General features: G+C 38.7%; 4 protein-coding genes and 1 pseudogene across 4 annotated transcripts; 3 read left to right on the top strand and 2 right to left on the bottom strand.

Moving 5' to 3' along the window:
• Positions 1 to 5,717: 5,717 nt before the first annotated feature.
• LOC121264176 lies at positions 5,718 to 6,498 on the bottom strand (annotated as a pseudogene).
• A 30,384-nt stretch (positions 6,499 to 36,882) lies between these two features.
• LOC121264791 (serine/threonine protein phosphatase 2A 57 kDa regulatory subunit B' beta isoform-like) lies at positions 36,883 to 43,910 on the top strand. Its single transcript, XM_041168089.1, is given in 3 exon segments — positions 36,883 to 37,418; positions 37,421 to 38,515; positions 43,323 to 43,910. Coding segments are annotated over 3 exon segments (1,500 nt in total). The 5' UTR covers positions 36,883 to 37,337; the 3' UTR covers positions 43,647 to 43,910.
• Positions 43,911 to 54,266: 10,356 nt separating this feature from the next.
• Positions 54,267 to 54,794, bottom strand: LOC121265842. The gene has a single exon (XM_041169509.1). It carries the CDS (start codon positions 54,792 to 54,794, stop codon positions 54,267 to 54,269), a length of 528 nt encoding a protein of 175 aa, XP_041025443.1.
• Positions 54,795 to 57,893: 3,099 nt separating this feature from the next.
• Positions 57,894 to 61,362, top strand: LOC121266510. Its single transcript, XM_041170356.1, has 4 exons — positions 57,894 to 58,219; positions 58,365 to 58,475; positions 59,799 to 59,867; positions 61,134 to 61,362. Exons 1-4 carry the CDS (start codon positions 58,049 to 58,051, stop codon positions 61,182 to 61,184), a joined length of 402 nt encoding a protein of 133 aa, XP_041026290.1. The 5' UTR covers positions 57,894 to 58,048; the 3' UTR covers positions 61,185 to 61,362.
• A 69,288-nt stretch (positions 61,363 to 130,650) lies between these two features.
• LOC121263987 (probable pectate lyase 12) lies at positions 130,651 to 134,855 on the top strand. Its single transcript, XM_041167001.1, has 5 exons — positions 130,651 to 130,888; positions 131,003 to 131,466; positions 133,009 to 133,451; positions 133,744 to 133,952; positions 134,647 to 134,855. Exons 1-5 carry the CDS (start codon positions 130,758 to 130,760, stop codon positions 134,834 to 134,836), a joined length of 1,437 nt encoding a protein of 478 aa, XP_041022935.1. The 5' UTR covers positions 130,651 to 130,757; the 3' UTR covers positions 134,837 to 134,855.
• The last annotated feature ends 9,324 nt before the right edge of the window (positions 134,856 to 144,179 follow it).

Genomic DNA, 144,179 nt, shown 5'->3' with positions numbered 1-144,179 from the left:
CCCCGCCCCCATACTGGGCCTTCGGCCCAGTACATTTTTCTGGGCCCTAATTGGCCCAGAATCGGTTTTTGGGCCACTTTGGGCCCATAATTCGTTTTTGGGCCATTTGAGCCCATTATTTAGATTAAAAAGTATATAGATTTAAAAACAGGAAAAAAAAATATATATAAGGGATATATAGAATCATACATTGAACTATTACGTTATTAACTAATTAAGTAGTAATCATCACTAAGGCAGTAAGGCACTATGCTAAAATATTTTGTTCACAATTATACAAATTAAGAGAACTAATAAACTATTACACTATTACAAACTCCTCTAAAAGAAATAAATATTACAAATTATACAATTAACTATTGTAGCAACATTACAATTAATTATAAATTAATAAAATCATAATTTTTCAATTTGATCAATTTGATTTTGGAGTGGAGCCGTAGCGGTGAGTTCACTGAGTGGTGAGTTATGTCGATTGCTGTGAGACTGAAAATCAAGATCATAAAAGTCAATAAGTTATAAAACCTGAAATATTAATAAGTTAAAAATAAAACAAATTAGAATTAAAAAGTTATAAAGATGAAACAAAATTTTAAATGCAAAAAACAATTATGGAAGAAATTGTGCAAACCATGACAATGGTGGGTCCAATACAAAGTCATACTGCATCGGAGGTAGCCGTAGACGTCGTCTCATGTATCACTATAAGTATTAAATTTGAAATCAAATTAATGAATACCAATTAAATGAAAATAAATAAATTAAAATAAGAAATTATAAAATGAAATTAAAATAAATACCAGATCCAAACTGATCATCACTATCCTCCTCGACGTCGGCCTTCTCATACTCAAGAACATCCGGAACATGAATTGGAGTTCCCTTGGTCCAATTCTGCGTGCAAATCAAAGCCTCCACAGTGGCAGGAGCTAATGAACTCCGAAATGAATCTAATACACGTCCTCCCGTGCTAAAGGCCGACTCTGAGGCTACTGTGCTAACAGGGATGGCCAAAAGTGTGCGGGCTATCTCTCCAAGGATGGGATACTTCACGGCATTCATCTTCCACCAACTTAATATATCAAAATCTCGGGAAAATGGTAGAATCTCTGCTGCTAAGTATCTGTCTATCTCTGGCTGAGCCTCTATAGAAATCCGAAGGAAGGGGGTCTGCTCATACCTCTCACCCCACTCCAATCTACGTCTTTTCCCAACCTCGACTTCAGGAAACTGTGAGCTTGAGGCTGAGGGGGTAGGTGTAGGTGCCGCAATATTACCACCCCGCAGGGTGGAAAACTCATCAAATAATCTAGTAAGGGTTTCCCGAACCCTTGCTGCAATAAGCTCTGCCCATACTTGCCCGTATGCAAGGCCCAATCCAAATATCATGCCATCCAACTTATACCTCGGGTCAAAGACGACAGCTACATATAACAAAATATTAGCCTTCGTTAAATCTCCCCAATACTTGTCGTACTTTGTCCTCATAATCAATGACATCTCCCGCATCCTAATGTGACCACCCGCGACCATGTCATCTAATTCTTCTTTTACCCTACATATTTGCTGACATACAATATTGGATGTAGGGTACAAAGTTCCAGATAGCCTCATGGTGACATCGTAAAAAAGCCTCAAAAACTCTACAAAATTAGTTACAATTTCCCAATCATCCTCTACGGGTTTCCCCAATCCCCCGTGATCATCAAAATATTTAACATATTGGATGTCTTCGTCACCCAATAATGTAAATGCCAGCTTATATTCTTGGGCCGCCTCCAACATCAGAAATGTTGAGTTCCATCGTGTAGGCATATCAGTACAAAGGCCCCTCTTAGATGTTAGGCCCGCAGATCTCGCAGCAACCTTGAATTTGTCCAACCTCGAAGGAGAAGATCTCACCCATCTCACAGCAGTCCTAACCCGAGCAATCGAGTCATGAAGATCTCTCAAACCATCAGTGACAATCAGATTCAGAATATGTGCCGCACATCTCACATGCAGACACTCACCACCCATGAGTGTCTTATTTGCCTCTCTAAGATAGGTCTTTAGATGTCTCAATGCAACATCGTTAGACGAGGCATTATCGACTGTGACTGTAACCACTCGGGTCAACCCCCACTCCTTTATTGCGGCCTCCAAGGCCTTTCCAATTGTCTCACCCTTATGATCGGTGATTTTACAAAATTTTATAATTTTCTTTTGCAATGTCCAATGACAATCAATAAAATGCACAGTCAAAGACATATAATTAAAATTTTGGATCGATGTCCAAGTGTCAGTGGTGAGACAAACAAATTGATCCGCCAATTGACCCCTCAACTTCTCATTTTCAATGTAATAATGTTTTTTTACATCCTTTGCCACCGTGTGGCGAGAAGGAATGTTAAACCTTGGTTCCAAGTAGCGAGAATACGCTTGGAACCCTTTCCCATCAACAATTTGAAAAGGTAGCTCGTCCATTATGACCATACGAGCTAGGTGTCTTCTACACTTATCGGGATCATACTTAGTATACCCCTTCAAAGTTGGACCCCCACTAGTCTCATCCGCCATTTTTTTAAGTCCAATTTCTAGCCTAGATTGGCTTTTGTCTTGTAATGATCTTAATATTGGACTTTTTTTGCATTGCTCTTCTAAGTGCACCTTTAATTGTGAGGTGCCATGTTTCCTATAGTGACATCCATAAATTTTTCCACAATAGTTACACTTGGCTTGGGGGTTACTTGAGTCACCACCCTCTAGTTTGGTGAAATGACTCCAAACTATTGAAGCAGGTTTCTTGTTGGGCTTGGGGGCGGGGCAAGGTGCCGTAGGGCTAGGGGTAGGGGTTTGTCTAGGAGGGGTAGGTGTAGGTGTAGGGGTAGGGGTAGGGGTGCCCTCGGCCTGGAAAGGAGAGCTCGCACTAGAATCTGCTGGCATATCCATGAACTCAAGCAAACAACAAATCTGAAATTATAGAAAACATAGCAAATATATAATGAACATAAAAAAAAATTAGAATAAAAAATTAGACCATATAATTCATCAAACAATTGTAAAAAATTTAAAGTCATAAATTTTAGGCATTAAAAAGACACATTAATTATTCAAGTTATAAAAAGACTTATAGTGGTTTTAGTTATTTTTATTGTGTTAGTATGAATGTTCCAAATTTGTTGAGGACTTTGTCTTGTCACCCTAAATGCTTTCTTTTTACTAAAACAACATGTTTATGCAAATTTACTTTTGTGTTCAAATGAATTTGACATTCATAATATATATATATTTATAACTTGAAAGACTATAAGGCATAAGCATAGCAACTATATAAATTATAATGAACATAAAAAAAAAAAAGTAGAATAAAAAAAAGTTCCACTTGACATTCATAATTTAGGGGAATATATATATTTCATATCATCTTTTAATATTGAATTTCGAAATACCCTAGTGCATTCTTTTTTTTTTTTTTTTTTTTTTTGTTCAATTTGGTAGGGAACATCAAATTCTGTTTTTAAACCCCTAAATTAATTTTTTAAACCCCTAGTGCATAGCAATTTTAAAGATTAAACCCCTAAATTTATTTAGGGGTTTCAAAGATTAAAACCCCTAAATTAATTTAGGGTATTTCGAAACCCTAAATTAATTTAGGGGTTTCAAAGATTGAAACCCCTAAATTAATTTAGGGTTTCGGATTGGGCTCTTTAGGGTATTTCGAAACCCTAAATTAATTTGGGGGTTTCAAAGATTGAAACCTCTAAATTAATTTAGGGTTTCAGATTGGGCTCTTAAATTAATTTAGGGTTTCGGATTGGGCTCTTTAGGGTATTTCGAAACCCTAAATTAATTTAGGGGTTTCAAAGATTGAAACCCCTAAATTAATTTAGGGTTTCGGATTGGGCTCTTTAGGGTATTTCGAAACCCTAAATTAATTTAGGGGTTTCAAAGATTGAAACCCCTAAATTAATTTAGGGTTTCGGATTGGGCTCTTTAGGGTATTTCGAAACCCTAAATTAATTTAGGGGTTTCAAAGATTAAAACCCCTAAATTAAATTAGGGTTTCGGATTGGAGCCCTATACACAATAATATTGAAATTCAGTGATTTACAAACATTATATAATGCAAAAAAAAAAAAAAATCACAGCACACAATTCACGGGTCACGGACTCACGGGTGCCATTCAAAATTTCAAAGATCAAACCACATGCACAATCTAAACTCCACAGCACACAATTCACAAAATCCCATCCTCCATCTCCGATAAACCCCATCCTTCCTCCAATCTCCATTAAATATGTAAATAAAAAAAAAATTTGAGGTGTTGAATTTGGGTTTATTACCTTCGGAGATGCAGAGAGAGGAACCGGGTGCGAGTCCGAGTCGTGCGATGGGGATGGCGATGCTTGAACAAGGGACCGAGCGGCGGCTCACGGCTGCGAGGCTGCGACTGCGAGAGTGAGAACTCGCCAACTCGGGGCTCGGCAGAGGCAAGAAGGGGGGGCTGGGTAGTGGGTAAGGTCCGTAAGGACTAAGGGTTTCAGTTTTAATTTTAAACCCAGGCATGAAACGACGTCGTTTCATGCCTGGGTTTTTTTTTTTTTAAATATATATGTAAATAACGTATAATATATAATATAATTATATATAATTATAATTATATATATATAATAATATCCGGCGGGGCGGGGCGGGTTATATCCGGGGCGGGGGGGGTTATATCGGGGCGGGCTGGGGTCCCGCCCCGGATGTTGCCCCAGATGCGGGCGGGTGGCCCCGCCGCCCGCATCTGACGGGCAGGGTGATCCGCCCCGCCTAACGGAGGCGAGGCGGAAGCGGGTCGGGGCAGCGGGGGCGGGGCCCCGCTGCCCACCCCTAAGATATACTTGTTCAAGCCAATATGTAATGATATGCAAGGCTAATGTTTGTCTTCCTCCATGACTCTAGATCAAAGATGTTCATGCCATACATTCATTGGGATTGAAACTGTTGGATAATCGGGTTCTGGGTTCCGACCCGGCTCTAACCCGGGCTAACCCAGTTCGAGTTCGGACTCGGGTTTGAAACCTGAGTTCCGGTTCAAGTAAACCAAGATTTCTAAGTCGGAACCCGGATTAACAATCCTATATATAAGGAATGTAAATTTTGAGATAGATAAATATATCAAACATGATATAGATAAATTACAAAAGGGAGTGGCTGGCAGCACGACTTGGTGTATTTACACCTTTTACACCATCCAATTACAAGGTGACGCATAAGAGTTCTTTTAAAAGTGGAACAGAATTGATAGTAGTGAATTCGTAGAACTTTTGGTAGGACTGATGTCTTTTTCACCTCTTCAATGTATTCACTTTTCACCCATCTCTCTCTCTCTCCTTCGAAGCATCTGATGATAAACTGGACCCCAATTCTCAGCCTTCCCTCTCTGGTAGTGTCGCTCTCGCTCACCTCAGGCCAAAGTAAGGTATTCTTAAATTGGAATTAATTTCATTCAACCACGACCCCACCCAAATAATGAATTAGAATAACCTTCATATCCAGACAATAATTTTCATACCCAGACAATAACCTTCATAAACACGCAAATCCAACTTCGCAAATGGAAAAAAGTACACTCAACAAATAAGTACCGAGCTAGATCTGTTTGGAGAGAGAGAGAGAGAGAGAGAGAGAGAGAGTGCTAGAGAGGGAGAGAGACCAAGATTGGAAGGGCATCTTCTGGAGAATGAGATTTTTTTTTTTTTTTTTTTTTTTTATCCTTTAATCACCTTGCAGGTTCAAATCCACCTTTTATACGAATAAAAACGAAGATCTCTGTCACCGTACAAAGAACACCCTATTTTTGACATGGTTTTGCCAAGGCTCAAATCCTCAAACCACAAGCAACCGAGTTACATAGTATAAAAGACAGTTATATTTATTACTCAACAAACATGAGATGAGATAATTTTGATGAGAAATTATGCTGAACTGAAACAAGTTGGTGGAAGAATCAATAACCCCAGTAATCATTACGGATTTTATCATCGAACTTTTTCTTCAGCTCATGATGCTTTTCAAAGTATTCATTTGCAGTCATGGTGCTAATCTTTTTCTTCATCTCTTGTACTTCAGTAACTTCCTTTTCCAAACGCTCAGACTCCTTCAAGGATTTCTCTTATGCTTCTTTCAATTCCACCAACAGTGCATCGAATTTAGGCTTGTACTAAGGAGTTACTGTGTCTACATACTTGGGGGTTTCTATGCTGTCGTAAGCCTCTTTGTACATATCCACCAAGCGAGACCCAATTCCTTTTCTATAGTACTCCCAATCTATGAGTTCAGGTTCCTGATTGAATTTGGTCTGGAGGGTGGAGTTGACCTCGCCAAATGCGCGGCGGAGAGTGGCAAACTCTTTGCGAGTCATCGGTGACCAGAAGCTTCGCCATCCCGTCCCAGTCTATGGCCCGTAACGTCTTCAGTGCGACATCGGCGACTTGCTTACCTGCTCCACTCATTTTCTTGCTCACTTTTTCGGAAAGTCTCAGAGCTTAACAGACGGTTTGTGCTGTCGGGTACCTATCCCTGAGAATGAGAAATACTATTGCTTTCTTTGAACTCACGACCTCATCTGGAGAAAGGGCTTCTTAAGATCAAGATTGAAAGGGCTTCTTTTGGAGAAATATTGTAAACTGGATATGTTTGGATAGATAGAGAGAGTGCGAGAGAGGGAGAGATACAAGACTGAAGGAAGATTTCTAGAGAATTGAGAAAGGAAATGATCTCATTGCGCATCCATCATAAATTAAGTAAGTCTCTTATGTGTCCCTTTTTTATTAGCTAGTGTAATTCTAAAATTTATACCGGTTCCAGCTTGAAGCTTTTCTCATTGCTAAACACTCTTAACTGCATTTATAATTATAAGACAAACCAACCAACCAACCAAGTTTAAAATGAAATGAAGAAGAATAGAAAATCTAAACTCCTGGAAATTCAAACACGCAAAGAAAATTATAAAATTAATATCCAATAATTAGATAACATAAAACAGCCTTCAAAGGAATCAAATGGCAGTGGAATAAGAAAAAGGTAAAGCTCTTTTTCACATGCATCACTACTAAAGATATAATTATTGAACTCGTCTCCTAGCAGTAAACAAAACCATTAACCGCTATTACTAATCACATTTAACCAAGATTACAAAAAATATCTCTCTCTATATATTTGCAGATCATGTATATATAAATAAATATAATATTGTACGTATATATAAGAAGCATGAAAATCTCTACCAACATACTTTCTGCATACCCGTCTTAGTATTTTTATTTTAGCAAGGAGCACTGTGTATATATACTAAAATATATCCATTTTTTGGGACAATGGAATAATAATATTTTTAACAATGCATAAAAATAAAACACCACCGCCCAATGGTAAATTAACACTTACCTCTCTCAGTTGGTTATTTCCAAAAACAAAATAAAGCCAATGAAGCAACGTATTTCCACATGCTTATACGAGACTTGGTTAAGCGGAGTTATCATTTTCCAGACTTCCAGACGCGTGCTATGCTTAGCTATTGTTAGCTATGATTTCAAAACTTTCTTAGTAACGTCCAAATTAATAATCATTTTTGTCACGTACCATGCTTAGCTATTGTTGTGGGTCAGTATTTGTATTGGGTTGTGAGTCTAAGTTTATGTTTATTGAGTCCATTTATAATTCTGTTGAGTCAAGTCTGGGTCTTAAAGTGATGTGCCGAGATTTATGGTGGAAAGGGTCTTGGGTAGTTATTCCCCACGTTGTTTGTGGTTTGTTTAGTCCGTTAATTGTTGGTCATGTTGTATTTCTGTTGTTTTTATTTCTATTGTAATGAAAATGCATTCATTTTTCTGCAGTCAATTTGCTTAGTATTGGAGGCTAAACCCCCTCGATGTGGTTATATATTTCCAATGCCTAAGTTTTACACTTGACATTGGTATCCGAGCCAGGTTGAGGGCCATGGCAGAGGGCACTGACATTCATTATTCTCAATTATTTGAGTCATTGGCTTTAGTCAATCAGTCTCGGGAGGTTTATCAAAAGAAACAAGATTTATTACAACATGTTGTAGAAGGCATAGCTCAACAATTGCAAGCTGCTGCAACTAATGTAGATGCCTTGGTGAGAAGTAATGGGAAGAAACAAGAGGATTCTAGGAATGAATCAGGCTCACAGCTGACAAATCCCTTATTTGAAGAGCATGGAGGTATTCAAACTAGGCCATACGCCTTGACTTTCCAAGGTTTGATGGAGAAGACCCGCAAGGCTGGGTTTATTGTGCCAATAAGTTCTTCACATATCACCAAACAAATCATCATCACAGAGTTTTATTTGCTTCCTTCCACATGGAAGGGAAGGCTCTCATCTGGTTCCAAGATCTTGAAGATTCTAAAGGATTAACCAGCTGGGAAGGATTTGTTAAAGCACTACAAACCAGGTTTGAAACTTCAGTGTATGACGACCCCATGGAGGCACTCATGAAGTTGTGCCAAACCACTACAGTTGAGGCTTACAAAACTTAGTTTGAGACTTTCTCCAACCAACTGAGAGGGCTTGCTGAGCCATATAAGCTTAGCTGTTTTATAACTGGTATGCATGAAGACATAAGATTCATGGTGAGAATGCTTAACCCACAAACTCTTATTGCAGCTTACAGATTGACAAAAATGCAGGTGGAAAATGTGGCAGCGTTTCAGAGGTCAAATAGGATGGGGTTAGGGCCAACCCGACCTCCTCTTAGCTTACCACCTACTGCAGAAAGGAAAGCTATTGTACCAGTGCGGAGCTTAACTCCTATACGGATGAAGGAACGACGTGAGAAGGGCCTTTGCTACAACTGTGATGAGAAATGGGGACCGAGACATATGTGCAAGGCAGCTAGATTATTCATTATAGAATGTGAAGACTCAAGTGAGGAAGAAGAAAACAAGCCTAACTGTTCTATGGTAGAATTTGAAGGGGAATGCAGCAAATCAAAAGCAGATCCAGAAATAGTAGATTTGGAGCCTGGAATTTTCATACATGCCTTGCTGGGCTTTCCAAGCCCAAGGATTATGCGTCTCATAGGACAGATTCATGGAATTAGGGTGGTTATCCTCGTTGACATAGGAGGTAGGGATGTAACCGGTCCGGTCCGGTTTTGAACAAAATCTAGGACCGAACCGGTATGTACTGATTTTGTATTTTCCAAAACCGATTATGCACCGGTTACCCTCCTAAACCGGTACTTCCGGTTTTACCGGTTTCAGGTCTGGTCCGGTCTGAGTTTTTGGTTTTTTTAAAATGTAAGTTTCACAATTTGTCATTAAAAATTTGTTTATAAAAAAAAAAAAACTGATTTAAAAAAAATCTGTTTTATACTTTTATTAATATATTAGACTATATAATAGTATTAATATTAGACTATTGGTATAGTTATAAGTTATATATTAGTATTAGTTATAAACTATATATTTAATATTAGTATTAGTTATAAACTTTTAGTAAAAACTTGTAGTATTAATTATAAGTATAACTATAGTCATTAGTCTACATTAGACTATTAGTATTAGTTATAAACTTTTAGTGATTTAGTATTAACATTTTATGTAATAATTTATAATTTATAATAAGAAATTATTTCATATATGAATATATATATATATAACTATATATATTATATATAAAAATTTCACATAAAAATTTATAATTATACATAATATATAAAACTTATATATATTAATATATATATAATATTTTGTATAAAACTTATATATACAATAATACAAATATTATTTTTTATATATATTTTTTATCAACCGGTCCGGTCCGGTCCGAAAAATCCTAAAACCGGAACCGGCCGGTTTTTACATTCTAAGAACCAGTTCGGGACCGGACCGGTTCAAAACCGGACTGGACCGGTTTTCCGGTTTGAATTTACACCCCTAACAGGAGGCACCCATAATTTTATGGATCGTTCTATCCCTAAGAAGGCCAAGCTTTAGGTTGAACCTACGGATGGATTGGCTGTTAAGGTAGCCTATGGAGATACCTTGCTCAGCCAAGGGAAGTGTTTGGAGGCTGGACTGCAAATGCAAGGTAACTCATTTTGTACTGATTTTAACATTCTCACGTTGGGAGGCTGCGATGTGGTGCTAGGTGTGAAGTGGCTCAGGACTTTGGGTCCAATTTTGTGGGATTTCTCTAAACTCTCAATGGAGTTTAAGGTCAACAATCAGAAATAGATTTTGCAAGATATGTCCCCGTCTGATTTATCCATGGTAGAAGAGAAGTTTGGAAAGGTATCTAAACAAAACAAAAGGGGTTTAGTGATACAACTTCTTAATCAAATAGAATTTTTATTTTCCTTGGATGTTTCTCCTGTTTTTCATGATTTGATATCTAAATTTAATGATGTTTTCAAAGAATCAAAAGGACTCCCACCAACCAGATCACATGACCATCATATAGACCTACAGCCTGTTACTAAACCTATGTGTATAGGGCCTTATAGGTACCCATACTTCTAGAAAACTGAAATAGAGAAGTTGATCCAATAAATGCTTTCATCGGGGATAATTAAACCTAGCCAAAGTCCATTCTCATCTCTGGTACTCTTAGTAAGGAAACATGCTAGAAGTTGGAGGCTATGTGTAGATTACCGCACTTTAAATAAGGAAACCATTAAAGTAAAATTTCTCAATTCTATAGTAGATGAGCTACTAGATGAACTACATGGAGCAATTATTGTAGGTAAGCTTGATCTAAGATCCAAATACCACCAAATAAGAGTCCACCCCGAAGATATTCCAAAAACTGCATTTCAGACTCATGAAGGGCATTATGAATTTTTGATAATGCCTTTTGGATTGACTAATGCCCCCTCCACCTTTCAATCTCTCATGAATCATATTTTCAAGCCATATTTAAGGAAGTTCATCTTAGTTTTCTTTGATGACATCCTTGTATATAGCCAAACTTTGGAAGAACATCTTCACCATTTAGAAACTGTACGGTTAATCCTCAAACAACATCAACTCTTTGCTAAGAAATCTAAGTGTAGTTTTGGATGTTCTGAAATTGAATACCTTGGACACGTGATTTCTAAAGAGGGAGTTAGAGCTGAGCCCAAAAAGATAGAATCCATGCTGAATTGGCCTTTCCCAAATAGCCTAAAATCTCTAAGAGGGTTCTTGGGATTAACCAGGTATTATTGTAAGTTCATAAAAGGATATGGTCTCATAGCTGCTCCTCTAACAGCACTCCTTAAAAAAAATTCCTTTACCTGGTCATATTTAGCCAAGGAAGCATTTCAAAATCTTAAGAAGGCTGTCACTAACCCTCCAATTTTGATTTTACCCTATTTACTAAACCCTTTACTATTCAATGTGATGCATCGGGGTATGGGATTTGGGCTGTTTTGATGCAACAGGGAAGGCCCATTGCCTACATGAGTCAAGCCTTACAAGGGAAAGCTTTACAACTATCAATCTATGAAAAGGAGCTTATGGCAGTTGTAATAGTAGTGAAAAATGGAGAGCATATTTGTTGGGACACTCATTTATGGTGCAAACAGATCATCAAAGCCTCAAATATCTTTTAGAACAGAAGGTTGGAACTCCTCTCCAATAGAAATGGCTCACTAAGCTCTTAGGCTATGATTTTTCTGTGGAGTACAAAAAGGGAAAAGAAAACTCAGTAGCTGATGCACTATCAAGGAATGAAGAAGGGAAACTAGGGGAACTAGTAGCTATATCAATGCCAACAACCAACTGGTCAGCATAACTCAAAGAATCCTAGAGAACTGACTCTGAGTTACAAAGGCTGCTACAAGACTATGAGAAGGGAGAATTAGGGCTCATTTGTTTTCGCAGATGATATGAAAAGAGATGAGATGAGATGAGTTGAGTTGAGTTGAGATTAAAGTTAAAAAGTTGAATAAAGTATTGTCAGAATATATTTTTTAATATTATTTTCATTTTAGAATTTGAAAAAATTGAATTGTTTATTTTATTTTGTATTGGAAGTTGGAAAAATTGTAATTATTAGATGAGATAAGAAGAGATGAGATGAGATAAGATGTTTTCTGAAAATAAACGAGGCTTTAGACCTCCAAAAATATAGCATGAAGGAAGGACTCTTGTTTTATAAGAACAGGTTGTATGTTGGGGCTTCTTCATCTCTTAAGGACTAGCTGCTATGACTAGTTCACCATTGTCCTCCAGCAGGACATTCAAGAATTCATAAGACACTGTAGAGATCTAGAGCAGAATTTTATTGGGTGGGAATGAAAAGGGATACACTGAAATTCATCAGAGAGTGCACAGTACGCCAGAGGAATAAAACAGAGAATGTTCATCCAGCTGGCCTCCTTCAACCACTGCCTATTCCTGATAAGGTATAGACTTACATTTCCTTGACTTTATTGAAGGATTACCTATCTCTAGTGGGTACAATGTTATACTAGTTGTAGTGGACAGACTCCCTAAATATGCCCACTTCATACCCATTGCTCATACATACACTGCATCTAAAATCGCCCAAGTTTTCATGACCAATATATTCAAGTTGCACGATATGCCTAGTTTGATTGTGTCTGATTGAGACCCAACATTCACTAGTAATTTTTGGAGGGAACTATTTAAATTACAAGGTACAGAATTAAAATTGAGCTCATCTTACCATCCTCAAACGGATGGTCAAACAGAGATTGTGAACAAGTGTGTGGAGCAGTACTTACAGTGTTTTACTGTGATCGACCGAAGGAATGGGTAAAATAGCTACCTCTAGCTGAGTGGTGGTACAACATTAACACTCACACATCAACTAAATTAATACCATTTGAAGCAGTATATGGATACTCACCTCCAAAGTTGCTCCCTTTTACTTATGGGTCGACTTTTGTGCAAGTGGTGGAAGAAAATATGAAGTCCCGAGACCAAATAATATGGATTTTGAAGGGGAACCTGCAATTAGCCCTAGAGCGAATGAAGAAATTTGCAGACTTGAAAAGAACCGAAACGAGTTTTGAGATTGGGGATTGGGTGTACCTTCGTCTCCAACCCTACAAACAGCATTCGGTGATACAGAGACGCAATCTGAAGATATCTCCACGGTTTTACAGGCCCTATCAAATTCTGGAAAAAAATTGGCACTGTTGCTTACAAATTGGAGTTTCCATCTGAAGCTCAAGTCCATCTCGTATTCCATGTTTCGAATTTGAAAAGGAAGCTATGTAGTCGAAATCACCTTGTATCCACAATTCCTCCAAGTAATCCAGAAGGTATCCTACGAGTAGAACCGTAAGAGATTCTACAATGCAGGATGTAGAAGAAACGGAACACTGTTGTTTCAGAATTGTTGGTCAAATGGAAAGGCTTGGAACACGATGAAGCATCTTGGGTGGAATATTCGGTTTTAGCAAAAGACTTGCCAAACCTTGTGGGCAAAGTCTTCTGATGGGAAGGGAGTGTCACGTGCCATGCTTATCTATTGTTGTGGGTCAGTATTTGTATTGGTTTGTGAGTCTAAGTTTATGTTTATTGAGTCCATTTATAATTCTGTTGAGTCAAGTTTGGGTCTTAAAGTGATGTGTCGAGATTTATGGTGGAAAGGGTCTTGGGTAGTTATTCCCCACGTTATTTGTGGTTTGTTTAGTCCGTTAATTGTTGGTCACGTTGTATTTCTGTTGTATTTAAAGAACTTCCAGTAATGAAAAGGCATTCATTTTTCTGCAGTCAATTTGCTTAGTATTGGAGGCTAAACCCCCTTGAAGTGGTTATATATTTCTAGGGCCTAAGTTTTACACTGACAATTTTCTTGTAAACAAAAATTCAAACAGCTAGGAAAGAAATTCCTCTACAAAGTCAACAACCTGAAGCCACGTTCAAAATGACGCAATTGAATCATCTCCAACGGCTACACAACAAATGGGCCTTTTATCAAACATGTGTAATGCATAGATAGATTATATATACCATAAATAGTTCCTGTATAATATCCCGTACAACTTGTATGTCTTTAACGTTCAAATTGTAACTCTTATATATATATATATATATATATATACACACACACACACACGCGCGAAAGGCTCTGATCAGACTCACCTATTTAATTTTCCTTCGAATATCAGCCCCACCTCAATATATCTTACAACCCGATGGCACCTCCACACCCAAAACATAGTTAAATGCAGAAATGTACAATGGCTTGGTCTTGTGGTGGGACTTAAATCATCTACTCATGTTTGGCATGCTCAAATGGTTAGAAGGATTCCTGATGCAGATGAAAGGATTTCGAAGAGCGAGACAAAGTGGCATTGATTTGAGAGAGAACGAGTAGAGAAGAAAGTGAAACGAAACAAACCACTTTTGCTGAAATTAAATAAACTGATCGAAATCGATAAGTCAATAGACGATGCGGTCTATTTTGTGGTTTGAAACAATACACAAGTTGAGGGGAGTGCCTTTTGATGGAGTCTTGCACCAATACAATCGGTTTATAACTTTATATGTAAGAAGTAAAATGAAATATAAAAATTACAAACGGTTTATATCAGTGAAATACTGCTTTTAAAAGGATCACTAACGCAACACTTTGAGATTTTATTTTATTTGCCAGTTATCACCAACAATAACCGACTTAAACCGAAAGAGTGTCATGTCAGAATTGCATGACTCCGCTTTTATATATAAACGATACGATTTATTTGCGGTTTGAAACAATACATAGGTTGAGATGAGTGCATTTTAATGAAATCTTGCACCAAGACAATCGGTTTATAATTTTATACCTAAGAATCATTTGCGCAATGGGAAGTGGTAACTTCCACTCCAATGCAGCTTCACTTGAATTGGAAATTTTCATGTAGACCAAGGGTCAATTTCCTGATAAATCCCTTCGCTGAGTGCAATATCTTTTGTTTTTGTTTTTGTTTTTTATTTTTTTTTCAAGCCTCCCATGTGATCCACTGAGAACTAAGTAAATGAGATTTTCTCCGTGTTAACATACAGATGGGATTTTTTTGCCTTCACTAAGTCCTAATCAATCATATTATTAGCTTTAAAATAACTTCTTTTTTCACTTGTTCACTGTTTTCCATGTAATTTTCCAAGACCAAGTCAGCCTAATTGATTTGACAAAACTCGCATTCGCGTCGATCTAATTATAAAATTAATTATGATTAATATAAGATTATAATTGATTATTATATTATACAAGTTATATAAAGTTAAACTCTGTCTCGTTTCAATAGAAATAAGAATATTTTAAATACTAAAAAACAATAGGAAATCATGTTTTCAACATTATACATGTCGTTATTCGAATCCTTACAATATACTCGTTGATATATGTATATTAAGATATATACAAAAACACAGTTTATTTGTCAAAAGATTATAAATAAAGTTATAAGATATAATATAAATAACTTATTTATTTCAAAATTGAATAGCCCGATAAGAATCCGCTTGAAAAGTAAATATGCCACTTGTGAACATAATTTATAAGAAAATTCTACGTCACCCATTTTCATCTTGTTATTATGACTTGATATCGTCCATTAACTTTTGAATTCTTCTTTAAAAAAATAATGGATGATCCAATAGTGATTAAAGTATCACATTTTTTATACAGTGAGACGAAAATGAGATGAGAATATAGTATGTACCATTACTCAAAATTATAATTATAATGTGATGATATAAATTTGTGTTAAAAATACTAGATCAAAGTACACAGTAGAAACGATATTATCTTGTCATAAATATCTTGGATTTAGTACGGTTGTTTTACGGATTCTCCGTCATCGCTGTTGTTCATCCGTAATCTCACATCGATGGTGAAATGTACTACGTGGTAATATACCAAAGCAACACTCACATATTTCACAGTCTAGATGTCAGGACTAGAGAGAATCAGGATCATTAAGAGTTAGCCATAAAGACTCATGAAGTAACTTAAGAGTCACTTCATAACTCTCAAGAGAAGGGAAATGGATGTCCACTATGAATATCCATATCTTACAATTTGAGCTACACGTACGTTTAAATAAAAAAAATTAGGAAATATTGTTTAATTACTATTACTATAAATGATGATTGGTTATTCTAATTTTTTTTCTTCGTAACCTTCTGTAGCCTGTGATATATAGCATGATAGAAAGGTAAATAAAATAGAAGAGATGGAGAAAAGAGAAGGTGGGAGAGTGATTTTAATGGTTACATCTTTTTTATTCTTAAACTGTCATTAAATACAAAATATTGGTCTTTATTTATATAAAAAAAAGTTATATAAATAAGATAAGGTAAATAGTCACTATAAAAATTAATTCGAGATAATTATTAAATCAAAATATTTTAATAATTATAAAAATTAAATTAAAATAATATCAAATCAATCATTTTTTAGAGTTGCTAGAGCCACCAAGAAAATCTATCCAAGATTTCTACCGACTGTTTAAAATTCATTTCTTTTTAAAGCATTTTTTTAATGTATTTTAAAAATAAAAAATAAAAAAATAATACAATATTAAAATATAAAGAAACACAAATCCTGAAAAAGAAAAAAAAAATTAAATAGAGATACTTTCAAAATGTAGGTGGCGACGTGGCGTAAGCATTTTCCATCAGTTTTTTTGGTGCTAGAGCTACAGCCCGGACTGCATCAGCGGGAGATTGATACGATCGGTCACTGCTTTGGTGACACTTTTTTCAACGAAATTGAACCTCCAAGGGTCCTACCGCATTTAATGTTAAAAAAGAATAAAAAATAAAAAATAATTTTCAAATGACATCACATCTAATCAAGTAAAGAGTCCACACCAGTATTAAATAAAAAACTCTTTCATTTATTTATTTATTTTATTTTTTTAGGGTAATCAAGCTTGTTACTCTTTAACATAGCAAATATTGGATTCAAGGAGTGACTCCCTCCAAATAAATGCTCTCCTCAGAAAGTTTTAAAGCATCATTTACTAAACAATGAGCAATACAATTAGAAATTATAGAGACATGTTTTACAGACCAAGTTGGTAAGTTATTGAGTTTTGCTTTGATGTCTTGAATAATCAAGCCTGCAATGCTCCAGTCCCTTGTCTCGTTGTTACGGTCTTGAACTACATTGAGTGCATCCCTTCTAGAATTGCTCTTAGTAGACTTAAGTGTTTGCAAAAGATTACAGCTTTAAGTGCAGCCACAGCCAGTTTAGTATCAAGGAATATAATCATTTAAGATCTCTGTGTTGCAATCACTTGGCCTTTCCAGTTCCTCACCACCACCCCTATTCCAACTCTACACCTTACTCTATCGATAGCAGCATCCCAATTGGCCTTGAAACCATTTACAGGTGGAGGAGTCCAGTTAGCAACTTAAAGCCTCTCTAGTTCCAGTCTGGTAGAGCAGCTTTCAGTAGCTGCCTTGTAGTCTATGAGCATCTGATGGCTATTTCGTACCAGCTTGGAAGAGTCCTCGAATTTCTCTTCAAATACAAAACCATTCCTTCTCTTCCACACTAGGTAGATAGTTATAGCAAAGAGCTCTAAATCTTCCTCATTTAGTAATGAAGTAGGTGGCTCACTAATTCTCTGAATGTATCAAAGCTGACTTGCACTTTCTGTAGACTCTTGGAACAAATTCCCCACACATCCTGCGCTGACTCACAGGACCATAAAGCATGTATGACACTTTCAGTTTCCCGATTGCACACAGGACATAGAGGAGAGTCCTTTATTTTCCTCTTATTGAGATTGAGATTGAGATTTGTTGGTAATGATTCATGGCAAGCTCTCCACAAAAACATTTTGACTGCACTTGGGACCTTAATTTTCCATATAGAGGACCAGATCTCCTTATGATTCGCTTGCTTTGATGATTGTCCTAAAGAATTCTGTTCCATTTCACCAAGGAAGTGATAGGCACTCTTCATTGTAAACAGGCCATCCTTAGTGCACCTCCACACGAGCTTGTCTGATGTACCACTCCAACTGATTGGGATCCTACTTATGTTGCTGATGTCCTCTTCACTAAAAATACTCCTCAAAACAGGCATGTTCCATGCTTTAGTCTGCTCATCTATCAAGTTACACACTGGCCAATGTACAAATCTGTCATCCAAATGAGTCAACACCTTGTATGAGGTAGGTTGAGGAATCCATTTATCATTCCATATTTTAACAACTTTTCCATTCCCAATGCGCCATATCAAACCCTCTACCAATGCAGGTCTGGCCTCCAATAAGCTCTTCCAAAGATAAGAAGCATTGCTACCAATTCTTGCAAGTAGGAAGTCATTTCTATGATAGTACTTGGCTTTTAGTACTTTTGCTACTAGAGAGTTGGTTTGTTGTATCACTCTCCAGCCTTGCTTGGCTAGGAGTGCTAGATTGAAATGTTCAAAATCCCTATAGCCAAGCCCACCTTCTGTTTTGATCTTACCAAGCAATTTCCAAGGCAGTCATTGAGTTTTAGTCCTATCCCCTCTACTACCCCACTAGAATTGCTGCATTAACTTATTGATAGCCTTGATTATGGACTTGGGAAGCTTAAAGATACTCATACAGTAAGTAGGGATAGCTCACACTATTGACTTCAAGAGCACTTCTTTACCTGCATTTGATATGAATTTCACCTTCCTATTTTGTACTCGGTTTCTGATAGAATCCAGGATAGGCCTAAAGGAAGCAAGCTTGTTCCTCCCTACATAGGAAGGCAGTCCTAAATACTTCTCAAGGTGTTTTGCTTCCTTCATCCTAGCTGTCAAGAGAATGACCTGTTTTGCAGCTGCATGAGTATTTTTGCTGAAAAAAATGGCCAACTTCTCCAAATTAAGTCTTTGTCCAAAGGCAACACATAAGAATTTAAAAGTCTGAACAATCTACTCCATTCTAGGGCATTAGCTTTACAAAAAAGCAAGCTATCATCTGTAAAGAAAAGATGGTTAACCAATAGAAAGCCTATAGCAAAAGGGAAGTCAGAAATATGACCCTTCCTCTCAGCTGAATCCAACAAATTTTCAAGGACCTCAGTACATAAAATAAAGAGATAAGGGGAGAGAGGATCCCCTTGTCTTAATCTTCTAGATGGTTGAAAAGATTGTTGGGGTACACCATTTATCATTAAGGAATATTTAACAAAAGAGACACATTGCATTATCAAGGCAATCCACACCTTCTCGAAGCCCATCTTGAGTAGGACAGCTTCCAAAAAATACCACTCTATACGGTCATAAGCTTTGCTCATGTCCAACTTCATTGCCATGTAACTCTTTTCTCTACTCTTCATTCTATGTTACATGGAGTGCATGGCTTCATAGGCAACTATTATGTTATCAGATATAAAACGCCCAGGGACAAAAGCACTCTGAGAAGGGGAAATCAGTGTTGGAAAGGCTTCACTCTATTGGCCAGGACTTTGGAGACCACTTTATACACCACATTGCAGAGGCTAATAGGTCGATACTCAGCCACCATTTAGGATTCCTTTTCTTAGGGATTAAAACAATGAAAGTCACATTAAGCTCCTGTATCTCTCTCTTAGAATTGAAGACCTCTCTAACTGTAGAGAACACCCCCTCACCTCCCAGTGGTCTTGGGAAGAAACTAGCTGAGAGGCCATCTGGTCCTGGAGAGTTCAGAGGGTCCATTTCAAACAAAACATGTTTTACCTATTCATATGAGCTTGGCTTAATGAGCTGGCTATTCATCTCAGGTGTCACCACTGGGTTTAAGTCCCTCAAGACTTTAGAGATATCCCTCAGGTTGGAGGTCAAAAACAGGTTCTTATAATACTTTGGAAAATGTCACAAATCTCAGAGGGATCATTAACACAGACCCCCCCCCCTTCATTGATGATCCTGGAAATAGTTTTGGTCTTTCTTCTTTCAGAGGCACCCTTGTGGAAAAAGTTGGTATTCTTGTCACCTTGCTTCAGCCACTGCTGTTTTGATCTTTGCCTCCATTTGAGCTCTTCATCTGCTAGCAGCATGTTAACTTCATCTTGTAGGCCTTTAATGGATTCATTAAAGTCACCTTGATTAATTCTCAACATCTCCTGAATCCTAACACTTTTTTTTCTAATCTGATTCCTTTGGTTTCCAACTGAGAGTTTAGACAAACCTTTAAGTTCTTTCTACACCTGTCCAGACCATACATGAGGTTTTCCACTGAGTGCTCCCCTCTGAGGGTGGCTTGCCAGGACCTCGTGATTATATCCTTGCACTCCTGTTTCGAAGGCCAACAAGCCTCATACCTGAATAACCTTTCTTTTTTGCTCATTGCAGCTTCCTCATTATCACAGGTGACTAACAGTAAGAAATGGTCAAAGTTCAACACAGGTAGTACATGGATTTCACTATTGCAAAATTGCATAGGCTACTATCCCAAAGCTCTATCCAACCTTTCTTTAATGAAGCCTCTCCCTGCTCTATTATTGCTCCACATATACTTTGAACCAATGAACTCCAGGTCAGTTAATTCAGAATCATCAAGAGCCAGCCTAAAAGATTCCATCTGAGAAAAAGGTTTAATAGATGCCTTCAATTTCTCCTCATTACATAAGATTTCGTTGAAGTCCCCATACATAACCCTGCCACTGGGTTCTCTGGCTTCAGCATTCTCAAGAGTCTTCAACTCTCTTTTCTCTTTTCTGTAGTAGGGTTTCCATAGAAACCTGAAAGCATACATGGTTGACCTCCCATCTCAGGTGTAACAGTCACTAAGATATGGCTATTAGAGTACGAATACAATTGAGCACTCACCTCTTCTTTCCAAAGAAGAGCAAGACCACCACTCCTACCAACACAATCAACTATAAAACTGTGTAAAGCCTAGTTTGCTCCTTACTTTCTCCACCTTAAATCTATTGCTCTTAGTCTCAGACAAAAAGATCACTAATGGGCCTCTTTCATTCACCAAAAAGCGAAGCTCCTTAACTGTTCGTAGGTTCTCAAGCCTTCGGTAGTTCCAACAAAGAGTTTTATAAGGATTGTTAGTGCTGCATTGCAGCAACTGCCTTGCCACCACACTATTTTCCTTCCTCATCGTGAGTCTGTTTGAGTTTCTTACCAGCCACTTTAACTAAGTCATACTTTTTCCTTTTCTGGCCAACTGTTACATTATCCAAATCCATTGCACACGTGTCAGTTTGGCTCAAGATGGCTAGCCCATGACATGCCCTTCTCTTCTAGCTAGTTGTAATAGAGGATCCTCTCGTGCCAGCCTGACCTTTGAGAGTTGAGGATGCAAGATTGGTAGACTGCTCAGGATGGTTAACAACTAAAGAAAGCTGCACGTTATCTTCCCTAATATTAGCAGTTGCCCTTTTCAATAAGGAAGGATTTTCCTCACCTTTTCCTAGGATGGGTACTTCACCTACCAAAGAGGATTCTACACCTTTTCCTTCCATAAAAGAATAGTCAACTTTCCTTTTAGAAGTGACAAAATCTTCTCCTCCAGCATTAATTACTCCATGATCATCTTCCACAAATTCAACATCGAGCCCCTCCTTTCCATGGATAGTTGGTTCTTGCTGACCTCCACCAGCTTCCTCCCTATTGACACTCTCCGACCACCCGCCATGGCCAAGCACCTTTATGTCATGACTATTTCTTGCTTGCCCTCAACCAGGCACCATATTGTTGACTGAATCCTTCCAAGTTAGTTTTCCCTCTGTCCAAACTTTCACACAAGCCCATAGCATGTTTGATCTTCCCAAAATGGTAGCAAAAGTTTGGCAACCTCTCATATTTGAAAGGAATCCAATACTTTGATTCATCTAGATTGAGAAGCCTCCCTCTTGCCAGAGGCTTAGTAATATCCAAAAGAACTTTAACTCTTAAGGAACTCCCCCAACAGATACTACTGCTATCGGTGTCCACCATAAGGACCTCTCCCACCACTTTGCCCAGATTAACACCTGTGTTATAATTTATACCAGCGAAAGGAAGATCATGACACTGAATCCAGAAAGGTTCTTTTTGGAACTTCATGTCCATCCAAGACTTGAACCCTTCACAGTCTTGCAAGCAGACTAGGTTCTTGTCAAAGGACCAGCTTTCCCTTCTACCTACCACACTCGAGATAGAGTGCTTCTAAGAGCACCTTTGTTGACTTCCTTGTCAGCCACCACAAGCATCACAAAACAGTGTTTACTCTTTGTTTCTGATAGCAACACGTCTTCACTTCTGATTACTACCTCCTCATGTTCCTCTTCCGTAAGTTTCAGGCCTTCACACAAGTTAGATATGTCCCCCTCCATCACTTGTCCTTCACAGACTAAAAGTCTAGAAGGATAGAAACTATAAGTTTACCAAGAAACTTAGAGAGAAAAAACCTCACCTTCACTCAGTGAAAGAACGACTATCGAAAAAAACTCTTTCATTTATATGACTTTGCAATTAGGAGTTTTGTCATAGACCTTATGAAATATCCATCCATAACAAAACTTAAGAAAATGATAGTAATGTCTTGTTTGCTTTTATAATTATTTTTAACTCATCTTATCTTATCATTATAACTTTCTCAAATCTTCATACAAAATAAGATAAATAATTCAATTTTTTCAAATCTCAAAATAAAAATAATATTAAAAAATATATTTTAACAATATTTTATTTAATTTTTAACTTTAATTTCAATTCATCTCATCTCATCTGCGAAAACAAATAAGACGTTTTATATTTTTGCCCTTCATTATTATTAAAATTACTGTTGAGATATTTTTTTATTTTTTCTTAATGGTTAAGAAAATAAATATTAGTGACGTTGTATTTATTTTTTCTTAATGATTTACAATGCTTAAAAAATATTTAAAAAAATACAATTTGTACTAGAGATAAGTTTGAAGAGACAAAAACATAGACTGAGTACCACTCTAAAGCTTATTCATTTCCTTGAAAACACAGTTTGTCTTAAGTGTCGTTTGGATAGTGAGTTGAAATGAGATGATTTGAGATTAAAGTTGAATAAAATATTGTTAGAATATTATTTTTTAACATTATTATTGTTTAAAATTTGAAAAAAAAATTATTTATTATATTTTACGTGAAAATTTGAGTAAGTTGTAACGATGAGATCAGATCAGATAAAAAACTTCTTGTATTCAAACCAGGTAATCATTCAGTGTTGTGTTTTGTTTCGATTTGTCTCATGATTTTTATAATGTCTTTTTTTCCCCTCACCAAATAACGAGATATATTATAGATAAAATAACGAGAGGAAGGCCATGAGGGGGGCACTTGTCATTTTCAAACTCAATAATAAAACGGATAAGATTTTCATTCAAAATGGTTCTAAGGGAAGGCATGCATGTTGTCCATTAATTACAGCAATACTGCAATAGAATGCATGCAAGTTCTTTATGATTATGGAGGTACCTCCACACTCGAAGCTTTTAAGCCACAATCTCATAATCTACGGCCCAACGCTGGGGCCCGTTTCAGCTTGGGTCTCACCTTTCAGAGACTCCAGAATTACCAGCAGGGTCAAGTCCTCAATGTTGTATCAGAGGAAGGAGGATGCGAAGCGCGGGAAGCTAGATAAGTGGGGATAGATGGGACATGCTAACTCTGATGTCCCCTGTTGCACCTAGCATTAAAGGACTTACGTCAACAGGTAAATGGAGGACACAGACAACCCTCAATTCCCTAACGGAGGAGACCAGAAGTGACCACGTTGTTCACCTACTGCCGAGATGCTCCTTAGAAGCCATGCCGCATTAAATGCGTCATCTCAAAAGCCACACTGCATTGAAAGCTTTGCCTCAAAAGACCACCTCGCATCAAATACCCAGACTATGATAGATGCAGGCGGGACGACTTAGCACTAACATGGAGAATAGAATGTTCCCTCGCAACCTCGTATAAAAGCTACATCACAGGTATAAAGAACGCTCTTTGAACTCTATGATTAAAAGGACAAGACTCTAAACACTAGAGACTAACTTAGGCATCGGAGGCTCTCCAGACCACCCCCAGCCCACCTTCTTCTTTGTGTTTGCAAGTGAAGACCCCGGCCTGAGTTGCTAGAGCTTTGCCCAGTCTGTGGGATCTTTCCTATAGGCATGATGTGTTCTTCGTATGCCATCGACAACCTGTTCTCAAGCAACGCGAGGGCCAGAAACCTTACCAAAAGATATGCAAGAATTGACGTAGACAGAAGGCGGGGTCAACATGACAGAGCCCCTAGGCGACGACTGCACCCCGCAACCCCCTCCCGAGTTCATCATGGGGGAATTAGGGACGAGCAAGCTCTCAAAAAGTTAGAGCCAAATGAGCCGCTCGAGCTAGCTCCCTTGGACCCGAACCTTCCCAAGGCCACATCAAACTTGGTAGAAGGATGGCACCCAGCATGTGGCAAGCTATGATGCAACTCCTCACAAAGTATTAGGATGTGTTTGCTTGAAGCCACAAAGACATGCTTGAGATTGACCTGGACATCATTCAACATTACCTGTGTGTGAGCCAGAAGTTAAGAAGGTTAGGCAAAAAAGGCAGAGCTTCAGCATCGAGAAATGCATAGCCATCATGTAGAAGGTCCACCGCCTCTTAGCAATAGGGTTCATACGCGAAGCATGCCACCCAGACTAGCTATCCAATGTCGTGCTTGTGAAGAAGGCCAACGACAAGTGAAGAATGTGTGTTGATTTCATGGATCTGAACAAGGTTTGCCTCAAAGACAGCTTCCCTATTCCCCGGATCAACCTAATAGTGGACTCCACCACGGTACATCGCATGCTCAGTTTCATGGATGCTACCCAGGGTACAACCAGATCCGTATGAACCTCGACGATGAGGAGAAAACATCATTCATCATGGATAGGGGCTATACTACTACATGGTCATGCCCTTCAGCCTGAAAAATGCCCCCACTAGCAGTTAGTCAACTGTATGTTCAAAGAACAAATATAGTAGAGCATGGAGGGAGGTTTACGTGGATGACTTGCTTGTGAAGAGCAAGGCCCCTAGACAACACTAAGGCTGAGTTTGGATGGTCAGATACTCTCAACACTTCTCAGATAACTTTGTACGGATGAGAAGTATTTTACATCCAAATGCCATTCACACACATTTCTTGTACACCCCATAGACTTCTCTCTCCCTCCCTCTCTCTTCGCACCCTTCTCTCTTCCTCCCTCTCTCTTCGTATGGTGTTAGGACTTCTCTCTCCCTCCCTCTCTCTTCGCACCCTTCTCTCTCTCTCCCTCTCTCTTCGCACCCTTTGCACACATTCTTCCCTAAAAACAGCCAGAGGAGGTCGACGGAGAAAGAGAAGGAGAGGGAGAGGGTAGTTTGTGTGTGTGCAACGGAGAGGGAGATGGACGTTTGTGGTGGCTGGGTCTACTAGAGGTAGCCGCCGGTGTGAGGTGGTGGAGGTGCGATGGTCTGAGTGGCTGCATACGGCGGCGCAAGTGGAGAGAAATGGGTTTCACCCATTTCGGTTGGGTTACCGCAGGGGACGTAATGCTGCGCGTGGGGAGATCGGTGGTGACTGGGGGAGTCGTCAGCATGAGGGGGAGTCGCCGGTGGTGGCGGTGAGAAGGGGCGGCGCACAGCAGCGCCGGGTTGGGCTCAAAACCCATTTCAGGCGTAGGGTGAATCGAGACAGAGGAGAGAGAGAAAGTGAGGAAAGCAAAAAAAATTCACTATAATATTTATCACTATTATATATATAAAAATAAAATCATTATAATATTTATCACTATTATATATACATTAAAAATAAAATCATTAAAATATTTATCACTATTATATATAAAAATAAAATAAAATCACTATAGTATTTATCACTATTATAAAATCACTATAATATTTATGGGACCCACACATTTTTCAACTACCTATCTAAAAGTCAACAACTTAACATACTTTATACATCCAAACAACTCAAAATACTCTCAATGAGACCCACAAACTCACTCCAATCTCTACTCATAACTATTCACAAACATTTTCAACACTTCTCAGATATTCTCACTACCCAAACGTAGCCTAGTCAATCTGTGCGAGGCCTTTGCGGTACTAAGGCGCTACCAGATGAAACTTAACCCAACAAAGTGTGCGTTCGGTGCAGAGTCGAGAAATTTTCTTAGGTTTCATGATCTCAAAGAGGGGAGTAAAGGCCAACTTGAAAAAGGTGGAGGCCATACTCAACATGGCCTGTCGGCCTAGTGGTGGCTCTTAATCGATTTGTATCCCAATGAACGAACAAGTGCCTGTTGTTTTTCAAATTGTTGTGAAAGGCACAAACTTGGAATGATCAACGTGACCGAGCTTTCAAGAACCTTAAGCAATACCTCGCCAGCCCTCCCTTGCTCAGTCAAGCTGACCTAGGAGAAGTCTTGAGCCTGTATTTGTTCGTCTCCCCATATACAGTCTTTGCGCCTCTAGTGTGGGATTTGAAAGGCTCCCAAAAGCCGGTGTACTACACCAGCTGTGCTTTCCGGGGTGCGGAAGTAAGATACCTCGCCTGGACCAACTTGTCTTTGCCCTTATAACTATTGCCCGCCGAGTCAGACCATACTTCCAAGCACACCCGATACGGGTCCTAGCTAAAGCCATTCTCAAGAAGATCTTACAGTGACCAGATGTCTCGAGTCGGCTAATGAATTGGGCAATGGAGCAGAGTGAGTTTGACATAAGCTCTATTAAGGGACAATTACTAGCACACTTCACGCAGTTTCACTGGCTTCCCGGAAGAGATCCGAGATGCACCTCCCGTGACGCCCTAGTAGATCTTCGTCCATGGCCCATCCTTCCGAGCTGAAGGGAGAGTGGGGGTGCATATCATTACAGCTGTCAGAGAAGAGCACAACTATGCCATCAGATTGGTGTTCAATACCACCAACAATGAAGCAGAGTACGAAGGGTTGCTGGCCGGTTTGGCTATCGCTAAGTTGTTGGGTGCCAATGAGATAGAGGTGAAATCTGACTCCCAGGTAGTCCTTAACCCAAGTCTGGAGGGAGTTCGTTATGAAGAGTGAAAAATTAAAAAAAATACTTGATGCTAGTGGGAATCAAGCACAGCAACTTTAGGTTTTTTTTAGATTCAACAAATACCAAGGGCCGAGAACCAAAAGGCCAACAAACTGGCACAAGCTACATCCGGGCAGGAAAACTCACCCCTACCAAAGCAAACAGTGATCAGCACAGTAGAGATGCCTACAATAGGGGGTCTAGATCTCGGAGGTGAGGCTAAAAGCTCCAGAATGGGCTACGGAAATAATCAAGTACCTCAACGCTGACAAGCTACCCAACGATAAGTGGGAAGAGTGGAAAATCAAGAATAGGGATGCTTGCTTCATCTTAATTGATGGAGTCTTGTACATATAGGGTTATTCCATGCTCCTCTTAAGATGTGTTTCATTGGAGCAAGCACAATACATCTTGGTAGAAGTACATGAAGCAGTATGTTGTAACCACTCGAGAGGGAAAGCACTAGCGGGTAAACTAATGAGAGCAGGATACTACTGGCCACATGCCCATAGAGATGCAGAAGAGTTTACATTAATCACGTCACCATGGCCATTTGTACAATAGGGTGTCGACCTAGTTAGCCCCTTCCTCTGGGCAAACGAGGGGTAAAATTCGTAGTGGTGATTGTCGACTGCTTTACTAACTAGGTTGAATCTGAGGCCCTGGCGACAATAATAGTGAGCAATATCACCTGATTCCTGTGGATGGCGATCGTCTGTAGATTTGGCATCCCCCATTTTATCATATCGGACAATGAAAGGCAGTTTGACTCGGACCATTATTGTGACTGGTGCAAGGATCTAGAAATCAAGTTAGTATTCCTCCCCAAGACACCCATAGTCCAATGGACAAGTCAATGCGACAAACAAAACATTACTCAGGATCCTTAAGAAGAAGCTCGACGACAAGAATGGAACATGGGTAGAAGAACTCCCAAGGGTGCTATGGGCTTACCAGACCACGGTCAGGACTGTGACAGGCAAAACCCTCTTCCACCTACGAAAATGAGGCAGTAGCACCGGTTGAAGTAAGAACGCCCACCTGCAGGATCCAACACTTCAATCAAGACTCCAACAGCACGAGATTAGAGGAAGAGCTCAACTTGTTAGAAGAAAGAATGTTAGAAGTAGAGGTAAGGACATCGGTCAACAACAGAAGGGATGAAGCTTACTTCAACCATTGATTCTGGCCAAGATCCTTCAAAGTTGAAGACCTTGTGCTAAGGTAAGCTAGGGTAACCACCTAGGAAGAAGGAAAGCTAGGGCCGAGATGGGAGGGTCCTTACGTAGTAACAGCCAACAACCGCTCGGACTCGTATAGGCTCAAAGATGTACAAGGAAAGAACCTACCACACTTATGGAACACCGAACACCTACGGAAGTTCTTTTATTGAAAGTGTAAGTTGTATTTATTACAATAGTGTATAAACAATAAATAAAATTGTGTTTGTCTCCCAAGAGTGTGTTTATTCCCGTCCAAACCAACGAGGTGAGTCCAATCTGAAGTACTGCTTGACCTCCATCTAGTTTCGAGCCACAGGGCGAGTCAGGTCTAATGTACTACTCGACCCCCCATCGCGCCTACAAAGGCCAATGAGATGAGTCCAGTCTGACGTACTACTCGACCTCCATCCAATTTACAAGTTTATAGGGTGAGTCCAGTCTAATGTACTACTTGACCCTCCCTCGCGCCTGAAAGGGTCAACAAGGCAACTCCAGTCTGACATACTACTCGACCTCCATCTAGTTTACAAGTTTATAGGGCGAGTCCAATCTAATGTATTGATCAACCCCCTTCACACCTGCGAGGTTCAACGAGGAGAGTTCAGTCTGACATACTGCTTGACCTCCATCCAATTTTAAAGGCATAGGGCGAGTCCAGTCTAACGTACTACTCGACCCCCTTCGCACCTACTAGGGTCAACGAGGCAAGTCCAATATGATGTACTGCTCGACCTTCATCCAGTTTTCAAAGCATAGGGCGAGTCCAGTCTACGTACTGCTCGACCCCCCTCACACCTGCGAGGGTCAACGAGGCGAGTCCAGTCTGATATAGTGCACGACCTCAATCTAGTTTACAAGTTTACGGGGCGAATCTAGTCTGACGTACTGCTCTACCTCGCTCACGCTTGCGAGGGTCAACGAGGAGACTCCAATCTAACGTATTGCTTAACCTTCATCTAGCTTACGAGTCATAGGGCAAGTCTAGTCTAACGTATTGGTTGACCCCCCTCGCACCTGATAGAGTCAACGAGGCGACTGCAGTTTGACATACTGCTCGATCTCCATCACCCCGTGGCGCCTGCAAGGGTCAATGAGGCAAGGCTAGTCTGACATACTGCTCGGCCTCCATTCAGTTTACAAGTTTATAGGATGAGTCTAGTCTAACATACTGTTCGACCCCCCTTTATGCTTATGAGGGTCAATGAGGCGAGTTCAATCTAACATGCTACTCGACTTCCATCTAGTTTACACGTTTACAGGGCAAATCCAGTCTGACGTACTGCTCGACCTCCATCTAGTTTACAAGGCAGAGGGTGAGTCCAGTCTAACATACTACTCAACCCCCTCGTGCCTGCGAGGGTCAACAAGGCAAGTCCAATTTGACGTACTGCTCGACCTCCATCTAGTTTAAAAGACATAGGGTGAGTCCAGTCTAACTTACTGCTCCCCCCTCATGCCTGCGAGGGCCAACGATGCAAGTCTAGTCTGACGTACTGCTCGACCTCCATCCGATTTAAAGTTTTGCAAGGCAAGGCCATCAAGTTTATAAATCCTACACATAGCTTGAGTCTTATGAATCTAACCATAAAGCCTACAAAATTACAAGTTCCCAAGTTGTAAATTTCTAGGCTTGATTTGTTTATTTGTAAATCTAAGGTCAAGCTATTGGTGACAGTTAATTCAAGTTGTTTTGTACACTAAGAGAGGAAAGAAAAAGTGACAAAAGGAGATAAGAAAGTAAAGAATATGAAACGACAAGAGGCTAAATTTCATTAACATACACAATATGGGTGCAAATAAATACATGGCGCAAAAAAAGAGCGAATAAATACAAAGTACAAAGAAAAAACGTATGGTACAAAAAGGGCTACTAGGAAACGGAAAGTCAATTGGCAAGGTTGTTTGGGAAGGTGTCGAGAATCAAATATGGGGCTATAGAGATGTTATGCTCCAACGCTTGCAAGTCTGGTGGTAAGGTCACCAGGTCAAGAGACCTTAAGTCATCCTATGGATTCTCCAGTACAAGATTTCACATCCTCTTCAAGCCCTCTATGTAACCGTACGTCCAGGCCGCGTCTCGGACAAACGGTGCTTGCTTCAATTGGGCATCCAAGTGAGGGACCACGTCATTCACATCCTCCAAGTCATTCCGCAACTCTTTGACAATAATGTTGTTGGCAGCTAGTCGATGCTCCACCTTGGCCAGTTTGGCTACTGCCTAGTCTGCCCAGGTCTTCTCTTATAATTTTGTGGTGCGGGCCAGAACAACCTCGACCTCTAAATCCTTCACTTGCTGTGACTTAGACTTGAGGGACTCCTTTTTCTTCCTCAAGGACTCGAAGAAGGACTCATACTCCCTATTAAGCCAATTGAATGACCGGGTGTCAGAGTCACATTTCTCACTCAACTGCGAGTTCTCCTCCCGCAACTTATCCAACTCCACCGCCTGGATGTCCAGCGACTCCTACAGGGTCTCTAGCGCCTGCCCTCAAAGCATAGCCTCAAGCTGGTGTGGCCCAGTCTCCTCCCGTGACTTGGTGAGATCAAATTTGAGTGTGGCCTTCCGAAGAAGAAGTTGGGCCATCCTTTTCCACCTCCTCCAAATTCTCATTCTCCTCCCTCTCCCACCTGGCGTGTTGCAAGGCTAGACTTTCCAAAGAACGGAGCACCCAGTGTTCTTCCTCTAGAGCTCCCTAACCATCAACAATGAAAGTTATTAGATGCTCTACCACCTACCACAAAAGCAAAACGAGGTCAGATCATTTAAGGTGAACTAAGGAGAAAGAAAAGAAAGCGAAAGCGATATGATAAAACATACCCCGGATAAGAGGTCCCTAAGTGACTCGGCAATTGCTCAGATGGACTCCTCGCGTGCCTTCCTTGATCTCGACTAATGGTGAGGTGAAAGGGAATCCAAGATAGAACCCCCTGCCCCTCGAGGTGAGGGTGGGCCTTGGCACCGCATCCAGATTCCGATCTGGGCTCATCAACTTGGTCCCTAACCCTTGCGCCAGCTCCTTTGGGCATAACCTCCCCTTGGACTAGCAGATGAGACTTGCTCCGACACCCACCCCAAGTCATCGCCATCGGGAGGTTTACTCTCACATGAGCCTAACATTACTGCCTCAGTCTTAGGTGGGGTGGGCGAGACTTCAATAATCTCTACCGACCACATCTCAACCTCCAACTCAAGAGTAATGACCAAGTCTTCCCCAACCTGCATTAACGCCATCCCAGCCTCAGTCTCTAGTAGAGTGGGTGAGATTTCATTAGCCCCTATAGAAACCGTCCTAGCCCCAGGGATAGAAACCCTCCCCTTTCTAAGATCATCAGCCTTTTCCTATTCCTTGGCAATTAGGAACCTTTCACCACCCACCTCGACAACCTTCAGGGAGAAAATCATCTCAATGTTAACTTCGGGCATCGAGATGCAAACTGTAGACTCGCTGGGGGCGGGATTCAAGAGAGCCCTGTAGAAGTGCAGTGAAAGCCTCTCTTGGGCCAGCGTAAAGGTCTCGACTACCCTCACTTCACCAAGCGAGACAGAAGAAGACGTAACTAAAGGAGCATGTGGGGGGACCAAGACTTGAATGGGGACCTTGGCCATCTCGGGAGCCGTATGGACTTCCTGGGGTACGTCAGTAGCCCCTGCCTTGCTCTGCGGGGTGGGAAGCAGCATGGTCTTAGAAACCAGACGTGTTGGGACAAGAGCAACAACCTTCAATAGAAAGAAGAAGGCTTGGGGTGACTGACTAAGATGGGGAGGGAAGGCTATTCGGAAGGAGACAACAGAGTGGAGTCGTAACTACTATCCATAGATCCCTTGACCCGAGGTTTTTTCCCTTTCCCCTCTAGCAGTGAGCTCAAGGGCCACTTGCGATCTTTACGCACGATGGCTCACTCTGGGGGGGGGGGGGGTTGGGGGGGAGGGCAAATATAGCCTTAGGTCAGGAAGGCCTCAAAGAGAACTTCATGTGTGTGCCCTTTGGCCCAAGCTTGCACAATCTCTAGCTGACTCACCTTTGTGGGAGTTGCCTTTGGTCTGACTTCTTTGTCGGTAGGCACAACCTCCACATGGCCCACACAAGATACTCCCTTCGTATAGTCTGCCTGGCAGGGAATTCTCATCACTTTTCAGACAAGAAATAGAATGTCAGTTCTAAGCTTTGACTTGGTTGTATTGTTGCTCTAACCGGGCCACAGCCTACTCGAGGTGCTAACGAAAGCTGCAGATGTTCCCCTTGTGCTTCAGGATATTGTGGGCAAGAGGAACTCCTGAGCGATGAGGCCAGGATGCTCAGGGTCAACCTCCTCCAATGCCCTATGCCAGACGATGCAGTAACACACCAAGATTCTCCATGAATTGTGGTGGAGTTGCACAGGAGCCAGGCCAAGGAAGTCTAGAACTTCATGGACTGGTCTGCAGAAAGGGAGTTGCAATCCATTGGTAAACATACCAAGGTATAGCGCCACCCTTTGAGGCGAAACCCTCGAGATCCACAACCCCTTCATGGGCCCCGAGAATCTCTAGGATGACTAAGCCTGGGAAACTATTGGAGGCCTTCAACGATCGTAGAGTCATAGAAGTCACCTTCGATCTTTAGTTGGAACCTTCCAAGGATTAAGTTTCCTCACGAGCTAGTGATGGGTCATCATCACCAGGGCGTCAAACATCAGGGTCACAAAAGAAGAAGAAAATAGAACTAGATAGGGTCATGAAAGAAGGACAGAAGAGAATGGAGAAGAAAGGAAACAATAAAGTAAGTTCTAAGACACCGAAAGAGAATAGAGACAAACAAACCATAAATGGGAAAGAGGGGCTTAAATAGCCCCCCACGTCGGTTGAGCTATCCCAGGTAATGTGCAAGAAGCGATGTGTAGAACCGTTATACATGCTACATAAAGCAACGTGGGAGAGGAATCGTCATTCGATTAGCCCATACAAGGGGAGCTTGACGGGTGCAATCAAGTGCACACCAGGTCTGTCAAAAGTGTGCCACCAAAAAAAAAAAAGGAAAAAGAAGAAGAAAAGAAAACAATAACAATGGAATTCTTGCTGAACCTATTCAACAAGGATTGACGAGGTAACTGGGAGGGATATTTGTCCCCCTAGGCCCATCCGAATTGGGCCTAGGCCCAAAGCTGGGACTCGTTACAGCTCGGGTCTCACCCTTTCGAGGCCCTAGAATTGCCAACAAGGTCCAGCCCTCAAGGTTGCATCAGAGGAAGGAGGATGCGTAGCACAGGAAGCCAGATAAGGGGGATAGATGGGACACGCCAACTCTAATGTCCCCTATTGCACCTAGCATTAAAGGACTTACGTCAACAAGTAAATGGAGAACATGGATGACCCTCCATTCTCTGATGGAGAGGATCAGAAGTGATCGTGCCGTTCACCCACCACCGGGATGCACTCTGGAAGCCATGCCGCATCAAATGCACCATCTTAGGAGTCATGCCGCATTGAAAACCCTGCCTCAGAAGACCACGTCGCATCAAATACCCAAACTAAGATAGATGCAGGCAGGACGACTTAACCCTGACACGGAGAACAAAATGATCCCTCACAACCTCGTACAAAAGCTACATCCCAAGTACAAAGAACACTTTCTGAACTCTATGATTAAAAGGACAAGGCAATAAACACTCAGACTAATTTAGGCATTGGAGATTTCCCGGACTACCCCAAGCCCACATTCTTGTTTGTATTCACATGTGAAGATCCCAGCCCGAATTGCTAGAGTCTTGTCCAGGCATACGAAATACGACGTTAACACTACGGCTTTTCTAACTAATGATAAATGAACTCAAAACACATTTGTTTAATGTATCATCCGAAATCCGCCTTATCTTTTCTTTTTTCAAAACACAAGTTATTAGTGTCTCATGAATTAGCAATGTAAAGGCCTCGATGATTGATGCTATTATTCCTAAGACTTGTGGAACTAAATTTATTAAATCGAAATAAAAAACAACGGAGACAGAAAAATGGCAAAACTAATTTACATTAATGGAAAATGCTAGTTTGCCCCCCCACTTTGACCACCTGTGTATTTAATTTTTCTTACTTAATAATTAAAAAAGTAATTTTTAGTGTATTGGTATATTTTTTTTATTTTTAAAAAATATTTAAATATGTTAAAAAAATATGAAAACAATGAAAAAAAAATAAAAACACACATTTGGCCTAGCGGTCAAATTAAGCGGGCTAGTCTGGGCGGCAAAGTAGCTCGACTCTTACATTAATAGTACATTAGTTTTGCCATCCATCTTTTTTCCTGTGTAATTTCTCTATGTATATCACATATCAACAAAAACAATACTAGATAAAATACTTGATTTTGAGTTTTTCTAATTTTCAAAATTTGAATGACTGAGCTTGAGAGTCTTCACTCAGGTAGAGGCAGACACATGAGGTGAGGCATAATTGTCTACAACATTTATTGAGTATTTAATATTGTCCAAAAATTCTTAGAAGTATCAATAAATGTTGTAGTTTCCTGTAACTCATTTCACATATTTATTTCTCGACCACTTAAAATCCTCAAGTTTATATAAGAATTTGAGTTTATATAATGTGCTTCCCTTGCTCTTATTTCTTTTTTTATGGAAGAAAGAAAGAAAAAAAAAAAATATCTATTTGGAAGCTTGCTTATTGATATACAAAACCCGATTGATGTTGAACTAGCTTGAATAAAAAAAAGTATTTCAGTCTTAAACTCATGATGGTAATCATTCTCAATTTTGTATGTAGAGCATACCATCCATATAATTTAAATTGTAAGATAGATGTTAAAATTTAGTTTACAAATCAAATTATGCCATATAGGAAGAATTTTAGGGGCAGGGGTCATGGCTCCACTTTTTTTTTTTTTTATTAATCTAAAATAAATTAATTTAACAATAAAAATAAAATACTATTAAATGTTAATTTTTTTAATCCTAAATATGTTTTATTTTCCATAAAATTTATATATATGCTCATTGATTCACCATGTAAATAAAATAGTTTGAATTTGATTTATTATGTTGTATGTTTGCTTAAATTAGTTCCGAATATCATGATAAGACTTTTCATGAGTCATTTTCATTGCCTTTAATTTTGAAAACTTAAATTCAACAATATGGACAAGCCAAAAACTTTAAATCATAAACATTGTTAACTTCAGGTTTTGAAATAAAAATAAATTGAATGAACTTTTTTAGTTTTTAATATTTTTGAGATAAAGTTTCGAAATAAAATAAATGAAGAATTTTTTATAAAGTATTTGCTAGTCTATATTGATCATAAGGACTGTGATAATTAATTATCTTTATTTGTTAAAAGAACATTGAGATCAATTGGAATGTTAAATGTTTTCATTTTATTTTACATTCAAATTTGAAACTTCTTATATACTTATGCACTCTTTTAAGTAATCTTTTATTTTTTATTATATACAAACTTTTATATATCTTATGGCTCTATCTGTACATAAATTCTGACTCTGTCTCTGGCCATATAAGTTCTTTATTAAGTATGTTTTACATACCGACTTGAGATTAGAAATCTTATTTAATAATAAGTGGTGTTTTTATATAGACTTGTAAGTAACACAGTTCATTTTTATCTTAAAAGTCCAAACTACTTAAAAAAAAAAAAAGTAACAGAATTCATTTTCATGTTAAAAATAAAAAATAAATAATCTAACAAGTTTCGCTTGAATGGTGAGAAAGACTTAGGGCTCTTAATATAATGTAGGTTTGTGATTACGGTGGGAAATATAACTTATAGTTTTAGGACATATAACTTATAGTTTAAGCAATAAGTTCTATTATTAAAAAGTTATTTACTGTTTGATAATTATATATTTAAAGCATTTTTAAACATATTACACTTGTTGTAAACAAATTAAAAAAGTACTTCTGAGGTAGAAATGAAGATCATTTGATCTTTTAAAATTATGACTATATGTTTAAAAGTTTGAAAGTTTTAATTATCTGAAAGTTATATAAATATTTTCACCTGTTGACAGTTTTTTTAAAATTTAAACTACATTTCGGATAATTCGGAAAAGCACGTTTGAGGAAAACATGAATTTTAGTTTATTTGAGATTAAAGAGTACTTTAATATGTAACACCATACAATCTAATTTTTTTATTAAAAAACTTATAAAATTATTTAAACACATTTTAAAACTTTTAACGCAACTCTAAACAGGTCCAGAACGTGCGAAAGTAACTTTTATCATTAAAGATTATATGTTTATGATGTAATAACTTATAGGTCAAAAATAAGGAGGGTGAACGTTATAGCGGCAGGATGCAGTAGGTGGATAACATTCTGAGATTTGGCATGGAAAGAAGTTAGAACATTGTATTTTATTTATTATTAATTTTTCCGTTTCTAACAAATGATATGCATGATATGAGTTTCTTGAAAAAATATTGAATTAAGATGTCATTAGAGATATAAAAATATGGAAAGTTGTGACATATTGTAGTATGAACTATATAGCATAATTTATTAGAAACATTAAGTAATTTACACCTTAAATTATTTCTTTGGATAATTTAAAATATAATTATCTAAAAAGGAGATAATATAACAAAAATATGATGCGTGTGCAAGGAAAAGTCAAGTTTATTGGGATAAAATAAAAAAAGGGTTCGTTACTAAAAATATACAGTTTATAAAAGCATTTATATGCAATCATTCATTTTCATATTTTTTTTTCTTGTTTTGTGCTCTCTTTCGTTTCGTTATAGCCCCAACTTTCCTCCTCTCACTCACAATTCTGAATTCTCTCATTGGATCGCCGGGACCCGCCGCACGCCCGATCAACGCGCCGGCATTCCTACTAGGGTGTCTCGTCATATCGATCTGGTAAGTTCAAACTCCTCTACGATTCAATCCAAAAGCTCGGTACAATTCCTCTATCAGATCCATCCCCTTTTCATTTCATTCACGGCGGCTACAGGGAAGAAGTCTCGCGTATTGATTATGACAAAGGAGCCTAGGGCAATGATTCGATGCATGCCGGTTCATCATTTTCCACGATCACCGTCCAATCACGAGCTCGCTTTGATTTGATCCTGAAGCTCCACAATCCAGCGCGATCTTGGGGGTTGGCTTATTAGCCTTAGGGTTAGGGTTTGTTGCATCCAGGGAAACATGTTCAAGAAAATCATAAAAGCCGGCCACCGGAAGCCCTCTAAGTCAGACGCGAACGACCCCTACTCATACGGGTACGGCCCGCCCGGGGCCGCAACTCCGGGTCGGTTTCTAACCCCAATGTGGTCGTCAACCACGCTTCCCGGGCTGGCCCGGCGACATTGGGCCCCAATTCGGGCGGTCCCACCGCGATTCCGCCTATGGCCCCGCCCTCGGGCACCGTTGATCCCCTCCCGTTGTTCCGTGACGTACCTGTCTCGGAACGCCAGAGCTTGTTTATCCGAAAACTACAGATATGTTGCTTCCAGTTCGATTTCTCGGATACCTTGAAATCGGTCCGAGAGAAAGAAATCAAGCGGCAAAGCCTCTTAGAGTTGGTTGATTTCATACAATCCGGTTCGGGGAAAATCACCGAGACGTGTCAGGAGGAGATGATAAAAATGGTATCGGTTAACATTTTCCGGTGTCTGCCCCCGGCATCCCATGAGAATACCGGCCAGGAAACTACCGATCCCGAAGAGGAGGAACCGTATTTGGAGCCGTCGTGGCCGCATTTACAACTAGTATATGAGCTGCTGTTGAGATATGTGGTGTCTTCTGATACCGATACGAAGGTAGCCAAACGGTACATTGATCATTGGTTCGTGCTAAAACTCCTGGATTTGTTTGACTCGGAGGATCCTCGGGAGAGGGAGTATTTGAAGACAATTCTGCACCGTATTTATGGGAAGTTCATGGTGCATCGCCCGTTTATTCGTAAGGCGATCAATAATATATTTTATCGGTTCATTTATGAAACGGACAGGCACAGTGGTATCGGGGAGCTTTTGGAGATTCTGGGAAGTATAATTAACGGGTTTGCCCTGCCGATGAAAGAGGAGCATAAGTTGTTTCTGGTTCGTGCTCTTATACCGTTGCATAAGCCTAAGCCCATCGCATTGTACCATCAGCAGCTCTCGTATTGCATTACGCAATTCGTGGAGAAAGATTACAAGCTGGCTGATACTGTTATCAGGGGTTTGTTGAAGTACTGGCCCGTCACCAACTGCCAGAAGGAAGTTCTCTTCCTTGGAGAACTTGAGGAAGTGCTGGAAGCTACACAATCTGCAGAATTTCAGCGCTGCATGGTTCCTCTTTTCAGACAGATTGCCCACTGCCTCAATAGCTTTCATTTTCAGGTTTCATAATTGAATATATTGCCTAAGATTTTGTTTCTGCTGACTAGTTAGTAAGTTCTGCCATTTTTATACTTTCATTCATACATATTTCTTCTTTCTTTTTGCTTTTGTGGAACTTGTCTTGTAGTCTTGAATCTTTGCATGTTGAATGTTATTATTATATAGAATTTTAAGGCAATGTTGTTGTTTGAGGTGGACATTCATTTTTTTATAGGTAAAATAAAATTTTATTAATAGAATAGTGTAGGTATACAAGGAGACACCTATCTACAATTTAGGAACTAGAAATGGATACAAGAAAATCATGAAAACTAATCCCATTGAAGTCAATAACAGTAGCCCAGAAAAATAAGGTGCTGTAGAAGAATCTTTTGAGCTCGTCCATGAGGGCATTCATTTTTCTTTTTTTTTCTGCAGTCTCTGCATGCTAATTTCCTTTTGCACTTCTTAATTGCTTCATCTTAGATTGCCCAGCTACAAAAGTTTTTGTTTGCTCAGCTTATTTCATGCTTTCTTTTAATGTATTGGAGAAGTACAATTTTGAAACGTGTTTAAATGAGGGACAATGGCCTTGTTAGGACCGCTGGGGAGGTGTTGGGGAAGTGCTCCTTGGTTATTGATTTAGAGAGATATTGTAGACATTAGATTATGCTCATACTGTCTTGAAGGTCAAATCATTAGGAATCTAGGGTCAAGATAACTTTTAATGTGATTCATCAATTTACTTCTTGAAATTTTATGAATTCAGATTTGTATACAAAATTACACCCTGTGGTCACTGCCGCCATGGGTTGGCCTGAAAACTATAGCCAAAGGCGGCCAAATTGGGCCACCCTTGGTAGCCAGAGGCAGCCCAGATTGGGCTGCTTGTGAGTTTGGCCACTATGGTGGCCCAGATTCGGTTGCCTCATCGTGGTGGTGACTCCTTTGGCCACCAAGGGCGGCTGGATCTTCTGGCCCATTGTGTGGTGTTTGTTTTTTTAAATTTAGGTTTGGGAAATTTTTGTTGAGCTTTTGGTCTTTCTGAAAAACTTAGGGAATTTTTACACTCTTGATATTTTATGTTGTAATTAAAACTCTCAAAATTTTCAAAAGCCCCTCTCCATTCAAAGAGGGGTTTTGTTACCCAAAGATGCCCAAGCATTCTAAAAGCACAACCTTTATTGTGGCCAGAAAACTGTAGCCAGTCGCTTGCCCTTGTTTACTGCTTCTTTCATCCATCAAAACTCAACTATTTCAATCCATAATACATTGTACAAAACCCTACCTATCAAAAAATTAGTACATTGTACAAACTCAAGCTTTCTTCTAAATTCTTAACCGCAGATCCACAAATTACTATCGACAAGCCACTATTGGCAAACATACCGTTTGTCCTTAGTATGTCTCATGTCAGAACATTTGGTGATTTAAGTGAGTTTCTTCGTCAATTTTTTGGGTGGAAGTCGCTGCCTACCTTCTAGTTTTGGTAAAAGCGAGAGAGAGAACCCAAGACACCCAGACCCGTCGCCACCCCTCCCCCACCCTAGTCAGCGTGTGGCATCTCACCACCGCAACAGATTTGGTCGATGGGCCGGTGTCGGTCCTCCCTTCGACGACCTGATTTCGCAGCTTCTATCTCGGTTTTTGTTATTTGTGTAGTCATTTTGTGCTGTCTTTTGCTGTCATCTGTCCCTGTCTTTGCCTCTGTCTCTGGCGTCCATCTTTGTCTCCGTCCCTCCGTCGTTTGCCTTTGTCGCCAAAACCAGATCTTTCTCTGTCTCCCTACATAAACGCCGCCACCCTCTCCCACTCTAGAACGGCGTGTGACCCCTCACCGCCGGCACAGATAAGGTCGATGGGCTTTGGAGACTCCGCCGAGGGCTGTTTGGCGTTAACCCCCTCTCCGGCGATTGGGTTTTTTTTGCAAAAACCGACCTGGATGAAGCTCTCTTCTTTTGCTTTAAGAAGATGAAGTTGGAGCAATAGGGAGCAGTGGACATAGAGGGATTTGACGATGACGACGCGCGATGTGGATTTGTCTCAATTGGAAGGCGAGAGGTGGTTGAAAGTGGAATAAAAAACTTTTGTTTTTACGAAGGAGGGAAGAAATAGTTTTTGTATTTCTGAACGTAGCAAAAGGATAGCTAAGTTCATGTGTCTAGGGGGGATGACATTTTCGTGGGTGGCTAAGGGGATTGAGGATTGTTTAGAACTTATCTGTGATGAAGGTTTCTTCAGAGAGTTAAGGATGGGCAATGGAGTTTTTATCATTCAACATCATGCTAACGCAAGGGGCAGCTTTCTACAAATCTCAGAATTCTGGAATGGAAGGAGGAAAGGATTGTTGGTGATTCCGTATGGCGTTAATGGCATTGGATGGAAAGGCTTTCTACAGTCCATTCAAAGTGTTGCTGGGGAGTTTGGAAAAACAGTGGGAAGGCCATCCTAAGTCAAGGTGCTTCGTATGCTGCGGTGTTGAGGTCATTGGAGGGTAGTTCGGTCGAGAATAGCTCAGCGGCAAAAGGAAAGAGTAAGGCACTTGTAGGATACAAAGGCCGTCAGGTGACATTGGGAGAGGTGGAGGGGGTCTTGTGGGATGTCAAAGCTCAATTGAAGGGAGTTATGGAGAATGTGAGAGATTTGATGATTAAAGTGGATAAGGGGTTGGACTTAGTCTTGGGTTTTGGCGGTGGGCCGAGCATGGATGAGGGAGGGCGGGGGGTAGATCCTTCGGGTTTGAAGGCCACAAGTGTGTCGGCAAAGGGCGTTTCAATGCCGTCACAGATTGGGTAGTTGGACGCTGGCATCTTTGTCCATGCCAGTGTCACTATGCCTCCTAAGGGCACTGTAGGACCTCAATAACCATATGCAAATGGGGTTGGTACTTCTGTCTAGGATTCATCCTTAGTTGAAGATAGGGGACCCTCCAGGGTCTCGAATATTTTGGGAGAAACAGTCAAACCTCTTTTGGAAGATGCAAATGGGGTTACAAAAGGTAGTGCTTCCCCTTCCTATGTTACGGAGGGAACAATAGGGCCAGACAAAGCGACACGACAAGGATCGTTGGGGGCTGGTGCAAAGTCAAGCAATGTTGGTGGAGGGGAGGAACCTGTAATGGTGGCAGAAACAATGGACACTAGCGGTTTGTCGTTGGTGCCTCATATGGGTTTGGAATCGAGAGTGTACTTGGGTACGGTGGCTGGAGATAATGTCGTTTCCTTGGTTTCTATCCCTCCATTAAATAATATAGCGGGTTCACCATCAGATTGGGTTTTGAATAAAGTTAATGGACTTCAGCAAATCCTGGGGCTTTCATATGGAGAACATGAAGAATATGAAGATCAATTTAAAGCTCTACTCATTGCGACTGAGGCGAGTCACGCACTTGAAACCAAATCACATTTTAAGAAAAGCAGGGAGTTAAAGCATCTTCTATGTTCAATCAACTACGATGCTAAGGGAGGTAGCTCAAGTTGAGGGAAGAATAAAGGGAGTACATTGTGAAGACGATCTCGTTGTGGGATGTTCGGGTAGAGGATTAGTTTTATGGAAACAAGGGGTTGGGGTTGGAGAGGTGTGTCCAATTCAGGCTTGGTGTATTTTGGGTAGGTTTCATAGGATTTTTGGGTCATTGGGGGCTCTCTTGTATGGACTAGGTGTTTTCTTGTATACGTCCAATGTATTTAGTTACTCCTATTGATTTATATATATAATATTTTTACTTATAAAAAAAAAAATGTCTCATGTTAGAATACTTTATTTTGTCAATGCTAGACAGTCTTCAAATGGACATATGTATGTGCGTGCACACACTCACGTGTTAGAGAAGACGTTCCATATACTTTATTTCGTCTAGTATCAAATGGACATATGTATGTGCATGCACACACTCGCGTGTTAGAGAAGACGTTCCTTATTTATGTTTAAAGTAAGAGGTTAAAAGGAACTTATCAAAAAAAAAAAGTAAGAGGTTAAAAGGAAACAACCTGCTTGAGGGAAATCATGTCCAGTTTGAAGTGTTGGTTGGTGAGTTATGAGTAAATGGGTGACCTGATCTTAATTAGTTTACATCATCTTTCGAAACATGATCACCAATGGTTGCCTATTTGGGACTTTACTTATGGTATGTATGATTCTTCTATCCTGTTCTCATTGTATTTTAACTGCTTTAGTGATCGGTGTTGTAAGGTCATTAGGAGAGGTTCACAGTTTTTCAACTTATCCATTCCTGCACTTTCTTTATCAACCCAAGCCAAGAACTGAGTCTGAAATGCAGATATATAGAGTTGTTTTCTTTTTCCCCCAGTAAGCGATTGTGTCTTTTCAAGCTTGAACACTCCATGTCTTTTTGTCTTTCTCGTTTTTCTATGCTTTTGGAGTCTCTTAGTTCAGATGAAGCACTCGGTGGCTGGTCTCTACTGCTTATGGCCATTTCTTAATATTAACTTATCTTGTTGAAGATTGAGTAATACCTTTCAGCCATCTTTTATCATCAAATATTTTGTTTTCCTATATATGACGACTGCATAATGCATCGGTAAGAATATTAAACTAACTTTACATAGATTTTCTGTAATTTTTGCAGGTAGTAAATATAAATAGGTAGAGTTGGAAAGTTGTTTCTATATAATTTTGTCATTAGTTTGATGAAAAGCTGAAAAGTTGACATAGAATTTTTTTCGAGAGTTGAAGATGTTTGGTTTGATTTGAAAAAAAAAAATTAAAAATTTAGAGAACTTGTGTAAGCAAACTAGGCCTTAGCTTTTCACTTTGTTAAAAGCTTCACTTCCTTGGAAGTTTTGGCTTAGGTATATTTGCATTGCAGGTTGCAGAACGAGCCCTCTTTTTTTGGAATAATGAGCATATAGTGAGCTTAATTGCCCAGAATCGGGGTGTTATACTTCCAATTATCTTTGAGGCATTGGAGAAGAATATTCAGAGTCACTGGAACCAGGCAGTTCATGGGCTGACCGTCAATGTTCGGAAAATGTTCTTAGAAATGGATGCTGAATTGTTTGAAGAGTGCCAGAGGCAGTATGTAGAGAATGAGGGCAGGGCCAGAGAGGTGGAAGAACAACGGGAGCTGACTTGGAAAAAACTTGCAGACTTTGCAGCACAGAGCACGGGAGAGGATATGGTTACAGTGTAGTAGCTGGATTACTCGGGGTCGGGGTGGAAACAATCAAAAAGAGATTTGGTGGATGGAAGAAGATAAGATATTGAATCTACTCTCCATTTCCTGCTATTCTTTTTCAGAAAATTTTCGTATTTTGTTTTTGATCGGTTCGATTATTGAAGATAGCGTAAGGAACAGCTGTTCGATAAAAATGTAATTTAAGTGCATGGAATTTGTTAGGTATATGATGTTATTGTTAACAATGAGTTTTGAAATATATTTGTATTCTTTTTTTTTTTTCACTTCTTTCTGGTTCTTCTAGAAAGAGAAGGATGATTTTTTTTTTCCTTTTTTTGGTTCGTGCTTCCATGAATAGAGCTTATTTTTTTCTTTCATATTAGTGATTTATGACAAGTTTGAATCTGGTAATATTGATGTTAGTAAAAGATACAGAAAATATTAAAATACAATTCAGGTGTTCAAAACATGCATAATTAGGTTTAAAGTATGATTTCATTAATTAATTTCAATAAGAATATCGTAGGTATACAATTCATTTATATTTCATTTGAATTGTCCTATTTTGGTTGATCTAAAATATTCTCTCATCTATTAAAAAAAAAAGATAAATACCCTTAAGTTATATGAGGATACGGTAACATCTTGAACATAGCAAAAATAATTAATAAAAATAATCATTTCTCTTAGAATTTTTTTTCTCTTCAATCAAGTAAATTATAGGATTCAACATTTTACTTTTCATTTTTTCCACCATTTTCACCAAATGTAGGGATAGACTAGATCTACCATTTTCAAGAAGAAAATACAATTTTGAATAAGTTTGAATTGGCTTGAATTGTTGAAATCGATCTAAATCAACCTATTTGATGCAGCGTATAGACTATATCATCTGGCGCAACGAACACAGCAAAATAGACAAAACACATATTTGCTTCACCAAAACGACTATAGTTTTCTATAATGGACCCAAACTGACTACTTCGAGAGAGTCACTCTCCAAGAATATGAGAAGAAGAGAGAAGAAGAATCGAGTTGTTGAATATACTTTTCGGTTGTGAGCTTTTCCCTCCAACCATCTTTATTTATACTGAGTATTCATATAAAACGATAGTGTTTAACAACGTCCCTTACACTTTTAGTAAGTAAGAAACGACTGCGTTACAATTAATAAGAAGGAAAAATGCTAAATGACAACGTTCTACTAACGAAACTAGTAACTAATCCTATACAATACAACATCGTTCCAGATCTGTTCTTCAAATACAACTAACAACTAACAACACACACCTTCCTTTTTTGTCTTCAACACATAGAAGCACCCTCATCCACGAACACCTTGCCCACTGCCATAAGCCCTACGCAGGCTGCAACCCTTCCACTCCAGCACCGTGCTCATAACACACCCTCTCCCTTTAAAGTACCTTGCCCACAAGGTGAGGAAATTGTTGCCGAAGCTTCCAATAAGGTTCCCATATGGTTCCACTCCAGCACCTTCCCATTGGATGAGGACTTCTACCACAGCTCTGTTGTCCCTCTTAACACTCATGCGCTCCAAAATTTTCTCAGGTTGAGGCCTTAACTCACCTTGCAAGTCAACTGGAGGTAGGGAAGAGAAATGTGTGAGCTGGTCTCCAATCTTTTTCTTCAACACAGAAACATGAAAAAAGGATGCAAGAGAGAATTTGAGGGCAAACATAATCGATATGCCACTTTGCCAATTCTGTGAGTAATCTGAAATGGCCCAAAATAGCGAGGTGAAAGCTTAAGATTCCTCCTAACTGCGACAGATTGCTGCCTATAGGGTTGAAGTTTAAGATAAACCCAATCCCCCACTAAGAATTCTCTGTCAGTCCTGCACTTGTCATAATAATACTTCATTCTATCTTGAGCAAGAGATAAATTGGACTTAAGTGTTGCCAAAATTTGCTCTCGAGTCTGCAACAATTCCCTCATACTTATCTGATGATAACCTGCCCTAAGATCCAATTTAGAAAAAATGGTAGAACCTGAAAGTTCATCCAAGAGCTCATCCACAACAGGAATGGAGTATTTGTCCTTAATAGTGGCTTCATTTAAGGCCCTATAATCGATGCACATTCTCCATGTGCCACCAGACTTCTTGACTAGCAAAACAGGAGAGGAGAAATGTGACTGACTTGGCCTAATAACCCTAGAATTCAAAAGCTCCTTTACAATTTTTTCAATTTTTGTTTTATGATAAAATGGATATCTGTAAGGCCTAACACTGATAGTAGAAATTTCCTTTTTCAAATTAATCTTGTGATCATGAGACCTATTGGGTGGCAATCCAGTAGGTTCATTAAAAACTTCCTTATACTGCTGCAAAAGGTGCTGCACTTGTTCATCCTGCAATGATGAAGGTTCAATGGAGCTACAAGCAACTATCTGTAGAAAAATTCCCTTACTTCCACAACCAAAAGTCTCAAAGGACTCATCATCATCAATAGGATTTGATTGAGATACTGTCAAACCTTTTAAGGAAAGCTTCTGGCCATTACACTAAAACTGCATACTCATATTGACAAAGTCCCAGAGAATATGACTCAAGGTAGATAACCATTGAATGCCAAGAACTGCATCGCATCCTCCCAAAGGAAGTGTAAAAAAAATCAACTGTGAAAGGTATGCCCAAAATCAACAAGGGCACAACCACACATTTCCCAGTACTATCAATAAGTTGACCATTAGCCACTTTAACACTAATAGCCTGGCCAAGTTGCACATGCAATTTACATCGAGCAGCAACCACAGTGTCCACAAAATTATGTGTACTGCTAGTGTCAATTAAAATTACTAACTTCTTCTTGCCAATAGAAGCAATAAGTCTCATGGTCTTAGGTCCTTCTCCACCTACATAGACTATAATGAAATAGAAGCCATCTCAGCTTTAACTTTTACAGGTTCAACAACCACCTCACCAATAACATAGGTATTTTCTTCACCACTTGACTCACCAAATTCCATACCTTCTAGTAAGAATAGCTTTGGCCTTGCACATTTATGACCTGGTTGCCATTTATCATCACATAAATAACAAAGGCATTTTTTACACCTTTCCACCATTTGAGACTTAGAAACCTTATGATAAGGAAACCTGGCTAAAGGTGAAACTCTCGGTGCTCTTAAAATTGAAGGAGTTTGTCCAGAATTTAATAGACTCAACTATGGACTATACTTACTCGAATCAGTAAGTGAATTTCTCCAAGGTTTCCTTATACTCACCACATATTGTTCTTGAATTTTGGCTAAGCCAAAAGCATCATTCAAAGATGAAGGATTCAACATCCTAACAGGTAATCTAATCTTATCACGTAGGCCACTCAAAAAACAACTCAATTTGTTTTTCTCAGACAAGCCTTTAATGCGATTTGAAAGAATCTCAAATTCAGCTTTGTAATCATTAACTGTACTAACTTGCTTGAGTCGAGTAAGTGACTCCATAGGATCATCGTATGGAGTAGATCCAAAACGGATCTGAACTATCTTGATGAAGTCCTCCCAAGAATGAAAGGTTCCTACCTCACTGGCATCCTAAAACCAGACCAAAGCTTCATCATCCATGTGAAAGGAAGCAATGAAAATACGTTGGCCAGGAGGGACCTGGTGATACAGAAAGTACTGATTTGCACGATAAGTCCATGGTGATGGATTACCACCACGAAACCTAGGAAAATCTAGTTTAATTCCTCTTACAAAACCTCTGTCCACTAGTTCTCTGTGGTGTAGTTCCCCCGTGTCATCCTCCACATCTTCATTTCTGTGCAGCGTCTGTTGATCGTGATTATCTCAATGTCTATTACCAGGATCCTCAAAATCTTAACAAGAAATCTTTGAGATTTGTTGTAAAATCTCCTGAAATTTTTTTATCTTGTGTTTCCTTTTCTAATCGTGCCGCCTCTTGCTGCTTCAACAATAAACAAATCGCATCTTCGATTTGTTTTTGTTGCCGCTCCTGTTGCTGACGCAAGGGATTCATTGAATCAACTATTTGAGCATACAAATGCGTTCCTTTTGCCATGGCTGATACCAACTGTAATGGACCCAAATTGACTACTTCGAGAGAGTCACTCTCCAAGAATATGAGAAGAAGAGAGAATGGTATAAGAGAGAAGAAGAATCGAGTTGCTAAATATACTTTTCGGTTGTGAGCTTTTCCCTCCAACCATCTTTATTTATACTGAGTATTCATATGAAACGACAGTGTTTAACAACGTCCCTTACACTTTTAGTAAGTAAGAAATGACTGCGTTACAATTAATAAGAAGGAAAAGTGCTAAACGACAATGTTCTACTAACAAAACTAGTAACTAATCCTATACAATGCGACATCATTCCAGATTTGTTCTTCAAATAAAACTAACAACTAACAACTAACACCTTCCTTTTTTGTCTTCAACACATAGGAGCACCCTCATCCACGAACACCTTGCCCACTGCCATAAGCCCTACGGAGGCTGCAACCCTTCCACTCCAGCACCTTGCTCATAACATTTTCTGTAATAAGTAATTCTAACCCAACACTCTAAAATAATAGGAAATAGAAGAATAACTTGTCAAAAGAGTTCTAAGATTGAATAAGCAAAACCCTAACAATGATGATTGTCCAAAGCAGAAGATCTAGTCATTAGACTTACCTCAGTTTGGATTGGAAACTCACCTCAATTCATCTCATCTCATCATTATAACTTTATCAAATTCTCACACAAAATATAATAAACTAAATCTCAAAACAATAATAATTTTAAAAAATAATATTCTAATAGTATTTTATTTAATTCCTCTAAAATCATCTCAACTCATCTCTGAATCCAAACAGAACCGCTAGAATCAAAGCATAAGTCTAACCTACTAAAATTCATAAACCAACAAAAAAAAGTGTTTTTGTTTGATCATCGAGTTTCACGCGCGTCGAATGAGCTCTAATAGTAGCTTGACCGAATCTCGAGCAAGTCCCGGTATGAACTTTCTAGGTGGGTCTCGCTTGATCGAACATCAAGCAGGGTATCATGCAAACTCTTCAGCTACTCGGTGTCGTAACTCGTAACTCTTATATCAATATTCCGCTTGATTGAGACTTGAGTAAAGGTTGAGCAAAATCATGGTCAGTATATCCTCTCGTCCCCTTGTTAAGATATAAAAAAATTAATAAAAATCTATCTTTTCCCATCAATTTAAACTTTTGAAATAAGTGGTGATTTCACACTGTTATGCGCTTTTCTTTTGAACTGTTCATGTCATCTTCGAAGGTTTCAATGTACATGAGGGTATGTGATCTACATCATCAATTTTGGGTTGGAGAAAATTGCCCCTCGAAGTAGCATCATCCTCCAATGAATCACCGACATAGGTCACTGCTTAGCATTGAATACATTAGAGGCCTAAGTTGCTTGGCAGCTTGCGGCGGAGAAGGCTTAATGGGAGAGTCTTGTTCTGTTTTTATTTTATAAAATAGAGCTTGCTGTGTGGGTTGGAAGTGTGGATGAAAACTGGGTTGTGGTTGTGCAAGGCAACGACTGGGTGGTTGGTGGCTGAGCAGTGACATCGGTTTTATGTGGAGGAAGGACTCACGGTGTGGAGGTTCTACCCTGGATGGACTACAGCAGTGGCGTCTTATCATGATGTAGTGACTTGCTGCTGTTTCGATCGTGCGACGCCGGGGGGGGGGGGGGGGGGAGCTACTAGTTGTTAATATGATTATGGTTGCTTCCTGGACGTGGAGATGTGGGACTGAGATGTGCAGACTTCTTTGGCCATGATGAGAGGGTGCGACATGGGTTAGTTTCCTTTCTCTCAACTTGTCCAAGGGTTTGGTGGTCACTAGGGGTGTAAATCGGTCCAGTTCGGTTTAGGGTGATAGATCGAGATTTTTAGTCCATCATTTTTCCTGGACCAAACTAGTAGCTATCGGTTCGGTCCAATTATTTTTTTCTTCTTTTCTTTTTCAAATAAATTAATAAAAAAATTTATTTAAACTACTAAATTAAAATTAAGTGAATTATTAATATGTATTATGTAACTAAATCATTAAAAAAATATTTATATGGTCAATGATAATAAATTAGATAAAAATTAGATAATTAACTTATATAATTACTATATAAAAATAACATATTAAATTATTAAAAATATTTTTTAAAATATATATAGGAGTTCAGTCCAGTCAATCTAAAATTTATAGACCCCAGGACCAGACCGAATTTTCTCAGTCCATAATTTATGGGACCAAAACCGACCCCAGTTTTGAGATTGGTCCGGTCAGGTCGATTTTTTCGGTCCAGACCAACCGGCTTATAGCCCTAGTTGTCACGGCTAGGTGTGCCAAGGGCTGGTGGTTGGATGTGAAGGAAGTGGCGACAGTGGCTAATCTATTCCTAGAGCGTGGACTGAAGGGTTGTTGGTGCGTGTAGGGGCTGCGCTGTAAAGTCTCCAACCGACAACGTGGTGGTCAGGGTTCATGGTGGCTGAGTAGCAGTGTGTTAAGGTGGTGATGTCCTAGGGTTTGGTTTCTGAAAAACTATGTGCGACAACCCTAGCTTGGGAAAAAAATGAACACCCAACTTATACGTGAACCTATATATATATATATATATATATATATATATATATATATACGAACTGTTGCCATGAACATAGTGGCATGGAGTTTAGACTTGGTTCTCATGGGCTTGGGTTTTGGGCATATGTGGTTTGGGCCTTTTCGTGAGTTATGGGCCTTAACTCAACTTCTAAAAATAATCCAACTTATCCCATAAAATTTTGGGTCAATTCCCAAATGGTCTATTAAAAGAGTTTAACATAATTATCAAACCCAATTAAATCCATATTCTGTCAAAATTTATTTTGAGCCTGTAGGCTATTCTAAAATTACTCGTTAAATCTCAAGTAGTCTTTCATACATATTAACCATAATTAAAAAAAAAAAATTATAGCACTTGCAATTGGTTTGGACATGGTGTTGGGCCTGGATGTTACAACAATTATTATTGGTCATTTTAGCAAGAGTTTTAAGCAAAAGCTACTTTTATATCAAGTTCTAACTCATAATTATATATTACGCAGAAAACAAGGTAAAGAACTCGTGTAAGGGAAAATATATAAGTTATTAAGTTACCCTCTAACCATACTCATTGATCATCTGATTTATAATTATATATTAATAGTGACATCATGAAAGTTTACGCCTGATATGATCCATGGATTTCTTTATTTAATTGCACCTATGTGTCTATCATTGTTTACATGTAACATGTTTTATGAGCATAGCATTGTTTTATAAAGAATAGTCATAAGAAACGTGTCACTACCCCAAGTTACAATGTGAAATTATTTTAGTAGAACTCTTTTATCAATTCTAGAGTGCTTAATAATAAAGTGGTATCTCTTGGATTGATGATGAACAATCAACGATCTTGGACAAGAAAGTAACAGTCACGGAATGTAAGGTTGCCTCTGGTGGAGGCTATAGAATATCTAGGGTGAAGGACGTTTCGTAAAGTCTTTAGTTCCGACGGACATTACTCTTTTTTTTTTTTTTTTTTAAGATAAACCCTTAAACCATTTCATTATAAAACTGAAGCAATACAAGAAGAAAGATCCTCCATAGTTACAATAAAATCAAAAATGGTAAGAGCATCTTTTGCAAGTAAATGGGCTATAAGATTACCATTTCTCCTAACATGAGAAACTTTCCATTTTGCAAACATCTTAAGATAAGACCTAGCCTCACTCCAGAACATGCTAGAGCTACTTAATACTTCTCTATCTTCGACCAAAGCCTTTGTGACTTGCATGGAATCTCCCTCCAGTATAATCTGATGCAGCCCTATCTCCCATGCCACCTTGACAGCTTGTAGAGCCCCGTAGGATTCAGCTAATAAAGGATCAGGGTAAAGCTTTTTCTTTTGTCTCATTGTTGCAATAACTTGGCCAGAGTTGTCCCTTATAGCCACACATATACCAATCAGTCCATCGGCTTTGTCTACTGCCCCATCCCAATTAATCTTGAACCAATCCACTGGTGGAGCTTGCCAATAAACTACTAGGGAGGAGGCTTGGTTGTTATTGCTGCATTGATCTTAGTTATTCTCTGCCATCATGTCTAACACTGATCTTGTCTCTCTTACTATGAGGTTTGGATGTGAGAACCCACTCTTGAAGATAAAAGCTTTCCTTCTCCACCAAATCTTCCTTGCTACCACCACAAATTCTTGAAGCTCCTCTACATTCAGTACCCTAGTTAGTGAATCAAAAAGATGTATCATAGGTAGCTAGGAATGGATCATTTCTGTAATCACTTGGAGCATTGACTCCACACATCCATGGCTGCTTCACAACTCCATAGCACATGTTGCACACTTTCTTTTTCCCTACAGCAAATAGGGCATAGAGGATCACTCACAATTTTCTTCTTAAACATGTTGGATTGAGTGGGGAGAGCCTCCTGACATGCTCTCCATAAGAAATTTTTGTCTCCAGGTGTGACTTGCATCTACCAAATTTTGTTCCAAACTTCCTTTAGGCTATTGCTAGTTGAAGCTTGGCCTTGAGCAGCCACCTCCCTAGCCTTCTCCATGTGATAAGCACTCCTAACTGAGAATGAGCCATCCTTTGTCCCATGCCAAATGATTCTGTCCCTAGTATCCATAGCACTGATAGGAGTTTCCATAATCAGCTGAGCTTCCCTCTCCTCAAAAGTGTCTTGAATCAGTTCTTTTTTCCAACACTTAGTTTCAGGGTCGATTAAGGCAGCAACTTTTGCATTCCCATCTAAATTCTTAACTAGGCTGGTGACTTTCCTTGGGTTAGAAAAATCTAACCATTTGTCTCCCCAAATACAAATTTCTGACCTTGTGCCTACCCTCAAGAAAAAGCCAGCCTCTATAACATGTCTGGCAACCATCAAGCTTCTCCATACAAATGAGGGTTTAGATCCAACCTTTGCTGTCTGAAAAGTCATAGAGGGGAAATATTTGGCCTTTAGCACTCTAGCTACAAGGGAGTTTGGATCTTGGATTAATCTCCAACATTGCTTAGATAGCATAGCATTATTGAAGCATTCAAGGTCCCTAAATCCCAAACCCCCTTCTGATTTAGCTTAACCCATTCTCTTTTAGGAAATCTAGTGAATTTTATGCTCCTTGTCTTGTTGGCCCCACCAGAAATTTTGGATGACACTATTGATAACCTGAAGTAGAGTTTTTGGCAGCTTGAAGACACTCATGGTATAGGTAGGGAGGGATTGGATGACTGCTTTTATGAAGATTTCTTTCCTTGCCTGTGATAAGGTTCGAACTTTGTAGTTACTAAGTCTTGACCTGATGTTATCCATAATGCATTCAAAGGATTTTAGTCTATTTTTCCCCACCACTGATGGCAATCCTAAGTACTTTTCATAAACCATAGCTGACCTCATTCCAGCAATTGATAGACTAAAGTCTTGAGTGGCCCTTGCTGTGTTTTGACTGAACATGATAGATTTGTTCTCTAGATTTAGTCTTTGTCCAGATGCCATCTCATAAGTTCTAAGTAGGTTAATCAACCTACCCCATTCAACTGCATTGGCCTTGCAAAACAGAAGGCTATCATCTGTAAAAAAGAGGTGAGATATTCTAATCTGCCCTCTTGCTACAAGAACCCCATGCACCAATCTACTTTCTTCAGCTTTATGAATTAAATTGCTCAATGCTTCAGCACATAGGATAAAGAGATAAGGTGATAATGGATCACCTTGTCTAAGGCCTCTAATGGCGGAGAATTCAGGTTGAGGGTCATCATTCACGAAGAGGGCATAGGAAACTGTTTCAATGCACTTCATCACTAGTTCCACCCATTGACTGCAAAATCCCAGCTTATAGAGGACTGCCCTTAAGAAGCTCCACTCCACTCCACTCTGTCATAGGCCTTGCTCATATCCAGGTTTAAGGCCATATAGCCTTCTTTCCCTGTCATTTTACATTTCATTGTGTGCAAAGCCTCAAATGCTACTACTACATTATCAGTAATTAATCTATTTGGAACAAAGGCAGATTGTGAGGGAGAAATGATACCATGCAACACCTTTTTTAATCTATTTTCTATGACTTTGGAAATGAGTTTATAGAGGACATTACATAGGGATATTGGCCTGAACTCTGTTACTTTTGTTGGAGTTTTCTTCTTTGGAATAAGTGCGATGGAAGTGCTGTTGATGGTACCCATGCTGCTGTTAGAGTTAAGCACATGCAACACTGCTTCACACACTTGAGGACCCACTACTAGCCAGTGTTTCTGGTAGAATATGGCAGGAAAGCCATCTGGTCTTGGGGAACTTAACCCATTCATGTGAAATAAGGCATCTTCTATCTCTTGAGTAGAGTAAGGTTTGGTCAGCATCTCATTCTATTCTTCACTCACTCGGGTTTCCAATGTTGCAATACATGTGGTTGGGTTGCTGGGATTGGAAGAGGTAAATAGCTCTGTGAAATGTTCCTGGAACAGCATGCTAATACCCTCCCTCGAGGTAATTTCTTGATCATTACTGTCCAAAAGCTTTTTTATCACATTTGTTTTCCTCCTTTGTGAAGCACACTAGTGGAAAAATTTTGTGTTTCTATCATCTTCCCTCAACCATTTCTATTTTGCTCTTTGTTTCCACTTGAGGTCTTTAGCTTCTAGAAGTCTGTCCACCCTTTGCTGTACTTGTTTTATCTCCTCATTTAAATGGCATGTGTTCCTGTCTTGTAGATTTGAAAGCAATTCCAATTGTTCATTGACTGCTTTTTTAAAATTGCCTAGTTGTTGTTTACTCTGCTGATTCAGTTTCTGCTGGCAATTCTTGAGCCCTTCAGCTATGTGTTTGTTTGGTGCTACCCTATGTAAACACCAGGCTTCCTCCACTGTTTTAAAGCAATCCTCCTTCAGAGTCCAGCATGCTTCATATCTGAAAGGCCTCTGATATCTAAGGGAGCAGGGTTGCACCAAGTCCATGGCAATCCACAGGGGATTGTGATCAGAATTGAGGGATGGGAGGGTATAGACTCTCGAGTCAACAAAAAGACTTGCCCAGGCGTTCTTGCAGAAGGTTCTATCCAACCTTTCTTTGGTGAAAGCCTCACCATGCCTCCCATTTGACCAAGTAAATTTCCTCCCATAAAATCCCATATCATTAAGCCCCCACCTATACACTGCCTCTCTAAAGTCTTCTATTTGGTTATAAGGTCTTAAGGGGCCTCACATTTTTAATCATACCTCAAGATTTTATTAAAATCACCTACACAAAGCCAACCTATTGTATGTGTAGGTGTAAGAGTCTGTAATAGTTGCCAGCTTTCATGTCTATTGGATGTGATTGGGTTGCCATAAAAACCAGTTAGAATCCAAAAATCACTAGCTTTCGTTTCCTTTACAGCCAAGGAGATATGGTGTTGTGAATAGGATAGAACCTCAGCTTCTGTTTCTTCTTTCCACAGGAAAGCCAAGCCTCCACATGATCCTTTTGAGTTCACCACAAAATTGTTTTCAAAATATAGCTGCCTTTTGACTATTTCTATCTTTATTCTGTTACACTTTGTTTCCATTAAAAAACAAAGTTTGGAGACTTATTTTGCATCATGAGTTGCAAATTATTCACTGTCCAAGGGTTTCCAAACTCTCGGCAGTTTCAAATTAGACAACTCATCGCAAGTGGTGGGGTTGTACCACAGCCTCCACCATCTTAGTTCTACCAGAATCTTCACCAAGGGACACCCCATGTTTTGCTTTCTTCGAAGCTTGGACTCCCCCATCTGCACTTGATCTAGTGACAGCTCGCTTAGTGCCACTTGGAAAAATTGCTTTGCTCTCCTCAAGCCTAGCAAAGAGGCTTTCAAAACTCTTGTTCCTAGCTTTCCTTTTCCAGTTTGCTCTTGTTTTGATTTTCTCCAATGCTTGGACCTGATCCGAGACAAAATGGGCAAGAGATGATGCTTGGGCTCTCAGGTCAAGATTACCCTCAAGATCCAGGCCTGTTTGTTGGGTATTGTCCTTGCCTATAGTGTCAATTGCACGCTTGGTGCACATCTCAATGCCTTGCATGGAACAAGCATTCCCAGCGTTGGAATTCAGTCCTGAGCTTTCCAAATTAAGTATAGAAGGGTTTTCCTTAATAGGTTTCTGAGAGTTTCTATAGCTGACATAGGAGAAGACAGCTTTTCAGTAGCCTTTACATTGCCTATGTTGTCAACATCAATCAGGCATGTTTCCTGGATTTCTGCAGTTGACTTGGACTTGCTTTTTTGACCGTCATCCCTGTCCTCCCTTTCCTTCCTCCATGACTGACCTTCACCTTTGATAAGTTTTGTTAGTGCTCTCATTCTCTCCTTTGTTGTTGGAGCACGTAGCCAGGCCCCATAGTGTAGCTCGCTGTCTCTAAATGAGCTTGATGAGCAGCCAGATTTGGCATGCTTGATCACCCCACATTTGAAACAAAAGGTTGGGAGACGTTCATACTTGATAGGGATCCAAAACTTTTTTCCTGCAAATGATAAGAACACCCCCTAAGTAGTGCTTCTGAAATGTTAACTTCCACCCTTATCCTCAAAAAATTCCCCCAACCAATCCCTCTATCATCCACCTAGACAGTAATAACTCAACCTATGCAACCACCAATATGAGCTCCAACCTCATAAATCATGCTGGATAATGGCATGTTATAGGCATGCACCCAAAACTCCTCTTTGTTGAAGATGATTTCATTTATGGACCCGTTCCCTTCAAATATCTGCAGGCATAGTAACCATCTGTCGAAAGACCAGGGTCTACCCCTGATAACTTTCTGCAGGTCTTTCTCTTTATTAAACTCGACCAGGAACTTGTTCATACCCACTTCTGAGAACTTGAGCTAGCTCTCACATCTCCATATCTTGGCCATTGTGGACTTGAAAGCTTCGCAATTGACTTGTTTCTTTACAATGATCATTACCAGCAGGCAAAACTTGCCATATTGTTCTGATGCTTCAGACAAGTTAGTAGACAGAACAACTTCCTGTTTTTCCTTTTCAGTGAGGCTAAGTCTTTCCCTCTGTTCAGCTAGATCATCCTCCATTGTCACCTCTTTAGATCAACCAAAGCTGTCTAAGGGACTTAATTCTTCCTAGAGAGAAAAACCTCACCCTACTCGGAAGGACCACAACGGACATTACTCAAAGGTGTGATGAAAAGAGCTCTAGTGTGCATACGAACTTTTTGGGAAGTCGTGGTTTACGGTTAATTGGGATAAGATTGGAAGTTAAAGAACATAGAGATACTGTGGAATCTGGAAAGGAAAGTTCATAAGATTGAACTTCCATATGCATGATTTGTACTCATGTATATCTGATAATTTGCTGAAATCTTATAATCTCCCCATGACAGTTCTGCCCATTGAAACAATAGATTTTATTGCAGATCCTTCAGAGCCGGACCAGATTGAAGCTGAAACGTATCCATTCGGAACTACCAAGAATTTTTAGGAATAGTAATAAAATAATTTGTGAATAATAATGAGATAATTTGACTTAAAATATTTTTTAAGTTTTGAGAAATGAGAAAAAAAAGTTGAATAAAAAATATTATAAAATTAAAATATTATTAGAATAGAGTTTTATAATATTATTTTTATTTGAAGATACGAAAATGTTGAATTGTTTTTTATTTTTTGTTTAAAATTTTAGAAAAGTTGTAATGATTTGTTTGAAAAGTTGTAATGATTAATTTGAAAATTTTGTATTTAAATTGAAAAATTCTTCTCATCAATCACTATTCACCACTCTACACTCACACCCTATAAAAAAAACCTTATAGCCAATGAAAAATACCCTCACATCCTATATATATTTAAAAAAACCTCCATATCATATATGGGTGTGTAAACAGTTATTAATTTATAGCAAAATTCATTTAACTACTCCTTGATGTAGACCGAGGATGTTTCGAAAAGGTAAAAAATATTTTCTTATTTTTTTTATTTATTTTCATTCAATTTTTTGATATACTTAAATATTTTTTTAAAAAAAAATTTACAATATTATTAAAAAATATATTTTTAATTACAAATTAAAAATTAAAAATAAAAAATACTGTCGGAGAAATATTCAAGATTATTATCAAAATTTTAAGTATTTATCTTAAAAAAAAGATGAGATGAGATGGAAATTTTAAAATGATGTCTATTTCTAAAAAGCCCTTGTCATAACGGGGTGTGCGCAAAACCAAGTTAACCAACCCCCCGGCTACAAGACAACATTTAACGTGATCTTTCCCTTATCAAAAGTCAGGAAATCCGAAACCCTCCTTCCACAGCTTCCGCTCCTCTTCCTCCTCTGCGTTCCCATCCTGTCCTTGGTACACCAAACACTCACTCATCACTTCCCCTCCATATTCAATAGCATCACACTCTCATGCCACAAAATAACAGTATGTCCAGAAAGGGAACAGCAGCTGCTTCTCTTCAAAAGGACGCCCCATGGAGGGCGGCACCCTCTGCAAAGCCTATACCCAAAATTCACCTGTCCCCTTCGCTCCGTCTTCCCCAAACTCCCACTTCCAGTTACGCCCTCCACGTCATGAAGGTTAGCGGTCTCTCTCTCTCTCTCTCTCTCTCTGACACTAGACACGTTGTAATACTGGTTTGTTTACATGTATATATTTGTACGGTTAGTTATACTATTTGTCAAGATTCAAATTGATTCCCATGTTTCTGGGTTTTGGGCGCAGCATCAGAATCCGATAGGAAGTGGGATGGCAATGGAAGCAATAGTGGAAGTGGCAGGGCCAGAATGCATTGTCCCAGGACAGATTACACCCATCAAATTACTCGGTGTCAAGGTTCTTTTCTATCTTCATTATTATGAGAAAGAGTCATATTTTTTTTTTAATGATTGAAATTGTAAATTCGAGGAATTGTCTGTTGACCTATCGTTATCATATTTATCTTGTGGAGATTTCGATGGGCATCTGTGTGACATTACAGTAGTAGTGCTTCAGTGTTACAAATGAATGGAAAATCTACTTGTTATTTCTTCGGTGGACAATCGATGGTTTTGTTCTGCTAGATTCCTTTAGGTGTGGCAGCTTTATCTTGTTAAGGGTAGGAGTTGCGATGGAATTTGTGGAAGGTATATCATACTACAATGCCAAGAGGGCACCAAGAAGACTGACCCCCTTCTGGTCCTGACCTCAAGGATCAAGTTGTTTGTGAGGTGTTGGTGAGCTTATTAATTTATTCTATATATAGGAAATCCTTATTAAAAAGCACCACAGGCTATAGGCGAGCTTATTAATTTTTTTATAAGAAATCTTTACTAAAAGGTGCAAATGGTGCTATTGGTGAGCTTATTAATGTAATTACCATATATTAGAAGCAGATACAAGTTTTTTGTTTCAAGACTGATATGGGATGTTGGATATGGAAACTAGAATCTAAATACACACATGTACAAAAACTGTCATAGAACTGAACTGATTGTAATATAGAATTTTATTTTTTGTTAGTCTGATTTATTTGCTGTTAAATATATTCAAACCAGCTCATCCCACACATTAAAGATAAAAGGCTATCCAGATTGTGTAACCGACATGATTATCATCTAAATTGGGTGCCATCCTGAATTTAAGAGGTGCTTAGTGCGGAGAAGAAGCTTTTCTCCTAAAAGATGTGTAGTTTTTCAGAATGATTTGGATGGTTTGGTAATGTTGGAGGATTTAAAATAGTTGAATGCCAAGGCACACAGACCCCTCGATTTCATTAGTTTTTGCCATTGTATAAAACTTTTGGCTATGATTTCATTTATATGTTGTTACCAAGCTAGGTGGCACATCTGAACTAGCTACTATTGCTTGTGGCTACGGGTAGATGGTCTCTCTCTCACCCTGTCTATATCTAGATTAAATTGTGAATTATTTTGTGGCATTTAAACGTACTTGCTTATTCTGATTTTGTGATGCTAACCTAACAAGGATAATCTCTAAGAGAGAGCATTCAAAGTCATTAATTAATTGGTATAGTTGTTGGTTAGGGTTTGCTTTTCTGTGGAATTTGTTTCTTAATTTTTATTTATTTCATTTGAGTTTTATTTCTGATATTGTTCTCTATGACATTGCAATATTGGTTATATTCCCTTTTGTTGATCTGCTTTTGCATATGGACAGGTATGGCCTATAAATGTTAACATAAAATTTTTAGAACCAGTTGGACGAGAACTCAAGTCACTTGGAAAGGTAAAACTTCATGTTTTGAGTAGTAGTTTATTTATATTCTCCAACTTTTCTTTGTGTGTGTTAGGTACCTGTTATAATGTGCACATGTGAACAAACCATTCGTATATTGAATAGTTGGTGACTACCCTATGAGGACATTTCAAGGCTTTGGGCCTTGTGGGGCTTAAAAGGACCGTGAGTGTGGGTTAATAGTCCATGGGCTTTGGGTTTGAGTGGATGGGAGGTCTTATTTCCAGATTTTGAGGGATTAAGAGAGGCCTTAAGATCCACAAAGATGGGGCTTGAAAGGCTTACCTTGACATAATTGGGCCATGGGTCAAACCTATACCATGCTTGGCCCAAAAGGCCTTATGCCTTTCTCATACTTGGGCCAAGGCTATCCTACCAAGATTTGTACTCCTATGAGGCTTGGTTTAAGGCTTCTAAGGTCTCGTTCACTTTTACAAAACTTTTCATCTCATCTAATCATTACAACTTTCCTAAATTCTCATATAAAATAAAATAAATAATTCAACTTTTTCAAGTCTCAAAACAAAAATAATATTAAAAAAATATATTTTAACAATATTTTATTCAACTTTCAACTTTTATCTCAATTAATCTCATCTTATCTCATCTGCGAAAACAAATGAGGCCTAAGGCTGGCCCATAAATGTCTTAAAGTTCTAAAGGTCTTAATAGAATCACTAATGGGCTTGTTTCTCTAATCTTTCATACTTAATAATTAATAACACTTAAGTGTCATGGTCTAAATAAATCTAACTATCTCCATTGAAATAAATAAATAAAATAAACAAACAAAATAATATAATAATAATAGTAGTAATAAAAAAATAAAAAAAATATTTAAAGCCCAAAATCATAAGCTTAATCTAAGGGCATTTAAGATTAATCCTAATGGTTAATTAGGCGGAGTGTTACACTACCCTATGAGGACATTTCAATGAAGGATGTCAAAAATGAAATTAATTTAGATCTGCAGTGAAGGGTCAATAGTTTCACACTAATAGCAGCCTTTATTGCAGTTATTTGTTCCTTGATTCGGTGGTAGGTGGATAAGTGCAACAGATACTCTGAAAATAATCCGTTGTTGCAGTTATAGTGTGGGCTTTAATTTTTTGTTGTTTCTGCTTTTATTCTAGTTTGAAGCAGTAGTCTATCGGGAGAAGGAATATTATTAAGCTTTCACACATCAAACATGAAAATCTACATTTATGGCTTATCACTTAATCATGATTGATCTGGTTACCGGTTTCTTTGATGCAGTTCATGGATGATGCTGTCAACCTCATGAACAAATCATTTATAGATCGCTAGTAGCATTTGATTCAAACCACTGTTAGCTGCAATTTTTCGCTTGAATGTTTTTTGTACTAATTGTTGCAATGGCCAGGTAGTGTGACTGTAAAATAAGATCACAAATAATTTGTATGTCAGAAGCATTCTCCAATGTTTTTCTTGGCTATATAACTTGCAGGATTTTTTTTCCTTGGTCTGATACTTTAAGCATGCTAACTAGTTTTTTCTGAAATTCGTATATAGTTTATTTTGGTGTGTAGTATTTATTTAGTTTTATTATTTTTGAAAGCCTTAAAAGTGTCTTGGTTAATTTTTAAAACTATGCTTTCCATTTAATTTATGGGCAACGTATAGTCTATGAAACTGTTTCATTCTGAATACGGGAGAGCAATATTCTAAGCATTCCATAACGAAAGTGCAGTTCTAGTTATGTCAAGTGTTGGAGACCATAATCCTGTCTCATCGAGTAAATGTAACAACCCAATCTTAAGTTTAGGCTATAATATAAGTTTTATGTAATTTTTTTATATAGCAATAAATATTTTATTATTATTATTATGATTATTTTATCAGATTTTATATTATTAATAAATTGTTAATTTTAATAGAGTTGTTATCGTACCATTATTATTATTAGTATTCATATTTTATTGTTATGAGAATAACTCATATTTTTAATTTTCACGTTTTCCCTTCTCTCCGCCCCTCACGCTCCACTCCCATGCTCATGTACATCTCTTTTCCTCTAGGTTTCCTTTTGCTTCATTATAGATATATATAGATTACGTTTATCACTTCGGGATGGAAAGAAAACTCCAAGCCGCAAACCTCAAGCCTTCCCCTTGATGTACGCTCAACCCCTCTTCCAGAGTATGCCAACGCCACCGTCGACAACCTCAAGGATGACCCGCGCCGCTGCACCATGAGGATATTGGGTACTCCCTGACACCGCTTGGAGAGTGTACTGTGAAAGCCGCATGTCCAACCAATAACCCAACGTAGCCACGGCCCCTGCACCTCGGTAAGCTGCCAAGTACCGGTTGCATCACCAGCAACCAAACCGAGAACCACCATAAAGCAGCCCTGCCCCACTGCCAGCCGTGAATCATCCCCAACCTCTTGGAATAACTCTGTTTTTAATACAAAAAAACAGAGCAACCCGAACGTCTCCAACGTGAGCACCTGCAGACCACCACCACCACCGGGAGCACCTTCATGTCGAGACCCCACAGAAACCGCCGCCAAGGGCTGTTCAGCAACCCCAATTCGTCGCAAGCCTCTCACGGCCTCGCAGTGGGTCTGCCCTCTCCCTCACGTCGTGTGCTATTTCCTTTCACCCCTTCGTGCCTCTCCACAGTTGCACTGCCGTATGGTTCACTTCCTTTGGCTTCGCACCACCGTAGACGACCCTCCAGCTGCGCCGTCGTGACCCCCTTCAGCCACCCAGAATCGTCGCACAGTGCCTCTGTTCTGCACGGTAAGCCTCTGCCGCCAGCACTCTCTTTCACGTCTAATGCCCTCAAGCTGAAAGGCCTCATGTACTTTTGCATAACCCTAGTGTTTACAAAGGATAGAGTTTGTTTATTTACCTTATTACCCTTATTTTGTTAACGTGGCAGATTTTAGTTGTCTGGATTAGTGTAATCTTCACGTGGGCTTTTGTTTTAAGTGCTATTCTTAAGTTTAGCTTATGTTACAATTTACTATTATAGTAATTTTATTAAGTTGTTTTGTTAGCCATAAACTCTATTTTACAGAAATTTTATTTTCTTATAGAAAAACAATTAAGGAATTTTAAACTGTTTTATTTATTATTAATTAGATTTAAATAGTAAATGGTAAGTGTTTAATCTTTTATTTTAAATACTTATAGTATATTGTATGAAATGAATCTTTAATGTTTATTATTATAGATTTTGATATATTTATGCTATTAAAGTTGTAAATTTTAATAAAGAAATATGTTAAGAATATTTAAATGATATTATTATTTCTTGTTCAATTATGTTAATTATAAGAAAGGAAACCTATTGTAAGAATTGAAGTTTTTATGACTTATTTTTTTTTTTTTATAGAATTGATTATACTAAGTTATATTTTGAAAGTATGACTATGCTATTAGTATTGTAAATAATTTAAGATACAATATTCATTGATTTTTGTGATAAACAGAATATTTATTTAATTATGTTCTACGATGTGAATTTAGTTAAGTAGGATATTAGTACATATTTGTTCCCAAACAAATTTAGTGATAGTTATTATTGCATATAGGTAACAAATTACGAAGTGATATTCAAGAAGAAGAGCAGCGATGTAAGTAATTTGATCATAAATTAGGATCACCACAGTTCAGCTTATATATAAGTATTATTCAAGTCAGTTCATTGACATCCATTATTTATGAACCGCTCATGTCATATGTAAGCATGTCATCCAGCATAGTAAACGATCATGTTATTCCGCATCATGTTCAAATTCAGAAATTATAATTATGTATGTATTATGTCATGCATCTCATGTGTATAAGACACGTAAGTTATCTTAAGTTCAAAGTGTAAGATAAGATAAGATCAGTTAATAATCAGATGGCTATTCAGATGCATGGTACCAATGTAGTTCAGTTTCAGGGTGGATATGTAAGCCACGAACTTAGTCGTGGTCCACCATAGTATGCCAGAATACTATCAGCAGCTCCCCTTGCTGCAGCAGAACGTGGGGCCGGTGCACAACCTCACACACATGGTTAAGTGTGTTGGCCAGTCAGTTAAGTCAGATAAATCAGTTAAATCAGATAAATCAGTCAGATCAGTCAATTAATTCAGTTAAATCAGTCATACATAGCATAAACATCAGTATGATCAGTCATGAATTTAAACTCTCAGCATGAATCTTTTTATGAAAACTTTATGTTTATTATGTTTACATTGTGATAGATTTCTTACTGAGTCTTTGACTCATTTTAGTTTGTTTCCATATTTTTAACCACCCAGGTGAGGATGATGAATACGAGCAAGCAGATCAGGAATAGAAGGAGTAGTTAATTTTAGTTTCAGACTTTTTAAAATAAAATACGCTTTAATGACATGAATTTATCCAATTTATTAATTTAATGTTTCTGGAAAACATTTTTATTAGACAGTTTTTCTACAAAATAAATTCTAATTTCATTTATGAAATACGAGGTTTCTTTACGGGTTTATTTTATGAAAAACACGTGACACTCCTAGCCTTTGGGAAGGGGGTGTTACAGTAACCTGATACATTATGTTGCCCCTCCCATCTTCAAATGGTAAGATCATTGATTCATTGCTCTTTGCTTGACTTGAAAGTGCCTTGTGACCTTTAGGTATTGTTGCTCATTTCACCATACTTGATCTGGAAGTATGATATGGATGATAGACAAGAAAAATATAGAAGTACCAACGGTGCGTGCGCATGCTTGTGTGTGTGTGTTGAAAAATCTGTTGTTGCTCCTGATGCAGCAGTAAAATGGACTTCCTTAAATATGGCCACATGTCTCAAGACATGAGTTAGCAGATTGATAGGCCACATAAGTCTAAGAGAAACCAAAGCCGAACCCATGTATCAAAGAGTGAGGCTTGAACGTGCGCAACATGCATGCAGCGTAGGGCTGGGTCAAAAGTCGTGGTGATCAGTTAGAGAGTTTCAAGCTACACGTTTACTTTTCTGTTGCATGATTTCCTTTTTCGTAGTGTTGTTGTATGTTTACTTTCAGTTACATGATTTCCTTTTCTGTAGTATGTGTTTATGCTTTTTGTTTTACATGGTTTGTATTTAGTTGTTTTTCTATTTCGGTTTGTACGTGGCCTTGCTTATTTAAAGCAGCCAGAAGTTATCAATAAAGGGGATGAAAAAAGCTTATTATCCAAACTGGTGGTACTTTCTCACTTGAAGAGAAACACTTTATCTTAGCATTTATACTCTCTGAGTTTGAGACCTATCATTGGCCTTAGAGCCAGGTTATTTATGGGAACTAATAAAGAGCGTATTGAGCAGTTGGAGGCTAGGCTCAGTGGAGTGCTGGATGGTTACACAGGATGGAGCTCGGCATGGCCGACAGCCTTCGTCATCTGGAAGAAACCCTCAATCGCCTCTCTGATGTATTGCTCACAAACCAGGAGCCTCCAAACCACGGTAACCAATACCGTGAAGGCCACGATGGGGGATGGCTGGTTGTATCTTCCAAAACAGCAAAGCTTGAATTTCTTAAATTCTCAGGAGATGATCCCACAGAGTGGTTTAATCGCGTGAACCAATTTTTTGAGTTCCAGAATACTCCCGAAGGCCAGAAAGTTTCCTTGGCCTCCTACCACTTGGAAGGAGAGGCCAACCAGTGGTGGCAGTGGATTCGCAGGACAGTCCGAGAAGAAGGACGCATTCTCTCGTGGGCAAATTTTGAAGACGAACTCTGGGCTCGCTTTGGGCCTTCGGAGTGCGAAGATTTTGATGAAGCTCTTTCCAGAATCATGCAGGCAGGCTATCTGTGTGATTACCAGTGAGAATTTGACCGCTTTGGCAATCAGGTACGAGGATGGACTCAAAAGGCTCTCGTCGGGACATTCATGGGCGGCTTGAAGGCTAAAATTGCCGATGGTATCCGAATGTTTAAGCCTCAGACCTTAAAGGAAGCCATCGGCTTAGCAAGAATGAAAGATGACCAACTATCGAGACAAAGGATGTTAGGACATCCTCCACCACCGGTGAGAGCCCCATTAGCTCTTCCGCCAGCAACTCGGGCATCACCAGTTGCACCTGCAGCTCCTGTTCGATGACTGACTTTGGATGAAATGCAGCAGAGGTGAGCTCAAGGTCTATGTTTTAATTGTAATGATCATTTTACTGCAGGTCATCGGTGTCAAGGGTCATAGCTACTCATGCTGGAAGGATACAATGGCAGCGGCAACATCATTTGTGAAAGCAGCGAACGACCTTCAAACGAGTCCAGGTCCACCAGCAAGTGGCTAGACGAAAAAGCTACTACAAATGTTCCCAACTGTGGACCTTGAGGACAAAGATCCACTTAATGGGGGGAGTATTGATAGGCCACGTAAGTCTAAGAGAAACCAAAGCCGAACCCAAGTATCAAAGAGTGAGGCTTGAACATGCGCGGCATGCATGCAACGTAGGACTGGGTCAAAAGCCGTGGTGATCAGTTAGAGAGTTTCAAGCTACACATTTACTTTTCTGTTGCATGATTTCCTTTTCTGTAGTGTTGCTGCACGTTTACTTTCAGTTACATGATTTCCTTTTTCGTAGTATGTGTGTTTATGCTTTCTGTTTTACATGGTTTGTATTCAGTTGCTTTTCTATTTCGGTTTGTACGTGGCCTTGCTTATTTAAAGAAGCCAGGAGTTATCAATAAAAGGGATGGAAAAAGCTTATTATCCAAACTGGTGGTACTTTCTCACCCAAAGAGAAATATCTTAGCATTTATACTCTCTGAGTTTGGGACCTATCATAGATACAGTCCGAGCTAGCATTTCTTGGAGCCAGTTCGAGTCTGTATCTTTCCCATCTCCAGGATGATATTTGGTTTTCATTGCTAGCTTGCAAAACAACATCCTTGTCCTGTTGCTTTTCCTCTTTAACCCATGCATTCAGTGGATATCAAACTCCTGGAATATAACTGTCTCGCCCCGGATCGAGGGTGAACCTTTTAATTTGAAATTTACAAAATATAAAATTTAGATACAATAATCCTTCCAAAAAAAAAAAAAAAAAAAGGGAACTTGAGGGCCTCAAGTCACAAGAGGGTCCTTCTCTTCTCTCTCGAGATAGAGTAAGGTTTTAGTGCCTTTGTTCTTGGACAAAGGCATAAGTCTCACTTCCTTGTGAGGGCGGGGTGGTGTGGCTTGGTAATGGAGGAGGAACTGGCCAAGCACTGGGAGAGGCTTAGCTTGTCAAGGGAAGATAGTTCTATCTTTCATGTCAAGTTTGAGGGGGTTAAGGAGGGGAGTGTACGTGGGAAACATTGTGTCATTGGCAAAGTTTTATCTGAGAAAGGTGTCAACAACGAGGCTTTCAGGGGCTATGTCTCAAGTTTGGAGGCTAGAGGGATGGGTGAGATTCAAGGATTTGGGTGATCAATGTTTCTTGATTGAGTTTCACCATGTGCATGATAAAGAGAAGGTGCTTAGTAGTCGCCAATAGTTCTTTGATAGGAACTTATTAATTTTGCTATAGGTGGATGAGACTGTGTCCATCAATGCTTTGCAGTTTATTTTTTAACCTTTTTGGGTTCAACTCCTCTATCTTCCTTTGGCTGCAATGACATAAGAGGTGGGGGAACAATTTGGATCCTCACTTGGGCATGTCAAAAGGGTTGATGCTAAGTCTGATGCTTCTGCATGGGGAAGATGTCTTCGTGTCAGGGTGGTAGTTGATCTCCATAAACCTCTCTTGCGAGGAAAGTATTTGGTGTTTGAGGAGTAGCAGTATTGGATATCTTTTAAATATTAGAGACTGCAAAACTTCTATTTTCAGTGTGGTGTCTTGTTTCATAAGGGGAAGAGTTGCTCAAGGCCAAGATTTGAACAACCAAAGGATGATCTGAAATCCTAGCAGTATGGCCCTTGGCTTAGAGCACAACCTATGAATACTAATATCTTTGATGGTCGTAAGTATGGTGGCTCTTTTGGCCATAACCACCATCAGAGGGGGCAGCAAGCAGAAGGGAGGGGAGGTGACAGGGATGAAGTTGTTTTAGGGAAGAAGGTGGTGAGGGAGGATGTTAAGGTTGAAGTGCAGGAGTTTCCTTTGATGGAGGAGCTGGTTAAGGCAACTAGAGAGAATGATGGAGTTAAGTCATAGGAAGAGATCCCAATTAGTGAAGCTCCAGCTGTTCAGGATTCCTCTAATCCTGGGTTATCCAATAAAGAAAGTTTTGAGAGTCAACATTCTATTGCTGAGAAGGCATCGAGTCTTAATGAGGTAAATATTTCCTTTTGTGAGCTTGATATGCATGGTAAAACTGAGCTTGTTTGCCAGATGGATTTAGATCCAATCCTAGCTAATTTGGAAAGCTTTTCTCACCAAGTAATACTTTCATTACTTGTTGGGACTCGAGAGAAAAGTGTAACTGCTGCGGTGTCTTTCTCTGAAGGGGGTCCATGTATTAATGAGGAGGGTGAACCCAATTCTGTGCAATCTTTTACCTGCATACCTAGCACAGAAGATATTAACATTTCTGGTATGCATGATGGGGGTCCTAAGGCGGGCAAATGGAAAAGAAGGGTTAGAGGAAGGGGTATTTCAGGTGGGATTCTTGCTGACATCTCTAATAATCAGCAAAATAATCGGTTGCAAGAGGGGGGGGGGGCAACAGAGGTGATAGGGGTGTTGAGTCTAATCCTAAGAAGTCAAAGGGCTGTGATGGGGGGACTGAGAACCAAAATTTAGTGGCAGTGGCTGGGTTCTAGCCCTGCCAATATCAATGAGTCTTCTAATTTCGAACTGTCGAGGGCTTGGGAACCCTCAGATAGTTAGAATCCTTAGGAAATTGACTAAGGAAAAGTGTCCCCACTTAGTCTTCCTTGTGGAAACTAAGTGCAATAATAACAAGATGTATGAAGTGAGAAGGTCTTTGCATTTTGACAGTTGTTTTGTTGTGGATAGTGTGGTGCTTAGCGGGGGTATTGCTTTGCTATGAAAGACAGATGGAGTGTAAAAGTCATCAATTATACTCGATGGCATATTAGTGCATTTGTGGAGGAAGGGGGAGACAAACCTGCTTGACAATTCACAGGGTTCTATGGCCACTCAAAGACAGTGAAAAGAAGTTGCAATTGGCAGCTTCTCAGGATGCTCAAATCCTCTACTCCAATGGCTTGATTGTGTGCTGGCGATTTCAATGAAATCTTGCATCAGAGGGAGAAGATGGGTGCTGCTAGTAGATCTGATATGAACCTGCGAGAATGAAATCCCTTGAACCCACAATCAATTTGAAAACTCCCTAAGAAAGCCAAAATCAAGAACCTAGATTATATTAAAATCTAGACCCGTTGAAGAACCCATCTCAAGAACCTAGATTACAAGGAGGAACACCACAAGGTTGTGATTTACCTTTGATAAGTTTAAAAGATCAATTAAGAACAAGAGGAGGAAAACTCAACTCACAATGAATAAATTCATCAAATTTCATAAAACTTCTTAAAATGAGGCAACAAAAAGTATTTAAACCAAAACCTAATTAAAACCCTAGCCAAAATAAAGTCCCATCTTCCAAAAATACACCTGAGTGAATAGTGTCGCGGCTACAGTACATCGCTACAATAACTTGGCTACAGTACTTTTGAAACCTAGTTTGCTACAGTACTTCTTAAAACCCTAATTCAACAAAATAATAAATTTCTCAACATGCTCTTGAATAGACCCCCATTAAGTCATTCCCATAATAAACTCAATTATTCTAAACTAATAAAATAAGTCCTTTAAATGAATTAAACAAGGTGAAAGCCTTCAAGTGCCCAAAGCCTTTAACTCATGTTGTTGCCCTCTTCCATAGCTTATCAAATGAATCAAAACTTGATCTTTATCCTTCAAGCCCATCTTGAATGTTGGGCGCTTGCTAAACTTGTCTCAAGTGGATTGCAACAATCTTCACATTGCCTCCTTGATCTTCTTGGCTCTTGACCTTGTAATTGGCCCATCTGGAAGTTGCAAATGATCTTTAAGACTAGGCACACCTTGGTTCCCATCATTCCCTCTCTCCTCAAAAGGATTTGATTTCGAATCTCCACCTGGATCAAAGGGAAAATGGTTAGTAACATTGAAAATAACAGAAACAGGATACTTACCTGGAAGATCCATTAGATATGCATTATCAATAATTTGTTCAAGAATTTGAAAAAGTCCGTCCAAGCTACTCCTGTCATCAACAGGTAAAGGTGTTAAATCTAAATGAGTAAATGGATTAAGTCTATAAACAATTTCAAAAGGTGAAAATTGAGTAGTAGCATGAACACTTCAATTAGATGGAAACTTAATGAATGACAAACAATACTCTCACAAATGTTCATGAAACATATCTAAAGTCTTCCTCATATCAAAATGACCATTTCAATTATATGAAAACTCAATGAAACGCAAATAATGCTCCCGCAAACGTTCATGCAACAAGTCAATGTATGGCAAATGATACTTCCACAAACTTTCATGAAACACACATAAAGCTTTCCTTACACCAAAATGACCACTCCAGTTATATGCAAACTCAATGACGGGCAAACAATACTTCCACAAATGTTCATGCAACATGTTAATTAATGACAAATGATACTTTCACAAATGTTCATGCAATACGTCATTGAATGGCAAATGATAATCCCACAAACGTTCATCAACACAACAAAAGTCTTCTTTACACCAAGGTTACCCAACAAACCACCATCTCTATCACACACAAGCAACTTACGCATAAAACTAGTAGGCATACAAAATCTATTCTCTAAACAAGTACCAATCTAGTTTATAGAACTTACCAAACGATGCTTGCTCACATGTTCCATACACACTAGCAAAGTCATCATTATTAGCATGCAATTCCTTATCATATTTAAGTCTTAACAATTTTGCATCTAAAATGAAGATAAGGACATACATTCTTGCTAAAGCATCAACCACAAAATTTTCCATACCTTGTGTGTATTTGAATACATGAGGAAAGGTCTCAATGAATTGCACCCACTTGGCATGCATTCTATTCAACTTACATTGTCCCTTCAAGTGCATCAAGGACTCATGTTCTTAAAGGAAAGGTTGGGTAAAGATTGTCACATCAGGCACAAAATCAATGTAATGCTCTATCTTTCTAATAGGTGGCAATCCACTAAACACACCACTAGAAATCATGACATCATATCCCTGCAACAAAGAGACAACAACACTAGGCAAAGAGTCGTTAAATTCGTTAGTATAAAATCTTGCCTTAGTATAAAAACTCATTTTTGTCTTTCTGTTTCTCTCTGCAATCTCTCTTTCCTTTTCCTCTCGTGGCTCCACTCTTTTTTCTTGACTCTCAGCCACCTTTCTCTTTTCTTTTTCACTCTCTCTTTCTTTTGATGTTTCGGCCTCATTTTCTTTTTTCCTCACACTCTTTTTCCTTTCCACTCTCTTTTTTTCTTTCACTCTCCTCTTTTTTTGAACTCTTAGCCTCACAATTGTTTCTCAACTCATTCTCTCTATTTCTTGAGGTTTCAGCCTCACCCTCATCTTTTCCCCTTTGTTACAGTTTGACCATTTTTGTCCCACTCTGGTTCCCAACGAGTACTAGAAACTAAGTATACCTTGATGTACCATTTCTTTTTAACTGCCTCTCCACCTTCATAGCCATGTGTACCATGTCCTCTACTTCCACATAATGTTGCAGCTCAATTACATTGGTTATCTCCCTATTCAACCCACTCAAAAATCTAGCCATCGTAGCCTCCCGATCCTCCACTACATTAGCCCGAATCATAGCCACCTTCATCTTCTTATGGTAATCCTCTACACTCCTAGACCCCTGTGTAAGATTTTGTAGTTTTTGGTAGAGGTCTCTATAGTAGTGGCTAGGTACAAATCTCTGCCTCATGATGGCTTTTAGCTCTATCCAAGTTTCTACAGGCTTCTCAAGATTCCTCCTCCTACTGGTCACTAATTGTTCCCACCAAATACTCGCATAATCAGTGAACTCAAATATCGCTAACTTCACCTTCTTCTCCTCAGAGTAATTATGACAATCAAACACCAACTCTATTCTTTTTTCTCACTCTAAATAAACTTCAGGGTCAATTCTACCTTGGAAGGATGATATTTTCATTTTGATGCTCCCAAGGTTTTTATCTATTCCATCTCGATCCCCTGGCTTTACCCTAAGTCCTCTTCCACGCCTAACTCCTTTATGTCTACCCAATCCAACTTCAGATGTTAGGTCTTCCTCATCCTCACCATACCCTCCATTCTCATACCCACTCTCAATACAAGGCTCATGTAGCCTCCTATTTCTTCCACCTTGCAGATTTCTAATCATTGATTCTTAATGATCCATATTATCCCTCACTTCACCCAACACCAAATTGAACCGCTCAAATTGTTGTTGCATGGCTTGCAATACAAATGATGGGCTATCTGCCTTCCCCTTTGGTGAAGAGCCCTTTCGGTGAGACATTGTAAAGTGCTGCACAAAAGAATGTTAGTGGAAAACCTCACACTCTCTTACGTGTTTACACTCGAATAATGACACTCCACTCGTGTTTCACTCTTAATTGGTTTTTTTCCAATAATAATCTCACATTCTCTTTCCTTTTACCTCAATAGTTTTCTCGCTCAAGTTCTTTAAGAACTAGTTGAACTAAAATGAAGACAATACAACCTTGTATTATTCCAACCAGTAATATAGATCTAAGAAACAAGGAAGGAATAGAATAACACGAGACTCAAGGAATTTATACAAGGGAAATAATAATTTTAAAACAAGACACCAACTAGAAAGATGTATTCAACCCCGTTGATGACAAAGCTCAATCAATAAATGTATTTCCTTCTCTATGTTATAACTATGTAGTAACCTTTGAATATGCTACATTTTCTTATCTTCTTCTTCTTTTTTTTTTTTTGAATTTTCTTTTCCTTTCTTTTATTTTATTTTATTTTCCTTTCCTTTCTTTTCTTTTCTTTTCTCTTCTTCTCTTTAATTAAATCACAAACAGCAATAATTAATTGTGAAAATCAAGCAATTGAATTCATGCACACAAAAATTGACAATGAAATAGAAGAGAATCAATGGAACGGCACCCCAAGCAATTGATAAACTTAGAGATGCAGGAAACCCTAGAATTTTGAAACCCTAGGTGATGCAAATTTTAGCCAAACCCTAAAACTCTAAAAATTTCGGCAGCCTACTTTTTGTTTTTGTTTTTGTTTTTTTCAATCCTAGAACAATCAAGCCCTAGAATTAAATTTAAAGATACAAGAATTAAAAGATAGAATCAGACCCGATTGAAAACCTTGCTCTAAATACCAAATAATATGAACTTGCAAGAATGGAATCTCTTGAACCCACAATCAATTTGAAAACTCCCCAAGAAAGTCAAAATCAAGTCAATGGATGGAAAATCTAGACTCGATGAGAACTCGTTTCAAGAACCTAGATTATATTAAAATCTAGACCCGTTAAAGAACCCGTCTCAAGAACCCAGATTACAAGTAGGAACACCACAAAGGTTGTGATTTACTTTTGATAAGGTCAAAAGTTCAATTAAGAACAAGAGGAGGAAAACTCAACTCACAATGAATAAATTCATCAAATTTCATAAAAATTCTTAAAATGAGGCAACAAAGAGTATTTAAACTAAAACCTAAGTAAAATCCTAGCCAAAATAAAGCCCCATCTTCAAAAAATACCCCTGAGTGAATAGTGCCGCGGCTACAATACATCGCTACAGTAACTCGGCTACAGTACTTTTGAAACCCTAGTTCGCTATAGTACTTCTTAAAACCCTAGTTCAACAAAATAATAAATTTCTCAACATGCCCTTGAATAGACCCCCATTAAGTCATTCCCAATAAACTCAATTATTCTAAACTAATAAAATAAGTCATTTAAATGAATTAAACAAGTTGAAAGCCTTCAAGTGCTCAAAGCTTTTAAGTCATGTTGTTGCCCTCTTCCATAGCTTTATCAAATGAATCAAAACTTGATCTTCATCCTTCAAGCCCATCTTGAATGTTGGGCTCTTGCTAAATTTGTCCCAAGTGGATTGCAACAATCTTCGCATTGCCTCCTTGATCTTTTTGGCTCTTGACCTTTTAATTTGCCCATCTGGAAGTTGCAAATAATCTTTAAGATTAGGCCCATCTTGGTTCCCATCATTGGACTTATTTTATTAGTTTAGAATAATTGAGTTTATTATGGGAAGGACTTAATGGGGGTCTATTCAAGGGTATGTTGGAAAATTTATTATTTTGTTGAACTAGGGTTTAAGAAGTACTGTAGCGAACTAGGGTTTCAAAAGTATTGTAGCCGAGTTACAAGCAAATTGAAGATTTTAGACAGGCTATTGAATTTTGTTGTCTAGTAATATTCACTCTCAAGGGCAGAAGTACACGTGGTCTAATAACAGAAATGGAAGGGAGTTTACTAAGGAAATAGTTGATAGAGTACTGGCAAACAAGGAGTGGAATGGTTTATTTAATAATGCATCATGTAATGCTATGGCTGCTATAAAATCTTACCACTCTCCCCTTCATGTTGGCATGCAAAATCTTGAGTATGGAAGGGGGAGGAAGAATATGATTTTCAGGTATGAAGCTGCTTGGGAATTAAAGGTGGAATGTGTTGGTATTGTGAAAGAGGCATGGAACAATGTGCAATTGGGTGAGATTGGGGTGAGAACCAAACTTGAGCAGTGTCAAAGGGGATTGATGCAATGGAAACAGAAGCATAAACAACAAGAGCGAAGGGACATATCTCGACGTTTGGCTACTATTAGTCACCTTCAAGATACTGGTGATGGCTCTCACATGGCCCACATGCAGAAGCTACAAAAAGAAGTGGAATTGTCACTAGTAGAAACTGAAATGAAATGGATACAGAGAGCTAAACAGCATTGGCTAAAGAATGGAGATAAAAACACTCAATACTTTCATATGCAGGCCAGTCAAAGGAGGAAAGCAAATGCTATTAAGAGTATTGAAGATATACAGGGAAGGGCGGTGTCTAAGAAGGGTGATATTGGAGCTGTGTTCACAGGTTCGTTTTCTTCTCTCTTCACTACTTCCTTGCCTACTAACATTGAGGTCTGTTTAAATGCTTTGAGTCCCAAGATTACCACTAAGATGTCAACTAGCCTTATGAAGTAGTTCACACATGAGGAAGTACAAGCTGTTGATTTTCAAATGAATCCTTTAGATTCTCTTGGTCCCGATGGTTTTCCAGCTTAATATTATCAAAAGCATTGGGAGGTGGTGGGTGGGGAGGTATGCGGATTTGTTTTACAGGTTCTCATTCAAGGTTTTTCCCTTAAAGAGGTTAATGACACCTTCATTTCTCTTATACCCAAGGAGAGTTGCTGAGTATATGCCTATCAACCTTTGTAATGTTCTTTATAAAGTAGTGTAAAAAACACTTGCTAATAGGCTGAAAGGTATCCTCTCTGAGTTAATTTCCTTGAACCAAAGTGCATTTGTGCCCGTGAGACTAATTTCTGATAACACTTTGGTGGTTTATGAGGTCCTACACTCTATGATTTCAAGGATGAAAGGGAGGAAAGGTTTCATGGCTCTTAAATTGGATATGAACAAGGCCTATGATAGGGTAGAATGAAGGTTTGTGGAGGCTGTGATGAAGAAGATTGGGTTTGCTCAGAATTGGGTGTCCCTTTTCCAGAATTGCTTAAACTCAGTTTCTTATTCCATTCTAGTCAATGGTGAACCTCAACAGAAATTTAATCCATCTAGGGGCCTTAGACAAGGTGACCCTTTATCCCCATACATTTTCAACCTTTGTGCTGAGGCCTTATCTGCCTTATTGCATAAGGCTGATCAATGTGGTGACATAACTAGTGTTCCTATTGGGAGAGGCCTGACTAGTGTTAGTCATCTTTTATTTGCAGATGTCAACCTTCTCTTTTGCCAAGCTAACACTGAGGAACTAACTAGAGTGCTCAAGATACTTGATTTATATGAACAGACATCAAGTCAAGTACCTAACAAAGAGAAGTCTTCAGTTTTTTTCAGTAAGAACACTCAGCAGGTGGTACAAAGACAGATCTTGCAGTTAGCTGGGATTAAATCAACAGGGACATTTGAAAAGTACTTGAGATTGCCTATAGTTGTGGGGAGAGCAAAAATTGTAGCCTTTTACTCACTCATTTATAGAACTTGGGCTAGAGTAGTGAATTGGAAGACAAAGCATCTATTAGCAGCAAGTAAAGAAATACTCCTCAAGGTTGTTCTTCAAGTCATCCCAACATACTCAATGGGGATATTCCTCTTGCCAGCATCTATTACTCGAAAGTTAAATCAGTTGCTAAAGAAATTTTGGAGGGGTTATAATGAAGATTCTTCTAAAATCCAATGGATTAACTGGGAACAACTCAGCCTTGTTAATGAGTTAGGGGCCTTGGTTTCAGGGACTTTCAAAGCTTTAAGCTAGCTATGCTTTCAAAGAAAAGCTGGAGGATGTTACAGAATCCCTCTTCTCTGGTTGCTAGGATGTTCAAGCAGAAGTACTTTAATCAGGTGGGTTTGTTGGAGGCCAAGCTAGGTTCAGGGCCATCTTATGCTTGGAGAAGTATCCATGCAGGTTTGTCCTTGCTTAGAAAGAGCCTTACATGGAGGGTGGGGAATGGTCACAATGTTAATATCTAGACTGATAGATGGGTTGCTACTCTCCCATCCTATCAAATCTCATCTCTTAGAGCTGATGATTGTTGGTATGCAACAATGAGTGACCTTATTAAGCCTAATATGAAATTGTGGAAGGAGGATATCCTGCAAGAAATTTTCTCTACTCGAGATATTGAGGCAATTAAAGCTATACTGTAACACCCCAATGGAAGGCCCAAACCACATGACCTATACTCCAAAAGGACTAGTTAATGATACAATTGGAGTTCCATTGGAACCTTATAAAGAGCAAGAACTTTTCTTTCCCAAGCAATGTGAGATCTCATTCATCACCTACCCTTTTCCTTATCATATGGGATATCACAATCTCTCCCCCTTAAATTTCCAACGTCTTCGTCGGACCTGTCTGTTGTAGGTGGCATGGCTCAAGTCCCACATTTTTTGTTGGGATAGGCTCTGATACCATTTATAACGCTCCAATGGAAGGCTCAAACCACATGACCTATACTGCAAAGGATGATACAATTGGAGCCCCATTGAAACCTTATAAAGAGCAATAATTTTTCCTTTCCAACCAATGTGAGATCCCATTCACCACCTACCCTTATCTTTATCATATGTGGTATCACATATACCTATCAGTCTAGGAGGGAGAGTAGATAAAATGGTGTGGCAGTTTACCAACAGTGGCCAATACACAGTTAAGAGTGGTTACCACCTTCATAGAGAATTGGAGTCTAAGATAGAGGGCGAACCTCCAAGCAAATCCAGAGACAAAGTAGTGTGGAAGGTATTATGGTAGATGAGAGTAGCTCCTACTGTCAAGATGTTCATCTGGAGAGCTTGTAGTGAGGCTCTTCCCACCCTTGCTGACTTGAAGATTTGGAAGACAACTTGTGCTCTATATGTAGGCAAGAACCTGAGACCTTGGGTCATGTACTTTAGGGGTGTGCAGCTGCTAGGGATATGTGGAATCAAGGTTGTAAAAAGGTTCAGAAGATAACCTTTCATAGTGATCTGTTCTTTAATGTGTGGACTAATCTAGTTCAGCAACTTGATTTTGACGAGCTTGGAGGAGGCAATAATACTGAGGGGGATTTGGACCAAGAGAAATGAGGCAATGCATGGTAAATGGTTCAAACATCTTGTTGTTTTATCTCGAAAGGCCAAAGTAGAATTGGTATCCTATAAAGAGGCAAACAAGACTTCTCAACATGATCTTGTGCAGTCAACACATGTGGTGCACAAATGGTCAAAACCAGCAGAGGGTTTTATAAAGTAAATTGGAATGCTGCCATGAAGGTTGATAAAGGCAGAATTGGGGTGGGAGTGATTATTAGGGATCATCAAGGCCAAGTTATAGGAGCTCTCTGTGCCTTCATAGGTCTAAGAGGAAGTCCTTTTGATGCTGAAGCACATGGCCTCATGCTGGCAGCTGTATTCTACAAGGAACTAGGACTGAAACAAGTCTCTTTGGAAGGTGAGTCAATGCAAGTGGTGGGTCTGCTACAGAGCCAGTGTTCTAATTGGAGCTTGGAGGACTGTTGATAGCAGATGCAAGGCAACTCATGGATTCTTGTGGTCATTGGTCAGTTTCTCATGCTTATAGGGGCCAACATGGCTGCCCATCATCTAGCTAAGTCTGCTTTAAGTTTTTCAAAGGACTTATATAATATTGAAGAATGTCCTTTATGCATTCAATCTATTGTAACCAAAGAGATGGTGTAAGCTCTTTTATTAATGAGATCAGTTTCCTTTCGAAAAAAAAAAAAAAAATCTTCCAAAAAATCAAATTCTTAAGAAAAGAGTGAACTCAATGCTACTATATATTCTCTAAAATCTCATAAATTCACTTATGCCACTGGTACTTATCTCACCTTCTTCATCTAATACTGTCACTTGTCATCTGTTTTAACTGTCACAACCATCAAATTCCTTCGAAGAAAATATTTGAGATAAACGGGCGAGTCCAACTCAGTAAGTAACGAATATATATTAGTATGTAAATATGAACAACTTACAGAATGCAGAACAAAAGAGTCTAAAAATAATTGTGGTATTTAAGGAGTATTTTATTATAATAATAATATACACCAAAAGACTTCACGTACAAGTGTACCAGAATAACATCAAACATAGAAACAAAGACCTTGTTTACCTCATGACAAGGTTGTGCATAATTATATTTAGCCAAGTAGAATATATACCATTTTGTCTCCAAAGTGAGTACACTTAAAATAAAGGCAACAATTTTACAGTCGTGGCAAGGTCAGAATAGATGGCAAGGTCAGAATAGAGACCAAACAAGGCCATAACAGATGTCACAATTTGACACCCGTGACAAGGTCAGAATAGAGGCCACAATTTTACACCCGTGGTAAGGTCAGAACGTAGGCCACAATTATAACCTATGGTAGGGCCCGTAACCAAAGTCGAACAAAATCTTATACCTTAAGTTTTTCCGATACACTGCAATAATAAAAGAGTATACTTACAGATAATATTGTAATCAAATAAAATTTCAAACTTCATATTCAATGTTATACAATAGAGAAATAGAGTACAAAAAATTGATCATGTCTACACTAGTCATGAAAAAATGTCACATTTTATTTTTCATAAATAGAGAGTAGTGCAGAAAATAATCAAGGTTGGTTTCTGTGACGCTTGCAGCCCTTGTTTGGGATTTGGACGGTGACTGATGTGTCAGGAAATATAACTCAAGGCTACATACTCCTATACATGACAGTTAAGATGCAATGCACCTATTATATTCTAGCAGTATGCAATAAATTGCAGTGAAAATTCATGTAAATCTAAGTAAGATTTAAAGCAATTTGTAAAATAGCATGGTACCATTAACTAATTATCCCAAATGACTTCATTCTATTCTAATTACTTCAAAATAGACAATATTATGAAATCTCCCAAAAACAATAGGATTATCCAAAGGTAAACCATAAATCATTTCTTTTCTTTTTTTTACTACAATCTTCCAAAATCCCTCTCAAAACCCTGCAAGGCCTTCTCTATTTGGCCTTGTGTGATAACTTGGACTTAGCCAAGTCTTCGTCCGTATTTCATCGCCAGTTTATTATTTATTTTGGGCCATGAATTCGAGAATGTTTAGAAGGCTCGGGCCTTATTATTTCTTCAGTGCACTAGGCACCCAAGCTCATGAGATATGCCACCTAAGCCTTAGAATTTTGGTCAGCCCAACTGTCTCAAGGACTAAGAGGCACACTCAACCCATTTACTCATTGACACTTGTCACACTTGCAAAAGCACGATGAATCTGGACGCAATATGCGGAAAGGGGGTGAGAGACCTTAGGATTTTGCAACCCTAAGAGCCCCACACGCCACCTTTGGATTTTTGTTAGTTCCAAGGCTTGCAATAATTTGAAGAAGAAGAAGGACACATGGGAATCCTACAAATCAAAGGCACAAGTCTCCAAGAGAGTTTTAGGGTTTCAGCCATGGGACCTGCACGCCCATCATAGGGTTTCAACCTACTTTTGCCACTTGTCACACATGTAGTGAGTGCATGAGGGATTTTAGAAGAAGGCTTGCTTGGGAATTGGAAGAGATGCATGGGACTTGTACGCCACACAAGTAGTTCTAGAAGGAGTGAGAGGAATAAGAAGGGGTGGACGGCTTGGTCAAGACCCACATGCCACGTGCCACTCGCCTAGGGAACACACACTCACACCTACCTAGGTTTCACCAAGTGTCACTCATGCATTAGATGGGCCTCCATTCTAGAAAAGGGCAATGATTTGGAAGTGAAAGAGGGCCTAGGAGAAGGCAACTATAACCCTAGGGTTTACCACACTCACATACACTCACACGCCACTTGTCACTCTTTAGGGTTTCAAGAAGGACTTGGGTAATGGAAGGGTCACCTAGGGAAGGGCAACACAAGAATGTGAAGAATCCTTATGGAAAAAAGAGAGGGTGGCACACACACTCACCTACACGCCTATGCCACTTGGCATGCATGCACATGCCCACTCTCTAGGGAGATGAAGGGTTTTTGGTGAAAATAGACCTTTGCACCTAAGGTTCATTGTACTTGGACTCACTAAAGGACTCCAAAGGACATTAAGGTTTCGGTCTAGGCAAGGCTCAAGCCACTTGTCCAAGGGACTCTTGGTCTTCCCAAAGTAAGGTAATGATGCACAAGGAAGTGGGAGAGTTTCGATGAAGGGAGAAGAATCTACCACATGGCACACATACATAGGTCATCTAGCATCCAATAGGGGAAAATTAGTTGGGAGTTGAAGAGGTCTATAAAAGGGAAGACATGACACCCAAAGGCTTTCCTTTGGCATTTTCGAATCTCCTTGCACTTGCCTCTCTTCCTCTCCACACTCCCGTACACACCACTTAGAAGATTTATCTCTTCCAAGATTCAAACACCATTTTCTTACACTTTCTCCTCAAGCAAACAAACACTAATTTCTTCTCACAAGCAAGAAGTCACGACTCCGAGCAAGGAAGAATCGCACTTTGAGAATCACACTTTCATCCATCTTTTTTCTCCAAACACCCATACATGCCTAACTCAATGGTGATAAGAATCTTAAAGGGATTTGAGATCACCAAGAACACACACACGTGAAGGCTTGTTTCAAATTTTGAAATACTCTAGATTTTTCCCCCCGCGGCCGGGGGGGGGGGGGACTGAAAGTTTGAGAATCCAAATCCTCATTTCTTCTTCAAGCCATTCGGCCATATCACATGTACACCACCCACTCATTCATGACCTAGCTAATGTCGAATGAACTCAATGGTTTTATTTTCTAAAACCTCTAGACCGATTGTTGAAGCCCCACCATGAGCAAAACGACGAACCCCAACAACTACACCCACACACATATCAGATTAGGGTTTGGTCCTTTGTTCTAATGAGTTACATCAACTCTATTTTAGCTTGCTTATAATAACTTACAACAGATTTGTGATAAGTAGACTCTCAACCCACCTCGGTTAATATTTGTATATGGTTGTGTAAACTTTTCATCTTGGTTGCTATTGTATTTACTTGCTACTCCATGGTTACACGAATATATATTGCTTCAGTTTGTATGAGAATATGCCATGATCACATGTATATAATATTCGGCTAGTGTAATGATTTGCCTTGACCAAGTGTGTATAATGTTTCGGTTGCTTTGATAGTTTTGCCATGATCTATAGTCTATAGTGATTCGGGTTTGCTCATGTCAGAAGAAGCTTTTTACATGCTTTGCAAACATTGGAAGTTTTGGCCATGTCTATGTGTATATGTTTGGATTGGCCATTGTTATTTCGTTTATGATATGTTTTAAGTGTTTGCCAACGTAACATATTATGCATATGAAAGTTCTATTGTTGCCAAGCTATAACCCGAAATGTGCTATGCTTGTTTCCATGCATACACAACATCTCATATGTTACATGTTTTATGAAAACAAATAAATGTCTCAAATCTCATGTCACATGCATTTGGGTAAATGATGTTTTTCAAAAGAAAAGTCAGTACATGCTTTTATCATGATCCCAAATGCTAGGACGGTGGAATGTCCTGGTGGAATTCCTCTGTCCACTCTAGAGTACATAAGAATGAAGTGGTAACCCCTAGGTCAACAAAGAACTGTCGGCTTACCTCGAATAGACCTTTTTGGAAATGGTGCCAAAGCGAGGTAGCATGTAACGCTAGTGGGTACCAAGAATAAGGCAAATAATTTGACAAAGTACTGTCGTATTATAATGAATATGAACATGATGTGTTCACCACGGCGTAAATACCGTTGGCGATACGGTAACTAGCAGGAACACAGTGCATAGGGGAGCCGTGATGTGTCCACCTATGCTTTATATGAAATGAACAAGGCCTTGAGCTCATATGATATGCTATGATATGAATGTGTAATGATCAACATGAAAATGATGCAAATGATTTTTTTGAAAAGTCTAAGGATCTCTGTCTCATGTTCTGAAAAAGGTCAAATTGCATAAGTGAAGTTTTACTGTCGTATTGTAGTGAAAGTACCATTGTATGCCTATGTTATCTGTTGTGTATTTATTTACTGAGATTTCTCAAAATTTCATGGTGATAATTTTCACTACAATTCCCCACCCAGAATGGTAGAAGCTATGATAGGTACACAAGACCCTTTAGACTCATGAGTGTGATAAATGAGCTGGTAGAGTATGAATTCACAGTAGAGGCCCGTTATGATTTTACGACCACCATTTCGAAGCTCACAGTCCAGCGCCTTAAGGACATTTTAGAAGCACTCGATAAGAATGATGGCGAAATCGAGTCTAAAAAGACCTCTATGATTAAGGAACATATAAATTTTGTAATCGAATACTTGAAACAAGCAAAGGATTCCTTAGTGGAGGCAAAGGAAGTTCCCTCTAGTGTGGGACTTCTAGAACCTGAGCCCCTATGGACTAGGGTATTTTCTTAAGTCTCACTAGCGAAGGGACCTTAGTGCTAGTGAAGTTCCTTGTCTCATAAATTAAGGTTGAAACCTTCTTTTTGGAAATGGTCCCTTATTTTGGGAGAAATATTAAACACTTATTTGGGTTGTTTTGAAAAATGGTATGTCATCACAACTTTTGGGTATGATTAGTTTTATGGTACCAAGCTCCAATGTAATTGCTTTATTGCATACTGTTAGTATTCATAGGTGCATTGCATCTTATTTGTCATGTATGAGGGGTATGTAACCTTGTGTTGCATGTCTCGATATTTCAGTCACCGTCTAATCCCAAGTGGGGCTGGGGACGCCACACCTTGTCCTTGTTAAGTATCTTCCTTAACTCTTCAAAGAGTTGCAACACTTCTATAATGAACTGATCAGTAGCTTCAAGCCTCTACTATGGATGGCTCCAATGAGCTCTTAGGGCTCTTTGAGGCCTCCTTAACTATTCAGGGTGCTGGCCTCTCGTGCTTCCCTATGTTTGGTCTCCTGTCCTATAACAACTTCTACTATTCTGGTTGGCAATGGTAGTGGGAACTACCATGATGAGATTTTGAGAAATCTCTGTAAATAAACAAACAATATACAACCAATAAAATAGGCATATAAAGACAAACCATAAAATGAATGCATGGACATGTACTTGACACAAAAACTTGGTTTATGCAGCTTAACTTTTAAATAAAACATATTTTCCATCTTTGCACATTGAACAATATACATCTAACATATCGTTAACTCATTGTCTTGTTCACTTCTTGTAACATATAGTTGGATGCCTCATGGCTCCCTTATGCAACGTTGGTTCCCCGCCAGTTACCGCATCATCCAACGGCCCACTTGACCGTAGTGGCTACGTCATAATCCTTAACTATGCGACAGTTCGCAATTTCACCGCATATGACACATGTGAGGCACCCACTAGCTTTAGGTGGTACCCCGCTTCGTATCCTTTCCACAAGGATCAATTCGAGGTTCGTCGATCATACTTTATCAATCCAAGGGCTACCATTCCAATTTAAACACTCTAGAGTGGACATAGGAGTTTTACCAGGACATTCCCCCGTCCTAGCATTTGGGTCATCATAAAACATGTACAGACTTGTTTATTTGAAAAACATTACAACCCAAATGCATGTGACACGAAACTTGTAACACTTTTCTTTTCATGGATCATACAACATGTGAATGTCGTGAGTCATGTAATCAAACATTGAAAATCTCAGGTTATGGCTTGGAAATATTAAAACATTCGAATACTTAGTTTGCAACATAGGCAAAGCACTCAACACATATCAAAATGGAAGAACAATGTTTTAAAACCATCTACATATAGACATGGCCAAATCATTGACTCATAAAAACATGTTATAATCGATCAACTTGAAGCACTATTTCTAAGCATATCCTAAAAGACCATAAACAAGTAAGCATGTCAAGATCATCATATAAATCCAATTACATAGTAAGAGATTATTATCAATCAACAAGAGCATACGATAGTAGATAAAATGCAACGTTCATGCAACATATACAAACATTTTCTAGATTAGGTTGAGAGTCTACTTACAGAAAATCCAAAGAGTCAATAAATAACAAGCTGAAAATATATTAAACACTATTAGACGAAGACACACCAAAACCCTAATCCGAGTGAGTGCATGTGTGACTCGGTCATGCCTAGGATCTTTTCTCCCTCATGGCTTATGAATTCCATTTCATGGCTAGAAGGGTTCCTCATGCATTCGTACTTCACTCATAAGGCCGAACTCTATAGAGAAAAAGGACCCTAGGTCATACTCAAGAGGGTGGTCGTGTCTTTCTTCCCTTCCAAAGTCTCATGCTCACATGTGCAATGCTAGTGGTGGTTCGGTCTTTCCTTGAGGAGAAACCGTAGCCTTTCTCGCATGTGCATGTGCAAAAGAATACATGGATCCAAACCCTTTCATCACCCTCTTCACTCAAAGTGGCCATGTGTGTGTGTGGATGAAGATGGGTGAATGGTTATTACCGTGCGTGTTCCTTCTTCTTTGGTGGATTCACAACTTCCTTCTTCACTCATGAGATTGGTTGGATGAAGATGGAGGATACGTACACGGTGTTTGGTTGGTAAGAAATGGTGAGAAAAGGCTTAGGCATGTGGGAGGAGCAGAGAAGCAAGAGTGAGAACTTGAAATTTGCCCAAAAAGACTCTTCTCACCCATTGGCCCTTCCCCTTATATAGACTCTTTCCTTCTCTTACATTCTAACCTTGGAAATGCAAGAGACTCATGCATGGGTGCCATGTGGCACAATGTTCGAAACCTGTTCATCTTCCTCATCATTGTGTTACTTTGGCAAAATCAAAAGTCCCATTGACAAGTGGCATGTGAAACCCTTCATCTGGGACTTTAGTTTCCAAGAGTACCTCTTTTCATGCATCTAGGTTCAATGAATATGATAGCTAAAAGGTCAATACACAAAGATCTCAATCATCATTGGAAGGATGAGTGTGTGCATGCTTGCCACTTCGCAAGTGTCGCATGTGTGCGCGTGTGTGTGTTGGCCGAACTTTGTCATTTCCCCGCAAGGTCTCTTTCTCTTCCCTAGCTTCTTGGTGTGGCGAGTGTGTTAGTTCCCTAGGTAACCTTTCTTCTCCTCTAGACTTGGGTGGCATGTGTGTGTTGGTTCCCTAGGCCTAGGTGAGTGACATGTGGTGTGTGGGTGTGGGAGAGAGTCGTGCGTGTGTGTGTGGCCAAAATCCTCCATTGGAAGGAGGACAGGCAATAGCATAAGCTATTGCCAAAATGACTGAGATAGTGTGCAATCAAGTGGCGCAAGGGCAAAATGCTTGGCAAGAACCGCCCAAAGGAGGAAACCAAGGATGTCTGTATGAGAAATTCATTGTGTATAAATACCCAAACTTCAGTGGTATGGAAGGACCTTTAAGGGCCAATAAGTGGGTCATTGACTTGTAGAGAACTTTTGACATCAATAGATGTACGGAGGAATAGAAGGTCCAGTATGCCGGACTCTTGTTTCAGGGAGAATTCGTTATATGGTGGGACACGAAACGACAAATGCTAACACAAGAACTAGGAGACATAGTTGCTCTCACATGGGAATGATTTAAGACGGAATTTGATAATCGTTTCTTTTTGGAGACGGCAAAGCAACAGAAGGCTTTGGATTTTGTGAATTTGACACAAGGCAACATGACGATGGAACAATATGCAGCCCGATTTATGGAACTAGGGAGATTTGCACCTCACTTGATTAGTACAGAAAAGATGCAGGCCAGAAAACTTCAAGATGGTTTACAACCACGTATTCGGAATCAAGTTACCTGCTTGCGGATTGAGAATTTTCAAGAATTGGTCAATGTTGCTTCAATAGCAGAGGTGGAGCAACAGAGCCTGATCTCCCAAGCCCAAGCAGATCAGAAGAAGGGATTGCCTTATTCTCTTGAAAGGAGCATGGAGAAAAGAAAGCCCCCCCCTGAACAAAGGAAAGGACGTTGTAGTCGGAACCCAGTACCCATCACTCCACCACCACGCCGACTATGCGAAAAAAGGCATAGCGACGAGTGTCGACTAGCCACGAGAGCATGTTTCAAATGTGGTCAAATCGGCCACATGATCCGGGATTGTCAACATAACACGCCTAGAGGAGTAGCAAGACCAAGTGGTATTTGCAGGAGTGATCATCGGTAATATTTGCAACCTTACCTTAACTAGTAGCTAGTATTTGCTTGATGTAACAAATTGATGTAGCACACGACTTGTGCTTTATTTGACTCTAGTCCATCGCGATCTTTTGTGTCTGTTGGTTGTGTGCAAAGATGTGACTTAAATGCAAAACCTTTGTCTCAAAAGGTTCTAGTAGCTATTCCAGATGGGAAGATAGTTAAGTACATGCTTGTAGTTAAGAATTGTTCGTTGGAAGTCGCTGGTTTAACTTTGACAGCTGACCTAATTGTTTTCCACTTAATGGAAGAGTTTTATTTGCCTTAATTCAGATAGTTCTGTCGGTGGTAACGGCTGGACAAGTTAAGAAGAGCTTGACAAAAAGAGCTACTGCTTATCTTGTAATTATGACAAGCATGACGAAGGAACCTAAGGGAGTCTAGGGAATCCTAGTGATAGAGGATTTCTCTAAGGTTTTCACCAGCGTTTTGCCTGGATTACCCCTGGATTGAGAAACGTAGTTCGTAATTGAGCTTGAACCAGCCATGGCCCCTGTGCACAAGGCACCTTACCGGATGACCCTGACAGAATTGAAGGAACTAATGCTTCAAATTGAGAAACTCCTAGAGAAGAGTTTTATTTGCCTTAATTCATCTCTTTAGGGAGTACCAGTCCTATTCATAAAAAAGAAGGATGGAACTTTGAAAATGTGCATTGATTATCGGGGATTGAACAAAGTGACTGTCAAGAAAAAATACCCCTTGCCAAGGATTGATGATTTGTTGGACCAAGCTTCGGTATTTTCTAAGATAGATCTACGATTAGGGTATCGCCAACTCAAGATCAAGGATCATGATATACCTAAGACCGCCTTTCGAACTCGTTATGGACATTTCGAGTTTCTGGTTATTCTTTTTGGGTTGACAAATGCTCCGGCATCATTTATGGATTTGATGAATCGAATCTTTAGGTATTACTTAGATAGTTTTGTAGTGGTATTCATAAATGATATACTGATATATTCCCGAAGTGATGAAGATTATAGGAGGCATTTGAGGATGTTATTGGAGACTTTGCAAGACCATCAGCTTTATGCCAAGCTTAGTAAGTGAGTTTTGGCTTCGAGAAGTGAAATATTTGGGACACGTCATTTCTAATAAAGGAGTGGCTATAGATCCTTCTAAAATAGAAGCTGTAACAAAATGGCAAAGGCTGATCAATGCTCATGAGATACGAGGTTTCCTTGATTTGGCAGGATACTACCAGAGGTTTGTAGAAGGGTTTTCAAAACTCTCTAGTCCTTTGACGACACTAACAAAGAAGAATGTTAAGTATGTCTAGAGTGAGGAGTGCGAGAAGAGTTTTCAGGAGTTGAAAATGAGATTAACCTCAACACCAGTATTGGCTTTACCTGAATCACATAAGCCTTTTGTAGTTTATAGTGACGCCTCCAAGAAGATGGGATTAGGATGTGTGCTGATGTAGGAAGGACGAGTTGTCACTTATGCTTCGTGGCTACTTAAAGATCACTAGCAAAACTATGCTACTCACGGCTTAAAATTGGTTGTAGTGGTCTTTGCACTAAAGATTTGGAGCACTATCATTGACATCCCGGACTTTGCCAAGTCCCTGTTCATATTTTTATTTGGATACTATTTTAGTTATTGGATAAGTGCTTGGTGTTAGAGGAATGCCTTGAGGCATGTTCTATTTTGTTTGGACTTTGAAGTTCTAAGCTTGAAGAGCCCACAAAAGAAAATAGAGGTGAAGGCTCATAAGGGATTCGGCCACCTAGAGGAATTAGGGTTTTTGGAAGGCCCAAGATGACTTTCTAGGAAGAAGGAGGCGCTACATGGCAAAAGAAGCCTTTTTGTTCTTGAAACTCATCATTTGGCACATTGGAAAGGAGCAAGTGTGACACATGTCCATCATGCAAAATGATTCTAGAAGAATGAGTGGCAGAATCAAGAAAAGAGGGAGAGAGTTTCGGCCAAGGGCTTACATGCCCACTTGCTTGGCCCATTCCTCTAAGAGTGACACTTGTCAAGCTTGAAAATGGACTTTTGGAGTTCAAAGAATATCTTGTTTGGGAAAAGAGAAAGGCATGTTCTAGAAGAAGTTTTTTGGAGGAGCAAGGGAGAGAGGGGGCCACAACAACTACATGGGGGAGACTCAAGGGTCACCTTGGGAAGATAAAAGTCACTTGAAGTGACCTAGGATTTTCGGAAAGCCATGTACACACACACATCCTTTTTGCCACATGGCAACCATGTACACGAGTAGAGTTTCAAGAAAGATTAAGGTTTTTGTGTTTTTACTTTTGGGCCACCAAGTGCATTGTCTAGACAAGTGAAGAATGGCAAAATTGGTTTTGGTTTTTGAGAGCCACACGCCACCATACAAAAGGAAACTTTTGGATTTCCCATGCAATCCCATCATGGGGGAAAGGGAAGAGTCTTTTTGCCAAGTCTCAAGCATGCAAAGGCTCTTGGATTTTTCAAGGAGGGAAAGCTCTATATAAGGGCATAGCCGAAATTCATAGAGGCCTTTTTGCTTAAGTTTCAACTTTCCTTTTAAGGATTTCGTTTACCACTACTTTTCCCTATAGTTCTCACACTTTCTCACCAACCAAACACCATCATTCTTTTCAATATTTTGAAAATCACCAAAATTTCTCCTTCAACTTTTCGACTAGAGGAAGAGCACATGGAGGTAAGGATTATTTCACTTTTCTTGCTACCCCATACACAGCCAAAGAGAGAGAACACACACACACACAGTGTTTCGGTTTAAGGTTTGTTTCACGTGAACACACACTTTCACTTTAGAAACTAGGGTTTTTCTTCAATGGAAGAAGGAACCCGAAATGTTCTTGTTGTTTTAAGCACATGAACACGAGGTCTAGGGTACATGAAGGCCACGGCCACCACTTTGAAGAAAGGCTACGGTTTTATCCTTTAAGGGTTTCAGATTCTAGGGTTTTTCCATGAGAAAGCGTTTTTTAAAACCTTAGATACTCACACTCACCCTTATTTTGAGATTAGGGTTTCTCTAGTCATTTTCTAATACATCTTAACATGTTTTTCTAGTTTTGCTATTTTGTACGTTGGATTTTTGTAAGTAAACTCCCAACTTACTCTTGATAACACTTATATATATTTCATGAACTCACGTTTATTTATTTATTATTATTATCATTGTTTGAATCTTGTTATCTTGTTATATGTATGCTCGGTTTTTATGAGATGCCATGTTTTCATGATGGTTTGTTGAAGTATATTTTGAATATGTCATGTTGAGGTTTCGGTTTTGACATGTATATGTGTTATGCATGCTTGTTTTGATATATGAACGTGTAGAAGTATGAGTATATATGTTGTGATGATGAAAATCCATGTTTGAAGGACTTGTATGAATCTACCAAGGCTATATTAAGGGTGTAGAAATTTGTTTTGTGTTTTGGCAAGTATGATTTAACTATGTTTACGTGTATTCGTCATATGCTTTGTGACACCCCGGATTTTCGCTAAGATTCTATTCGTAATTTTTGTGGATATTATTTATCTATTTATTTATTTATTTAGATTTTTGGCCAAGTGTTGGAAGAATTCTTTAGGCCACTTTCTATTTTTGTTGGATTGGATCTTGGAGTTCTAAGTTAAAAATCCCACAAGAGAAAAATAGAAGAAAAAGCCCATAAAAATTCAGCCCATTAAGGACTTTGGCTTTGGAAGGCCCAAGTTTACCCTCTAGGCAAGGTGATGGCGCCACTTGGTTTCAAGAAATTTTTGGTCATTTTAGAAAAATCAGTTCCCATTTGAAATTTTGGGAAAAGACAAGGATGACACTTGTCAAGCATGCATTGGATTTCTAGAAGAAAAAGTGGAAGAAGCAAGGGAGGATTTGGTTTCTAGAAGAGTTGGCCAAGTGTCATGCATGCAAATGAAAGGTGAAGAGTTTTGTCTTGGGAAATGGAAAAATCTTGCTTGGGAAAAGAATGACTTACACGCCTATGAGGATTCTAGAAGAATCTTGTGAAGGGGACACTTGAGGTGGATGGAAAGGGCAAAGAAGACTTGTGCATTTTGCCACCCACAATGACCAATCACACAATATCCAAGACATTAGTAGAAGGAAGATCTTCTTAGGAAGAAAGAATGAATCTAGTCATGATCTACCTGGAGATATCTGAGATTAGAAAGATGTTTTAATGATTTCTTTGTTAAGGCCTTTTTAGACAATACTTGTTATGTTAAGTGTAAACAAAAAGCTTGACACTCCTTTGCTAAAAATTGTGATTTAAAGCAATGAATGAAGAAGTTAGGATATTAGTTTACTCTGGTACGACATTTAAATGACTTATTCCGCTACAATTTATTGCATACTACTAGTATACATAGGTGCATTGCATCTTATCTGTCTTGTATGAGGCGTATGTAGTCTTGCATTGCATGTCCTGACGTTTCAGTTACTGTCCAATCGAGGGCTGGGGGTGCCACAGAGCATGGTATCAGAGCAATTGCATCTCTAGGTAAACCCACATGTCACTAGGAAACCGTACCAGAATATAGCTTTGAATTATTAGAAGGAGTAGGTTTGAATTATTAAGTGTAGGCTTATACATAAGGTATCAAAGCTTGATGGAAATTGACGTCTTAACGCTTGGAGGTATGACAATATCCATCGTAGGATGGGAACGATATGGTTTAGTCATCCTGAATCATGGAACAAATACAGAAGTTACAAATTTAGGAAGGTTAGAATCTTGGATCAAGCCATTAGGTTTAAGTCTTTTATGAATTTCAAACTTTAAGGTATAATTTCTATTAAGATTTAAGGTTTTAGTTTCAATAGACCTAGTTGAGAAGTCTCAATAAATCTGAAGCTATGGAATCGGCCACCATGAGGACATAAGTTTGATCGAATCTAAGTTATGAATTTGGAGGCTTTAAGAGGTGAGTCATCTTTGTGAGATTTAAAGGTATCAACTTTGCAAGTCATCAATAATAATTGCATAAAAGGTTATAGTATATGTGCCATTTGGAGAATGATCTTTATCCGAACTTGAGGTTATAGATTGTGCGATTTGCAGGGCATTACTTAAGGATATAGACATGACAAGCCTTTGGAGATGATAAATTTATTTGATGATGTAGAATACAGTCAAGCTTACTTAAGAGTACGATTGACTAGATTGACCAAATTTTGAGTTGGTTTCAATTATGGTCTTGGTAATTTTCAGTGGTCTCCAAAATTGGCATGGGTTACTACAAGCTTTGATGCTAGTTGGAATTAAGGCAATGAGCTTTTAGGCAAATGTTACTGGATGGAAGATTATAGACACCATTGTAGGCTAGTCAAGATGGTTTTGGATCTGCTAGAGAGCAATACCTATTTTAGGTGTGAGATCCTGGTTAGATTGGTATATCTGACGAAACCTTGGTAATAAGTACATAGATATATAGATACACTCTATTTCGTCTACTTGCTTTATTTACTTATCTTTTAAAGAGTCTACCTTCTTGTTCAACTCGATGAAGTCATTCTGACGACGTTGGTGGTATCTAAACAAGGTGTCTTAGAACTATTTCAATGAATTGTTAGAGTTATAACTACTTCGTTACGACTGCCACTTTTTCCAAAGAAGATCAAGTTCCTTATTAGTCCTTTGGTGAAGTACGCCTATTGAGCTAGAATGTGATTCTATTCAATAGATCAGTTTTCTCCAATCGATAAGAAGTATATGAATAGATTCTAGTTCTTGATACTTTATTGTGGTCCCGAATCATATCTACCGCATGGGTTTATTTTGGTATGGGGACTTAGAATAGGCTTGGAAATGATTCGCTTGGTTTTACGAGGAAATCAAGGTGCAAGAACTTCATAAGTTCAAAACTATCAAAAGCTTGTCTCCGGTTTTCTCTCTATATGTATGTCGATTTATGCAGAAGTTGATATCCTAAGGATGTGGTCTTGATCATAACCATGTTTGGAAGAATTTGACACTTTAATCTTCTAAGGGCCACAAGTACAAAGGAAGCAAGATACCTTACATAATGTCGGTTCTTAAGGTTTGATGACCAAAAAATGTGTTGGATGGTGATCTCTCTTAGATTTGGTCATATGTTGAGTGGATCAAAAGGATGAAGACCCTTTGGAGTTCTTTCCTAGATCTAAATCGAGTGCATTATTTAGGGTAAGGTGATTTCAAGTATGACGTTAGGCCAAGTGCAATGAATGATTTTGGGTTTCTCCTAATGACGTGTTTTCTATGTTAAGATGAATGAGAAAACATATTTTGAGGTTGAAAACGGGTCTAGGATGGATGCTAAACGAAGTTGTTAAGCTTGGAGAAATTCGGTATTTGATGGCAATGTTGATGGTTTAGAACTTGTCCTTTAATGTTTTAGAGTCAAGGGGTTAAGATGAAACTCTTGCTAGATTTTTGACTTTGTGAGTAATCTTTCTCTATATATTTTCTTAATAGATGTTAGAAGGTTGTGTTAGTGTTCTAGTGGAAGCTTTTTTCTAAAACAGAAAATAAGTCGATTTATAGTGTCTTTGGTGACCATGGGTTTTGGATGACAAAGGCATTTGGTGTTGTTAGACGAGTATAAGCTTGACAAAAAGTTGGATTTTTACCATTTTCATGGTGTATATAGTTCTTGTATAAGCTTGAAACAATGTTGTTTGTTGGATGAGGTTCTTGTACGAAATTTGAGGTATTAGGATTTATAATGCCATCTAGAGTCAATAATACATATCATGGTTAGTATTTTGATGATTGAATATGGATTTAAGGATGATCTCCTAATGATCGGATTTTTACGGATAATGTGATACTTGGGGACTTCTAAAATATTGGACCACCCTCTTAACAACAAGCTTTAGCCACTGTTGTATTGATATTGTTGTTTGATGTATAGGGGTGATTGGCACTAAGTTTCAAGGAATCAAAAATTTTGACTAGCGATACAGGAGACAATACAGGAAAGTGTGTGAAAACTCATGGTTTTGGGAGACCATCTATGTACTAAAAAGGTATGGTAAAAGTTGACTTGGTGAGTGTGGGGTTGATTTAGAGAATGATGTCTATATAGAAACCTTAGCTCTAGACATGTTGATAAGGTCAGTAGAGTTTGTAGCAGAAATGTTGCACTTTGTAATATGATGATTTGGGAATTTGTTTTAATGGATATTGAGGAAGCTGCTTGTGATTTGGAGACCTTATAGGAATAATTATTACCACTACAGTCTTTCATGGGGAGATGGTTATGCCATAGGATACATCGATGATTATTAAAAGGTTGAGGTCATAGGAGCTTGCAGGTAAGCAAAAACAAGTGTGATAATGGTTTGGATGCTTGCTTTTAGGCGTCAATCATGATCAATGTGATCAAAACTATGAGGCACTAATTCATAAGATCCTTGGATGTTGTAGATTAATTTGGTGGAATTGAAAGTTTTGATAATATCTTTGGGATTGTAGATGATGTATGGTACTAGAAGAATTTATCATGGTCTTTTTATAGGATTAGTGATATAAGAACAATCACATTATGAACTCTTGTGTGTAATTTTGTTTGATCTCGTTGTGACCTTGTATGCATCTACCATACCTTGGAAATAGGAAATTGCACGACATAGAAAAACCCTGCATATGTATGTGTCCTCAGTGGCATAGATGAGAGAAAGGAGAGAGAGAGAGAGCGCAGTCGCAGGAGAAGAGACCAGATGATGGCTGCTCACTGGCAACAGATGGAGAAGTTTGAGAACCATCGCACTCATGTATGGGACGTGGACTCTCGAGGAAATATTTTTCTACGCCAAGCGTTACAACCTCATCATGAAACGTTGGTATGGAAGGATGCCAAGAAAACATGTATACTCAAACTCAATCAAGAAAGTAGAGTCTAGTCGTGCGCAGAAGCTTGTACAAATAGATATATGCCTTTTGAAATTTCGGACACATCTACTGATTCTATTCGTTTCCATGGGGAGTATCAACTTAACGAGGATATGAAACTTGAAATAGAGCGTAAGTTGAATGAGATGCGGGTGAACATGTGTTTTGATTATAACCTAGACGCAATCACAATATTCTATTTTTCACAAGATTTAGTAACAGAAGAGGATGATGTACCACCCCTATCATCATTAGAAGATTCCACAATAGCAAGCGTTAGAGGTATGGAGTTTCAAGTGGTTAATATTATTTTGAGTTTTATCATGTGTCTATTTCAAGAACGAAATCTATTTTTATCAGGGGGAGGATGTGACACCCTGAATTTTAGCTAAGATTTTATTCATAATTCTTTTGGATATTATTTATCTATTTATTTATTTATTTAGATTTTTGGCTAAGTGTTGGAATGATTCTTTAGACCACTTTCTATTTTTGTTGGATTGGATCTTGGAGTTCTAAGTTAAAAAGCCCACAAGAGAAAAATAGAAGAAAAGGCCCATAGGAATTCGGCCCATTAAGGACTTTGGCATTGGAATGCCCAAGTTTACCCTCTAGGCAAGGAAATGGCACCACTTGGCTTCAAGAAGATATTTCTGGTCATCGTAGGAAAATCACTTCTCATTTGGAACTTTGGGAAAAGACAAGGATGATGTTTGTCAAGCATGCATTCGATTTCTAGAAGAAAAAGTGGAAGAAGCAAGGGAGGATTTGGTTTCTAGAAGAGTTGGCCAAGTGTCATGCATGCAAATGAAAGGTGAAGAGTTTTGTCTTGGGAGAGGGCAAAATCTTGCTTGGGAAGAGAAGGACCTACACGCCTATGAAGATTCTAGAAGAATCTTGTAAAGGGCACACTTGAGGTGGAAGGCAAGGGCAAAGGGGATTTGTGCATTTTGCCACCCACAATGATCAACCACACAATATCCAAGACATTGGTAGAAGGAAGATCTTCTTGGAAAGAGATGAGCTCGCCAACCCACCCATATGCCTACACCATGCCACTTGGTGTGAGTTTGAAGTTCCAAGATAGGTTAAATAGGGAAGTGGAACCTAGGGAAGAAGCACCTAGGTTAGCACATTGGTGCCACTTGGGAAACATGCTTGAATGTTTCTAGAAGAAGCTAAGGAGATGGAGAAGGATGTAAGGTTTAACACACACCTAGGGCACAGGCTCATTTCACCTACCCACATGCCACATGTCTCACATGCACACCTCACATCTAGATACATTGAACTTGGATGTAAAAGTGGATGAGAAAAATGAGGGGATATGGTTTCGGAAACCCCAATGGACTACACAAGTACCAACAAGATTTTTGTGAGTTCCAAGAAGTTGTGCATGCCACTCACTCTCCCAAGCACCTATACCCGACGCCACTTGTTCTTAGTGAAGAGTTCCAAGAAGATTTTGTATAAGGAAGACAAATATGAGATTTGCTAAATGATTTACATTGGAACAGTAAGAGACTTTCAGATCCTTAAGCCACACGCCCACCCAAGTCATTTTCTAGCATTTTTCCATTTGTCATTCATGCATAAGTAGAGGCAAAGGTTCTAGAAGGGAGTGAAGAGACGATGCACAAAAAATACCCTTGTACCCCTAGGGTTTCGGCCACGGCATTGCCACATGTCATGTTTTGAGTTCTTGAGAAGCACAAGGAAGTTGGAGAGTCACCTCGGGAGCATGCATTGGAAGAAGAAGCTTCTTGCTTAGGGAAGAGTAAGGGACATGCATGGGAAAAGGTAAAGACACATAGGAAAAGAAAGAGGCACATGGGGAACATGCACCCACATCCTACATGCCTTTTGCCTCTTGGCAAGCATGCACAAGTCTACAAGGTTCAAGCCTAGGGTTAAGATTTATCAAATTTGCCCTAGAAATTCATTGAATCTGAACCGTATGGGGAAGCATGCCCAAGGAGCCTCTTAGGATTTCAAATTTTGACAAGATACCACGCCACATGTCACTCATGCAAAGGATCTTTTGGATTTCCCAAGGAGAGACAATGGAGGGGCTTTGACACACGGTGCCCATGCAAGAATATTCTTAGATTTCCCAAGAAAGTGAAGAGGATTTTGAATTTCCAAGGAGCCACGCCACTTGGCAAGATTATTCTTTTCAAGAATAATTTTGTATTCCCTATAGCCTAGCAAAGGCGCCACTTGTCCTACATGCATCAGAAAAGGCGCAATTTATCTCGCATGCATCAGCAAAGGTACCACTTGTCCCACATCCGCCAGCGACGCCACTTGTCCAACATACATACCTTCCATATGCCATTTGTACAATGTACAATAGCCAAAAATCTAAGGTCATCTACCTGCCAATAAAGATGAAGCAAGAAGAAAGAGAGTTTGGGCTATTTTTATTATAAAAACACCCCTTCATCTTCTAATTGGAGGCTTTACACGAAATTCTCAACCCTATTCTCTTCTTTCACTCTTCATTCATGTACACACCCAAAACTCTAGCTACACCGCATTCGAATCAAGAGCCTAACACACTACAATGGTGAAAATCGAGAGTTGTTGGTTAGAATAGTGCAAATCGAGCTTCCTCTTCAAGATTTTCGACATACTCTTTGTAAGCAAGGAAAAGTTAGTAAGTATACACTCAACTTACTCTTGGTTAATACTTGTATACATTTGTGTAAATTCTTTCATTGTTATGTTTGCTTTGTATGCTATCTCTTGTTTGTTTGTTTGAATATGCGTATGTGATCTTGGAATGCAAATATTACATGAATGGAATGATTTGGTTTAAGATGAAAATGGCAAATATGTTCTTAGTATGTTTCGGTTCCAAGGAAAATATTGTTATCAATTTGTAATACTTGATGATTCGGCTATACCATGTCTTAGTTTCGTATCTTGGCCAAATACTATGAATTTATGTTTCATTTCATTATGTTTTGATTTCTAAGAAAATATGTTTGAAGAAGAAGGATGTTTAAGTTATGGCTCTTCATGTTTGTTTCTGCCAAGGCCCTTTTTCATAGTTCCATGTATGTGTTTTTATAGTCCATGTGATCTATGTTATCATGCCATGAATTGAACATGTTATACTTGGTTATTCCATACACGACATTTCATATGTCATATGTCATATGTCAAGTCTAAGTACGTATGTCTTAAGTCTCATGTCACATACATTTGGAGAAAAGTATTTCCAAAAAGTGTTTTAAAAAAAAGAGTTTAAAAGTTTTATCACAACCTGAAGTGCTAGAACAGGAGAATATCCTAGTGGAACTCCTCTGTCCACTCTAGAGTGCTTAAAAATAGAGTGGTAACCCCTGGGTCAACAAAAAACCGTTGACCAGTCTAAGATGGATTCTTTTCAAAGAATGCCGGAGCGAGGAAGCATCTAACGCTAGTGGGTGCTTAAGGCATGTAACTCGACAAAGTAAGGTCGAGTTAATATGACTCTCTATTTTTGACGTATTCATCATGGTGCGGTAACTAGCAGGAACACGTGGTGCTAAGGGAACCGTGTTGTATCCACCCTTTGAACAAAGATAAGATCTCATAAGTTAAGGATCACTTGATGAAAATCTCATAATATGTGGCGCCCTCGACCCCCACGTGTTATTTTTGTAGAGTTCGTGACACCGAGATGTTGACCACACGGATCACGCACCCCAACAACCAATACTCAAAGTGTGTACAATATGCAATAGATGTACAAAATAATATTTGCAGCGGAGAAATGAAAAGGTCTTTCTTTATTAAGTACCAGAATTTGTTCAAAAATAGTAAATTAACTTTACAAGAATTATACAGTTATCCAACAGGTAAATTAAAGACAGGAAATAACATAAGGGAAACAAATCCCATAACGCTGAACAATATCTCAACAGCTCAGACCTCCGACGGAGCTGATCCCTCTGGTTCATACTCGGGTTCTGCGTTAGACTCTACGGCACCATAAGACGGAACCGTAGGGTAAAACATCACAATGAGATTATGACATCTCAACAAGTAATTAATCAAAACAACATCGAGGAGATTTAAAACATATTAATAAATTCACGGGTCCCCATACGGACAATATTGCAGAAAACAAAACCATATTCTTTTTCGAAAAAAAAATACCCATTTAATTCTCACGCCTAAAATCCCATTTTGGCCCAATCATAACCATTATTTTATTATGCATGCACCACAGTCTCCCCTATGGACCGTCCGCACGCCCTGGCTCTCATCGTCACACCACGGGTAATGTCCGAGCATGAGACTTCGTAACGAGCGATGCTCAGTTCTGCCCCCAACGCGTACATGGCCAAGCATCCTCTAACCTCGCTAGCGAAAAGGTCACGGAATCGGTACGAGTGCGTTTCCGTCTCGTCCGTTCCTGTCGTCGCCCTGCAACAACCTAGGGGATGTCACGTCAGTCTGTTATGCTCCCGAATGACCAGAGGAGCTCTACTGAGATAATGCTCCATCTCGGCTTGGGGTCGTGATACACACGCACCCACATATTCAGTCACAATTTCAAACACACAACGTGACATCACAACACAATTTATTAAAGACAATAAATATACATTACAACAGTTTATTGGAATATATTTAAATATCTCATTTACAATAATTACAAAAATACAGTTTATAACTACACGCGTAATCCTGTCCTCCAATCCGGCTCAAGGCTCAATTCCAACAACTCCAATTAACAATTACAACACAACACTTCAACGGCCCAAGGCCCAATTCCAACAGACCAACAAAATCAACAATTTAATTATAACAATATTATTATAAAACTGGAAAATTATATACACACAAAGTTGGGAATTTCTGAAAGATCAACCGAAAGGGGTGGTGCTCAAGGTGGCAGCACAACGGTGGCAGTAATGATTTTCAATAAAACAGTGGGTTTTCTCTCAAAGGAATTCGATCTAGAATAAATGGGTGGAAAAACAACTCACGGCAAGTACCAACAATTCACCAAAACTGATTGAAATTTCCACAAATTTAAGATCAAAATAGAGCACGACAAAACCTCAAGCTCACAGATTCAACACAAAAAGAATTACGGATCAACACTCAAAATACCAAGAGATGAAAAAGCTTAAGCGAGAGAGAAGAAGAGTGGCTGGGAAGAATTAAATTGGGGAACCCGTGGCCTATTTATAGGCCAAGCAAGGTGGTTTGCGTGGCACGTGTGTCGCACGGGTGGAAGAAGAACAAGAACGGCAGCAAGCCGTGGAAGCTCGAGGTGGAAGTGAAAGTGGTCGCGAGGATTGACGGATTGACAGCGAGCATTTTGGAGTCCCACCGAACGACACCGAGTAGCTCAAGCAAGAAGGAGGTGGATGGTGGTGGCCGCGTGGAACGGCAGCTGGACAATGAGTTTCGAAACCTCCACCGAACGACACAGAGTTTAAAAGTGGAAGGAGGAGGTGGTGGCTTGTGTCTGAAAGGCATGACTAAGGCCCGCAAGGTGCTGGCAGCAGCTGCGAAGAGGAAAGATTTCGAGGGAAGAAGAAGATTGCAGAAGAAACTAGATGAAAAGAAGAAGAAAGGAGGAAGAAGAAGCACGGCGCAAGGGGAAAGAGATGGAACCCTAAGGGGTTTTCTCCCAAAATGGCGCCGTTTGGCTAAATGAGGGGCTGGGTTGATCGAAACAGACGGGCTGGGCTTCAATCTCAACACAGGTTGGGTTTATAAAAAGCACGGGCTGGGCCCTCCTTCACACGGGCTGGCTTAACTCAAACACACGGGTTGGGCTTAAAGCTACTCGGCCTGGGTTGGGTCTTAAGCACACGGGTTGGGCTATAATAAAACACACACACATAGCCCCAATAAAATAAATTACCACAACTACACACAAGCCCAACCAACAATTAAAAATAAAATAATAACATAATTAAAATATCATAAATAAAATAAAATAACGAATAACATAATTAAATAAATACTAGGGAATTGAAACACAAGAAAATTAGGAATCTCACATCCTCCCCCCTTAAAAGAAATTTTTTCCTCGAAATTGCCAAGTTCTTTCATTGATTCCAAAACAAGATACAATACAAAGCTCAAAACAAGCTTTGAGAATGAAAACAAACATTCAAAACTACCCGAACAAGTATGGGTAGAACTTTCTCATGTCTGCCTCTCTCTCCCACGAAAAATCCTGAGCTAAAGGATCTCTCGAAGATACCATAACTAGGGGTATTGTCTTGGATCTCAATTGTTGCTCCTTTCTGTCCACGATCTGAGTTGGCACCACTTCATAAGTGAGATCAGGCTGGAGTTGAATGCTTCCTGGATCAACGAAACGTGGCTCTTGCTGTCCAAAGCTCTTCTTCAATGACGACACATGGAAAACATCATGAATCTCTCCAAAATATTATGGCAAGGCAATACGGTAAGCAACAGGTCCAACCTTCTTCAGAATCTAAAAAGGGCCAACATACCTCGGGCTAAGTTTTCCTTTCTTACCAAAAAGCTTAACGCCTTTCATTGGAGAAACTTTGAGGTATACCCAATCACCTTCCTCAAAATAATAGATCTCTTCTCCTCATGTCCGAATAGCTTTTCTGACGACTCTGCACAGCTGCCATCTTGTCTCTTATAACTTGAACCTGATTCCTCATCTCCTGAACAATTTCTGGTCCAAGTAGAAACACAAGCTTGCAACATATCCTCAAGGGTCTGAATAGTGCGTTCTGATTGATCGTCGGTTTGAGGATGATAAGCACTGCTGAATTTCAACTTGGTGCCCAATGCTGTTTGCAAACTCTTCCAGAAGTGAGACGTGAATCGTGGGTCCCTATCTGACACTATACTCTTGGGTATTCCATGAAGACATACAAGTTCCTTGACGTATAACCGAGTCAAACTTCTCAAAGTATCAGTGTTAGAAATAGGTAAGAAATGGATGCTCTTGGTCAACCGAACAATAATAACCCAGATTGAATTCTTCCCACTAGGCGTCCTTGGTAGTCCAATTACAAAGTCCATTGCGATGTCGTCCCATTTCCACTCGGGAATAGAGAGTGGTTGAAGATAGCCAGTGGACCTTTGATGCTCAGCTTTAACCTGCCGACAAGTTGTACATTTTGCAATAAACAACGCAATGTCTCTTTTCATTCCTTCCCACCAAAAACATTTCTTCAAGTCTCGGTACATCTTTGTACTTCCATGATGAACTGATTAAGGGGCTGAATGGGCCTTAGCCAAGATTCTTTCTTTAAATTCTGAATCTGTAGGAATCACCCTATGATGGCGGAATAAGAGAATGTCATCTCTGCTTAGACAGAAATGCGCAGGTTCTTGCGACTTCTTAACTATTTCTTTAATATCTAACAGCTTAGAGTCATTTTCCTGCAGAGTCTTTAACTCCTCAAAATCAAGAACTCGGATATCATGAATTGAAGTTAACACCTCTTCCTGCTATGAACTCTTAGCAAGAAGTCTCCTCATACCAAAAAAGAAGAGAGTCTAACCCTTGTGACTCAGCCTCATCAATCGAATAAGACTTCCGGCTGAGAGCATCCGCAACCTGATTTGCTTTTCCTGGGTGGTACTTAATCTCACACTGATAATCACTAATTAGATCTAACCATCTCCTTTGTCTCATGTTAAGATTTTTCTATGAGAAAAGATGTTTAAGACTCTTATGATCAGTGTAGATTTCACAAGTCTCCCCATATAAATAGTACCGCCAAATCTTGAGAGTGAAAACCACAGCTGCTAACTCCAAGTCGTGCGTGGGATAATTCTTCTCACGATCTTTCAAATGGCAGGATGCATATGCCACAACTCTTCCCTCCTGCATAAGAACACATCCCAAACCAAATTTGGAAGCATCACTAAAAACCGCAAATGGCTTATGAGGTTCCGGAAGTGCCAAAACAGGTGTTGTAGTTAACCTCTTCTTCAACTCCTGAAAACTCTTCTCGCATTTGTCGGACCAAACAAACTCCACATTTTTCCTGGTAAGAGTAGTGAGAGGTCCAGACAATTGAGCAAAGCCTTCCACAAACCTACAATAGTAACCGACAAGTCCCAAAAAACTCCAAATTTCATGCACCGTTGAAGGACGTGGCCATGCCAAGACAGCTTCGACTTTACTTAGATCAACTGCTACTCCATCTCGGGACATGACATGACCAAGAAATTTAATCTCCTCCAACCAAAATTCACACTTATTCAGATTTGCATAAAGCTGATGATCTCTTAACTTACCCAAAACCAATCGAATGTGACTGGCGTGCTCTTCCGGTTCTTGAGAATAGACCAAAATATCATCAATAAAAACTATCACAAAGGAATCTAAATAGGGTCGTAATACTCTATTCATCATATCCATAAATGCTGCAGGGCATTGGCTAATCCAAAAGGCATCACTTTAAACTCATAATGCCCATACCTAGACCTAAAGGCAGTCTTAGGTATATCCTGATCCTTTATCCTCAATTGATAGTATCCCGACTTTAAGTCAATTTTTGAAAAAGTTGTTGTACCTTGGAGTTGATCGAATAAATCATCAATTCGAGGTAGGGGTACTTATTCTTAATGGTTACCTTATTGAGCTTTCGGTAATCTATACACATTCTAAGGGTACCATCCTTCTTTTTAACAAATAGCACTGGTGCTCTCAAGGTGAAAAACTAGGTTGAATAAACCCCTTATCTACCAGTTCTTGCAATTGACTTTTCAGCTCTTTTAATTCCGCTGGCGCCATTTGGTACGGGGCCTTATGAACTCGTGCCGCACCAGATTCTAGATCAATGGTGAACTCCAAATGACGAACAGGTGGCAAGCCAGGCAAATCATCCACAAACACATCAGAGAACTCCTTCACAATCGGAATATCTGCTAAAGATTTCTTCTCCGAAAGTGCAGACACCACTTGAACCAAGAAGGCATCCGCCCCATTAGCTAAGTCCCTGCTTGCTTGAATGGTAGATATAACTATAGGTTTCACCTTTATCTTACTTCCTGCAAACTTTAAATACTTCCCTCCAGGTAGTTGGAAACTAACTATTTGACTACGACAATTAATGCTGGCAAAATACTGATATAACCAATCCATTCCTAAAATAAGGTCAAACTCAAGTAATTTAAACCTTATCAAATCTGCCTTAAGAGTCATTCTATTAATAACCAGGGGACAACCTAGGGTAACTTTTGAACACCACACAGTCTCCCCATTTGGTAACTTCACTACCAAGACTACGATAAAGGTTTAAAGACCAAATTGCACATCCGTGTAAAAGTGGCAGATATGAACGACTGAGATGCTTCCGAGTCAAACAAAGTGCAAGCATAAAAATCATACAGTCAAACTCTACCTAAAGAAATTAAAACTACTGATGAAATCTATAAATCAAATCACACAGTATAGCAATTTCAAAAGATTGGATAGAAATCTATACCTGTGATGACTCCAGCATTTTGGGTTTCTGGAGCTTCATCATCAACCTTACCAGGGGTCACTGCGTAAACCCTAGCCTGAACAATTGGTCTTGGGGTAGTCCTCCCACCACGGTAATCGCCTCGGTTCACCTGAATCATGGTAGGGCAATTGCGAGCAAGATGTCCCATTTGCCCGCATCTGAAACACTGTATCCTAGACAAATGGCACTCGCCTACATGCCACCTATTGCATTTGCCACATACTGGCGCTCGTCCCCCCATTCGTACTCCGATGGCCATCTGCAGTCGGGCCCCAGTCCTGGTAATAAACTTAGGTGCAGACCCTGAACTACTTTCGTTCCTGAAACTTCTTCTCTTTCGACCGATTGGAGCAGCAACAAGATCAATAAACTCTCGCCCTGCAATTGTAGCAACCTCCACTAATTGCTGAAAGGTCGAAATTTGCAAACAAGCAACCTATCTACCGATCTCTCGCCGTAGACCCTCCTGAAATCGCTCGATCCGCATCTCCTCTGTAGCAATCAAATGTGTAGCAAATTTCCCAAGTTCTATAAACTTCTAGGCATATTGCTCGACCATCATCTCCCCTTGCACTAAATTGTTAAACTCTCGTGCCTTTTGTTTCCTCATAGTGTTCGGGAAGAAACAATCACTGAATTCCTTTTTAAAACGCAGCCAAGATACCGCTGCAATTGATCTTAACTCCATTTCCAGAAGCTCCCGCTTGGTCCCCCACCAAGCAGCCGCAAAACCTTGCAGCAGGTAACTTGCGTATAACACTTTCTGAGTTTCAGTACACCCATAGATCTCAAACGTCTTTTCGAGATCACTAATCCACCTCTCAACACAAAGTGGATCCTCTTGTCCAGAAAAAACAGGGGTTTTATGAGCTAAAAAGCATTCATACGGACAACCGTTCTGTTGCTCCCTTTGTGGAGGAAAATTCTGTTGAAGAAATTCTGTCACACAGGTTAAGGCTCTAGCCATAGAGAGAGTCCCAACAATACGAGACAAGTCGTTCTCAGGTTCCGGATGTGGCATTCCTGATTGGTCCATCTTTCTAATAAAACGCGTCTTTTAAAATTCGATATTTAATAAACAAGTTGAAATACAATAAAATTTTCTAGTACTGCACCAAGGTATTTTTACAGTTTTACCTAGAGCTAGACTGCTCTGATACCACTTGTGGCGCCCTCGACCCCCACGTGCTATTTTTGTGGAGTTCGTGATACCAGGATGTTGACCCCACGGATCACTCACCCTAACGACTAGTACTCAAAGTGTGTACAATATGCAATAAATGTACAAAACAATATTCGCAGCGGAGAAATGAAAAAAGTCTTTCTTTATTAAATACCAGAATTTGTTCAAAAACAGTAAAGTAACTTTACAAGCATTATACAGTCATCTGACAGGTAAATTAAAGACAGGAAATAACATAAGCGAAACAAATCCCATAATGCTGAACAATATCTCAACAACTCAGACCTCCGGCGGAGCTGATACCTCGGGTTCATATTCGGGCTCTGCGTCAGACTCTACGGCACCATAAGACCAAACAGTAGGGTAAAACGCCACAATATGATTATGACATCTCAGCAAGTAATTAATCAAAACAACATTCAGGAGATTTAAAACATATTAATAAATTCACGCGTCCCCATACGGACAATATTGCAGAAAATGAAACCACATTCTTTTTCCCAAAAAAATACCCTTTTAATACTCATCCCTAAAATCCCATTTTTGCCCAATCAGAACCATTATTTTATTATGCATGCACCACGGTCTCCCCTATGGACCGTCCGCACGCCCTGGCTCTCATCGTCACACCACGGGTAACGTCCGTGCATGAGTCTTCGTAACGAGCGATGCCCAGTTCCGCGCCCAGTGCGTACATGGCCTAGCATCCTCTTACCTTTCCAGCCAAAAGGTTACGGAATCGGTACGAGAGCGTTACAGTCTCGTTCGTTCCCGTCGTCGCCCTGCAACAACTCAGTGGACGTCACGTCTGTCTGTTACGCTCCCGGGTGACTAGAGGAGCTCCACCGAGATAATGCCACATCTCGTCTTGGGGTCGTGATACATACACACACCCATATATTCAGTCACAATTCCAAACAGACAATGTGACATCACAACACAATTTATTAAAAACGATAAATATGCATTACAACAGTTTATTAGAATACATTTAAATATCTCGTTTACAATAATTCCAAAAATACAGTTTATAACTACACGCGTAATCCCGTCCTCCAATCCGGCTCAAGGCCCAATTCCAAAAACTACAATTAACAATTACAACCCAACACTTCAACGGCTCAAGGCCCAATTCCAACAGACCAACAAAATCAACAGTTTAATTATAACAATATTATTATAAAACTGGAAAATTAAATACACACGAAGTTGGGAATTTATGAAAGATCAACCGAAAGGGGTGGTGCTCAAGGTGGCGGCACAACGGCGGCAACAATGATTTTCAATAAAACAGTGGGTTTTCTGTCAAAGGAATTCAATCTAGAACAAATGGGTGGAAAAGCAACTCACGGCAAGTACCAACAATTCACCAAAACCGATTGAAATTTTCACAAATTTTAGATCAAAACAAAGCATGGCAAAACCTCAAGCTCACGGATTCAACACAAAAAGAATTACAAATCAACACTCAAAATACCAAGAGATGAAAAGCTTAAGCGAGAGAGAAGAAGAGTGGCTGGGAAGACTTAAATTGAGGAACCCATGGCCTATTTATAGGCCAAGCAAGGCGGTTTGCAAAGCGTGCGTGTTGCACGGGTGGAAGAAGAACAAAAATGGCAGTAAGCCGTGGAAGCTTGAGGTGGAAGTGAAAGTGGCCTGGAGGATTGACGGATTGACAGCGAGCATTTCGGAGTCCCACCGAACGACACCGAGTAGCTCAAGCAAGAAGGAGGTGGATGGTGGTGGCCGTGTGGAGTGGCAGCTGGGCAGTGAGTTTCGGAACCTCCACCGAACGACATGGAGCTGAAAAGTGGAAAAGGTGGTGGCTTGTGGCTGAAAGGCATGACTAAGGCCCGCAAGGTGCTGGCAGCAGCTGGGAAGAGGAAAGATTTCGAGGGAAGAAGAAGATTGCAGAAGAAACTATAAGAAAAGAAGAAGAAAGGAGGAAGAAGAAGCACGTCGCAAGGGGAAAGAGATGGAACTCTAAGGGGTTTTCTCCCAAAACGGTGCCGTTTAGCTAAATGAGGGGCTGGGTTGATCTAAACACACGGGCTGGGTTGATCTAAACACACGGGTTGGGCTTCAATCTTAACACAGGTTGGGTTTATAAAATGCACGGGTTGGGCCCTCCTTCACACGGGCTGGCTTAACTCAAACACACGGGTTGGGCTTGAAGCTACTCGGGCTAGATTGGGTCTTAAGCACACGGGTTGGGCTATAATAAAACACACACCCACAGAGCCCCAATAAAATAAATTATCACAACTACACACAAGCCCAACCAACAATTAAAAATAAAATAATAACATAAATAAAATATCACAAATAAAATAAAATAACAAATAACATAATTAAATAAACTAGGGAATTAAAACACAAGAAAATTAGGAATCTCACATGATATGTCATGGATCACTTGATGGAAATCTCGTCACATGACAAGGATCACTCGATAAAATCTTATGATATGTTCTGATAAGGCAAGTTCCGATTAAGATCAACATGAAAAAGAAAGTTAAAGAAGTTTTCTGAAAATGTTAAAGTCTCTGTTACAAGTCTTTTGAAAATGGTCAAGTGCATAAATCAAGTTATGGTCAAGTCATATGTCAAGTACATGTCCATGCACACATTTCATGATATACCTCTTGTATGCTTGTGTTAACTTTTGTATGTTGCCTATTTACTTACTGAGATTTCTCGAAATCTTACCGTGGTAGTTTTCACTACCATTATCAACCCAGAATGGTAGAACCTTTAGCAGGATCAGGAGTAGCGAGTCAGGATAATGGTGAAGGCAAAGGATGAGATCAACCTGGAAGAAAGAACGGATCTAGTCATGACCTACTTAGAGATAGCTGAGATTAGAAAGATGCTTTAATGATTTCTTTGTTAAGACCCTTTTAGACAATACTTGTTATGTTACGTGTAAACAAAGAGCTTGATACTCCATTCCTATGAAGTGTGATTTAAAGCTATGAATGAAGAAGTTGGGATATTAGTTTATTATGGTACAACATTTAAATGACTAATTTCGCTGCGATTTATTGCATACTACTAGTATACATAGGTACATTACATGTTATCTATCTGTACGAGATAGCCTTGTGTTGCATGTCCCGGCATTTCTATCACTGTCCAATCCCAAGCGGGGGCTGAGGGCACCACATGATTACATGTTCAAATATTTTCAAGCCATATCGTGAGATGGATGTTGCTGATTGGGCTATATGTTTCGGTTTTCACACGTTGCATGAATATGATAAAGTGTAGCATCATGTGTCCATGTCTCATGCATTTGGGTCTATTTTTTCAACAAGAAAGGTCAAAGTATATTTTATCACGATCTCAAATGCTAGGATGGGGAAATGCCCTAGTAGAACTCCCTGTCCACTCTAGAGTGTTTAAAGTTGAATGGAGACCCCTGGGTCGACAAAGTATAGTTGATGAGTCTCGAATGGTTCCTTATGAAAAGGATACCACAGTAAGGTTGCACCTAAAACTAGTGGGTGTCACACGGTGAATGCGAAATAAGCAAATTGCCATAAAGAATATGTTTATGTTATGACGTTGTCACCTCGATCAAGTTGACCGTTGGTTGATGTGGTAACTAGCGGAGAACACACGGTGCTTAGAAGAGCTGTTAGGTATCCAACCATGTGAATTATGAAATGAATAACGTATTTGAGCTCCATCTTATGATACGATATGATATGCCATGAAATGTTAAGTTATGCCATGATATGAAATGACACGAAAGAATGTGATATGATCACAATATGATATGTTATGAAATGATAAGGAATGAGATATGTTATGATAAGAACCAGGACCCGAGCTTAAATGATATGAACATGTGTTAAGAGTTTAAAAAATGAAAAGATGTTTTATAAAAAAGTCTATGTTGCATATGTCAAAGTTTTACGCCAAAGTAAAGTACATGTTCATGCATTCATTTGTGGTTTACTTTTATATGCTTGTGATATCAGTTGTATGTTGACTGTTTATTTGTTGAGATTTCTTGAAATATCACTGTGGTAGTTTCTCTTAACATTCCCACCCGGAATGGTAGAAGTTGTTATAGGTACCCCAGATACTATAGAACCATGAACCTAGATGGCACAATGATAGAGGACAAGTTCACCGTGAAGGCTTGTCATGACTTTATAGCCAACGTTTTAAAGTACACGGCCCTGCTTCTCCAAGAAATATTAGCTAGTCTTAGTGAGGCCGAGTTAGATACTATGCTTATCGACCCAGTAAACAACTTAAAATTTTGGTGGAATATGGACCAAGTATCAAGTTTCCTTAAGTGAGCTAGTGAGACTACTGTTGAGGCTATGAAGATTGTAATGGACTTAAGACTTCTGGAACCCAAGCCCCAGAAGTCACATGGAATTTTTTTGTGTTTAACTCAAGATGGTGCTATAGTAGTAGGGAGATTGAGAACCTAAAATGTTTTGTGGTAGAAAAAGAAATGACTTAAGGGTTTTTGTGGAATCAGTTTTTTTAATGGTCCCATGTTTTGGGAGACTTTTGAAAACAATTATCTTTTCTGGGATTACTTTAATGAAATTCAAACTTTTCAGATGCTTACACTTCGGTACCATGATTATTACATTACCACTAGCCCTATGTAGTTAAAAAAGGTTTCCGCTGTGAATTACTGCATACTGCTAGATTTATAAGTGCATTGCATCTTATTTGTCATTTGCGAGGGGTATGTAGCCTTGAGTTACATGTCTTGATGCTTCAGCCAACATCCAGTCCCAAGCGGGGACTGAGGGCTTCACACTATCTGTATGGGAAAAAATGCGAAGTGTTCATGGATCATAAGAGCCTCAAATACTTGTTTAGTCAAAAGAATCTAAATATGAGGTAAAGAAGATGGTTCGAGACTATTAGCGACTATCAATGTGAAATAAAGTATCACCCCGGAAAAGCCAATGTAGTAACAGATGCCCTTAGCCGCAAGGCTCAAACTGATTTTCCATCTTTATTGGCAGGAATGAGGAGTTTGTTGATCGGAATCCCGCCTAGAGATGTTGTGATAGCAGCAGTATAGGAGATTTTACCATTAACCAAAGAAGAGGTCTGAGAAGGACAACGTAAGGACGATAAACTGGAAAAGCTCCGACAGAAGATTTTGAAGTCTAAAGGACCGCAACATTTTACTATCGAAAGAAACGAGATGATGTATTATAAGGAAAAGGAAAGTAGCTACCAATATCCCAGAGTTGAAGGAGAAGATTCTGAGCGAAGCTCATTGTATCCCATATACAGCTCATCCCGACAGCACTAAGATGTATCAGGATTTGAATGGTCATTTTTGGAGGGATGGAATCAAGAAGAAAGTGGTAGAATTCATAGCAAAATGATCTGTTTTACAGTTGGGGAAGGCTGAACACCAAAGGTCAGCTGGAGAATTGCAACCATTGCCAATCCCAGAATGGAAGTGGGAGGATGTGTCAATGGATTTTGTGATAAGTCTGCCAAGGACGTCGTTAGGGAAGAACTCAATATGGGTTGTCGTTGACAGACTAACAAAGAGCATGCATTTTTTTTCCATAGCTAACACAGACTCTATGGATACGCTCTCTCGAATTTATGTCAAAGAGATAGTTTGATTGCACAAAGTTCCTAAGTCCATAGTGTCCGATAGAGATATGCGGTTCACTTCACATTTCTGCCAAAGTTTACAAAGGATGCTAGCTACTGGTTTAAGGTTTAGCAGTGCTTATCATCCGTAGACAAAAGGAAAGACTGGACATATGATCTAAACATTAGAAGATATGTTGTGAGCATGTGTACTGGAATCGAGTGGCGATTGGGAAAGTCACTTACCGTTGATAGAATTTGCCTACAACAACAGTTTCCAGGTTACGATACAGATGGCACCATATGAGGCACAAAATAGAAGGAAGTGTAGATCCCCGTTGTATTGGGACGAAGTTAGATAAAAGAAGATTTTAGGGCCGAATACCTACAAGAAGTTCGGAAGCAAGTAGCAATAATCCAGGATAGAATGAAAGCGATCCAAAATCGGCAAAAGAGTTATGCCAACAATAGATGAAAGAATCTAGAATTTACAATAGGAGATTGGGTGTACATCAAGGTATCACCCATGAAGGGAGTCATACATTTTGGCAAGAAAGGAAAATGGAGTCCCCGATACGTAGAACTTTATGAAGTAATGGAAAGAATCAATTCTGTAGCCTATCAGTTGGATTTGCCAGCTGAGATGCAAGGAGTGCATGATGTATTTCATGTGTCAACTTTGAAGAAGAGCTTCGGAGAAAGACAACCAGTGGTAATGGAGCCCGATAGTATTCGGCTTCAATCAAATTTGTCATATGAAGAATGGCCAGTGCATATTGTGGATTGTAAGGAGCAGGAATTAAGGAATTGAAAGATCCCTTTAGTGAAAGTACTTTGGTATAACCTAGATTTTCAAGAATCAACCTCGAAAAGAGAGGACTCGATGAGGAATAGATACCCTCGCTTGTTTGTATCTTAGATCTAGACATTTTATGAATATATGTATTTGACTGGTTGTATGTTTGACTTGTTGATATGGATCATTGTTTGATTTTTTTTCTAAGCTAATTGTAGTAACATTGTGTGCACCTACCATACCCTTGAAACAAAGAATGGCATGATCTAGAAAAACTTCACGTATGTTTGTTTCGGCAATAGCTCTAAGTAGAGAAAGACGAGAACATAGTCGCATAAATCGACACGAGAGAAGAGACCTAATGATGGCTGCAGAATGGCATCAAATGGAGAAGTTTGAGTATCATCGCACCCATGTGATGGTTGTGGATTTTGGTGGGAATATTTTCCTACGATGAGCATTATCACATGAAGAGTGACAACCCCGCACAACCCCTTGGTGTGGAAGGATGTCGAGAGAATATGTTTACTCAGACTCAACCTGGAAGCAAAGATAAGCCACGTTGCAGAAGCTCATGCAAATAGGTATACGCCATTTGAGACATCGGATACCTCCACGAACCGTATTCGATTTCTTGAGGAGGGGAAACCCATTGAAGATACTGAGCTTGAGATACAACATAAGTTGAATGAGATGATGGTGAACATGTATTATGACAATGATTTGGACGTGATATTTTATTTTTTGCAAGATTCAGTGACGTAAGAAGAAAATGATGTACCATCCCCATCATCATCATCTGAAGATTCCATAGCTGCGAGTAATAGAGGTAACAATCCTGATATTACTTGTGAGTTATTTTTAGTCAATGATTACGGTGCCAATTTTGAGGACAAAATCTTTTCTTAAGGGGGGAGGATATGATAACCCGAACTTAGCCAAGTCTTCATCTGTATTTTGTCGCCTATTTATTATTTATTTTGGGCCCTGAATTACGTATAGAATGTTTAGAAGGCTTGGGGGAGACAGAAAGTTTGAGGACCCAAATCCTTATTTCTTCTTCAAGCCATTCGGCCATATCACATGTACACCACCCACAAGTTCATGACCTAGCTAAGGCATGAACTTAATGGTTTTATTTTCTAAAATCTCTAGATCGATTGTTTGAAGCACCACCATGAAAAAAACAACAAACACTAACAACTACACCCACACACGTCGGATTAGGGTTTGGTCCTTTATTCTAATGAGTTACATCAACTCTATTTTAGCTTGCTTATAATAACTTATGAAGGATTTGTGGTAAGCCAACCTTGGTTAATATTTGTATATGGTTGTGTAAACTTTGCGTCTTGGTTGTTAGTATATATACTTGTTGCTCCATGGTTACATGAATATATATTGCTTCAGTTTGTATGAGAATATGCCATGATCACATGTATATAGTATTTGGCTAGTGTAATGATTTGTCATGACCAAGTGTGTATAATGTTTCGGTTGGTATGATAGTTTTTCCATGATCTATAGTTTATAAGTGATTCGGGTTTGCGCATGTCAAAAGAAGATTTTTACATGCTTTGTGAACTTCGGAAGTTTTGGCCATGTCTATGTGTATATGTTCGGATTGGTCATTGTTAATTCATTTATGACATGTTTTAAATGTTTGCCTACCTAACATGTTATGCATATGAAAATTCTATTGTGGTCAAGCTATAACCTGAAATGTACTATGCTTGTTTCCATGCATACACGATGTCTCATATGTTACATGTTTTATGATAAGAAAAGAATGTGTCAAGTCTAATGCCATATGCATTTTGGTAAATGATATTTTTTAAAAGAGAAGTTTGTACATGTTTTTATCATGACCCCAAATGCTAGGTTGGGGGAATGTCCTGTGGAACTCCTCTATCCACTCTAGAGTGCATAAGAATGGAGTGGTAACTCCTGAGTCGACCAAAAACCGTCAGCGTACCTCGAAAGGATCTTTCTGGAAAGGGTGCCAGGGCGAGTTAGTACCTAATGCTAGTGGGGTGCCAAGAATAAGGCAAATAACTCAACGAAGTACTATCATGTTATAATGAATATGAACCGTTGGTGAAGTACTATCGTGTTGTAATGAAGTACCACGGTGTACAGATCATTGGCGATAAGGTAACTAGCAGGAACACATGGTGTATAAGGGAGATGTGATGTGTCCATCCATGTGTTATATGAAATGAATAAGGCCATGAGCTCATATGATATGATATGATATAAATGTATAATGATCAACGTGAAAATGACATCAATAGATGTTTTTCTGAAAAATCTAAGGATCTCTGTCTCATGCTTTGAAAAAGGTCAATTTGCATAAGTTTTATATCAAGTTCATGTCCATACATTCATCTGATAGTTTACATTGTATGCTTATGTTATCTATTATATGTTGTGTGTTTACTTACTAAGATTTCTCAAAATCTCATTATGGTAGTTTCGGAATGGTAAAAATTGTAACAAGATACGAAGAAATCCCTCACGGGAAGCACAAGAGGTCTGTACCTAATGAGTGTATGAAAGTGTACTCTAAATATCCTATTATTGGACTAGAATACTAAAATGTGAATAGAAATCATATGAATTAATTTATATTCTTGAATTTAGTTTCTATTTACTTTGAGATATTCCTAAGCACATTTTTATGTTTAATTTCAGAATCCATAAAACAGGAAACCATAGCCCAGTCAAATGAGAGCCAAAGCCCATTAAAAGAAAGCTGCAAAGGCATGGACAACCTCTGGATTTTAAAGGTTTGCAAGTTTAGGATGAGAGGAATTTTGGTAGAATAGCGCTCAAGGGATTTGGAATTAGAATAATTCCCAATTGTATCGGGCAACAATTTTCAACCAAGCAGGATTTTCAACTGAGAAGATTTTCAACTGTGAGAAGACTTTTCAAGGAGTAAGCCTCTTCAATGTTGGGAGACTTTTCAAATATCACGAGATTTGAGCGAACCAGTTGGTGTGCTATGATATACACAGTTTTTTAAATGTAGCGATATTGTAAAGGAGAGTTGGTAAGTGGATAAAGGGAAGCAGGACTTTGGAATCGACTAGGACTTTTCAACAAGTGGATAACTTTTCAATTAGAGGATATTGGGCATTTAAAAAAAAAAAAGTGGTTGGTAGGTAGGAGGGACATACAAAGTTTTTTTAGGAGGAAAAAAAAAAGACTTCTTTTGGTGCTTCCATGGAGAACTAAAGCTTAGGTGAATCCTAGAGCATAAATTGATCGGTGAAAATGCTTTGGTTATGTTTCAATTCACAGATTAATCTTTATTGTTTAAGATTCTAGGATTGAATTCTCTATTTGTTTTGGATATTATAAGTTTGAGACAATTTTATTAAATCTTGTTATGGTTTGATTTTGTTGAGCTATAGGATTATAAATATATGATTATGACTTAAACAGGTTCTTCATGGCATTGATGTCATCTTTTGCTACACTATTGTTTGTGAACATAGTGTCATCTTTAGATCTGTATTCCTTTTTATACATGAAAACTATGGTTTGTAAATAGGAAAATAAATTCTATAATTAAATTTGAGAAATTAGATGAGTATATTGTCATATTTTTCGATTAGGAATTTGGTGTTACAATTCATAATCGTGTGTATAATTTGGATTGGAAAAATCAAAGTATTAGATCCAGTTGATAGAACCTTGAATCATTACTTGTATTTTTATATGTGTCCAAATCTCATTTTAATTACGTGTTTTAGGTAGATTTCAAAATACTTTTTAGATTTCTATCATCTTGTCATTTGATCTTTTTCTTTAAGTTTGCGTTCTTGTAACATCTCTTTCTACTCCTTATGGATCGACATCCTGAACTATACTATAACACGCATAATAGTTTGAGCGTAATCAAATTTTGGCGCCATTACCTGGGAGTACGGTGCAAGAATCGATACAAGACATAATTTACTTCAGTAGCATGTAAAGACGGTAACTTCATTCCCTCTTTTAGCTTGCTACATTATTTTTTTTTTCTTTCTTTTTCTTTTCATAGTATTTTTTTTACCTAGCATGCACAAATATAGAGACGCCTTGGGTAGCTTTGTTGTAGGCCTGTGCTAGAGTTAGAGTCAATTTTTTTAATCCTTTATTTGACAATTCATCTAGTCTTCAAAAAAATGAGTGAACACGAAGATCAACCCATTAGAACTCTTCAGGATCACTTCCACCCTACACGCACACCTACACCATCATGCATCAAGTTTCCAGCCAACACTCGCCAACTTGATTTTGAACTAGGAATGATACAGTTACTTCCCACCTTTCATGGTTTAGAGAATGAAAATCCTTATGTAACATTAGGGAGTTTGAGGAAGTAGTTACGACTTTCCATAGTCATAATGCTATAGATGATGTTGTGGGACTCAATTTCTTTCCCTTTTCTTTGAATGATAGAGCAAAAACCTAGTAGTACTCACTAAGACCACGATCAATAGGATCATGGAATGAAATGACACAAGCCTTCTTTAACAAATATTTTTCCCAACATGAGACTAGTGCTTTGAAGAGACAGATCTCCACATGAGACTTTGTATCAGGCTTGGAAGAGGTTTAAGGAGTTGTTGAGTATGTGTCCTCACCATGGGTATGCTGGCGCTTAGTTAGTTATTTTGATGAGGGACTTAAACCTAGAGAGCGCCAATTCATAGAGATAATTGTAATGGTGAGCTTTTGCAGAAAAATCCAGATGAGGCCATAGAATATCTCAATGAGCTTACTGAAAAAGCTCATACTTGGATCGGACTTAGTGCTACTAAAAGTACAAATAGGTCACGACCTGCTGAAAATCCAAATTGTGGTGAAATTCACCATCTTAAGGAAGAGGATGACCTAAAAGCTAAGGTGGAGATGCTTACTAGGGAGTTAGAGGTGTCATTTGATCTTTTCATTTAAGTTTGCATCCTTGTAGCATTTATTTTGACTCCTTGTGGATCAGCACCCTAAACTATACTATTACACCACATATTAGTTTGGGCGTAATCAGTGCCCCTGACATTCTCTAGGGCTTTGACACGTGAGTGACAAGTGGCATCATGTGAGGGAATGTGTGTGTTGGCTGAAACCTAGGGACTAGGTTTTTGCCCCATCCCAATGCAACTTTTCCACTTTTTAATCATTTCACTCTTCTAGAAATTCATGCATGAGTGACACTTGGCATTTCCCCCTTGAAACCGAAACTCCATCCTCTTAGTGGGTCGTGCCCTTGCCTTTTGAACTCCCCTAGGCGCCACTTCCCCATGGGATCCTCTTGGAACTCACACAATCTTCACAAGCGGCATGCAAGCATGAGTGGTTTGGTGAGGGTGCATTGGCTGAGTGCGATCTTTGGCCTTCCCAATGTGTCTCATCATTTCCTTCCTCTAGAAGCCCTCTAGGTTAGTGACAAGTGTCAAGTCAAGTGCTTCTCTCAAACAAGGTCTTTTGCATGCGTGACAAGTGGTAGAAGGTAGGTGAGTATCCCTTGATAGGCGGTGGGGCTTTTGGGTTACCAAAACCCTAAAGTCTCTCACCCCCTTTTTCCCCATATCATGTCTAGGTTCATTGCACCTAGAGTAGGACACAAGTGGAATGACATGTGGATGTGATGAGTTGGGCATGTGCCCTAAGGTCCATTAGGGTTTCCAAACCCTAAACCTACGTGATGGCCAAAATCTATGGGCCTTGTGGGATTCCCTTGTGGAATTAGATGCCTAATGTATCAGGTTAAAAATTCCTAAGTATCCTCTACCATCTTGCTTGGCCCAACAACCATACATAGCCCAATAACGAAATATGAACGAAGACTTGGCTAAGTTCGGGTTATCACAACGGAACATGGAGGTTTATGTGGACAATCTACTGGTGAAGAACATGACCCCAAATCAACACTTAGTCGATCTATGCAAGGCCTTCGTAGTACTAAAGCACTACCAGATGAAGCTTAACCAAGCAAAGTGTGCATTTGGCATGGAGTTTGGGAAGCTTTTGGGTTTCATGGTTTTGGAGAGGGAATATAAGCCAACCCGAAGAAGGTAGAGGCCATACTCAATATGGCCCCACCTCGGAGCATCAATGACATACAGAGACTCGTCGGCTGAGTGGCGGCCCTCAATTGATTTGTCTCCAGATCAATGGACAAGTTCCTACCATTTTTCAGGGTGCTGCAGAAGGCCCAGACTTGGGATGGTGAATGCAACTAGGTCTTCGAAAGCCTCAAGCAATACCTTGCCAGTCCCCCACTACTCTGTCAAGCTGAAGTAGAAGAAGTCTTAAGCCTGTATTTGTTTGTTTCCCCATAAGCAATCTTCACGGCTTTGGAGAAAGACTTGCTCTATGAAGATCAACGAGGCGAGTCTAATCTAACAAACTGCTCGACCTCCTCAACCCTCCCTCACTTCTAAAAGGGTCAACAAAGCAAGTATAGTCGTACAAACTACTCAACCTCCTTAACATTCCCTAACTTCTACGAAGGTCAACGAGGCGAGTCCAATCTTATAAACTGCTTGACCTCCTCAACCTTCTCTCACTTCTACGAGGGTCAAGGAGGCGAGTCCAGTCTAATGAATTGCTTCACCTCTTCACCTCTTCAACCTTCCCTTAGTTCTACGAGAGTCAATAAGGAAAGCCTAGTCTTACGAACTGCTCGACCTCCTCAACATTCCCTAACTTCTACGAGAGTCAACGAGGCGATTCCAGTCTTAAAAACTGCTCAACCTACTCAACCTTCCCTTACTTCTACGAGGGTCAACGAGGTGAGTCTAGACTTATGAGCTTTTTGACCTCCTTAACTTTCGCTCACTTTTACTAGGGTCAATGGGGTGAGTCCAGTCTTATGAACTGCACGACCTCCCTAATTCAGTTTTGATCAACTTGCATCTAAGGTTTGGTTATGCATGTCGATTAATTTGAGTTGTTTTAAACAACGTTGCAGTCCCCAATAGAGAAAGTAAAGAAACAGTAACGAAGGGAGGAAGGAAGGCAAAGAGTTCGCAAAGAAGTGAAAGTATGCCCTTGATACGTATATATGGTATAAAGAGCATGAGCTTACAAAAAAAGAAAAGAAGAGAAGAAAATGGGGCCACAAAGAAATAGAAAGTCAGCCGGCAGGGTCATCAGGGAAGGCATCGGGCATCAAGTCTGGGCCTATGGAGGTGCCATGCTTCAGCACCTGCGGGTCCAACACGTGGTCTTGCATCCTCCCCAAGCTCTCTATGTAACCATACGACTAGGCTTGGTCTGGGACAAACAGGGCTAACCTCAGTTATGCATCTATGCCCTCATCTTGCACGTATGTCAAGTCGCTCCTCAAATCCCTAACGAGAAAGTTGCTAGCAGCAAGCTGGCGCTCCACCTTGGACAATTTGGCTACCTCGACCTCTAAGTCCTTCACTTGCTGCGACTTAGAGTCGAGGGACTTCTTTTTCTTCTTCAAGAACTCAAAGAGAGACTCAACTTGCTTCTCAAGCCCCTTGTATGCCTGAGTGTCGAAGTCACACTAATTCACCAGTTTAGCATTCTCCCTTTGAAGCTCATGCACCGACTCCTCCAACTTCACCAACTCCACCGTTCAGGCATTCAACAACTCCTACAGGGTATCCCACACCTACCCTTGAAGCACAGCCTTGACCCTGTGCCGCCCGGCCTCCTTCTGCGATTTAGCAAGATTAGACTTGAGCGTGGCCTTCTGCCAACAAAGCCGAGCCATCCTCTTCTGTCTTTGCTGATGGCCAAGTTTTGCCTTAACAAAGGGCCTCTTCCAATTTCTCCTTCTCCTCCCTCTCCCGCTTGGCATGTCACAAAGCTAGGCTGGCCAAGGAGTGGAGTGACAAATTCTCTTCAACTAGAGCTCCTCGACCATCCATGGTGAAAGCTGCCAACTGCCTCGCCGCCTGTCACAAATGCAAAATAAAGTCAGAACCCAACAAGCCAAGCCGAATCAAGAAGAAACAAAAGTGCGAGAGAAAATGGAACACCAAAACATACCTTGGAAAAGAGGTCCCTAAGGGCCGAGCCATTTCCTGGATGGACTCTTCACAAGCCCTTGTTGACCCCGACTAGCAAGGAGATGGAGGGGGAGTCCATGACCGGACCCCTTTTCTCCTAGGACAAGGGTTAGGATGACGTCCTGACATCATCCTTTGTGTCACCCTCAAGCGCCTTGGCGACCCACACTTTGGGGCCATATCCAAGTTTTGGCCTGGGTCTGTCACCTTGGTCCCCAGCCCTCTCAAACGCCATCTCTGTGTGGATGCGTTCTCCCCTTGGACTAACTGTTGGGACTCACTCTTGCACCTGCCCCAAGTCCTCGCTGACAAAAGATTTATCCCCACTTGCACCAGACATCACAGCCTTAGTCCCAGGCAAGGTAGGCAAGACTTCAATTCCTTCCTCAGATAAGGAATGGCCCCTCCCTAGCTTCATCTAACAACATCTCAACCTCGAACTCGGGTGTGACCGCTGAGTCTTCCTTGGCCTTCACTGGTAACATCCTGGTCTCAGCCTTCGGAGGGGTAGGTGGGGCTTCATTGGCCTTGACTGACACCATCCCTGCGCGTCATCCCTGCTTTAGTTTCCCCCTCTTGATTTTCTCCTTTTTCAGCCACCGAGGCTTTAAGTTCGGGTCCAGAGCATGACCCATATCACCCTATAGGGGAACTTCCGCTGAGGCGGTTTTGTGCTCGAAAGAATACTCAAATGGGGACTTAGGGATAGAGACCCTTCCTCGTCTAGGCCAGAAGCTCCCTCATCTTCACTTGCAAGCACCCAACCCCCATCAATTAGGAACCCTTCACCACCTACCACAACAATCTCGGAGGAAGAAATCATTTCTATATTAACTTCGAGCGGCGAAGCAGCGACCATGGACTCTCTGGGGTGGGTTTCAAGAGAGCCCCATAGAAATGCAATGAAAGCATTTCCCTCAACCTGTGTAAGGGTCTTGACTACCCTTATGTTGCTAGGCAGGATGAAAGAAGACATGACTATCGAAACCAAAAGGGGGACTACAACCTAAGAATCCTTGGGCATCTCGAGAGCAGCATGAGCCCCTTGGGGCGCACCAATAGCACCTATCTTGCCTGACAGGGGGGTAAGCGGAGCAGTCATGGTAGCAAAAGATGGCGGGATGGGGGCAGCAGCCTTCAAGACGAATGCAAAAGGTCTCAGATAACTGAAAAAGATGGGGATAGAGGGCTGCCTAAAAAGGGCTAGCGAAGCAAAGCTGGAGCTACTGTCCCTCAGCTCCTCAAATCGAGGCTTCTTCCCTTTCCCTTCCAGCAGTGAGCTCGAAGGTCGCTTGTGGTCCTAACACAGAGCAGATTGCATAGGGATGGTGCGATCATCAAAGTTGGTATACGCCGAGGGCCAAGTATCACCTTCTGTTAGCTTCATCCAGCAAAACCTTAGAGTAGACATCATCTGGATACGCTTTGACCCAAGCTTGGATAGTCTCCAATCGGCTCACCTCCTCTAGAGTTGCCTTCGGTCTAACATCCTTGTCTGCAGGCACGAACCCCTATATGGCTTGTACATAGTACTCCTGCCTAACAGTTTGCCCTATTGGGAGCTTCCACCCTTTTCCATACAGGAAAAAGAATCGTTGGTTCCAATCTTTAACCTGGTTGTACTGTTGCTCAAAATGGGCTACTACCTGCTCTGGATGCTAGTGGAAGCTGCAAATGTTCCTTTTATGCTTCAAAACGTTATGGGCCAAGAGAAACTCTCGGGCAATGAGGTCCAGATGTTCAAGGTCAACCTCCTCAAGTGCCCTACACCAAGCGATGCAACAGCACACCAAAATCCTCCACACATTGGGGTGAAGCTGAGAAAGTCCAAGATCTCAACCCACTGCGCACACCAAAATGTTAAGGGTGAAGCAGTGTAGGGGACGACAGAAAGGGAGACGCAACCCAGTGGTAAACATGTCGAGGTATAGGCTCACTTTCGAGGTGTAGCCCTCAGAATCCACAACCCCTTCGCGGGCCCTCCAAGATGACAGAATCCAGGAATCCATAGGTGACCTTCAGTGATCACATGGTCGTAGAAGTAAAAATCCAATTATAGAATTCTAATTATCCCCAGTTGATGATAAAAAATCCCTTAACTATTCAATATTTTCTCTCAAACAATACCAAAAATATCTCCAACTAATAACTACATATCTCTATGTCAATTTAACTAATTGGATACTCATTAATTTCTTTGGATTTTTCTTGAAAATCACACTAATCGCGATAAAGTATCTTTACTTTCGCTCAACTAATGGTACTTAATCCTAGAGCTCTAATCATAAATCACCTCTTGGTCTCATTGCGATTCAATAGATTGAACAATAATTAGCTAGAAAATTGCAAGCATTAAGAACAATGAATAAACACTTAATCATGGAAATATTAAACATAAAATAACTTAGAATATAAATTGTGTATTCAATGCTAGACTACATCAAAACTCCAAAAAATAAAATTAACTCATAATGAAATTGAAAAGAAAAAGAATAAAACTAATGTTCTTTGTTAGAGTTGGTTGGTGAAGCATGTGGCTCTTGCCTCTCCTCCCCAAATCCGCCTCCTTGAAAGAAACTTAAAGAATAAACTCTGGAATATTTTATTCTAAAACTTAGACTCTCCTCCCTTAATTTGGTGCTAATGATATGCTTATACAGAGTACAAAAGAAACCCTAATGTTTTCATGATTTCCACCCAAAAATTAGCCCTAACTTTTAGGACTAATTTTTGGCAGCCTCGTACGTACTCCAGAGTCAGAATTTAGAAATTCTTATTAGAGACAAAGTTGTAGCACTTTAAGTCAGCTCTCCAATCCATCTAAAATCGTATCCATTGGATATATGAATAGAAAGTTATTATCAAAACACTCAAGCATGTCCAGGCTATCTCCCAGTGTATTCCGGACTTAGACTTCTTGTGGATTCCTTCTGTGATTTCTTTCTCTTTTTCTTGATCAAAATTACTTTCAAGCCTCTTGTTAGTTGTTGCTCACAATATCATTTAGGTTGGTCTTTTAAGTTGATCAATTAGACTAGTCACCCAATTTAACTGCCCAAAACCTTGTCACCAAGTCTTCTCGGCCAAGAGGTAAAATATCTTGCTTATCGCCTAACTTTTGTCGCCAATTTTGGTCACCATTGAGTCTTCACGCCTAAATCTCCTCGACTCTCTCCAGATCTTGTTGACTCTCGTCGGTCTAGATTTGTAGTCTCTTCTTTTGTACCAAAATATCCTTTTTCTCACTAAATCTTATCATTCCTTCAAATCCAAAAAAATAAAGAAAAATATGTATAAATGAAATAAAATCAATAGTATTGAAAAAAATTGACACTTTTTATAAATAAAAGAGTGACAAAAATCATATAAAAATCACACTTATCAAGCCACTCGCGTCGGTTGGATTGACCCAGATAACCGGCGAGACATGTGCTACAAGAAGGAATGTGGATTGGGGCAAACCCTATGATACACATTACACAAAGCAACATGGGAGAGGAATCGACAACTGTTTAGCCCAAGCAAGAAGAGTCAGACGAGTGCAATCAAAAGCACATCAATCTGTCAAAAGTGTGCCACCAAAACGACCCAAAAATGAAGAAATTCCCACTAAACTTGTTTAGTGAGAATTGGCAGTGTAACTGGTAGGGTTATTCCCCACCCGACCCATGTTGGTTGGGCTTGGGCAGGACAGTGACACCAATTTCAACCTAGGCCTTACCCCACAACAGCCTCAGAATTGCCAAAAGGTCTCGGCCCTCTAGTTTTCTCAGGTGAAGAAGAATGCTCAAGTAGGAAACAAGACGAAGGGGGACAGATGGGAAGCACCGGCTTTGACATCCCCTATGAAACTTAGCATTAAAGGGCCCACATCGGCAAGTGAACAGAGGATATGGGCTCACCCACAGTTGGGACACACCCTAGAAGTCACGTTGCATTAAAAGTGTTGTCTCAAAAGCCGCGCCGCATTGAAAGCCCTATCTCATAACACCACGTTACATTAAATACCCAGACTAGAGCAACTACGGGTGGGACAATAAAACCCTAACACTGGATACAAAATGTCTCCCCTGAAAGCTCTTATAAAAGCTACATCTCAGGTACAAAGAACTCTGTCAGAATTCAATAATTCACTAGCCATTACCCTTGACATGAGAAACTGAATTAAGCATCGAACATTTCTCGGGCCACCTCAAGCCCACCTTCGTCCTTGTGTTTGCAGATGAAGATAGCGGTCCAAGTTGCTTAAACTTTGTCCAGGCATACGAAACACGACATTAGCATACTCAATTGTGGGCTATAAAGTTGCTTGATTGAGGAAAATTGTCCAAGTTTTAATGGGTGGCAATCCATTTGATCTTTTTGGTTGACAAATAAAGGGAAGGTTATTTTGATAAGATTGTAAAATTTTAATACCATTTATGATATTTTGTGAAATTTAGATTGTTCTTAGAAAAATGCAAAAAATATATATATTAAAAAAAAAAAAAAAAAAAAAAAAAAAAAAAAAAAAAAAAAAAAGAAAAGAAGAAGAAGAAGAGAAGATGTACCATTTTATTATTTTCCCGAAATATTAAATGGAAACACTAAACCATTATGACCAAAATCAAATTATTGTTTTCCAGCGAGGGTGTCGTCCAAAAGTCAAAAAGGCTGCTGCATCCACCTCGCAGTATACCCCCATGTAGGGTGAACTTGGTCCAAAAAATAGTGGTTGCGAGCTCATATAGAATCCTTGCCTTTTGTAAGAGAGACTTTTGCTTGTACAATTGGAAAAATATGTTATATGGGTAGCTCTATTGCCACTTCTCCAAGTTACTACTAGTACATTTCATGTAAATTTATTTTTATTTTTCTTTTACATGCATTTTTTAAACATTTTTAAATATTTTTTTTAAAAAATTCACATCATTATTAAAATATGTTTTTTTAATTATTAAATAAAAAAATATTAAAAACATGCACATGTTTCCAACATATAGTCATGTACCGTGTGATCAACAAAATAATTGCAACTAAGTTCATGTAATTATATTTGAGACACAAACACTACTCTCAACAAAGCTCATAAGATGAAGTTCTATTTCTTATTCATTTGTTTAGAATGTCCATGACAGTACGTTTATGTTAGACTATCAGCATCTTTAGCAGAAAATCCAGGAGCACGTGCAGTAATCAACTCCATCCATTCTGTTACTAGTTCAAATTCAAAATAATCTTCAACAGACTTGTACTTGATTGTTTCCCTATTTTTCTCATGTTTGTTTCCTTATTATACTCTTGACAGTTCAATTGTACAATTATAAATATAATGAAACACTACGCAGCTGAGGCATGTTAACCAAGCCAAAACATATCTCTTATATTTATCTTACATGGTATCAGCCTAACATCCTATAAGCTAACGCTTTCCAAAAGATCCTTTTTCACGCTTCCGCATCACACAAATGGCCAACACCAACGACAACTCCACCTCTGACCCTATCCTTCCACCATCTACCACCACTATCTCCGTTAAGTTAGAAGGTTCCCACCATTACTTGGCATGGAAAATGCAGTTTCTTAATCTCCTTAGAGGACATGATTTAGTTGGCTTCATTGATGGTATTGAAACTTGTCCTCCTAAAAATCTTTCCTCTGGTTCACTAAATTTTGCCTATGTTGTTTGGCAGAAGAAAGATGTTTACCTCCTTGGATGGATACTTGCATCTCTTTCGGAAAAACTTGTTTCCACTATTTATGAATTGGAAACATCGAAACAAGTTTGGACTGCCCTGCAGACTCGTTTCTCATCTCAATCTCGTTCCCGCATTTCCCATCTTAAACGTCAACTTCAAATGTCGACTCAAGGTACCAAAAATTGTTCCGAGTATCTTGAAAATGCCAAGAACCTTGCAGATCAATTGGCAGCAGCTGGAAAACCTGTGGATGATCAAGATTTGATCTCCTTTATTCTTGGTGGCCTACAATTGTCATACACACCGTTTGTCACCTCTTTTAACTTTGCCTCCTGTGAAACTGATTTTACATTCGAAGACTTTCAAGCCGAATTGCTGGGCTATGAAAATCTTTTGGATGTCAACCAGTTGGCTCACAGCATAGAGAGTAGTCACTTTGCATTTACTGCAAACAAACATAAGGCCCCTACTTATGTGAAGAAGAAAGGACCACCACTACCTCCCACAAAGATGTAGAATGCAAGCTCCTCTAATTCTAGGCCATAACAGCAAAATAGACCAATTCCACAATAGCTCACAAACAACAGACCGATTTGTCAAATTTGTGGTAAATCTGGGCACACTGCTATTGATTGTTTTCACCGTTTTGATTATTCATATCAGGGTAGGTTCCCTCCTCAAGATCTAGCAGCAATGGTGGCTGAGACTAATGCCACATTTGATCATCAAGTTTGGTACATGGACAGTGGAGCCAATGCCCATATTACATCTGATGCAGCTAATCTCACTCATCAGCAGCCCTTTCGTGAATCTGAAACTGTAACTGTCGGGAATGGTTCAGGTTTGCAAGTTCTAAATACTGGTTCTACCTCTGTTAAATTCGGACAATCCAACTTTCATCTAAACAAAATTCTGCATTGTCCCCAAGCAGCCACCAATCTTATCTCTATAAATCAATTTTGTTTAGATAATCATTGTTACTTTATATTAACTACTAATGATTTTATCGTGAAGAAGAACCTGACAGGCAGAATTCCACTTCGAGGTGTGGTTGAAAACGGCCTATATCCACTAGTTGGGTTCAAGACTTCTCAAAAGAACCTCACATGTCTTTCGGCAACAATAGGGGCTCAAGCTAATGCAGAAACTTGGCATTCACGACTAGGACATCCATCTAATGTCATTTTAGAAAATTTGCTTCATTCCAATAAACTCTCTGTCAAAGGTCATTCAAATAAAATAGAGTTTTGCTCAGCTTGTCAACTTGGCAAAGCTAAGAAACTACCTTTCCCAGAGTCTAGTCGTCAGTCTACTATTCCTCTTGCTTTAATCCACTCTGATGTATGGGTTTCCCCTGTATAATCAATTGGTGGTTGTACTTACTATGTTTTATTTATCGATGATTATTCTAGATATTCTTGGTTGTATCCTCTACATAGAAAATCTGATGTGTCTGCAACTTTTGTTAAATTTAAAACCATTGCAGAAAAATTTTTCTCCACATCAATAAAGCAAATACAAACAGATAATGGTGGAGAGTTTACGTCCAACCAGTTTAAACAATTTTTGACGGCACAAGGGATATACCATAGGTTGACTTGCCCACACACTTCTCAACAAAATGGTATTGCCAAGAGGAAACATAGACACATCCAAGAAATGGGACTCACACTTCTAGCCAAATCAAGTTTGTCACCACAATATTGGGTTGATGCACTTCTTTCGTCTGTATTCTTAATAAACAGATTGCCAACCAAAGTTCTAGCCAATCAAACACCTTATTTTTTACTTCATAAAACTGAACCAACTTAACTGGACTTATGGGTTTTTGGATGCGCTTGCTATCCTCTTCTTCGACCTTATAATGACCATAAGTTGGAATTTCGAAGTAAAAAATGTCTCTTCCTAGGCTATTCTAATTGTCAAAAAGGATATAGGTGTCTTGACTTAGCCACTAAACGGGTATACATCTCGCGACATATAATCTTTGATGAGCAATCTTTCCTAGCTAAGGAAATGGTCGAGCACACTACATCTAGAATTCTGAATACTACTGCAGGTAAACCACTGGTAATTCCTAATGCAGTTATGTCTAGTAATTTATTATCTAATATTTCTGCAACTCTGCCACCTCAACATGATCATTCTAATCCTTCAGTTCCAATACTGATTCTTCCAGAATCAGATTCTGCACAACAGCCCCACACCTCCTGAATCCAATGACTCTTTTCTTGATCCTACCACTTTAAATTTTGAAAATACCATTGACCAAGAAAATGTCGTTCACCAAATATCTCATTTTCCACAATTATTGCAAGAACCCGATAATACTTCCAACAATCCAATTGTCTAGCCTACTTTAACTCAGATTCAAACACGTTCCAAAACAGGTCATTCTCGACCAAAATCATTTCCTGATTACAAATTATTTTATAATACTCGACATCCTTTACAAACCTTTTCTGCAGTATTCGACACTCCTGAACCAACATCCTACACTCAAGCAGTTTCAGATCCACAATGGCGTGCTGCAATGGGAAGTGAATTTGATGCATTAATGGAAAATGGAACTTGGTCTCTATGTCCTTGCCCACATGATAAACACATTGTCAGAAACAAATGGGTATACAAAATTAAGAGGAAACCAGATGGAAGTATTGAACGTTTTAAGGTCAGACTCGTGGCCAAAGGGTATGATCAAAAGAGTGGTGTGGACTACCATGAAACTTTTTCCCCGGTAATTAAGCCAACCACTATTCGACTAGTTTTGGCAATTGCAATTCATTTTCATTGGCCCATTCGACAACTAGATGTGTCAAATGGATTTCTACATGGATTTCTGGATGAAGAGGTTTTTATGGAGCAGCCGCGAGGTTTTGTTGATGAAACCAAACCAAACCATGTCTGCAAATTACACAACTCTCTTTATGGCCTTAAACAGGCCCCAAGAGCTTGGTTTCGAAGATTATCACAGCAACTTATTGAGCTTGGTTTCAAGAATCTGTCAATGACTACTCTCTATTTACTCTACATACTGAAAATATCAGAATTTTTGTGTTAATATATGTAAATGATATTCTGGTGACAGGATCCGATGCCTTGGAAATCACTAAACTTGTTCAAAATCTGCAGAATATTTTTCATGTCAAGGATCTTGGTTCTCTGTCTTATTTTTTAGGCGTGGAGGTTGATAGGAGCTCACAAGGTTTGCATTTACGCCAAACAAAGTACATTTGTGATCTCTTAGACAGAACCAAAATGGTTGGTGCTAAGCCACATGCATCGCCTACGGTAACAGGTACTAAACTGTCCAGTACAGAAGGTGAACTACTATCTTATCCTTCTACTTATCGGCAAATCATTGGGGCACTCCAATACTGCACAATTACACGTCCGGATATATCTTACGCTGTTAACCAGCTATGTCAGTATATGCACCAGCCAAGAACTCCACATTTGCAGGCTATGAAGCGAGTTCTACGCTACTTAAAGGGCACAGTAAACCATGGATTGTTCTACACACCATCTCCTCTTCAATTACATACCTACTGTGACTCGGATTGGGCAAGCAACCCAGACAACAGGAGGTCTACCAGTGGCTATGGCGTTTTCCTGGGAAGAAACTTGGTCTCTTGGAGTTCCAAGAAACAGAACGTGGTCTCTCGTTCGAGTACCGAAATTGAGTATCGTTCAATGGCAGTTGCTACAACTGAGCTCTACTGGCTTAGAATGCTTTTCAAACAATTTGGTATTGGTCTAGACCACATACCAATTATATGGTGCGATAACGTTGGGGCCATTGCACTCGCTTCAAATCCGGTGTTTCATGCAAGAACGAAGCATGTAGAGATTGAGTATCATTTTATTCGGGAAAAAGTATGCAACAATGATATTAAAGTCCAACATGTCTCAATAGTGGATCAAATAGCAGATGTTTTCACCAAAGGGCAAACTGCACAACATTTTTAGTATCTCAAGAACAAATTAATGGTTTGTCAAAACCCCATTAATTCGAGGGGGGGTGTTAGACTATCAGCATCTTCAACAAAAAATTCAGGAGCACGTGCACTAATCAACTCCATCCATTCTGTTACTAGTTCAAATTCAAAATAATTTTCAACAGACTTGTACTTGATTGTTTCCCTATTTTTCCCATGTTTATTTCCTTATTATACTCCTGACAGTTCAATTGTACAATTATAAATATAATGAAACACTACACAGCTGAGGCATGTTAGCCAAGCCAAAACATATCTCTTATATTTCTCTTACAGTTTATTCGCTTAATTATAATTAATTTAGATGTATTTCTTTCTATATATATGTGTTGTCTGGTTGTGTCTTTTTATTTTTTTATTTTTTTTTCCTTTTATATTTATGCATTTATACGTCCCTCATTCCATGTGATCAACATTATAAAGACGGATTTTATTCACGTTCACGTTAAGTGAGAGCGCAAGACAGGTGCATGCCACCGTGCCGCCTCCCTAGTCCCTAGTATTGAATAACTTTCAATCATGACCTCTCCTTTTGTCAAAAAAAAAAAAAAAATATATATATATATATATATATATATATATATATATTAAAAGATCTATCTTTCAAATGAAAGATACTACATCCAGTCGTAAAGTATATAAATATTATGTAATCGTAGAGTTTCATATTAAAAAATTAATTTCTTTTTATGTAGATCTTATATTTATTTATTTTTTTTTTAAAATAATTACATGACGTTTATACACTTATAATTACATTTATCATTTCTCCTTTTAAATAACTAAAATAGAAATTACTACTTACGATTTTCATATTAAAAAATTAATTTCTTTTTATGTAGATCTTATATTTATTTATTTATTTTTTAAAATAATTACATGACGTTTATACACTTATAATTACATTTATCATTTCTCCTTTTAAATAACTAAAATAGAAATTACTACTTCCTGAATGGGAAGTAGACGCTCCTAACTGGAGGGAAGCCTCTCCTTTTCTTTCACTTTTACCTACATGAGTGAACTCCAGGCGGCCATTATAAAAGGAGGCCGCTCAAATGGGAATATAATGGATACTGTGAGACAGAGAGGGCCAGGCAGAAGATACATCATAATTAGTAATTAGTAACTATTAGATATAATTAATTGGGATTTATTATGCATAAAGAACTATTCACTCTGAGACTTCACACTTATACCTTTTTCATAAAGTATGAGGGTATTTTTTATAGGGAATGATGATTTTTTTATAAGGTGTACATGAGATGTAGAGTAATGAATAGTAATTAATGAGAAGAATTTTTATAAATTAATTAAATTATTAATATATTTTCCATATCAATAATGTACCTTTACTAACACTAACAGATCAAATTTTAGGACCGAAATCGTTTAAAACTTGCTGAGAGTGAATCGATCCCACTTTGTTCTTCATCAAACAATGCTGCAAAGTACCTGCATTGTCCTGATCTCTCTTATGTGCACATTTTTTGGGTTTGGTAGAGCGGAGCTCAACTTCACTCTTCCCGGCCAGCATCCCAACCCCGAAGCTGTTGTCCAAGAAGTTCACAGGTACCTACATTTTCACGACCTATTTTTATTACCATAATCCGGCTCATTTTGCAGCGTTTCTTTTTTTTTTTTTTTTGGGTTGGTCTGTACCTTAATTTATTTCTTTTGTTGCAGAAGGGTAAATGCTTCTGTAAATTATAGGAGGAGCATGCTACAAGTATCCCAGCAAGACCAGTCTTCATGCCTAACCGGAAACCCCATAGATGACTGCTGGAAATGTGACCCAGACTGGCCAAACAACCGACAGAGACTAGCAGATTGCGCCATTGGGTTCGGACAGTACTCTATGGGGGGCAAGAATGGAGAATTCTATATTGTCACCGACTCCACAGACGATGATCCTGTCAATCCTAGGCCAGGGACTCTACGTTATGCTGTGATCCAAACTGAACCTTTGTGGATCGTGTTCCCCAGCAACATGCTCATAAAACTCTCCCAGGAGCTCATCTTTAATAGCTATAAAACTCTCGACGGGCGTGGGGCTAATGTTCACATCGTGGGTGGAGGCTGCATTACTCTTCAGTTCATAAGCAATGTCATCATTCACAATATACATATCCACCATTGTCATCCCTCAGGTTAGAAAGAATATTCTAACTGTTTTTTTTTTTTTTTTTTTTTGGTATGAAAAATAAAATGTTGATCTACATCCACATTTTGTATGATTCTGTTACAAGCGCTCACCTAAAATTTTATGTCCTTAATTAGTATCAATAACTACCCAAAATATCCATTGTTTTTCTAATTTCTATTGTAAATTAATTTGAATGTCAATTTATACCTTAAAATACTAAATTTTAATAATTTCAGTACCATTGATTAAGATCTAGTTGTTAATATTAACTAAAAAGGATATCATGTGATACAATCTTCATAATTATATAATCGTAACAAAAATTACTTTAAATTATCAATTTTTGATGGTTTAGGATTCAAATATTTCAATGTTACTGCAAATTAAGTTTGAGTAAAATGTGATCTCTCTAAATTTAAAAATTTACGAAAATGGTGAACTTTTGATCTTTACCCAACATATATATTATATATATAATATGAAAAATATTACTTTGACACCTTATTTTGACACCTCATATATTTTAATTTTTTTTAATTTTTTTCTTTATTTAATAGCTAAGGAAGTAATTATTAGTGTATTAATATTTTTTTATATTTTTTAAAAAATGTTTTAAAATGACAAAAAAATATGAATAAAAAAATTAGAAAAAAATAGAAGATGAATTTGTATTAGGCGGCATGTCCAGCGGTCAATGCTTATATATATATATGAGTTTTTCTATGTACAAGCAAGTTTGCGTACCAATCTGTGTACTAATATTGTTGCCTTCATATTCTAAATTTAAATTAGTACTGTTTTCAATAAAATCTACTTTCTGATCAATTATATTAAAAGAGTGCACATATTAGTGCGCAGAATCGCTTATAATTAGATTTTTCTTATATATATATATATGAGAAATGCTATGTATTAGTCAATATTTATTATCACACTCTACATCTACAACTTTTTTATAAGATATGTGAGTGATTTTTATATAGTGTAAATATGTTTTTCATAGGATATGAAATGTAGAGTGATAAGTAGTAATTGATGAGAATTACTATCAATAGAGAAGTGATACACTAACAAGCTCACAATTATTCTACTACTTTGCAATAAAATAATATTTTTTAAAAATTTAAATATATCAAAATTAAATCAAAAGTTAAATGAAACAATTAAAAATAAATTTTTTATTATTAAGTTGTAATTTAATGATTAAGACACCATTAAGGGTTTTATTTAAAAGTCACAGGTTTGAGAGTGTGGAAAGAGCCCGTAATCCGAGTGTATTGCCGGGGAAAAGAAAAGGTTTTATTCGTATGTCATAATAACATCACCACGCTTGTGAACATACCCAAACATTGGGGCCAGTAATGCGCAAGCTGGGTCCCATCAGAGGAAGTCTGATAGTGGCACCAAAGCAACTTCTCAATTCGTCAAAAAAGTGATAAAGCAATCATTTGATGTTTTTGTCTTTAAATTTGATTTTTGGGTATCAATATTAATTAGTCAGAAAGCAGAATCCTAAGTTTGAAATTGTTGTTCTAATAATGTCCAGGTGAGACTAATGTGCGGTCAAGTCCAACCCACTACGGTTGGCGCACAAAATCTGACGGTGATGGGATATCGATTTTTGGGTCGAAAGATACATGGATAGACCATTGCTCCCTGTCGCACTGCAAGGACGGCTTGATTGACGCTGTGGAGGGATCCACTGGGATCACGATATCGAATAACTATTTCTCGAATCACGACGAGGTGATGCTGCTGGGCGCCAGCGACGACTACTTGCCTGACACCGGAATGCAGGTGACTATTGCCTTCAATCATTTTGGTGAGAAGCTGGTGCAGAGGATGCCCAGGTGCAGGCGCGGCTATATCCACGTCGTCAACAACGATTTCACGCAGTGGGAGATGTACGCTATTGGTGGTAGCGGTAACCCCACCATCAACAGCCAAGGCAACCGCTACACTGCTCCTTCCAACCACAATGCCAAAGAGGTAATTAAGCTTACATAAAATACATACACGTGTTTTGGTCGTTATTTGAACAAAAATAAAAAAGAAATGATAGTTTAGTCGTCAGTGTGTATCGAAGTGAATAAATACATGACTCATATAAAAAAAATTAATTTTTTAATAATAAATTTTATTTTTTTAAAACGATTGTACAACGTTTACCTACTTTACAACTATTATAACTGTACGTAGTATTACTTGAAACATAATCATAATCTCGACTTGGCAAGTAATTATTAGTGTGCAATGATGGTGTGGTCCTTCACATGGGCAGGTAACGAAGCGAGTTGACACAGCGGAAGGGGAATGGAGGGGATGGAATTGGAGGTCTGAAGGGGATATAATGGTAAATGGAGCATTCTTTGTGGCGTCGGGTGAGGGCGTAGAGGTTAAGTACGAGAAGGCCTATAGCGTTGAGCCCAAATCTGCTGTTCTCATTGACCAGCTCATCATGCACGCCGGTGTACTCGGCGTTGGTGGCAGGTTAATTTGTCAATTTCTTTCCTTATTCTTTGTTGATTTCTTTCTTTTATTTATTTATCTATTTCATTTATTTTGTTATATTTCCTTTTTTTTTTTTTTCCCTCTCTCGTCTTTTTGTCTCTGTTTTTCCCGTGTCCTTTTACTTTTATAATCACTTTTTTTGTGGGCTCCCTTGACTATTAAATTGTCACAAATAGCGGTCCCTTTTACAACTTATTGAACTTTTAAGATTTAAGTGTAGTTTAAATTCAGCGATGAATTGAAGTGAGTTAAGATGATTTTAAATAAAATATTATTTAAATATTATTTTTAATATTATTATTATTTTGAGATTTAAAAAAGTTGAATTGTTTATTATATTTTGTATAAAAATTTGATAAAATTATAATGATGAGATGAGATTAATTGATGTGAATTTCGAATCCAAACGTAGCCTTAAAGAGTCCACATTTGTATGTGTGAATTACAATTCTATTTCCAAACTGAAGTTTAGGCTAGCCTACGTACATGTATTTTTTCATGCTGTTCACAATCTTGAACTGGGGTAGACCTAGTTGTGGTATGTGATAAAATGCATACGATGCATAATCTAATAAATGGTTTATATAGAAAAATTCTACTCATCATCTTCACATTACACATTATATATAATTTTTTTTTCTCTTACTAAGTATGTGGTGTATGAATGATGCAGGGAGAACAACTTGGGAATGTGGACCAAAGGAAGCGAGGGTGGTGGCAGCGGTTTTGGGTCAGGCCCAGATTATACAGATGATTTTTCTGGGAGCAGCGTGCCATTGTCACCTTTTACCTCTGTTCTCGTATCTCCTTTGATTGCATTTTCATGCTTGTTATTTTATAAAGTACATCCGTCATTTTTGTAATAATAAAAAATTAAGCAGTGATTTTCTTTTCTTGATATATATATATATATATCCCTTAGAAAAGAAAAAAAAAAGGAAAAGGAAAAGGAAAAAGAAATAGTCCCTCGCACTACCAAAAAGACCTTAATAATATGAGAAATCCTTAGGACCGGTCGACTGATGTTACTCAAATAACAGCCTACCAATAGTTAAGTGACACCTAGACTTTCCACCACAGTTATCTTAAGTAGCGCTATAGAAAATCCTTAGCTCCCTTCTCCCCCACCCAGCCCCTTCACACTCCTTTCCACACCCCCTAACCTTCCTCTTTCCTTTCCAGTTCAACCATCAACCACTTTACTATCTACTCGTTCTTCATTGTATGGAAAACACTATTACAAGTGAGAGGGAAAACAACAGAGTCAACAAGGACTAGTTGAAAATCAAGAAAAAACTAACACTTGCAGGCAACACCAAAAAAAAAAAAAAAAAAAAAAAAAAAAAAAAAAAAAAAAAAAAAAAAAAAATGTAATCTAAGAAAACCGATGAAAGATTTGCCAAAAACTACATGAAGTGTTTGGAAAGACGAGAAAAGCCAAAGAGTGAATACAAAAAGACAAAGCCATACAAATGAGGGAGTAAATATGATATTCAAAGCCCAATAAAAACCCATGGTACAACATTGTTGTCATTGCCATGAATTCCTCTAGAATACCAAGGATGCAACAGAAAGAACTCGTCAAAGCGTATGCCTTTTCTTTTTTAGGCTCTAGTAATTGGTAATAAAAGATCCAAATACAAAAAGTCACCGGCAGGCAACAGACGGTCGAGTGGCTTCGGACTGAGATGGTGGAACTGAGTTTGCTCTTGGGCGGCGGTACAAAGGGATGAAAGAGAGGGGCAGCGAGGAAGACGAAAGAGATGACAGGCTTGTGCGAAATCAAATATGTCCCTTGCAAAGATGATACTCCGTGTAGTGGAGCGTATTGAAATTATTATGTATTTTCTTACGTGGCAAGAGGTTAGAGGAGGGCTGCTCTTAGGCGATTAATAGCCCAACCGTTTAGAAGCTCCTCTCAAATAATATATCCAACAACTCATGGTTTGCAAAGAAAGAATAAAAACTCATGGTGAATTCAGAAACATAATTAGTTAGAAAAAATGAAAATGCTCTTGATTGAAAATAAAAATTGAGTCAGCAGGCAGAAGTTTCAAGACCCAATGGCACAATATGATGCTAATAATTGAGATAATACATCATGCTAATATAAGTATGGCTGTAATGCCCCCTACTCAAAGGGTCAAATAGTTACTTCCTGTTACTTAAAAATAATCTCCCAAAAACATAATATATATACCTAATGTTTCTATAAAACATAAATCTCATTGGTTCAAAACTACTCCAATATAATTACTCTGGCTGCGTTTGGATGTTGAGCTAAGCTCAGCTGAGCTCAGTTCTTTATGAATAGTAGTGAGTTGAGTAGTGGAAGGAGTTATGTGGGGCCTATCTAAACTGAGTTTAAAATGTGTTTGGATGTTAAGATGAGTTTAGTATTACTTATGGGAAGTTGAAAAATGTTGTTGATCCCACGTATAAAGATGTGTTAAATTGAAAAAATGTGTGTTTGGATGTTAGATTTAGCTTAAAATTAGACTGAGTTAAGCTGAGTCTTGCAACCAAACATAATTTAAAACTCCACAAAGTCACAAAATAAGCATCAACCATCCAAAATACCAAGTCAACAGAACAAAACAAATCTATTAAATAAAACTTTACAATAATCAAAATACCCTCTTGGTACTTAATCCACCATGCTTACATTAATGCTGATCAAAAAATCGAAAATCTGAAAATCAGACATAGAATCCAACTCCGCTCCGGCTTCGCTCTGAGTTCGACAAAAAGGATTGGAGTTGGATTTATTTTTAATTTTTCAGTCGGAGTTGGAGTCGGAGGTGACTCTGACTCCGATCTGATCCAACTCTGACTCCAACTTTGCTCGCCGACTTCGACTCCAACTCTAAATTTGACTCCAATATTGTACATGTGTTATAAAAATATGTATTTATCTATATATTTATCATATATATTAGTATAGTTATATAATTATATTACTAGAACTTATATAGTTAAATTAAAAAATATACTAGTATGAGCTAATTATTATAAAATAATATACTTATACTATAATATAAATACACTAATGATAGTTTAGTATATTTAAACATCATAATAATACTACCATATATAATCAAGTATAGAAATAAGTTAGACACTAGTATTTAAATAAGTCTAGTATAATAAGTTAATAACATATATGTAGTATTAACTAAAATGTAATAACATGTAATTAGACACTAGAAATAAGTCTAGTGAAGAAATAAGTTATAAATAAGTTAGACTCTAGTATAATATAATAACACGTAATACTATAGTATAATAGCATGTAATTAGACACTAAAATTAATATGTAAGACTATAGTATGATAACATGTAATTAGACACTATAGTATAAGTCTAGTATAAAAATAAATTTGATATTAATATATAAATAAATTAGCAGTGCATGATTTAGTTTTAGTTTTATTTTTTTGTAAAAATTGAAATTTGAAAGCCCATAATTTTTTCTCTTAAAAAATGGGCTAAATGTGAAGGTAAAAGAAAGCCTAAAGCTAAAAACTCAAATCTGACTCTGCTCCAACGAGCCAGAGTTGGAGTCGGATTGGAACCTACACAAGTCGGAGTCAGAGTTGGAGTTTGAATTTGAACTCTGACAAAGTCAGAGTTAGAGTCGGATTTAGGAGAATCCAATTCCGACTAAGTCAGTGCTCACCCCTAGCTCACATAAACTTGCTCATGCTTCCTATTCTTGCTCCTCAGCTGTAACAATCAAAACATTTGAAAATATTGTGGAGATAAGGGTGAGTTATCAATAACTTAGTAAGCAGTGAACATATATCAATGTGTAAACATGAGACAGTAACATAATGCAGAATAAAACATGTTATAAAAAATATCAGAGCGACACTTCAGAAACATTCATATTCAAAAGTCTTTTGGCATAGCATAACTAAAACATTATCGTATAAGAACGGTATTCCATGTTTAACCTCATGGTAAGGTTGCACAAACCCTGATGGCCAACCGAGAAGTAGAATGTGAAATCTTTCTCCTTATTATTCTCGAAGCTTCAAGTGTGTATATGATTACGCCCAAACTATTACGCGGTGGTATAGTATAATTCAGGGTGTCGATTCACATAGAGTTGGAAGAAACACTACAAGATGCAAGATTAAGGAAAAATATTAAATGATAGTATGACAAGAATAGGAAAATTCTACCTAAAGCATGCAATTAAAATGAGATTAGGGTACAGATAAAAAAGCAAGTAAAGCTTCGGGCTTCCATCAACCGGATCCAATACTCTGACTTTTTCAATCCAAAATATATACACAATTAAGAATTATAGCACCAAATTCCTAATTGGAAGATATGATATTATATTTATCTACTTTCTCAAATTTAATTCTACAATCTATTCTCCATTTACAAACCATAGTTTTCATATATAAAAATTAATATAAGATCTAAAGACGATACTATGTTCACAAACAATAGTGTAACAAAAGATCACATCAATGACATGAAAAATAACTGTTTAAGTCACAATTATATATTCATAATCCTATAACTCAAGGAAATCAAACCAAGCCATAGTAAGATTTAATATAATTGTCTCAAACTTATAAAAATTCAAAACAAATAGAGAATTCAATCCTAGAATCTTAAACAATAAAACTTAATCTATGAATTGAAATAAAGTCAAAGTATTTTCGCTAATTAATTTCTACCCTAGGCTTTACCCAAGATTTAGTTCTCCATGGAAGTACTAAAAAATAAAAATGGTATTTTTCTCTTCTCCAAAATGTGCCTCCCCCTTCAAAACTCTACTAATGATATACTTCTCTCGGGTATAAAAGAAACCCTAACGCTTTCTTCATTCCCGCATAAAAAATGCCTAACTTTTAGGATTCAGATTGGCAGCCGTGCACGCACTTTAGGAGTCAGATTCTAGACATGCTTATCATATACAAATTTGTAATCCTTTAAGATAGCTTTCCATCGTATCAAGAATCACATCAATTGGATGTGTAAGTGAAAAGTTATGATCAAAACATTAAGGTGTGTCCAGGCTGTCTCCTAGCGCATTTTGGACTTGGACTTCTTGCAGTTTCCTTTTGTGATTTGTTTCTTTTTTTTCTTGATCTGAATTATTCTCAAAGGCATCTTATTTGAAATTATCCTTTATTTGATATTTTGGAAAGTTATCCCAACATTGAAGTCTTCTCGTGTTGAAGCATCCTTACTTTGCTGAAAGTCCACATGTCTATCCACATTGAAAGTCAACCCACGTTGAACATGAAGAGTCCTTATTACTTGAAAGTCTTTCTCAATTCAAAAGTTCGTTGAAAACTCTTGGAAATTATTCCAATACAAACTGGGCTTTAGCTCTCTCATATATGGATTCTGAAATTAAACATAAAAATGTGATTAGGAGTATCTCAAAGTAAATAGAAACTAAATTCAAGAATACAAATTAATTCCTATGATTTCTATTCACATTTTAGTATTCTAGTTCAATAATTAAGTATTTAAAGTGCAATTTCATGCACTCATCACAACCATAACTTGTTTATTGCTAGTCCCTAGCAATTTCTATGCAAAAAAGATGAAAGAGACAAGAAAATCATAAAAATAGGCCACCAATTCACACTTTTCAGACTCACATATAAAAACAATCTAAGGAATCCAATAATCCATCAAGATCAATCCCCTATAGCGTTTCATAGAGTGTGTGTGTTCTCCAAGCCATAACCATCTTACCACTAACCTTGACACATGCAACATCAATAACGTCTCAAGCAAAAGCTTCAATTTCATAACTTGTGGGTATAATAATGCTTCGTGTAAGGGCTCTCTCTATGGAGTTGACAAGTCGTGTACACACAATCACATGGAGATTTAGGTAATTATGAATAAGCAACAAGCAAACATTGACTTTATGATAGGAACACTAACAAATGAGAATTCAACTATTCTTTCCACAGGCTTACTTAGGATCAGAACGGTCAAAACAAAAAACTGTAATGTGACTTAGGTTAGGCTATATGAAAAAAAAAAAAGGAATGGAAGAAATGAATTCAAAAACTTCCAAGTACATACCTGAGGAATTTTATTAAACATCTTAATAAACCACATTCCTCACTTGATGTACTTTTCAGCCTTTCAAATCATCGAATAATGCCTCTTTTTCTTTTTTCTTTTTTATAATTTGGTGAACAATTATATGTCACCCTGGTATTTTGTTATTTCTACCCAGCCTTAGTATTTCTGCCTTTGAAGCTAACTCACTTGAACAACTAGTAACTTGTGTTCTTCCCTTTATTTTTATTCTTCACAAAAAAGAATTACACATCTAGTAAACGCTTGGAAGTAAAAAGGATAGAAAAAATCAATTTATAGATTATACTCCAATGTGGAGAGATATGGATAATGTAGATATATGAAGAAAAAAAAAGTTATATGTGTTTCTTAGCTCAAAATTGGCTAGTAGAGGTCTATAATTGAAAGGGTTGACTTGAAAGGCTCAAACGTTAATCCTAAGTTGACTTTCATTATATCCCAAGTATATCTGCCATCACACCACAAACCATGAAATGATATTATCAAAAGAAGTGCTCATTTCAAAAAAATCAATGAACGCTTATCACAATTTCAGCATGTATTGGCTCTCAATCCTGTCCAAAATTCACACATAAGTACTTAAGCAAAAGAGTTCTCTAGATACATACGTTAAACCACCATCTTACCACAAAACTTGGATAAGGGCATTATAGATTCTGTGAATACCTCAGCATAATGATCAAGATGGGTTTGTTGAATTCACTAAGATGGATATGTCTGAACATGAGCACACATGTGAAAGGATGTACGTGTGATAATAATTAACTAAAAAAAATTATGTCACATGTAAAAGTGTCACAGAGTTCCAACAATTATTTGTAAATACATAATGTGCACCACCCCCAAACTTAAACGAAACATTGTCCTCAATATTTAAAAATCAAAACTGAATGAATAGTAAATGAAGAGGGTAGACTATACCTGATGTGTGATGTGGGCAGCCCGATAAGCATATGTGATGGCAAACTAAAATGGCAAAATGACATGATCCTGCAAAGAAAAAACATAGAAAACAACAACAAACAAAAATAAAGAAAAGGAATGGAAAGAAAAAAAAACATATCTGCATGGTGGGGTCAAGGTTGATAGACCGGGTCTTCAAAAACTTGTCTATCAATAAGTAGTTTTAGGCATTGACCCGTTTACTTTAAAATCCCGGCCATCCCTAGGGTCCTCTATTTCTATCGCTCCATTTTCAAAAATATGTTTCACTTCAAAGGGGCCAGTCCACCTAGATCGAAATTTTCCTGGGTGCTTGTGAAGTCTAGAATCATATAAGTATACTTGGTCATTAGGTTTAAACGTCTTCCTAAGAATATTTTTATCATGAAACGCTTTCATTTTAGTATTATAGATTTTAGAGTTCTCATAAGCATCATTTCTCAACTCCTCTAACTCGGTCAACTAAAATTTTCTAAATTTACCTGCCTCTCCTAGGTCAAAATTAAAATGTTTGATGGCCCAATAAGCTTGATGCTCAAGCTCTACAGATAGGTGGCAAGGCTTTTCAAAAATAAGCCTATAAGGTGACATACCTAAGAGAGTTTTGAAAACTGTATGGTAGGCCCAAAGTGCATCAACTAATCTTAAAGACCAATCTTTGAAATCAGGGTTTATTGTTTTCTCTAGGATTTTCGTAATTTCCCTATCGGCAAGTTCTACCCTATTGGGTCAAAATTTTACATGTCATTCTGGGATATAATTAAGGAGGATGTCATTGAAGCGGCAAGAGAATTTTTTTAGGGGTGTTCCTCTATCCAGGTTTTATTCTTCATCCTTTATTGTGTTGATTCAGAAAATGCTGGAGCCTTCGAGTTTTGATAAATTTAACCCTATAAGCCTATGTTCAGTAGCTTATAAGATTTTTTCAAAAATCATTATTACTAGGCTGACAAGTCTTATTGATAAGTTGGTCTCTCATGAGCAAGGTGTGTTTATTCCGAGGTGAAGCATTTTTTAGAACATTACGCTTGTGCAAGAAATGATACATTCTTTGCATAAAAAAATTAGTGGGGAAAATGTGATGGTGAAAATTGACATGGCAAATGCGTATGACAGGGACAATTGGGGTTTTCTTTAGAAGGTGTTTCGAGCATTTGGCTTTTCTGAGATGTTTTGCAGGCTAAATGAAAATTTTATGAAGTCCCCTTGGTTTTCTATTATGATGAATGGAACTTTTAAGGGTTTCTTTCAATCATCACGGGGTTGATGTCAAGGGGATTCACTTTCTCCGTACTTATTCATTATAATGGAGGAAGTTTTGACGAAGCTGCTCTGGGAAAATTATGAGGAAGGAAGGATTGGTAAATATCATCACCCGATAGGGCCCCCCTTGGTTTCCCATTTATTATATGCTGATGACGTTCTTATTTTTGCGAATGGGGGGAAGCGGTCCATTAAAATTCTGGTGCATACACTTGAGTTATATGAAAAATGTTTCAGGCCAAAAAATAAGCAGAGAAAAATTAGCTTTATTTTCTTCTAAGCTTATTTTATTATCTTGGAAGCGTGGTTTGTTGAGAATTACAGGGTTTAAGGAAGGAAAATTCCCTATAACATATTTGGGTGCACCTTTGGTTTCAAGAAGGTTAACAACTCGGATTATTGAACCTCTTGTTGAAATTGTGAGGAAGAAAATTGTTGGTTGGAAATGCAAGCTGCTCTCGCCAGGAGGAAGATTGATACTAGAGAAACATGTGTTATCAAGCATGCCCATACATGTGATGTTTGTAATAAATGTTCCTTCGACTATGTTTTCCCGTATAAATCCCATCCTAAGCAATTTTCTTATGGGGGGAGGTTGACGGTAAAAGAAAATTCCATTGGAGGTCGTGGAGTAAAGTTTGTAAGCCAACTAATGAAGGGGGTTTGGGGGTAAGAGATCTCAAAGAGGTGCAAAAATCACTTCACATGAAATTTGCTTATCGACTGGTATCTAAAGACAACTTGTGGACTGGTTTTTTAGGGCTAAATATTTCAGAAATAATCACATCTTATTGCAAAACGGGAGACCAACGGATTCTCGTTTATGGAAATCGATAATGACTATTTTATTGGAAGTGATGAACAATGTAAAAGTAGTGGTGAGAGGTGGCAATACCTCGTTTTGGTTTGATAGATGGCTGGCGTCGGGGGTGTTGTTTGTGCGGGTTGATGATATTGTAAATCCTAAACTATGTGTTAGTGATTGCTGGGTTAACAATTCCTAGGATGTGGATCTTCTAAGGGAATTAATGGGTGTGGATAATGCTGTGGAAATTCTTCAGAATGTGCCGGCTGATAAAAGTGGGTCAGATATTTTTATTTGGAAGCCTTCCAATGATGGTAATTTCTCAATAACTACTACTTGGGAGGTGATTCGAAAGAAGGGTCAGTTTTTTCCAGATCATGATTGGTTTTGGCATAGCATGTTGCCTAAACGAATATCTATATGTATGTGGAAAGGTTGTTTTAAATGTTTGGCCATGGATGAGAGAGTACAGAGTAAAGGGGTGTCACTTGCTTCAGCTTGTGATTGTTGTGCATGAAGAAGCATAGAAAATATTGATCACATTCTTTCCTCGGAAGATGTGGTGTCTGAGGTATGGAATTATGCTAGTTCAATGTTGGGGGTTCCTTGTTTGCGCCATTGGTCGTGGAAAACCAGAGTCTCTACTTGGTTTTATTATGCAAAGAAGTCGTCTATCACAGGTATATTAATTGGCTTAATTCCCTGTTTGATTACGTGGTACCTTTGGAAAAGAAGATGTAAAGTGAGAATGGAAGGTAAGCGGGAAAATGCTAATCAAGTCTGGCAAGCTGTGCAAGTGTGGATTAAGTTATTGGGCAATAAGATTGTTTCAGTCCCAAAATTATCTGTGCATGATAGAAAAATTTTGGAGGAATTCTGGTTGAAGTGTCCAAGCACTTGTAAAAGACTAGAAAAATCGTTACATGGTCTAGGCCTCCAGCGGGCTGGATGAAGATTAATTGTGATGGAAATTGTCGTGGTAATCCCAAAAATTCGGGAGGTGGTGGTATCATTCGAGATAGTAACAACGTGGTTCAAGGTGCTTTTTCAACTCATTATGGTTATGGTACAAACAATGGGGCAGAGTTAAAGGCTATTTTGGAGGG

The sequence above is a fragment of the Juglans microcarpa x Juglans regia genome, chromosome 5D (genome assembly GCF_004785595.1).
Source record: "Juglans microcarpa x Juglans regia isolate MS1-56 chromosome 5D, Jm3101_v1.0, whole genome shotgun sequence".
NCBI classification, from domain to species: domain Eukaryota; kingdom Viridiplantae; phylum Streptophyta; class Magnoliopsida; order Fagales; family Juglandaceae; genus Juglans; species Juglans microcarpa x Juglans regia.
The sequence above is the reverse complement of the archived record's forward strand: the minus strand, read 5'-3'. Positions and strand labels throughout refer to the sequence as shown.

What these genes read in the sequence shown, in the direction of transcription:
- LOC121263987 (XM_041167001.1), top strand. Translation starts at nt 130,758, where the DNA reads ATGCTGCAAAGTACCTGCATTGTCCTGATCTCTCTTATGTGCACATTT. An exon ending in GTTGTCCAAGAAGTTCACAG is followed by an intron (nt 130,889 to 131,002) that starts GTACCTACATTT and finishes CTTTTGTTGCAG; the next exon opens with AAGGGTAAATGCTTCTGTAA. An exon ending in CCACCATTGTCATCCCTCAG is followed by an intron (nt 131,467 to 133,008) that starts GTTAGAAAGAAT and finishes AATAATGTCCAG; the next exon opens with GTGAGACTAATGTGCGGTCA.
- LOC121266510 (XM_041170356.1), top strand. Translation starts at nt 58,049, where the DNA reads ATGCCACAAAATAACAGTATGTCCAGAAAGGGAACAGCAGCTGCTTCT. An exon ending in ACGCCCTCCACGTCATGAAG is followed by an intron (nt 58,220 to 58,364) that starts GTTAGCGGTCTC and finishes TTTTGGGCGCAG; the next exon opens with CATCAGAATCCGATAGGAAG. An exon ending in AACTCAAGTCACTTGGAAAG is followed by an intron (nt 59,868 to 61,133) that starts GTAAAACTTCAT and finishes TCTTTGATGCAG; the next exon opens with TTCATGGATGATGCTGTCAA.
- LOC121265842 (XM_041169509.1), bottom strand. Translation starts at nt 54,794, where the DNA reads ATGGGATTTTATGGGAGGAAATTTACTTGGTCAAATGGGAGGCATGGT.